Source organism: Centruroides vittatus, unplaced genomic scaffold (genome assembly GCF_030686945.1).
Source record: "Centruroides vittatus isolate TY-2023 unplaced genomic scaffold, ASM3068694v2 contig_904, whole genome shotgun sequence".
NCBI lineage: Eukaryota > Metazoa > Arthropoda > Arachnida > Scorpiones > Buthidae > Centruroides > Centruroides vittatus.
In genome coordinates this window covers 1,287-125,069 of record NW_027122594.1, presented here as the reverse complement: position 1 = coordinate 125,069, position 123,783 = coordinate 1,287, and the positions used below count along the sequence as shown (strand labels likewise).

The following is a 123,783-nucleotide window of genomic DNA, read 5'->3' as shown; positions in this document are numbered from 1 at the left end:
ACCACTACAGATCATACAGATAAGCCTTGGACTATTTGAACAAAGTAGCATTTATATTCAAAAGACTCGGGAGGTACTAAGTTAGCACAAAAATTAATTATGCACAGTGAGAAGCAGATTGTTACAAGAATGGCTTAGGCAATAAGTGTTGTGTCCGTAAAATAAACGATTACTGTTAACGTATATAAACAACTTTATTAAAATAGAACGTAACGGCGGGTAATACAACGTAACGTTTGTGCCTCCAGGTCTAAGTGTTACAACAGCTAACGCACGACTGCCCGAAGACAAAGAAGCACGACAAAGACAAAGGTCAGAGGTGCGGGGTCGCCTAACTAGGTCAAGGGGCAATTCGGTGTGGGTTATCCTCTGGAGGTTTACATACATAACAAATACATAACAATAAGGTGTTAGACTATCGCTCTAGAGGACCCAGAATCAAAACCAAGCGTCGTCGAAAAACTCCGGAAATTTTTCGAAAAGTTGGTTTATTCTTGCCGGCTTTCTGTTGTGAGTCAGGGCCGGATTTGAGGCGATTGGAGCAATTGGTGCCAATCGGGCCCCGCGCTTGAAGGGGCCCCGCATCACATCAAAATTTATATATTTAAAAATAGTACATGTTACAAAAATAAATATCTAGGTATATTATTATTAAAAATAAAACAACATATTTCAATAAGTAAATTAACTGTTAATTAATTTTGTTACTTAAAGTTTGAGGGGCCCCGCAAGAAAAAAATTCAATCGGGCCTCGCACCTATTCGATCCGGCGCTGTTGTGAGTATGGCCGAAACCGCTATGGACTCGAAAAAAGGCTCTCTTAGTGTCTGCAGCATGGGCGTCTATAAAAAATTTTTCAGAAGGGGCTAAGTTTGAAGACAAGTTTAAAAATGAATTTAACGTAAAGTCAGTGGAATCATGCTCGACAATTCAAACACCATTGTCAAACTTCTAGGCTTACAAGAAAGCGGCGCCGAACGTCCGACGTACACGTTTTTTCGCGTTTAAAACTTCGGCCTCAACCACGCTATTATGTCTAAGGGTACGACTATGCAGACGCAAGTGAGCGAATTTTCCGAGCGAGCGAGAATATGTGTTGAGAAGAGGCGAGACGCGATAAATACTCCATAACACGTGAACTTAAACTGAAATATTATCGTCAAGTTATCAGATCGGAATTTTTTCACTCTAGATCTAGAGATTTTTCTAAAGGACAAAGTGCAGTGGCTTGCAGACTATAAAAAAAGGGTAAAGGTTATAAAAAGGGCATTGTACTACATGTATATATATATATACAGGTATTCCTTGATTAACGCAGTTAAATAATTCCTCGATGCTACCGAGTATGTCAAAATCGCGTTAATCAAATACAATGGTACCTCGGTACTGAACCGAACAATCACGATCCATTAGAACAAATTTTCGGTTAATAACAAATATTTTTATTTTAATTTTGTCATCGGTAAAAAGTTTTCTGCGATAAAAATGAGTAACTAATTTAAAAATAAAATGAAACTTTAGATCTTCTATAGCAGGGATGGCGAACCTTTTTGAGTCCGCGTGCCATATTGTAAGCATATTTATCTTTAAAGATGTTAATGGGTGCCAATGTCTTAGATTTCGAATAACGATATTTAAAGAAATTAAACGAATACGCTTTAATTCGAATAAATGTAAAAAATCTGATTGAAGAAAAGATGATCAGGTGATAAACAGAAAGGATGATTGAAAAAGACAGAAATCATATGATGCATTACGTGCCAGATGATTTCTTTTACGTGCCACTTTGGGCACGCGTGCCATAGGTTCGCCATCCCTGTCCTATAACTTTATTTATTACTGATTTCCATTGTATATTCCGTATACTTCGAGTTTTCGATACAGTCTCATTCCCTATCAACTCTATCAAGAATCTAATGTACTTTTTTAAAACTTTTTCCGCCCTGTGGGCACTAAAAGAGCCTCTTTTTAGCACGTTCATTATGGATTCGGCCAGGTCCAGAATGGGGCGGCCGGGTGGTGAGGGACGGAAATTGACATATCCGGTGGGAAATCTAATGTACTGTACAATACAAGCTTTTTGTTTTCATTTTGACTCTCCGCCCTGTGGACACTAAGAGTGGTTTTTTTTCCATGTCCATCTTCGTTTGGCCAGACCACAGTTGGGTAAGAAGAAAGACGGGATCCCCCGATAAACTTCTAAAGTTACTTGCCGGATTCGATTCCGGTCTTCCAGAATCCCGCGGGTTACTATCATAAATTTTTTAAACGATACAAACATCAACAGAATAATTATTATAAAAGTTCCGTTTTACTTTATTAATATGAAATTCACTTGTTTAATTATAAGAAATTAGTGTGAAGTTTGTTGCTGCTTGTTCGAAATAAGTTTATGGATTGTTGGCTCTTTTCCACGAAGGACGACAATCGCACAATCGATTATTTATTAATTTATTGCCATTATTACTTATTGATAACAGTCATTTTGTGTTTGGTTCTAGATTCGAATATAAAACTCCCAATGAGTGAGAAAGCAACCGAGAATTTTTGCATTTCTTTCGTAATCCTTCGCGTAACCTCGAGTCGATCGATATTCAAATTTCTCCACGGACCACCGATTGGCGGCCGCTGATACGGAGAATGTAATGGATAAAACAGATTGTGCGCTAAAAGATTCTCATATCACAATAAAGGGTTCAGATTCGAATCCAATGTAACTTATATTCTTGTGATTGTTAATTAATAGATAATTTGATTCAAACGTTCTTCTTTACTTTTTCTTGTTAGACGACATTATTTATTTGACATAGTCATATTAGAAAAATTAAATCCATGAACATGATTATTAAATATCTGAGACAAAAGTATGAATTTAAAGTAAATTATTTGAAAATTTTATAGCGATCGTCGTGATAAGTGGAAACGACCTGATTCTTTCTAGAATTAGAATTATGCGTCTGACCTATAAAGCAAATTATTAACCTATTTTTTCGAACAAAATGACAATTTATATATATAATGTAATTAATTTACAATTTAACAATTTAGTTAATTAAACAATTTTAAAAATAACAACAAACAGTTCCGAAACATCAAAGAAAATATCGGAAGTGATTAAATTTTTAAAATTATTCTTTATATAATATTATTTACAATTATAAATTTAAAATTATTAATCTTATATAATTTTTCCTTTAAAAAATTAAATTTTAAGTTTTTCTATCAAACTAATTAATGTCAGAAGTAAAATGGTGTTCTGCTACACCATTTTCAGAAACGATTTGCGCTTGCGCAGACAGCTGTGTTTTCGTGATGGAGCTGAGTATATGAAGAATTTTAAACAAATTATTTTTATGTTGATAAATTATATCCATTTTTAAAATACTGTAAAGTTAATCAAGTGATCTAGGATGTCAAACGATAATTTAGAATTAATGTTAGGTTAGTAATTATCAATTTTTACTATTTACTGATATTAATCATGTTTAAAGTGCCAAATATATTCTTGTTACAGCCAGAGAGTCACAAGTACTGTACTTTCAGCCTTATTTGAAGTCAAATTATCATTTAAACATTTGTTTTAATTACTTGTGATAATTTGAAAAGTCAATTTGTAGTGTTCTACTTGATCTGTACTTTTGTAATGTCTTGAATGGAAGTTTAATAATAATCTATCACCTTTCTCATGCTCAGTTTTGTGTGTATTATGTTGGATGTTTGTTGTATCAAAATACAACCCATCTATTCCTTTTTACATAAAATATAAAGGAATGAGTCTAAACTCTGATTGAATTTTTCATTCATCTGTTCTGGTATATCTCCGGTTATACTTGCCAACTCCCGACGAATTGATTCCGGGAGTTTTACCTTTCTGGGAGTGGAAAATTTCGGGATTTTGGCATCTTTTAGTCTCGGCAATATCGAAACTTTGTTACCATTCGTTATTCTGTTTTAATGTATTATTTAGCAAAAAAGTCAATCAATCTTGAGTAAATGTGTGAATACGTTTCGATTTGGGAGTTGGAAAATTGAAAACTTTCGGCAATGCTCCTGTTTGTGTGATGTGCCTATTATCGAAATATATATTATATTGGAGCCTTCGAAGCAGATTGTGATGTAAATTATTGTTTTGTTAATTAATGATATGAGAAATTTTATCGTGGAAGATATAAATGGTATCAAAACCTATTTAAATTTCATTTAATTTCTCTAGTAACAGTATTGAAATCGTTTGCTGATGGTAAATGATATGAATTGATAGCGATTAACAGGAAATGATATTAAAAACAAATATTAAATTGTCTCCAGTCATTTAATTTATTTAAGAACTATTAAATGGTGGAAATAATTATCAGTTTTAAAATGTTTTTGCATTTTTAAATTCTAAATACAAGATTCCAATTGTCATTTGAACTAAGATGACTTCAGAAACATATCGGTCAATTCATTTTTTAAAATATGAAATGATCAAATGATATTTTCATCAGAGTTTACATTTATTAAATAATACTTTTAGAACTAACTCAAAGTTATTCAAATTAGTATTTGAAGGTATGATTAACTTTGATATCATTCAATTCTTTTATGATTTTTTTGTTTGTTTATATACGGATCTGAAATATGCTTCTAAGTATACGTATTTAGAAATTTGAATGTAAAAATATAACAATTAGAGTGGAAAAATGAATATAGGAGTCATTGGTAGAAAGAATGGAAAAAAAATTAAGCTATTTTTTGTAAGCAGTAAATGAGTCAGTACTTCAAAACGTTTAAAAATGTAATATACAGGTGGAATTTAATCATATCACTTATCACAACGTTTTTTTTTATTCTAAGAACAATCTTATAATGTGAAGTTTTACGTATTATTTTAGAATTATTAGTTTAAAAAATTTTATGCTAAACTTAATTATTAAATAGGCACAAAATGTTAACAAATCTAATCTAAATGAGAAAACATTGGAATGATGGTGATTATGAAACAATCATAAAATAAATATAATTAAGATTTTATTGATTTAAGAGCTGATAAATAAGTGAAATTTTAATTATGATGTGTCAAATGTGCTTGTGCTATTTTTTTATAATTTATATGAGGTATATTCAAAAAGTCACAGAAATGAATCAAAATGTGTTAGGATATAACGAAATTTATTTATATATTAAGATAATTACTTGAGCTTCAATATACTTTCTCTGATGATTCTCCAATTCAAGAAGCATTTAGAGAAGTCAGTTTCTTTCAGGAACTGCAAAATTTCTTCAGTTTGTCTTTCGTGAGTTCTGTTGGTTGTTTTCTTTTTAAACTTTGAAGAAAGAAAAAATCATTGCGAGCTAGGATAGTTATTGTAATTCATTATTTCTCCAAATAAGAAATCATGGGAGAGCTTAAATGATAATTTTGGAAAATATTAAATAAATTTCTTTATAATCTAACATATTTTGATTTTCTTGATCCATTCCTGGAACTTTTTGAATACACTACATACATAAAAAATGATTTATTTTCAAACTTTTGCTAATCTGAATTTTATCAAACTTATAATTTGAATAATTGATTGTAGTTAAACAATTCGTTTTTCAACTGCTTATAATAATAATAAAGTTAATAATGATACTTTATTTAAATGATGATAAAACTGTTTAACTGCTATTACAATTAAATAGTTTTAGACATTTTTAGAACCGATGTTTTTCTAAAATAATGAAATATATATAGAAAACAATCTTAAATTATATTCATAATCAAATGAAAGAACCAGATTACTATTGGACTATAACTTGTCTAAGTAATTATGCAGATATTAGGAAATTTGGACTGAATTGCATATCATCTATATAATTAATTAGCCAAGTTCTAGCTTGATAGTTAATACAGCTCTATCATTTGATTATTAGAATAACCAAACTTTCTGTTTTTGATAAGATTATTTTATTATATGTGGTAAATGTAATGGCAGATTACTCTATAAGCAAACTTCACCTTTCTTTTACTCTTTAAGTTTTTAATGACTAGTTGGACAAACTATTAAGTTGTTGACCTACCACTCTGGAGGGGGAAATGGGAACAAACCTGAATGGGTTGAGAATTCCCAGGAATTTTTGGGGGTGTTTTGTCCTAGATGTGTCAGACCCCATCCCTCATTATCCAGCCTGTTCATTGTGGACCTGGCCAAACCCATGATATACTTGGTAAATGAAGAGAGTAAAAAAAAGCTCTTGAATTAAGAGAAATAAATAGAATTAACTGCATGTTTAATTCTATTTTTAAATATTAAAAATTCAGTATGACCATGAACCAGTATTAATGGGAAGCTTTGTCATACTATGGCAATGCAAGTATATGCCCCCACCACTAATGCCTCCCTAGAGGAGTTGGATGATTTCTATTCACAAATTCAAAAGACACTAAATGAAACACCAAGAAAAGACATCATCGTCATCACCTCTGACTTTAATGAAAAAGTGGGAGACAAACCGAAGCCAAGAGTCTGTGGAAAGTTTGGCTTGGGAAAAAGAAATGACTCTGGGGATTGTCTCATTCAATTGTGCTTGGAACATCATTTCAAAATCATGAACACACAGTTCTGCCAACCTAAACAATGGCTTTATACATGGACTTTTCCAAATGGCTTACACCAAAATCCAATTGACTACATTTTGTGTGATAGAAAATGGGCTAACTTAATACATTCAGTTAAAACTTTGCCTGGTGCAGACTGTGGTTCCAATTGCCAACTACTAGTTGCCAAATTCAAGCTTTGCAGAACCAAAAGACCACTGCCCAGACAAAGGTTTGATGTTGATAGGTTACTTCCAACATATGCAGATGAAATTATAAACCACTTAAAGGTGTTAGACAATTCAACAGTGAACTGATGATTTGTGGGAAGAAATAAAATATTGTATCACTGATAGAGCTGAACACCTTGTTTTCCTGAAAAAAGCTATTAAAAAAGTCTAAATGGTTTACAGAAGAAACAATTGAAATTGCTAATCATAGACAGGAAGCTAAAGCTGCTAGGAGGACAGAAAGCTAAAAGACTAAATGCTGAGTTTCAAAGGGCAGCAAGAAAAGATAAAGAAAACTACTGGGCTAACTATTGCAAAGAGATTGAAGAGGATAATGCAAAAAGGCACACTAGATCTCTTGGCCTAAGTCAAAAATACATGCTTTTCATTTGCTCCTAGACAAATGATGATCAGTGACAGAGATGGCAAGGAACTGCATGACCAGACAACTATCAAGAATGGCTGGAAAAAATATACTGTGGAACTTTATGCTGACAACAATCATCAGCATCACCTATAGCCAACTGCAAAGCAAGAAAGCATACAAAATGACCCTACTGTCACAGAAATATAACTTCAGTGGGCTAATAAGTCAGTTATCAAAGAACAAAGCACCAGGCATTGATAATGTGTAAGCAGAACTGCCCAAAAGAACTCTACTGATTTTATGCCAGAGGATCTGGAAAATTAAACAATGATCAAGAGATTGGACATGCTCCATCTTTTTCATCATTTCCATACTCCATACCAATTTCCAGGAAGGATGACTTACATGACTTTTCAAACTACCAGCCATTGCAAATTTTGCTGAAGATTTTACAAAAGCATCTTAGTGCATTGCAGAGTAGGAATTGCTAGATGTCCAAGCTGGTTTCAGAAGAGGCAGAGGTACCTACCTGTGACCACATCTCAAATCTCAGACAAATCATGGAAAAAGCTAGAGAATATCAAAAAGACCTATACATCTGCTTCATTGACTATGCCAAGGCATTTGATTGTGTACATCATATGAAACTGTGGGCCTGTCTCATACAAATGGCAGTGCCATCTCATTTCATTGAGCTTTTAAGATCACTATCTCACACAGGAGGTGATGGTAAGGACTCCTTTTGGTGACACTGACTGGATTAAGATCAGCTAAGGAGTGTGCTAAGGATGCATTCTATCACCAATACTTTTCAACATCTATGCTGAGGCAATTTTGAGAAGAGCCAAGCTGAATGAATCCAACATTGGTGTTGATTATAGGCAGGAATATAAACAAACCTCTGTAATGTGAATAATACCACACACTGCTGAAAACCAACAGGATCTAGAAGAACTAACTCTGAAAGTCAAAACAAGAAGTGAGTTGTTTCTGAATATCAAAAAGAAAAAAAAAATTGATAACTGATAACGTAGGCAAAGCCATAATGACAATTAGATGTGAACAACTCAAAACTATCCAGGACTTTATATTCAGGGTTCCAACGCACCTGGAAAGTCAGGGATTTTCGTTAGTGTTTGGAAAAAATCATGGAAAATGAGGGAATTTATTTCCTTGATTGCCTTGTTGATTTCGTTTGCTGACAGTATGGTTGAACAAGTATAGCTGTCTGCAGGCAGCAAGAAGTATTGTGGTACAATGCAGCTTATGAAAAGGGGTGCAGAATATTTTCAGGATCCAAAATTTTACCCAAACATACACAAAATTTTCCCAAAATTATAGCATACAAAATATACAAGCATAGAACAATATCAATTGTTACTTTTAAATTTTAAAATACTTTTAGATTTTAAAACTGCTGTATTAATTATGCAATATTATAAGTTTGACAGAAAAATCTAATACTCTTAATAATTTAACATTGATAAAAAAAAAATTTTGAAAAATTTTAACACTATCTCTCACAATTTACACTTTCAATTTGAGGGCAAGTGTCAATGAACTGATGAAAAAAAAATGATAAACAACTTAATATTAATTCAAATGGTTAATTCACATTGAAATTTACATTGAAATTAATAATTTTGATTGCATAATAAAACAATTTCTGATTTCTGAAACTTTTTCCTAGTTTGTTAATACAAGGTGCCTCTGAAAAGTTTGGTGAATGGTCCCATAGCTGAATAACCGTGCTGGTTAGGATGTTGCGCTCATGCAGACATAGTGAGAGACTTGCCAACTAATGTCCCCTAGCGTTGAAATCACAACAGTTAAACGGAAGTGCGCACAACAAACAATGCAACACAGTCAGTGTGAGAAGGAGTGTCACTGTAAAATGGAGCAATGCGTGAACATCAAGTTTTGCTTCAAATTAGGCAAAATGGTGACAGAGACACATGAAATGTTAGTGAAAGTGTATGGTGTGGAAGCAGTGAGTAAAAAGTGTGTTTTTGAATGGTTTAAATGCTTCAGAGATGGAAAGGAAGATGTTGATTGCCTTTTTCGACAGTAAGGGCTTGATCCATCATGAATTTTTACCCAACGATACAACCATCAACGCAGAATTCTATCGAGGGAGTTTTGAAACGGCAGCTGAAATGCATCTGGCGACTTTGGCCACAGTTATACCAGAGTGGATAGTGGACTCTGCTCCACGACAACACCCGTCTGCACACTGCAAGCTGCGTACGGCACTTCCTTGCTACACGCCAGGTGACAGTTCTTCAACACTCTCCATATTCTCCAGATCTGGTACCTGCAGATTTCTTCTTGTTTCCCCGCCTCAAAGGAGTCCTGAAGGACCTATGCTTTTCCAACATTGCACAGATCCAACAACGTGTGACAATGGTGCTTCGTGTGATACTGAAAGAAGCATTTGCTCACCGCTTCCAGCAGCTGTACAACCAATGTCAAATGTGTGTTGTCGCTAATGGCGATTACTTTGAATGCCAGTAAATGTATTTTGTTTGTATCTCTTGTTTATTTTATGAGACCATTCACTGAACTTTTCAGACACACCTTGTATTTTATAAAATTTGGAGAATTTATTAAGGGACAAATTTAATAAATTCATACTTTTGTACATGGATTATACAGAATTTTTTAAATAATAATTAATGACTTTTTCTTTCTTTTTTTTCTCAAAGCCATAGTTTTACAGTTATGAGTTAATAACAGGATAAATTATTTTTATTTAATAAAGCATTTTTTTTTATGTAGAAAAAACATGCCATAATTCTGTTTTTCTTATTTTAATTTTAATTTTACTTATTCATCAATTATAACAAAAATATATAACTGTTAATTAGAAAAATTAACCAGTTAAAAAGTTGGAGAAGCAATAGTGTATGTGTGTAGTAAGTCAAGTGATGTTTTACTTTGTTAGTGTGCCATACTGTAAGGAACGTGAGGGTCAGGGAAAGTCTTGCAATTTAAAACAAAAACTTGAATAGGAACTCTGTATATTGTTTGGATCTAAGATAGTCTGTGATAATTATTCCAGTCTGGACATAAAGAGAAGGATCAGCTATGCTAGTAATGGAGAGGTGCTGGAAAAGCAAAAATAACATGTTATAAGCACTAAAACCAAATACAGACTCATGAATGTGATTGTTTTCCTTATAATGATGTATGGATGTGAGAGCTGGATTGTTAAAAAAAAAGTTGATAGAAGAAAAATAGATGCCTTCGAGTTATGATGCTGGAGAAAAATGCTACACATCCCCTGGACAGCAAAGATCACAGACCAGACTGTTCTAGATTGTGTCAAACTAGAAATGACTTTAGATGCCAAGATCACCAACAAAATCTCTTATATATTGGGCACATTATGCATGCAGATGGACTAGAGAAGGATATCACACTAAGATATGTCGGCGGCTTTCTGTGAACAGGACAACAGAGAACTTGCTGGCTGGACACAATCAAGACTGACTGCAGTATGATAATGTGGCAGCTGAAGGAAGTTGTCAAGGACAGACAGTATTGGAGAAGCATTATCCATACTGTACCCAAGGATCAGAAATAATGAATGTTTGACATCATCATCATGACCAAGAAATTAGTTTGGGCTTAGGACCTACAAATATATTAATTTTCTAAGTTTAAATAAGATATTGAGGGAAGTTCTATTATATATTTACAAAATAATATACTTATTTTAGCAATTAATTTATTAAATGATATATTAACATTTTAAAACAAGAAAATAATTGTTAATAAAAAGATTGTATGTAAAATATATAAAATCATTCGATAATGACTTAACATTTCTTTCCAATATGTTTTTGATGAAGCAACTTGCAAAATATTTAACTTATAACTATTGTTAAATAATTTTATTATTTAAATATTTTATCAAGGAAAAAATATTCTATTTAATAAATAAAATTCTTATGTACTCTTGTACTGATTTAATAAGAATTGATGTTGTAAATGTTACATCAATAATTATTTATAAAATATAAATCAAGATTATTAATTATACTGTAATAAGCCAAATATGAGAATTGATTTATATATATTGCAGCCAGATTGTTCATTTAATCACTTTACAAAGCATCTAGCTATTAGATTAAATAGTACCATTTTATAATAAAGCTAACTAACATTTAGCCACTTCTTAAATAGGTCAAACAAATTCTGCTAAATTTTCACATTCTATAATAAGGCTGGCCAAACAATTAGGTGCTTCATAATGCTGCATCAGATAAACCATCATATTGTCAGATTTACTTCCTGTTCCTACTACTAGAGACACCAAGAGGCATTCGTCATCTGGAGTGTCTGTTCCACTAGAAATATTTAATATTACAACAAATAATGAGTATGCAAATGCGTCTGAATATAGTGGGTTTAAAGATGATATACGCAAACAACTAATGAAATTCTTAGCAAAACAGCATGGCAATTTGAAGAAATCATGGATTAGAGAAAGAATTTTTGAGGTTGTTACACACATCAAAAATGGTAATATGAACATAGATTTCAGTGCACAGCAGACATCTACTGAATATTATTGGTGTTCAAAGTATTGTCTTAAATACAGCCAATGAAGATTATCTTTACTTTTTAAGAAGAAATTTCCCAAGGATCCTACAGTATGTATCCTACATACTGAATAATATTTTGATGTATTGACAGAATTCATAAATTTTGTGGACATGGTGGTTATGACAAAATTCTATATAGCAGATATGGGCAAATGTGGCTCCAAGAGCCGCATGCGGCTCTTTTTGAGTTACATGCGGCTCTTGCTGAAAGTGTTAATTTATGTTTTTTATTAATATTTTTACAATTTTATATTTATAATTTTGTGAAAATATGTTTATTAAAGAAATTCAATATTTGTTTTATATTATATTTATATTATATAATAAAATCGTGCGCCTTACCATACTATCCGCCACGACAGTACAGAACTGTGGCTCACATGCATTTTGCAAAACCTACATTTCGGCTCCCACTGAACTCTTGCTTGCCGACTCCTGCTATATAGTATTAGAAACAAATTTTATGTAAAAACAAAACCACTGAAATATTTGTTTCTTTGTCTTACTTGCAAAACCAAACCTAATTTACCTAAAAAAGCACTGTGACTTAACCTATAAAATCTAAAGATTTTATTGTACAGTACATGGACAAGTTGATTTAAGTGATTTACAGTTTGCACCAGATGGAGAGTATAAGTGGCTGTTAAACTGTCAAGATAATGCTCTAAATACTTACATCTTATACTGCTTGAATCAAAGTGGACTTCTGAAGTAGCTGTGAAATTTAAAAATTTTCTTACAATTTGGAGCTTCATATAACCTACAGAACAACAATGGTGGGAGTTTACTGAAAAAATCCTCAAAAAATTTGTAAATATATGGCTAGAATGTAAAATTATGCATGGCAATCCTCAACATCCACAAACACAAGGCAACATAGAATGCAGTAATCAAGAGGTCAAAAATATGCATAGATCTTGGATATGCAACAATAATTTGACAAACTGATCAATTGGGTGCTATTTTGTGCAATATCAAAAAATACATCTTATTATTGAGTCATCACTGTATTGAGCCTAAAACTGGTTTGCAAAGTTCTAATTTCCTGATAGTATAGGAAACTGGTAGATCCTAATTTCCTTTTTACCTGTACCATGTCAAGTTAATTTTATATGTATTTTAACAAAGTGAGTTTTTCAAAGTGTTTTCTAGTACTCAACATAACTCAGTTTAACTTACAATAGACCAGATTTTCAAATTAAGGCTCTTCAGAAAAAGTGAAAAATCCAGTTTCTGGAGGAAATATTGCCTAAGTTGGATCTTTAGTAAGAATGAATGCAAAATGAAAGGCCACCCATTTTGTGCTTCCTTTGGATCACTGAACTTTCATTTGCAGGCTTTATCATTGTAGTTTTAGGTAAGCTAAACTCCTTAGAAGCCTTTGTCCATCCATTGGCTTATTTCTAATTTCTTCTATAGCTTTTTTTATTTTTTTTGGGCATTCCACTTCTTCCATATGGCCATCTGAAACATGATTTCAAATGACCTTAATTAGAAACAAGATTTTTAAAAATTGAAATATAGCTGCTCAACATAGTAAAAGCTTGGGGTCCTACTTAGGACTTACTATTCTAATATTTACAAGGCTCTAAAAATTTATTCACAGAGGAGATTATAGCAAGCAAATATTGTAGTTATATAGAATATCTTTTATCATTGGCAAAACTGCAAACAGAAAGCAATTTTTCCTTTTTTGAAGTACAACAAAAGAAAGTTCTTTAAAAATCTACATACATCAAGGAACACCGGGGATGTAAACAACACTTTCTGGAACCTTTTACCGGTGTTAGACGCAAAACGAAAATTTTCCGCATTCGGAACCGAAATAAACCGAAACCGAAGCATTCGATTTCGGTTTAAAAATAACTCGTTCTTTTATTCGATCTGCGTTCCTCGTTTTTTACCGTCTGAAGAAGAACTACAAAGTTCGAAAACGTTAACGGAAATTTTTCGTTTTGCGTCTAACACCGGTAAAAGGTTCCAGAAAGTGTAGAAAGTTCTTTGTTGTACTAGTCTAAATGCCATTCTAGTTTGTTTTGCATTAATAAACAATACTTCTACTTAATAGGTTTAGTATTAAGTATTACTTTGTAACAGTAAAGTTCAAATCATGACCTCTGATTCCCGGTCTGCAAAAAGACACCTTACAATTCCTTGAACACAAATTAAGTCTATTTATTTAATGCTATTTACAGAAATACACAGCAATATGTCTTGATTACTTCTAACTACAAGGTCTTAGTCCAGATCTGTTTCTCCTCACAGTCTTAGGCTAGGCTCCCCTCTCCCAATGGTCGCATTGCCTTATATCTAAGTTCTAGATCTGTTGGCCAACCACTCAGGAGCTGAGCTTTCTATCGGGTCCGCCTTGGTTGGCATACCTGTCTCGACTTATCTAGGATAACGTCAACCGTCCCTTCTCCAACGTACTCCGACGAGGGAAAATTTGACTTATCTCATCACCACTCGAAACTTCCTTGACAGTAACTGTTGAAGAATTTAATAATTTTAAAGTGTTTTCCCATTTTTATAATTTAATTTTGCATTATTTAATATGTCAAGCTATCTATGTTTGTTTATGTTGTGATTTTATAAAAGTAATTCTTAATTATAATAAGGTACCTAATAGCCATATATATTTTTAAATATACAGTCAAACCTGTTTTTATGCGCTCTTTTTATGTGCGATTTTTTTAATGCGAATTTTTAATTTGTGCGGTATAGTTGGCGACTAGTCTCATGCGATTCGTCATGTCTTACGTTGACTTATTATAGCTAAATAAACTTATTATAGCATAAATGCACTTATTATAGTAATATTATTGCATGAATATGCGAAAAATGAAATAATTTACTTTTTAAGTCAACAAAACACCACCTGGACAAAAATATGTAAAACAGACGATAGACCAGACGATGCAGTCAAGTGCTGACATCTGTTGTCAATAAATTCTATTTCGTACGGTTTTGAGTTATTTTCTATGTGAGACTTTTTTTATGCGGTTCCTGTTGACCGCATAAAAAAAATATTTTTTAATTGTGTTGCGAAAACTATTATTTACAGCCATTCGTGAAGTTTCGTGAGATTTTTTTTATGCGTTTTTGTAATGCGGTCCCTATCCCCCGCATAAAAACAGGTTTGACTGTATATTACTATTAGGTATTGCTATAATGATTTTAAATGACAACTAATCAATTTAACTGTTCATTAATTATAAATAATTATATTATTTCCTAAAGGCAAGAAGTAATTAATACTGTCCTCTTTAGTAATTCGTAAAATACTGTACTCTTTTTATTTTTATAATTTTCATTTTATAATAAATAAATTTGATTACACAACGTATGTTTTTTTTTTTTTTTTTTGTATTTCCTAACAGTTTTGTTCCTGACCTCAGTGAATAATTCACATTTTAATAAAGAGGCTGAGATTTCTGTTGCTTTACAATACAATAAAATAAAGCCAACCACATTGTAAAATGCAATGTAATGACAATCCGGCTTAGCTTTATTATAAAATGATGTCGTTTAATCAAACAGCTAGACTCTCTGTAAAGTGGCTAAACTAACAGTCTGGCTGCAACATACACACATTATCTTAATCATTTTACTTTTCCAAATTATTAAGAAGTTTCAGAGATTAAACTACTAAATGAAATTAGATTAAAAATATATCAATTAAGAATAAGAAAATATTAATAACATGTTTAATGATATATGATTTGTTATATATTTTTAAAATATTTTAAATAATTTATGTACTGATTTTATTTGAATAATAATTGTTTCAAATAAAGATTTCCAAAAACTTAGGGAAACTGTATAAAATTGACAACGATCATAAACTACACTAGGTAGGTACTGTATTTATTTAGCAAACGAACTTTAATAGAAAGTAAAATGTACAATATAAAGTAGGGGCACTTCTTAATTCTTTTCTCATTAAAAGTATACAGAAAGTAATGTCATTGTAAGGATAGATATCAATTTGCCATTTCAAGTATAATTTGTTTAAAAAATCAAAATTCTCATAAATATTTTATTAATAACAGACATTAAACGAATATGTCCAAAGGAAGAAATAACCACCCTCAAATAGTAATCACAGAAAAAATAAAGTTTAAAATAATAGCTGCAGCTGCTATTTGAATAAATCTGATATCTTTAATTTACATTTTTCTAATGTAATCCAAATATTTTTGGATTCTGGCGTAGCAATATTTTATGTAAGGCACCTTGAAGAGAGTTTTCTCATCCAAAGGTTAGAAATTTTCCTTCCCCAAAGCAGTCCAAGTAACCATTCATAAAATCTAGGGTTATAAAATTGAACTCAGGCTTACAAGTAAAGAAGGTTCTGTTAAGCTAAGTGATGCCCAGTCTTCAGAAATTGTGTGCATATGATACAACCTATATCTAGAGACAATTTGACTGCCAACACAAGCATCATGGCCAGATTTTACATGGTATTTTGTCTTCAGAAAACAAATGTTAGTTTCTGTCTTCAATGGTTGTACAGTACATTAAAACTTACATGTCATATAATGTTTGAAAATAAAGTATTAGTAAAACTATCTATAAATACTTAAGTCATTTGTGTAACTTTTATACAGAACCCATATTAGATTGTTTACGACCTTTGGGAAACCAATGTTATGTACATTATCCTTTCAAGTTTTTAACGTTTATTCCATCTTTTAGAGATTTGAAGCAGTTTCAAATCTCTTAAAGATTCAAAACTATTCTGTCGGAATTTTCTTGCCCGAGGTTGACAGTAAAATACTGTTGAAATTAATTGCATGAATTTTGTTCAATTATTTTTTTTTCTATGGGATATGCTCAATGTTATTTAAGAAAATCATAGTTTACATAAGTTTTATTGTATAAAAAGAAAAAAAATACAAAAACTTTATTAGAAGTCACTTGATCAAATTCTGTACATAAAAAGTTATACAGTGTGGAAGAATTTTAATAGGTAGATTGAATATTTGTTGAATATGAATTGTATTCTTTCTGTACCCAGTTGTTTGAGGTGACAAATGTTTTTCACTCTCGAGAGATTCAAATTCAAATCATAACATTGAATTTTTCATGGCTGGTTGACTTAGGTTTATCTGTCTCATTCATTTTTACTCGGTACAATTCTATTATAAATTTGGTCTGTTGATAATGAACAAAATATTGTATTTTCTCTCTATTCAAACACAAAAAGTTGAAAATTTATTTTGAATATTAAAATAATTCTTATGTAAAGGTAGTTTATTATTATTATTATTGAATAAATTACATTTTCTTGATTAGTAGTAATTTTTTTTTGTTACTTTTTTTCTGAATTTAATTACTAACTTTATGATTTTTTTGAGAGCTGTTTTATTAAAAAATGTACAAATTTCTCTTTTGAATAGCTAAATCTTAGTGTAAATATTATTATTATTCATTTATAATAAATATTCTGAAATTTTTTACAGTTGAATTAACTAATCCTCTGAATAAAGAATGTAATTTAACTACGCTCAATTTGTTTTGTCAGCAAGTCGAATTAGATGAGGATGGCCCTCAAATGTCTTTAAGATTTTTAGCTCATAAAATTCAATCTCCTCAAGAAAGAGAAGCAATGCAAGCATTAAATGTAAGTTCATGTTTTCTTTTTTTTTTAAATGTATGCTTTTATAAACATATAAATATGTACACACAATAATTTCAAATCAAAATTTTGGATATTGTAATTAAAAATAAATTTAAATAATCTTAGATTTATTTTAACCCAGCATTCCTTGCATTTGGATTTGTAATGCCGTTACTTGAGAGTAAGCACCATTCTCACCCTACATATTTCTGTATCTTAATGATTGAGAAATTTTACTAAGATCAGGAAGTTTAGTTATGAATAATACACATTTTAATGTTTATTTTATTTTACTTTAGTTAGAATACATTAAAAGTAATTTTGATATAGAAACAAAAAATTGATATCTAATCAGATTAAAAACAGAAATTACAATCATACCACTTCGAATGGAGAAAAAAAGACAACATTACTTGGGGGTGAGTTCCATGCTAACTTGTCTAACATGATTGAAACAAAGGTGGCACTGAAAGCATTAGCAATGACTATTATTTCTGATTCCATGGTAACATGTTGAAGGGTCAGGAAGAAAGGTAGATGAGAGTTTAGCCGTAAAAATTTCAAGAAGCCCGAGTTACAAGTGTTTTAAAATGTAAGGGGAATTTCCCTCGAGTAACATTGGGTTAATACAAATATAATAAATAGAACTTTTGGAAAAATGTGACTAAATACAGTATTATCCTTTTTACCCATTTGATACATTTCTCAGAGCAGTAGGAAAGCTTGCTAGATATATAATAATAATAACAACAGCAATTTGCCTTCAGAATTTGCATAATTAAATATAAAAAGTTATTGTTGACTTGTTCAGTCTATTTTAAGTGAAATTTAATATAATTTAGCTAATAACATAATAGTATTAACAAATAGAAGAATTTTATTACTATAGATATTTTACTATCTTTTAGAAATTTAAATATTAATTTAATAATTTATAATAAACCAACAGTAGTTAGGGATGATGTCTATATTATATAACATGCATATGTCATGTTGATATATATAAATCGGGGCTGATCAGATACTGTATGATGTATTATTGGGCTGCAATTTGAAAAAATTGTAGATTTATAAATTCTCACTGTCGTCCTTCCATACGTCTGTTTTTCCTTAATCTCAGGAATGGAGTTAGATAGATGAAAGAAAGACTAGATATGGAATCCTTGGACTGGAGGTTTCAATTAACAATATATGAACTTTTGATGCAAACCAGAAGTCATGTTTCAATTAAAAAATTTTTCCCCAAAGGTGTTAGATAGGTGACGGGCATAACTCTATCATTAAAGGAAAGGTGTAATATACAGGGCAAGCCACTACTAATTTGATGTGGAGAGCATATATTTTAAATTAAATAAATTAAAAAATATGATTAAAAATTGCAGCCTGGCATTGTGACGATGTCACAGTAAATAATTGCTCATTGTATTGAATACATAGGTTTTTATTTTCTTACAGATATTCTATGCTCATTTATATCAGTGATATGTAAATAAATCATTGCTTATTTCAGGAAGCTAATATTTGTTATTAAACAAAACAATTGGTAACAGAACTTTTTAATATCTAGCACAAACTATTTTCTAAACTAATGTTTTCAAGCTAGTTTATAGCTCTTAATCAAGTTTAATCTTAAATCCAATGAAGGAATGCTGGTGTTTGAAATTGTTTAACTGCAGGATGTTCAAATTAATTTAAATAGATATCTTGAAAATCATTATTGATACTATTAATTAGGTAATTTTCATTTTATCTATATGTTCCAGTAAACAAGCAAACATCCAAATTTAACACTAATGTCCTACAATGAGATTACATTAAGTAGGGCATAAACCTTTTAACGAAATCTTCCACAAGTTGGAAATGGATGCTGCATTCTTTCTATTGATGCATTTACTGCATATGGCCTTTGCCAATTTTTTTTTTCTAGCTAGTCTTGCGATTCTGGCTCCCTCCCATTCCACTGCATTACCATCCTCCAAAGCAAAGGCCAATGCTGTCATTGTCCTCTTAATGTCTGTCATATTTATAATCTTTTAATTTTGTGTCAAGTATTTCTAGCATATATTTTGTGCAAATATTAAATTGGTTGCCCTTGGCTGGAATCTGATAGACATTCAACTTAATGTTCTTGTAGGATTCATTGCTCTTTTATCATTTTCTAATAAATTATAGAGGATTTCTACAGTAGACCAGATGAGCTTTTCTTCCTTCAACAACGTACTGGTAAATGTTGTGCATGTTTTTATCATAATCCATACCTTAAGGCTTGATTGTAGTATGCATTTCTCTCCTTTGCATACAAATTCAATTTTTGACTACTGAAATTTATAGCATTAATCCAACTTGATCAAGGATAATTTATGTAATTTATTTTTCAATATTTTCATACAACTTAAACTGTGAATAAATAATAAAACAAATATTTACATATGTAATTACTGAGATACTAAGCAAAACTATTGTTATAAAAATTTAAAACTAAAAAAGGCCGTATAAAAACTAAAATAAAAAAAACTGACATTTTATATTTTAGAAAATACCTGATAATTAGTTAACGATTAATCATACAATTAAATAATTTAACAATTAATGATTAATCAAGATTGTATATTAGCTAATATTGATAATCACTCCATTCTTATAATAAAATATATACAGCATTTGTATAACAGTATATTCTTTTATATATATATTTAGGAGCAATGGAAGTGCTGGATTCCAAATAATTTATCTGGTTTTTAAATCTTATTTTAAATAATTTTTATTGTCAAAGTTTATTTTATATATTATATTATTTGTCATCCTTTTGAGTGAGATGAAGACTTAACTAAATATTTTAGAAATCCTAAAGTTTTCAATAACGATTGCAGCAATAATTTTCATATTTGCCATTATATGGTTATGAAATATCAAAACGATATTTCATAACTGTATAATGACCGTATTTTGATATTTTTTCACTCTTATGCATGTAATCAAGTTAAACGAACATTGTTTTGCTGTTTTACATGTAAAATTATATAGAAACGATCTCCAAATTAGTTATAAATAAAGCATTTAAGTAGTTTATATAGTTTTTATTTGGACATGTTCTGTTTAGCCATGATGATGATGAGAATAATTTTCTAATTCAAGCATTTCATTATTCTTTTATGAAATGATTGTTATTCTAATTATTTTATAAATGACCAAATTATGTATATGTTACTGTGAAAGACCAAAATTAGAGAATGTCGAGATTCTCTGGTGAATGTCGACACATACGACAGCCCATTGGTGAAAGACCAAATATTTGGTGATATTATTAATGTTATGTTTATACATATAACTTAGTTATGTTTTAATTATAAGATAGTGAAAATTTTTAAGACAGTATTACTTATCAGAAAATAATCAGATAGGCTGATTAATTTCCAAAATTTTTTTAAAGTACTAAGTAATAATAAATTTAAAAAATTATCATTATAATCGTTTGGTAATATTGGAAATATTGCATTTCTTTGATTGTATAATTATATCTAGAATAATTCAATGTCATCAAAGGTACTTCAAAATATTTTCCTAAAAATTGTTAAAATATTTTAGAATAGTATTGCATAAAATTTTATTATTAAACAAACAAATCATGATTGAATTTATATTCTAATTACAGTAGAGAGTCGTTAATCCGAACCCCGGTAATTCGAATCGGCGGTTATCTAAACGATTTTCAGTCGGACTGTGTCGTGCTGAATCGAACGTTTTTGATACTAGATTTACTTCTAAAGTATAATTTTCATGTTTTTATATGCTTCAATATATTTATTTTGTTTGTACAAAATAAAGAAATAATTTTTAACGATACAATAGCCTCGATTATTATTATAAAAATTTTCGTAAGGCTTAAAATCGACGAAAATTCAACACGAAGCGACACGCGACGGAGAAAAATTTGAACATCGGACAGGTTAATATATTTTTTCGCACATAATCGGTTATCCGAACAAATCACTAATCCGAACAACCCCAGTCCCCATTTGATTCGGATTAATGACTCTCTACTGTATATAGAAAGTAAAAATAATGTTTATGATACTGCAATATATTATAAGTAGCATAAAATTTGAAATTAGCTAAAATTTAATTTTTATTGTTCTGATGACTTATTGATTTGATTGATTTATTTGATGATGATTTATTTATTTTGACAGGCTCTTGAAGAAATTATTAAGAATAGTGGTCCAAATTTAATTGCAGAATTAGGAAAATTTCGATTTTTAAATGAGCTTATAAAAACTATTTCACCAAAGGTAAATAATTTCTATTTATTTTATATTTTTTTAAATGAAATTTTAAGTACTTTTTTAATTTAAAATATTTATTTGTAATTTAAACATTTTAATCCTAAATTTTACTTGTAAAATTACTTTATTTTAGCATTTTGAGAAAACATGAATACATTAACTAGGGAAAATTTTGTAATAAGTGTTATGTAACTCAGTTGGAAATGATATATGAAGCGTGCAATGCCATAAGGTTGTAAATGCCATTTTTCTCAAAATACATTTTATTGAAGAAATGAATTTTAAATGCAATGTTTTTTCCTACAAAAAAACATTGTGGCGATAGTGGCACTCTAAGTGGCTATATTATGAAGATGAATTTATGTGCAAGCCATAACGTTTTAAGTGCCAAAGTGCAAGCCACGTGACTTTTGGCGCGTAAAATGTTACAATTTACATTTACATCATTTTGTTGTTCCAATTTGTAATGCAGTGAGTTTTTTTATGCAGAACCGGATAACTGAATGTCAGTTTATTAATAGTTAACCTGTATCACCTTATTATTTGATATTTCAAAATGATATTTGGTCTTCCATTAATCTTTCAAATTTGAAGTTTTTAAATACATTTTAACTTTTATTACACTAAATTAATACCTTATTGTTTATATTTTCCTTTATTTATCATAATTAGGGTAGATGTACCAATTTTGGCCAGTGTACCAGTTCTGGCCAGAAAACAAATTTAACTTAAAAATATAATCACCACACATTCAAATCTGTCCAATGAAACAAATTTTTATTGTTAACTGTTCACACAGTTAACAATAAACGTTTGTTTCATTTGTGATTATATTTTTAAGTTAAATTTGTTTTTTGGCCAGAACTGGTACTACACTGGCCAAAACTGGTACATCTACCCTATATTATAATTGATAAGGATCACAGCCCAGTTCAAGTACCAAAACTGTGGGCCCAACATTGTTGAAGCCAGGAAGCAGTCACTAATAGATTATTGCCAGTTTTTAATGTTAAAATTGATATTGAATTTGTAAATTGTGTTTAATAATTTAAATGTAAGTTTTTGGTATTCAAAACTGTTTGTCAGCTGTAGAAACATTACTTTTATGATTGCAATTGGTTTTGGTATTTACAACTTTATGCACTTGCACAATTTTGGCATTTACAATGTTATGGCTCTAACCCTGTTTTTAAACTTTTTTTGTTTCCTTACCATCATACTTAGGTGTTTGAAATTAAACCCAATGTTTTATTCCAAAGTGTAAATTGTTAAAATAATTTTTCTAGCATTTGATTAAAGTTTGTTCATTAGAAAAAGTGTTTTTTTTCTCTCTCCTGAAAAGTTTGTTTTTGGCATTTACAACATTATGGCATTGCACGCTTCATATATGGAATTTTGAAATATATTTTTAAAATGATTGAATGATTGTGTACATTTTGTTCGACTTGACCAAGCCGGATCTGGCACATAAAATCTGAATGTAAGTTAAATACATATTTAGAAATGGATTAATGAACACTTCTGAGAATGGAATAATCTAGCATGTTACTGCAAGATTCTGTGTTTGGTCAAGAATTTTGGTTTAGTTTACCATATCTTGTTAGATCATGCCTGACAAATGTATATACAGAACAGGAACAATACAACTTCTGATGGGACAATCAATAAATTTCTATAGTTAATGAGGAGTGGTAATCTATGGTCTCTGGACTTTACATGTACAATTTTAAATAAACAAATAGTCTTGACCAATGACAAAAAATACTGTTTTGTATTGTGTATATAAGATTGAAATATATCAGAAGCATTCAGACATATTAGAGAGACATTAATATGATAAATGAAAAAAAAGTTGTAGCAATTTGAGTCAGACTTTTATAGTTATTTTCTATATTTATAAAGAATAAAATCAAGTTTCAGATTAATGTATTTTTTTATTATTTATTAGAAAAATAAGTGTAGAGGATGATTTTGTTGAGCATATGGATTCAATTACATATACCAATAAAACTAATAAAATAATTATCAAAATTTATTTTTTGTATTTTGTCTGATAGTTTCACTTCAGTACATTTGTATTATGAGTCATTTCATGTCAAGTGGATCAGTGGTCTTCATCTAACCATGTCTAATTTAAATAAGTTGTCACAGTTTTTTATAACTTCCAAAACTACTATCTATAAAGTTATAGGTTTTAAAATCAAATACTCAAGCTTCTAGACGGCCCTAAAAGTTTCCTTGTAATAATGAGTTAAAGATTAATATGAATTTATAAGCACTAAGTTTTGACTCTATGGAAGTCTTATCAACACTATTGATGTAATCACACAAGTGGGTAGACACAGGTTTATTATGACAATGATATGCATTTTGGACAGGTTGTCTGTCCCTCTTCAGCCGTATTTGTTACAATTTGGTGGGTTTACAGGTATCTACAAAAACAACAAGCGGTTTTTCATTACAAACATTTGGATTTATGATTAAAATGGTTTAAAATTACATTTTTATAATACTTAAAAGGTACATTCTATTTTGTTGCTGATGCATGGATGACTTCATTTTCTGGATTTTTCACACGTGTTATGTTACGTTTTCTGTACCAATCGCAGCTACAGATTAAAATTGTTTCTTAATGAAATTAATTGTGAAGTAAGTAAACTATGGAAAAGAATGTAATACAAAGTTATAAACAAAATTACAGTTACCAAAGTAAGAGCTGTTTTAAGAAAGGTTACATATGTGTTTGCAGTCAGTCAGTTTGTACAATGTTTTCTACTACAGAAGTGATGCTGCTATAAGGTGGTATCCAGCTTTGGTGATATAAGTATTACCTGCTGTCTAATAGGTTTTGATATTTAATTAAGGATGCCAGATGGAATCTAGTTGTACCTGTGTTTTCGTTTATTCTTATGTTACCGTGGATTTTGATAACTTTTAAATGTTTGTATAATTTGCATTTGTTAGTATTTGTTTTGGTTTTTAATATTTTTAACGAATCTTTATTAATATTGCAATTATGGAATACATAGTGTTTAGTGACAGCAGAGTTTTCAAGGTTTTATTTTATAGCATTGATGTGTTCTTTAAACTTAGTGTTCAAAACTTAGTGCTCATAGATTCATATTATAATGTAAGGACAAAAAGCAATTCATCAATCAAATTAAAGATTATTAGTTTCTAAACAAAACAAGACTGCCCTTTGCTGAAACCACTGAATAGTTTTAGTTGTTCTCAAAGTTGTAAGGTTCAGTTTCAAGTTGTTTCAAACACTACTACTAAAATATGCCTATTCTTTTGAACATATAAATTACATATTAAATAAATTTTTAATCAAGATATTTTTTATTTATTAAAGGACTAATTGTTATTTTCATTTATTAAAATATATTCAGGTATAACACCTTGTAATCATTATATTTTCAATATGAAAAAAATATTTTGAATTAGTATTTAGGGAATCGAACATCTCATAAAGTAAAAGAAAAAATAATCGAATTGATGTTTAAGTGGAGCATGGAGATAAAAAAGGAAACCAAGATATTTGATGCATATCAAATGTTAAAGACACAAGGAATTGTCAAGTCAGATCCTATCTATGTTTTAGAGGTATGAATTCATTATGGATTCAAACAAACAACCAAATTCTTTATTGGGCTATATAAGGCTAATTAATTACTAAGTAATTTGGCTAGGAGTATGCTTTAGGATACCACCTATCTCTAACCAAATTACTTAGTAATTAATAAGACTTAAGTAGCTCAATAAAGAATCTGGCTGTTTGTTTAGTTCATTTCTTACTTAAATTAGATTTGTATTTTTTATGTGAAAAATTTTAAATAGTTTCTAAACTAATACTCTGTTGAAAATACAACATATGTAGTTTGGAATGTAAGGTATTTTTATAATATATTAATGTAATAAAAAATTCAAACATTGCTGGATTTTTTTCTGAATATTTTAAATATACTGTTGCCATTTTTATGTACTCTAATAATTACAATTAATTCTGAAAAATGTTTCCTGTTTTTAAATTTTGTTTACAAATTTTTGGTGTTAATGATTACTATATGTTTATAACAAGTCTCTGGTCAGTTCAATGCTAGCAATTTGATGCAGTACAGTAAAACGTCAATTTAACGGTCCTTGATTTAATGGACAAATGTCATATGTAAAAATTAACACCATAATTTTAAATACCCTGTTAATTTTAAAATGCTTTTTCTATATAATTAAATTAACAGGATTTTTTTTTTCAAATCCAAGAGCCACTGCTCATTAAGAACATTATTTGTTTAGTTGAATACAATTAAAGTGTATTTTCCAAAAAAGTTTGTTTATTTTGATTTAGATTGTATACTTGTTTATTTAAGTCTCAGAACTGCAGTGAGTATGTAAGCAATAATATATATAGGAAACTTCTCTTCTGTTAAATTAAACTTCTCATACATACATAATTTTAATTACACAAACATATCTACATAAGTAAAAAGAGATAAACTAATCTGTGAAGTTTTTAACACACACATTTTTAACACCTACTTTATATAAGACTTTTGGCTTTAATGGACATCCCTTTGCCCAAAGTAGTCCCTTAAATTGAGGTTTTTATTGTATTATCATATACTGTATCATATAAATACAGTGATATCTGTAACACTTCTTGGATCTCATCCAAATCTTTATATTTTACACATTTCTAGAAAGCATATGGTTTAGGATTTATTCCATGGCCTTTACTTTTTATTAATTCATTCTCAAAAAAAGTTTTTGCAAAAAATGATAACATTTACTTTCCTTGCTCTTTCGTAGAGACAGAACTGTGAACTTTAATTATTGTGTGTATTTCACAGTCATATATTCTTGGAAACTTTACAGTTTACTTCTCATGCCAGTATGAATGATATTTATTAATTAATAGTCATAATAAAAGAAGTATTATATTAAAGTTAAATATAAATTCATAAAGTTTTCAACATGATTTTTGCCATACTATCACTTTCTGAACTTTCTGTACTATTGAATTGTTCATTTTGGAAGCATGTGTGTTCTTCAATGCAAAATCATTCATTTTTTAAAAAAGCAAAAATTAGTGAGTATTTTTAATTAAATATTAATTCTGTTATGACAACAATACTTGGGAAACAACCATTAATACTGAACAAAAAAAAAATAAAATAAAATAAAATAGAGTGAATGAATAAAACTAAAACCTGAAAAAGTTAGCTTATGAATGTAATGCATGCCCTGTATTGAAAATGCAGTCAGAATAAGTTAATATATTTAAACAGCAATAAATATACTTTTTGAAAGCATTTTATTTTTATGTCTGTAGTACTTTGTGATGTTCACATTTTTAAATGAATTTATTTATGATTCCATCGTCATGCAATGAGAATCTGCAGACAAATACAAAATTACAGTTAAAATTACTGTAGCATAGTGGATAACTCTCTACTTAAACCCAGGCTTTTAGGAGATTTTTCTGTTGGACATTATTCATTCAACTTGCTATAGTTCAAAAGATCACCAAACTATTATAGAAATTATTGGAAGTGAAAGGGACATGTACCATGTCTATACTGATGTCGAAATACATGAGAATTACTGAGCAGAGTGAAGTGCAAACAATGTGAATGAGTCTACATTAAGTTGATTCAGTGCTTGATTCAAATTGCACATCTCAATTTTTGAGAACAGAAAAGTCCAAAAAAAGGTAGTGCATTAAAATAGAGAAGAAACAATATTAACTTATGTTTTGCATTAAATGTTTTATTTTATATATCTGCAAATAATTCTCGTAGGCAAAACGAGTAAAAAAAAATTATAAAAATAAAATTATTATACTATAAAAAAAATAACTTTTAGTGTTTATGCTTGTTTTGAAATAGGAAAAACTTGACTTTATTTTCTTTGTTGTATGAATATTTTCATAAATAAATACTATATTCTCTACCAAGAATTTATATGTAATTTATATAATCTTTAATTTTTTAAATTATTATTTACTTACTTTAGAAAAGTAAGCAAATAATCACACTTCTGCTATATAACTATATTTGCATAACAGATAAAACATTAAAATAATAATAAAGACCATCTGTCGAGTTTTGTTTGTGTTGAATTGATGTGTTAAATGCTCATGTTGCATTGTAATTGCATTGAATTGACGTGGAGACACTTATAACATAAATTAAATAGTCTATAAATTATTTGTTTGGTCTGAGTTCATAATAGTGAAATATTACATATTTTATTTTACTTTGATAAAATTTAAATGGTTTTCTATATTTTTTTTATGGTTACTATTTTATTTATGAAGTGATAAAGAGAGTGTTTTGTTGTAAATTAAGGTAAAAATAATAAATTTTTTTAGATATTTATCCAAATTATATAGATTTGTTTGGAGAAATATTTTTGTTTTTGTTTTAATAATTGCATAATGTTATGTTATATTTATTTTTAACATATTATTGTGTTTGAAAAATATTTATTAGATCATTAACATTTTTTATTATTAAAGCAACCTCCCGAACCATTTAAACCTCCACCTCCCCGACCAAAAAATGTGGTGTTTGAAGACGAAGAAAAGTCTAAGGTAAAATAATACGCTATGAGATTTCATTATCTAAATTAATTTTAATTTCAAGTACTTAAAAATAATCAAAAATTTAAATTTAAGTAGAAATCTTACAAACTGACATCTGAATCCAATTGGAATTGTCAATGAATAATAATTATATACTTACTGAATGACTGGAATTATAATAAATACCCAAAGTATAAACTTCAATACATAAAATATTTGTCCATCCTAAAATAACTATGCTGGTCAAAAGAATTAAGGAAGTAGGTGACTGGCAAAAATGTAACAGGCCAAATTTGATATCTTGAAGAAACATCGCAAATTCAACTGGAGTATGTATATTAAATCATATATTTGACTATATATTATGTAACAGTAACATTTAGTATTCAGAATCATTTTGTTGTAAATGATTTTCTATATAACAACTGTTGTTCTATTTGTTTTGACCAGTGTAAAATTCAGATAGAAATGTGTATTTTGGCTTCAGAGTTCCACATCTTCAGTAACAACTATGTTACCTGAATTTAGACATACTCTCTTTTATGTTGAATTCTTTAATTTTATACCAGGAACATTTGCTTTGAACTTTTCATATATTTGTGTTCTGAGTAATTTCTGAGCTTCACGGAATTGATGATAAACAAATATTCAAAAATTTTATGAGAGACAATAAAAAAATATGTTAACACATATAGATTATTGTTTTCAACAGAAGTAGAATGAATAATATACTATAATATGATAAAGAGCATTTGATCTGAATTTTAAAGAGTCAAAGAGTCTCTACTTGTTTTCCATTATAGTCAATAAATACCTGGAATCTTCTCCAGATGGTCTCCAAAATATAAAATCAGTTTTTATATTAATATTTTCTGAAACATCATGTACGGATTTCATATCTTTGACCATGGTTGGATGTTTGTGTGGACCAAGATGATTGAGATTTTTTTAAGATCTTTCTCCAATTTGATTATTATTTAGTTTGTCATGTAATGTAAAATTAAATTTGACATACTTGTTTAGACATTAGGCACTATCTATCATATGTATGAAGTATTTAATCATTATACAGTAGAGCATCGATTATCCGACCCCCGATCAACCGTCGCATCGATTAACCGATCGCGTTCTAGTCGGCAAATTCAAATGTCTGCTAGTGATGTGGCGCTACAATATTTGGCTATATCTTGGCTACTTTAATATTATTTTTGTTAAATTTTTGCGTGCTTTAGCTGGAAACACTGGCTCGACCATGAAAGGGAGGCCAGTATTTAAATCAGGCTTAATTTTCTATTTTTTCTTTATTTTGTGCAAAATAAAGAAATAATTTAACGATGATTATTATTTAAAAAAAATTTTGTTAGGCTTAACATCGATAAAAATTCAACGCAAAGTAGGTTAATAGCGATATACTAACGTGCTTATTACATGGGATATACTAATATACTAATACACTATACTAATAATATATTTTTCATACTTTTCGGTTATTCGTTTTTTCAGTTATCCGACCAACCTCAGTTCCCAATTGAGTCGGATAATTGATGCTCTACTGTAATTAATATTTGATAAGATTTGAATAATATAAATTTAATACATATTATGTATTAAATGTACAGTACCTATATTTATTAAACATTGTAAATTAATGTATTTGATTTAAATTAATATCATATATATATATTTTTTATTAAAATTAATAAATTACATATTGTATTGTTTAGTGAATTGTTTACATAATTTATTTGATATGTATTTAATAAAATTTCAGTTATTGCGAAAATTATTAAGCAGTAAAAGACCAGATGATCTTCAAGCTGCCAATAGGCTCATAAAAACTATGGTGAGAGAGGTAAGCATTTATTAAGAATTTATGGAATATAATCATGGTTTATGACTTATAGACTTTTCTATAGTCTTTAAATATTATAAGAAGCTGTTGGGAGTATTTAATTTAGTAAGTAAAAACCAGAGAGAACGTGAGGGGGTGCTGTAGTCAGTTGGCACCAGAGTTAAAAAAGACTACAGGTGTACGTGAAGCTCCTTATATTTTTTTTTTTGTTTTAATAACTTACAAGTAAACGTTGTTGGATTAAAGCTAAAAGTGTTTTTATTTATAAGAAACATGGCAAAACATTAACAGAAGCAAAAGAAAATAAATTACTTTTTTAAATAATGAAATTTACACTATATTATAAGAATATATCATAGTTTTAATTGTAGAAAAATATTTATTATTTTTGTCTAATTTATCAACAAGCTTGAACAGTCGATAACACAAACAACATCGTATGTACTGTACTCACTCCAGCATATAATATTTAATGGAATTCTATTAAAGTTAATAATAATAATTGGAATAAGTGTTGGAATAAGTGTGTATGGGTGTTTGCATTATTGTTTATTCTGACATTACATTGACATCATCATGTAATATCCATTAATTAATATAAACTTCATATAATTTGTAGCAGTTAATATAAATGCACATGTGTGCTCAGCTGATTGAAATTCACATACACAAACACAAACATGTTTGCATTCAGTACATGTAGTATTTGTGATTTCTGTAAGCCACTTTCTTAACCCATTGATGTTTTTTGTAATGAATGTATACTACAGAAAATTTGTGAAATTAGAAATTTTGAAATTGGATATCCAGTTAATTTTTATGTGATAATGTATGAAGTGCCCCTATGCTTCTGCACCACTTGAACGAAGGGTCAACATTGCTTCGGCGATGACTATGTCAGGACAGAAGGCCCTACACAGCAACTAGGGCTGTTTTTGTTTAATGCAACCCCAACAACAACTCTGACGAGTTGTTGTTGGGGTTATGCGAGTAGCTGCGTGCACAGGCGATTGGATTCGGGATGGAGGAGATCTGAGAGAGAGCAAGTTGCATGGAGGAGGTCAGAGAGATGATGCGTCAGAAGTGAATTACTTGGAGGCCAGGTTAATAACTAATAACTATTTATTTGTAAAGGAGAATACATAGTATACATTTCATATTATAATATAACAAACTAAACTAGGTATAGAGCTTCTCATTTTCCAGTCCATTGCTTGTTCTGGGATTCCGGGATAAAGGTGAACTGTTTCTCCAGGATCCCAGGAAATCCCGGGACAAAGTTAATTATTTTTAAGATATACAAAATATCATGAAATCAAATGATATAATTATTTTTCATTTTTTAAAGTAATTTAATACATTCTGTAACCTCCAAAATCATATTAATGCTGTCTAAGATATATATTAAAAATTACCTTTGAGTTACGTAGAAATTTTCACGAGTAGAAAAAATTTATTAAAGTTAGCTGGAAACTGCATACAACGACGACAAAAATTCCTTTGAATTGAGTTGAAAATTAAAAAAAAATGAACTTCGATCAAACTTCTAACTTAGACGGTAATTTTTGTTTTTTTAAATAAAATATAATACAAAATATTGTACATTTTTATAAGATTTTAAAAAGCAAAGATGATCAATACTCCGATCACTCAATATAATTCTTATTTTAGTAACGAAAAGTCTTGCTACCGAGAATGTCTTTTCCGATTCAATTGATGTGATTGGAATTGTGTTTAATGCATTTAAGCATATTAAGCATATATGAATATTATATATTTTTCACCTGTATCCTGAAAGATTTCTAGTTCGTTTTTGAGATTGTAGTACTTCTTTTGTTCTCTAGTATTTTTGATTTGTCTACCTTGACTGCTTTAATAGAAACATCATAGCCCAATAATTTGGCAGTTTGTTTGTCTTTAATAATTGGGTTATGAAGAAAAACTTCATACTTGCAGACTTCGTACTCGTTTGTATCCTTGCCCAATTTGCACAGCTTGGCATTACGCAGTTATTGAACCTACTGGGCATGGTTAAAAATTAACACAGCATAAGCACAATTATTCCAGATATTACTGGTAAAGAATTTTGAGTGTCCTGCCACAAATAAGCTATGTATTGATTATTGACCATTTATGACGTGCCATAATGAGCAAAAATTAAAAAAACTAATAAGTAGGTTTAAAATTAATAAATACAAATGTATTCTGACAGTTTGAGTTAATTATACTTTTCATTTCCAAAATTTCCTCAACCTTAACATAAAATAAGAAAAAAGTGAATTTTTAAGAAATTTTCAGGATTTCCTGGGTTAAGAAAACAACTGGGATCCCGGGATCTCATTTGAAAAACCCTAACTACGTATAGATATTGTTGCTTTTTGCAATTGAGAGAGTTCACATGAGATTTGCATGGAGATAAATACCTGTGGGTCGACAGGGTTCGTTTGTAGACCTGATGCAGGAGAGGATTCGGTTCGTGTCTTAGGGAGGTTGAATAATCGAGGAGGTTGGCACATTAGAAGAGTTCTGGATCAGAATCGATCGTATATCCATTTTTGGGGCACATAGTTAATGGTATTGGTCGAAGAATTGGTGATGACTTCTGTTTCAGAGCTGGGTGGCGACTTGCTGCATTGGAGAGGAACTGGCGACGACTGCAGCAACTATGGCAGGACTGGCGACACCTGCCTCAACTGCCTGTTGTTGTTATATCAAAATGATGAAATCGGAAGTTACCATAAAGTGTCACTTTTCACTCTGAGAACTTAAAAGACAGTCCACTCCTAGTGTGAAAGTTGACAGTTATTTGACAAAGTTGTATTGTCAAGACATTATGTTATGATTTAGTTATGTTGTGAGTTGGGATTCTCACAACATAACTAAATAAGTAAATGTTGCGAGTTCGGATTTTCACATTTATATACAATACTTGTTATAATCCAAATACTATTTAGATGATTGATTGCAATTAATAGGAATGAGATATAAGTTATCAACTTTTTATAAATTAGCATCATAATAGGTTTAGTGGAGCTAATCAAAGATAATGATAGTATGCTGCTTGGTTTGGTACTAAAATTTTATCTTCAACTGTTAAAATTAAAGCTTATATTTTTCTATATAAGACAAACAATTACATTGGCTGATTTACAACTTAGTCTGCTTGAAATTTTGGGATCTGTAACCATTTAAATTTTAATTTATTAATTTTGATAGTATGAGTAGTTTGCAGCAATATCACATTAATTTATTGGATTGTTTTATAAAGTTTCTTTTTGAATGATTTTATAATTATTATTTTTTGTTTTTAAATGTGTTTTTTTAATTATTTTTATATATCATTGATATTTGTAATTATTTTAATATAGTTGTTTTTTTACAAATTAGAATAATTAGGCATTTTCTGAAATCTTTAATAATGAATTGTAAGGCAACTAAATTTCTTTCTCTTAAGAATGTTAACCAAATACTCAACCTGATCATAGCATTATTAAATGAAAAAAATTGATACAAATAAAAAAATCACATAGATGAATGGACTCATCATTTATAGCTTCAGAAATAATAAATTTATGAATCCTCTAATATTGGTAATAATGAAAAATATTTAATTTCTGCAACTCCTGGAAAATTTTCATTGATAAATAAAATTACAGGAATTATAAAATAATTCTGTAGAAGTTGTCTTTTTATATTTTTACTTGGTGTCATTTTTTTGTTTTATTCAATTGTATTTTTATTCTTTTGAAGTTTTTTAAATATATGGAATTGCATGGAATTTTATAAATCATTTGTTTTCTTTATTACTTCAACAATTTTATAAGAATTTGATGGTGATTTATATTTTTTGCAATTAATTGAGTGTAATCTAGGAAAGTAGTTAGTAGTTGAAGCAGTTTTTAATTAAGAAAAATAAATTCTATTTAAACAATTTGCAATTAAGTTATGATTTAAAATTTTAAAAAATTTGAATATTCTTTTTTTTTTATGAAAATAAAAGTATTTGTTACATATAGTTTATTCTTTTATAGTAAATATTAACTATATAATAATAATAATAATAGTTTTTCAATTAATATAAGTCTATTTGTAAGTATATTCTTATTTAATAATTTTATTGAAGGCAGATCATCGAATGGAATTAGTTCAAAGAAGAGTAACTGAAGTGGAAACAGTTAAAATTAATGCTAATGTTTTAGCAGATATGTTGAATTGTTATAAAGCTGGAGAGACATCTGAGGAAGAAAAAGAGCTGATGAAGGTGAGAAAATTATACTTTTATAATATTTAAATATATACCTTCTTATTGAATTTTTCCAAATATTTTAGTTTATTGCACAGATTCATAAAGTATAAATGAAAATTGTATTTTTATATTGAGACAAAATATAGACAACTGTATTAAAACAGAAAGAAACGATATTTGACTTTACATACCTAACACAATTAAATAAAAAAAATTTTTAAACTGTAAACATCAATTTATTAAAAATGACTAAATTATAAATAAAATTTACATTGTAATTTTTCAAATATACTACCATATGTAACATTCAAAGTCAATTTAAATAAAATGTGTAAAACTTTTTATCTTACTAAATTTTTATTTTAACTTTAAAACAGTGGTTTCTAACCAGTATACCATGTGCCAGTAAACCATTCTAAGTGTGCTGAGAGGTAAATAAAAAATTAAAGTAACAAATTAAAAATCTGTAAAATAAATGATAACACACAGAAATATATTTTATTAACTATATTTCAGAAGTTTTTACTAGTAAACTGTCATAGAACAAGTATTAGAGAGAGCTCTGTGATCAACCTGTTGGCAGGTCTAGTTGTAATTAATAACAGTGTGCCACAACTTTTGTGTACTTTGTGTGTCGTAGGTCCAAAAAGCTTAGAAACCACTGCTTTAAAAGATAAAATTAAAGCAATAATATTTGAGTGCATTATTGAAATGCTTTAGATTTCTGTGTACCAAATATTTTAATTTTAAATTAGAATAAGAACTAAAGTTCTGACAATAGATCAACTGCTGATGTAATAATGATTTTATACAGTTATTAGAAATAGAAATGTTTGCTTTTCCATATTAGACAATTTTCATATAATGAAAATTTTTAATTTATTGTATTTGACAACACTTGCTTTATTTTCTATATATTTATTACGGTTTTATAAGTGTTAATAATATACATAAACTTAACTCTTCAGTTTAGTTTCAAGCATATTTAAAGTGAGCTTTTCTGAGTTCTGAATTATTACTTATTTATCTTTAATAATTTTTTCGTTTTGGTTAAGATTAAATTCATTTTATTTATATTTTTACTTTAAATGTGCATTAAATCAAAAAAAGAAATGAATTTTCACATGATTATAAATATTTCATGTAGTTTTTTTGCTACTTATTGTGTGTGGTGTTTATCTAAGTTCAAATAAGTTTTGATATAAGCAATACAGTGATTGGGTGGTTACAGAAGTATATACTTGCTCATTGTGTATCTTATTCTTTATATAAAGTAAACATCTACCTTTTCAGTTATGTTTTTTTCTTAATTCTACTCACAAATATTTTAGAATTTATCAAACTAGGTTGATGAATGGCTAATATTGATAAGATTTATATAGAAAGGCTACTTAAAGATGGACTGTCCATTACAATTCTATAGTCCCAGTTCTTTCATTATAGGAGATTGACTGTTTTTATTAGAATGAAAGTTTTATTAGTACCAAATTTCTTTTAGGTAGAAATTTAAATGTGATTTTAATATATTTATTTATGTTTAATAATCTTCAGTTTTATAGATATTTAGAAATGACCATTTTGATTTGTTTTATTCTTTTTATTATCAACTTTCATTAATTATTTTATCAAAAGCAATTTTATTTTTGTGTTTAGCTAATATAATACTACAAAATCAAAGAATTGGATGCCTTATTTTAAAATGTTATAACTTCTTTTCTATAATAGCAATCAATGTGCTGTTTTCTACATCTGTTAGAAGAGGGTTTATTATAGAAGAGTTGGCATCAAAAGTGGATCTATCTACAATGTTGGAAGTGAAATTTGACACACACTGAGGTCGGCATTGTTTGTAAACAAATTTGCATTTATTGATCTTACTTTGGTAAAATATTCTTATTATTTTTTTTGATCCATTTCTTTTATTTCTGTCATTGTCCTAACTGTTTGTAATAATATATTTTCTAGTTTTTCCTCTTTATTGATTTGGTGTATTACAATAGAATTTATAATAATAATTTTTAAACTAACTTTCTAATCTAATGAATCTACTGATAAGTTATACAGTTGTTTAGTATAAAAATAAATTCAAAATAATCAAATTTTGTTTAGTTAGGCAAGGAAATTTTGAAAAATTTATGCTTTTATAACAGTTTTATTTAAAAATTTTTGTAAAACAAATATTAAATTAACTATAAATTGCAAATATGTTAGATGTTTCACAAAATCAGCTTACCAATATTTATATAATTTTTATGTATAATAATAATAATAATAATAATACATATAAACAAAAACTAGCAATAAATATACGATATATATAGAAAAACTTTAATAATTATTTTAAATATAAAAAAATTGAAAAATTAATAGGCTTGAAATAAAAATGATCAATAAGTATGATATAGAAAATTGTTAGAAGGCCTCGTGACTTGATTATTTACGGCCTGTAAGTTTTATTTTCTTGGGGCTGACATGCACCAGTTTATGAAAAGGAAAGATTTTTTTTTCCATAATTGCATAAATAGTGAGGACTCAATCAATCATTATGTATCTGTCAAACAAAGAACAAAGAGCTCATTACAAGCTTATGTCAGAGGAATGGAATTCAATTTTTAAAACTGATAGAAAGATTTTAGTGTATTTTGTATGTTTGGAGTTTGATTCACAGAATTCATTTTATATTTTCAATAAATTATGTAAATATGATTTATATTTGAACTAAGGCATCAGCTTTCAGTTAGTTAAACCATTTTGAGCCATTTCAGCAAAGCCTAAGGAATAAGCACTATATAATACCAAGGGCTGCACTGCCTTTTTGTATCTGTCAACCAGCATCTTCTGGAGACCACTACCAAATTCTAGCATTCAGGTACACTGCCACACTTCTGTTAGAGGCCCGTGAATTGTTTTGAAATCGTTGGGCTTTGCATGGGTCTCTTCCACTAAAAAAAACTCAAAATTTGACCTTTACAACCTTTATTGACCAATGAATTGGTCTGCTTGGACATATATACCTATCTATATATGCAGAAAAATGTTTACAGATATACTATATATATGAAAAGAGGGAAATAAAAATACTACACAACACTAGGATTTGATGAATTGTTACAAAATTTTTGTTATGAATAGTGTGTATTGAGAAAAAGGAGATGGAACTTTTATTGTATGTACTGGTACATAAATATTTAGCAAAAGATTCATAAATTACCTTGAATTATTAAGGTTTAAGATTATCTATTTTGTAATTCATATATTTGGAAAATATTTTAAAAAGTTGAATTTTTTCACCTACATCAGTCACTTCCATTGACAGTTGGTTATTAAATTTTAATTGTTTTTCTATTTAAGAATTGAAATGGTTACATTTGGACATAATTTTTTTAATATATTTAACAACAACTATTTGTTAACTAATATATTATATATTTTCATAACTTAGTTTTTATTTTAGAACCAGTTAGTTAATTTATAATTTTAAAGACATTTTATTGGACTATCTAATGGAGACATTAATACATATTTTTGTAATTATGATTGTATGGCTTCAGTTTAAATATTCTGATAAATCTTATACTTCAATCTATAGTTTGGCTTTTAATATTAAGTTAAGAAGTAAAAGAATTTAGAATACTTGGAATAGTATTTCTAAAGTATTTTTTTTTTACAAATTTACATAAAAGAAATTTATTTAGAAAGCTTATATTGAAGTAAGATATGGGATAAAAACAAAAAGCTACATTATTTTATAAAAACAAGAATGACATTCAGTAAAGGAATAAAAAAAACAATGTTAAATGTTTTGAAGAATTTGAATAAATCAAAGTTATATGATTGTAATTGCAATAAATATAATTGTTTTCCTCAGATAATTTGATAAATTTTTAAATAAACATTTTCTCATGGTACTTGTACATTATTTTATATTTAAAAAAATCAGAAATAACATATTTAATATTTAAATCTTAAACTGATTATAAGTTATTTCTTTACTTCTAAATGATTATTTGAAAATTTATCCTTTTAATCCATCGATAAACGAGTATTCAAATAATGGATCGCATCAGTAAAGTGCCACAGACTCACTTTTTGTAATGATAAATCAAGTGTTATTGCTAGAGGAAAAAATATAAAACAACTTTTTCTAATATCCAATTTTTGTGAGTAAAACGTTATTACATCAGCACTACTATTACATAGTTTCTACAGTTAATTTACTATTTTAGCATAACTGAATGAAAGTGATTAATCTGTAGATTTTGAAAAATGATTTATAATAAATAGCATTGCCTTTCATTTACTATTTTAGTATAACATCTATTATATTTAAGTTTTATTAATATATTATATAAGTAACTTAAAAAATATGTTTTGATTCTCAATTCTAGTATGCACTTTTCTGCCTGCTTTTACTTATCTGAAATAGAGATGTGTCCTACGTTTGCAGTACAAAATGACAATCCGAAGTGGTCGCAGGCAGACACTGGGGTGCATTACGTACCAATAAGACATTGCCGGTTATATTATGAAGTGCCACGTGTATTTAAATAAATTTGTGCCGATAACGAGCATTTAATTTAAATGCTTTTTTCAATGTTTAAGATGTATGTTTTAAGACAAATGACAATTTCCAATTAAAAGTTATTGCACATGCAGCAGAAGTGGAAACAGAGGTGCCAAACATTACCTGTTTTGAGGAATTCGTATTATTATTAATATGTTGTTACTTAATAAAATTTAATAAAACTTATTATTATAAAACTTCCATTTTTATTATATTTTGTATTTTATTAAAATAAAATTCAAAAAGCAAATTTAACTTTAATGGATATTTTAATTTGTAGTCAGGCACAAAATAATACTTAATTTCTTTTCAAATAGGAACTGTACGAGAGTTCTTTGAGGTTAAGACCGAAACTGTTCAGGCTGGCCGGCGAAATGGACGAGAAGGACGAAGGATTGAGTGCGTAAGATTTAAAAGCATTTCGTTAAAATTGTTTTATAATTTTGTTTATCAAATTATTTCGCCAACAGGCGATATATTAAAAGCTAACGACCAATTAAATGCGGTCATCGCAAAATATACGGAAATTGTGGAATCCGAAGGAGATGCCACTAGTGGTAAGTTTGAATTTCTTTCATTTGTTCGGTTGTTTTCTCACTCATTCGTGGATTTTTATTCGAATCTAAAACTAAACACGAAATGACCGTTATCGATAAGTAATTATGGAAATAAATCAATAAATAATCGATTGTGCCATTGTCGTCCTTCGTGGAGAAGAGCCAACAATCCATAAATTTATTTCGAACAAGCAGCAACAAACTTTACACTAATTTCTTATAATTAAATAAGTGAATTTCATATTAATAAAGTAAAATAAAGTAAACTTTTATGTTCACTATTCTATAGATGTTTGTATGTTTTAAAAAATTTACGACAGTGGTCCTTAGGATTTAAAATTACGAGTTTAGTGGTTGGTGAGGTAGGAAAGATTGGCGACCGCTGCTTTAAATTACACGAGTATTCATTTTATTTAAACAATAAAAAATTTTCCAGGCCTTGGATTTTTCGATACTGTCGTATTGTTTAAAGTAATCTGTTTGTTTATTTATTTACACTGGATGCTATTTATGTTTGCACTTACAATTTATTTTTACGCCGTCCACCCTTACGGTAAAACTACGATTAACCGTCAGTATCGGATTGGAAGCGCGGAAGATCTGGAAGAATTATTCGTGAGACTCGAAAGACGTGCGTATCGCCGGTCTCTTGGACAGACAACGCGACGGAAAACAATAGAAACCCGCATCGAAATAAACGTCCTCTTTTAATTTAGAAAATAATCGGTAGTCTGCTATTGTTTGGCTACACCGGCAGAAGCCACGTGGCAAATTTTACGTAAATACAACAGTGGCGTCGTGTCCGCACATAGAACCGTGGGGATGCAATTTCAACGCAATTTCAACGCGGTTGTGGATGTCTTCGCCTTCCTTGTTTCGGCGCTTAACTGTAATTATTACGTTATTTATTGCTTAAAAAAGAATGGCATCGTCGTGCAGCAAGAATATGCCCCGGCTGCCGTAGCACCATCGAATGATTTGTCAAAAATAATGGATTCGGTATGGTGGTGGTTAACGGAAACCGACGGATTTTACCGCATTTAAATGAGTAAAAATACGGATTTATATTTTTACTAGTAGGTAAACCCGGCGTTGTCCGGGTAAAAAATAAGAACAAATATTAATATTAGCTAATTTCATATTTCTCGCCCTTCTATTGCATTATATTATAGAATTTGGTTTATATAACTACAAAAGTTATCTTATACAGCCGGATGCAAGAATTAGGTTCACCCTCTTCTGAGACTAATTAGAGAATGTTTAGATGGGTCTAAAAATATGTTCTGTTTCTCGCAAAAACGCAAAAAAACGCATCTAAAATAGTACAGTAAAAGCTGAGTTCTTCAGTATAATCCTTAACCCTCTCCCCCTCCCCACGGAGGAATTTCCAAAAATCCCTTCTTAGTGTGCCCTGTGTATCAACTTTCAACTCCTAATCGTTTGGGCTCTGCGCTTATTATTATTATTATCAATCTATCTCGATTATATTATAAGATTATTAACAGTTTGATTTTTTGCAATGTTTTATTCCAGCCGAATCGGCACTTTTAGATCTGAGTTTACCACCCAAAGAAGGTTCGGTTTCGTCTGAAAATAAGTCTCTGCTAGACGATCAATTATTAGCCTTGGGTAAGTTTTATTTCTTTTCTTAATCTGTACGATTTACAATGTAAATCATTCAGGCGAAAAGTAGTTTTTTGTTGGGTTGCAATTTGAAAAATTGTAGAGTGTAAATTCCCATTGTCGTCCGTCCGGCCGCCTGTCTTTTCTTAATCTTGAGAACGGAATTAGATACACGAAAGTCGTGACCAGATATAGAAAGCTTAGAGACGGGAAGTCCCGATTAACTATGCATTAACTTCCGACTCTACAGCATGACTCTTTATTGTTAAACGAAAAGTATGATGTACTGTACAGTACGGGGGCAAGCCACTACTGATTTCAGGTGGAGAACAAAAATTTCAGCCCGGCATTGTGATCATGTCACAATAAATAATTGCTCGTTACACTTTTTGCAATTTTGTTTTCAACAAATTTTCTGCATAATTCGTGGGAAAATTAAAATCGGTCGCGTTATATTATTGTAATACATCGTCTTTCTGTTTCGATTAAACAAAGACGGTACGGAATTTTTGGCTATAATTATCAACATATAAAAGATATAAAGAAAGGAAGACGAACGGATATATGCCGACTGGTTAAGTATTATACAGACTAAAAGTGGAGAATTTCTTTTTATTTTAGCCGATTATTCGTGATAGACCAATTTTACACGCCAACTTCGGAATGGTTTTTACGCAAAATACTGACAGAAATTCGTTTTCAGGTCTGAACGAGGCCGGCGAAGAACCCGTTAAAGAATCGAATTCCGAGAAAGAAGGTAGTTTAAGCGATTTGGGCCAGATATTTTCCACGCCCGCAGTCTCTACTTCTCTTCCCGACTATTTCGCACATTCCTTCTTACACCACTCCGCACCCGGTGACGTTGGCGCCACTTCCACTTTGACCGAAACCGGCGGTACGCCGCCCTCTAATAACTTGCTGGAGCCCTTACGACCCCTACGCGTCGGTAAGTTCCGCCCTTTGCTTTATTTAAAACCGGTGTCTTTGCACGGATAAGTGGATATTTGAATATCTTCTCACCTCCATTCCGGAGAATGTAATTTCCTTTATAAACTGTTTTAATAACTCGAAAAATTAGCCACTTTGGCGGGAACGTCCCGTCATGGTAAACTATGTAATGACTATTCCTAATGTAGTTGAAATTAAATCGAAATAAACTGTCTCTGGCCGTTTATTTCAGTTTTCAGTGGTAGGTATCCTATATTAACGAATGAATAAATTTGAATAAAGAATTCCCACCACCTCTACAAATTAGACCGTAAGTGTTAAATGGGGTATTTTGTGTATATTTATATTTATAAATCTGAAATTTGCCATTAATAATTTTTTACATGTATTTAAATACTCTCACTGGCGTAAAATTTTATTACGATAATTAAACTCGGGAAGGGCTACAACTTTTAATAACGGGAATGTATTTACTCGACTTACGTGTCACCGTCGTAGGTATTTGGGGAAATTCGTTCCAAGTCGATTGGTATACGTAAATTTTACCACAGCTAAACTGCTTAAATATCGACGGATCGGAGTCAAATTGTGGTTTCTACTCCATCTTAAATTAGGAATTTTTCGTTAATCTTTCTTCAGAAAAGACAAAGTCGGCCAACGACGACGAAACGGAAAAACAAAATGCTTCGGGCAAGTCCCTGGATTGTTTTGACGCCCTGGGACAGATGATAAAGCAAAGTCTGCCCTCATCCGGAGCACCCAAACTGGATTTTCCCAGGTAATTTACATAAGTGACTTTTGTTTCCGGAAACTCGCTTATTATCTACACTTATTATCTCCGTATTTAGCACTCCTCAAAAGATACCCATGAATCAGCTGCAGAAACAGTCGAACCTCCTTCGGTCGGCGCCCTTTCGGTCCTCTTCTACCGGATCCGTTAACGTCCTGGAGACAGAAAGAGCCAACGTTTCGTCCAAAAATTCCACCGGCGAAGTTCTTCCCATCGATATTTTTGTACCTTTGGAGTCCATCAAACCAGGTGCGTTAAACGTTCCTAATATCCACGCATTCTTGCCAAAAGTTAAATACTAAATTTCGACGAAAACGGCCTTTTAAAATGATTCTTTCGACGTAGACGATATTTCGTATATTTCGCACCGCCGACTTTTATTACAAACCCGTTGTAGTTTTTTAAATTACCTAGACTTTCCCACGACGGACAGAAAAATAAGTAAATACTCGAAACGTTTCGTGCCAGATTTTAACTGGGAAGAAAACTATGCGCCGAAGATGGCTGCATTAGCCACACCGTCTCGGGATATCCCATAATTCCCACTTCAAAGCTGGGTGCAGTGGCGACGAGTCCGTCCGTCCGTCGTTTACTAGGCAATTGTTGTCAGTGGTGGGCAAAACGGGGCTACCCGTAGGTGTTCCCGATGTAGTGATCGTTGTATATGTATTTATATGCATGTGCGTATGGTTTTTTTCGTTAATCATATATATATAGTGTATTCAAACAATGCCGGTAGATAAATTTTATACGATTTGTGTGCAATATTTTATGAATGTATTGAAAACCGTTATAACGTAGTTAAAATACTTTAAGGAGACATTTCGCCGCTGACTCTTCCGGGGAAGAACGGCTTGACGGTGGTCATTCATTTCGGAAAAGACCGACCAAGACCCGACGTGACGGTCATGGTGGTGTCGACCATGAGCAAGAACCCCAGTCCCGTCAAGAGCTTCAGTTTCCTGGCCGCGGTGCCAAAGGTAAGCACCGCGTTAACAGCCTTGCCTAATTAATTTGGTCCTTTTTTGCAAAGTAACGCCCACTTTTCCTCATCCAAAACCCGATTTTTGTCCGGATTCCGTCCTAAGCGGAAAATTTCGTTACAGTGGCCGCGTTTACAATTTTTACGGATCGCTTTCTCGTTTTCCAGTATTAAATTACGAATATTATACTTTGGGTCGGGTATTAATTTTTACTTTCCTAGCTGTTTTGTGTGTACGTATAACAAGAAATATTGGAATCGTGTCAAATTTGACTCTCCGAGTTTTTTGCACATCTCCACGTCTTGAGAAGACCTGAATCCAAAAATGTCAAAAAATCTGGCAACGAGTTGCGTAATTTTCCCGGCTTTTATGAGATTCTACTTTAAGGATAATATTTGCAATATTAAAATAAATAACTAAACTTGTAGTCCAACACACACACACACATTCACGGAATTTTTTTTTTTCGACTTTTTTGGGTTTAGGGGTTTCAAAACGTGGAGATTTGCAAAAAACTCGGCGGGTCAAATATGATACGATTCCAATTCTTTTCCTTGTTACGTATTAATAACAGCCGGGAAAGTAAAACATTTAAAAAGATTCTTATTTTGCTTAATGTCTCAAGACGGGGAAGGTAAACCAAATTTGGCACGGTGGATGGTATATAAGGGGCATCGATGTTAAATTTTGATGGTTGAAACGTCGAGAGGGAGGTGAGATAGAGGGGAGTCATGTATGTCGAGAGGGATAGATTTAATGAAGATTTTATTCGTTATTAACATTTAAATTTTTATAAAACTCACCTCTACCTTTAAAATTAAGCTTTTTGCCATTTTATGATAATTAAAAATATAAGTTTTTATTTTTAATTATCATTTTTTAGCATGATTTTTTAACATGCCCTAAGTACTGGAGTGGTAGAAAACGCGTCGTTATTTACACGGTTGACCGTCTTACCGATTTTGAAAATAAATTTGATCTTAAACACAATTCCTATTCCTCAGACCATGAAAATAAAGCTGCAGTCTCCTTCGGCCACCGACTTACCCGCCTACAACCCCATTCTTCCTGCGGCCGCCATCACCCAGGTGCTGCTACTGGCCAATCCTAACCGGGTGAGTACCGCCCACCGTTGTTTTTAAGGTGTGGGGACGATGATGGAAGGACCCCGAAATTTCTTTTCCAGGAGAAGGTGCGGCTAAAGTACAAGCTTTCCTACTGCATCGACGGACAGCAGTTCGCCGAGGCGGGCGAAATAGAGAACCTTCTGGGCCCGCGGTGACCCGCCTAATTTTGTATTTTTCCACCGGGTGGGGCCGAAAACCCCTTCGCGTTTTAAATAGCCGACATCCAATAAATAAACGTTTATTTCCGTCGTTTTCTTTTCCTTTTTACGTAATAATACACCTGTCCCGTCCACGCCTTTTAAACAATGGCCGAGCTCTGTCGGGAAACATAAATAACGGATGACAAATTAAGATGGAATTTGCAAATGAGCGGGCCGAAATTAGCGAGATTTACGGGAATAGTCGAGGGAATACGAGGTTACCCGAATATTTAAAACGCTTATGCCGAATCAGCATGGCAACAGAGATAAGCAACTGCGACGGGTTACTGCTTAAATAAACTTCAAATTTCACAAAACTACTTAGTCTAGACTCTAGACAATTACGAAAGGGTTACTATATACTACTATCGAGAAAAAAATATATAAGATTAGATCGTTATGCAGTATACGAAACGAATAACGGATTCAATAATTGTTAAGTTGTGGCTACTAACCGTTTTTTCAGATACCTGTACTTGGAAAAGGCCCAAGGCAGGAATCTTAACCGGTGTTCGGTGTTAAAGTGTCGAGTGTTGCACGAAAAAAATTCTTTGTAAGTTTTTATTGCAAATTTATTCCAACGTACAACATATTACCACGTTCGTGTTCGTAGACAATTCGATGTTTCTATTTTATTCGATACATTGTTTTAGTTTATTGCTTCGTTGTTTCCCGAGAATAATAAACAGAATTGCTTATAAATTTTTGAATACATTGTTGCTGATACTCCGTATAAGTATACGAATGGTGTTCCGTGGCTCGGGAAAGGTCGAGAACCACCAGCCAAGATCATAGTGAAGAAAATCCACCCGGGGACTTACATTTAGTACGGGTTGCCGGTGAACGGACAGGATTCCACCTCCTGCCGACCTCTTTCCGCCCCCGTTAGAAAATAAATCCTACCCATCATTAAAATTCGGATGGATTAAAAGGTCTCCAATTCTCCAACCGGCATCTCGACCACTTACAATTATCGGTCGACGTCTGGTGAATCGATTGTAGAAATAAACAAAGAATCGTATGTATTTTCCTCAGGCCTTCCTCTTTTCCGCTGCCCGGTTCATTCGACCAACTGCATGATGACCAATAGCTGCGTGGTGGTGGCGCCCAGAACCTGAATCGAACCACAAAAGTTTATTAGTCGTGTGAAATATCAAACTACGAGCACTAAGTTTTGGTTCTGCAGGACTTACCACACTATTGACGTCGGAGTAATCGTAGGGAAGTCGGTAGACACAGGTTTATTATGACGACGGTATGCATTTCGGACAGGTTGCTGTCCCTCTTCGGCCGTATTTGTTACTATTTGGTGGATATATATACAGGCGTCTACAAAAATACAAGCGGTTTCTCGTTACATACATTTGGGTTCGGGATTAAAATGGTTCAAAATGTAATTTTGAACCATTTTAACCAAATTGTAACAAATACGGCCGAAGAGGGACAGATAATCAGTCCGAAATGCATACCGTCTTCATAATAAACCTGTCTGCCTACTTCCGTATGATTATTCCGACATCAATAGTGTGTGGTAATTCCTCTGGAGCCAAAACTTATTACAATATGAAATTGAGCACTAAGAACAAAAAGCAATTCGCCAATTTATTAATTGTATTTCGGCCGCGCACCGAAAGACAAACGCAAAAAATTTCTCCGTTTGCTCGGATGGACATTTTAGTTTCCGGTGGCCGGGACCCGGCTAAAGCGGGGGTCGAAATTCTAGATTAGAAAATTTCCGGTGGTCTCTGCCGAAAATTCTGTTCGAATAGAAAAGAAATGCATTCGTCCGTTCTTCTAAATTTAGGATTTTCGGAACCGGCGAAACTTCTAAACCCGGAACGTCGATTTTGGAAAACCGGATATTAATTTTTAAATTATTTATCCATTCCCATCAACGGATTAAATCTGCTTTTGGCCTGGAAATTTCCGCGCCCACCGTCTCGATCCCCGTTTTTATTTTCGCCGGCCGACTTCTCACGGAATTCCCCGGAGAATGGGTTAAAATTCCTCACCTCACCGCCCCTTTTTCCCTCCCAATGTATTTAAGGGAAACGAAATTCCCGGACGCCGGAAATATACCGAAATTCTCTTATTTAAAACAATGGACCGTTAGTCCCCGATAGGTTCTTGCCTTGTTATCGGAAAAACTTTCTGGCCGACGACAACTTATTTTCTTCGAAATTTCGGACGATTTTTTTTACTTTTAAAAATGGTCGAAAGTTTAATTATTTAAATTTATTCACGCCGTCTCCGACGCGGAAGTCCATTATTCTTCCGACTTTTCCAGTTTAAATCCTAAACTATGGATTAAAATGTTAGTTTTTAAAGAATATCTGCGGTTACTAGTTGCAATGCATTAATAAGGTGAGAAGCACATTCTAGAAACCCATAATCTAGAATGGTGGAGTTCTGGATCGTAAATTTCTTACGTCTCTATGCATACGAATGGACATTCTGGATCAAATAGTAACGGGTAGAAAGAGCCGGCGGGAAGAAATGTCTCCGTACGAAATTACGCAAATCGTTTAGTTGCACTCCTGAAAAGTTACCAATACAACCCCAACGCTAAATTTTAGGAGTCGCTTAGGTTACGCTAATGAGAGCGGGACACTTTTTGGAAGTTTGGGGGTAGTTGCCGTACCTCCCGTGCCGGACGGGGAGCCCTAAAAACTTGGACACGTTATAGGCAGTGGCGTAGCGAAAAAACTGGCGCCCGGGGCACGACACTTTATTGGCGCTCCCCTCTCCCTCCAGAAACACATATAGTTTGTCTTGGAGACGAGACCATTTGGGCGCCCCTCTGCGAGTGGCGCCCGATGCACGATACATCCCTTTGCACCTCCTCGCTACGCCACTGGTGGTGGTGTTAATAGAACGACGATGTCCGACATGAATAGAAAACGAATAGTGCCGTATTAAACGCGCTGTGTCGAAAGCCGTTCGTATCTACGAAAGGATAAAGGCAACAATTCGGCCTTTACGCCTAGACACGAAAGATAATCGAAAGACAACGTATTAACTTTAGTTCGGGAGTTACTCTGTGTCGTGTCGTCGGCAGTTTCGCCCCGTCTTTTTTTTTTTTTTTTTTTTTAATTCTTTCCGCCCTGTGGCCACTAAGAGGGCCTCTTTTAGTAGGCCCATTATGGGTTCGGCCAGGCCCACAATGGGGCGACCGGGTGGTGAGGGACGGGGCCCGACATATCCGAAAAATCCACCACCGCCGAAAAATTCCTGGGGATTATTCGACCCGTTCGGATTCGAACTCGGGTCCCCCAGAGCGGTAGGCTGCCACCTTTACCGCTCGGCCATCCGGCCGTCAGTTTCGCCCCGTCATCCCTCGATACTCTAAGTAATTTTAATCGATTTTTCTCCCACCAACCGGTATAAAACGTATCGATCTAATTTCCTTTGAGACGAAACACTCGTCTTAAAAAAGATCCGACTATTAATGGGCTTACGTTCTCGTTTAATCCAGGATTCTTAATGTAATGGAATCATTAAGAGTAGATTGTAATCTGAAACTAAATTCATATTTGCCTTTCCTCTCGTTAACAAATAATTTCGATCCGTCTTTTAGTGGATGTAATTAAACCCGTAAGGAACAAAAACTGTTTTAATGGAATTTAATGAGCGAATTTGCTTAAGTTTATTAATACAAGAATTTTTCCATACTCACTTTGAGTACCGTCCCTTTGGATAGAACAAATAAGCCAAAGAACGATATGCCAAATTTTGTTCTTCCCATCTGTTGCAAAACACTAAATACCTAAAAATAGATTTATAGAATAATAACATTAAACACGCGAAAGTTTAGATGCAAAATTACAACTTTGAATCGGTACTCGCCACCATTTCTTCTTTCAGATCCACGGCTTTGTAGTACAACAGATATATCTGACTATAAGACTTCCTTACCTGTTAAAGTAAAAAAAAAGACACTAAAAGTCTCGTAGAAAGCTTTAAAATAATAGAACGTACCTCGGTAGTGACTTTAGACCAAGAAAACATGACCAGGAATATGAAGACGAGAGCAGAACTTAGGAAAGTCTTGAGAACCAAATTGAGTTGAGGGTTGTGTTTGAAACTACTGAACAAAGTATAAATGACGATGGCTTGGATGCTGATGACGGTACTCATGATTAAAAATATGATCAAACTGGCAAATTTTTCGGTGGCCTTCAAGATAGCGGAGATTCCCAAGTAAGTTTGGTTGAGATTCATGTCGGTTACAGAGCGATCGTTGCGCGCCCAATCTTGTATTAGCTGCCTGAATTTCGAGAGCTTCCACATGATTCTTTTGTATATAACGAAGGTGGCGAGGAGGGCGATGACGAATATATTAACGTAATAAATGAACAATACGTTAAAGTACACGGAGCAGAAGACGTCTTCCACCGATATAGACGACGACGAATTTTCTTTCATCACGAAGATACCCGTGGTAGCGGGTAGGAGGAGACTCATAACCGCGGTCATCCCTTTGATAGTGGAGAACTGATTATCGACCACCTTCCAAAAATGGTCGCCGATTAAGTGATTCTTCGGACTATTCTCCAGGGCCTTAGATAGCTTCTGGAGAATCTTCTCGACTCTAGAAGTGGTCAAAATATTGTGAACAATGCACACGAAGCAGCAACTGAGAATGGCCGTCGATCTGACTACGAATATCTTGCCCGTGTATTTTTCCTCGTAGCAGAAATTTTTCGAAGTAAAAAATTTGAAAACGTAAGAACATGCGGGAGACAGAATGATAACTCTTACAAAATTTTTGTAAAACAAATGGAACTTCAGCAAGGGAAAGTAAGTCGAGTTCCTGTAGTGGCATCTGACGCGGTTGACGATTCCAAATATCTGAGCCACGGTAAATGTCGGTTGTAAACTGCATTGTAAACACGTACAGAAATGCCGGTTGCAGTCTACTTGATGGTTATTCTCGTTTAGTTTACTGTACATCGTCGTTTCTTTTAAGGGGGCGACATTCTCTCCTGCCGGATCGTCGCTAAAATGCCACCGCCCATCGATTTCCCGATCGATGCTAATTGTTTACCTACGCACTAATTACTCGCCGTCACCTTTCGTAAGCGACGTTTACGTAACACTTGAACATTTTCCACGTTTTACTAGCGAAATACAAATTTCTCTCCTTTTTTACATACCGAAATTCCTGTTTATTCGGTTGGAATTACTGGCGAATCCACCAGTTAAATCTTTCAGAATTTTTGACCGAAATGGCCGTTTAATTATCGATTTATGGCTTTGTTCTTATGGTTATTTCCATTCTTTTCACTATGTAAATCGGAGTAAAATATAGTTCTATAAATATTTTTGACTTTAATAAAAATAGATTTCTTTGCATGTATTAAAATCTACACTTAAATTCGCTGGCGGACGAAGACCTTCGGAGGTCCCCGGGCACAGAAGATAGAGGTCCCTCTACGTTATTACTTTAAAATGTAAAATTGCGTCTAATTGCAGCTATAAATAATTTATAAATTTGATAGACAATTGCAACGGTCAAATTTATTTTGTTTTTCCAATTTCGGGGCGCTTTGGGCCTCTTGGTGCACGCCTCTAGTGTTTACCGGGCAATTGGGCACCGCTGGCGTTCCTCTCTACAGTATTATTTAAGGAGATTCTATTATAGAATTTAATAACAACTCTTTCTTGTGGAACTTCTGTGAAGGACTCTTTACATATAGGCCTAGCATCTACTTTATAAGGACTTCTACGAAGATCGACTGTACGAAGAATCAATTTTATAAATACTTATTCGTACCTAGAAGCCATTATCGTATACGCCTGGTATAGCGCCATCTAGCGATTATAAACGATACTATACTAAATGCCCGCAAAATTTGACTAAATTTTAATTATTATTATTTTTTTTTTTAAACGAATACGTCGCACGTACAAATAATACACGACATTAAACTTGTTAAGAAATAATGGAAAATACGACCTAGATCGTATTTTTTTTTTACTTTATCGAGGAAAGTACATCGCTCTGGGGTTGACCCACTCTTATAAACGGTCACTAACCTCTTATAGAAGATTACGATGTCGATAACATTTCTAAATCTGGTGTTACTAGATTTACGACATTCTTTTATCGCGTCGAAATTAAGTGAGAATTGTTAAATCGAGGTTTCCATAGATTTCTCTTCGATTTCTTTATAACGAATTACTGACGAAACCCGTCTCGTTCGTACGAAATTATAATTTATATATATACATATTTTTTTTTTTTATTCGATATTACGAAAGATATATTTATACACATTTATTCGTCTGTATAATAATGCCTTAAAACGCTAGAAAATCCCGGAGATTTTCGATCCTTACCGGAAGAATACTTTAAACAATGGAGAAAATCGGTATGGTGACGTTGGTCAATTGTTGCCTTATCATGGAAGCCACCTGAGCCTCGGCCACGTTTATAATTGACTGGGGATCTTCGTTTAGTTGTTGCGTTAAAAGCATGGATAGTGCGGAAGTTAAATTACCCAACCCTCTGAGAAGAACCCGGATCTCGCCCAATCGCCTGATCTTGAGTTTGTCCAAATTCTGCCTGGCCACGCCGTTCATCATCTGCGTTATCTGCACCAGGGCCTCCGTGCCCGTCACCCGAATGTCGGCGTCGCCGTTGAACAGAAGCGTCCTGTAGTCCTTCATCACCCTGTAACGGGCTTGCACCTTCAACTGCTCGAATCCCAGCACGATGCCCAGCGTTATGGATTCGTTTTTGCACATGACGTAGGCGGATTTTCGACGTTCCACCGTGGATATTCCCCTCACTCCGCCGTTGTACAGGAAGATCAAGATCTGAAAGTCTTCCACTTTGACCGAAGTGTTGGGGAAACGGAAGGGCTCCATCAACCTGATCAACCTCCTGCCGAATCTCAGCAGGGTGTCCACGTATTCGTCCAGGTCTTGGCCGTTTTCGCAAGGCACCTGCCTCTTGACCCTACCGGAACTTTGCGTCTGAACTTCGTCGATCAGTTCTCCGAACGATGTGCTAGCTCCTTTGTTTATTATTTGCTGCACGGATCTGTAGAGGTTATCCTCGATGTAATTTTGTATCCTTTCGATTATGGAATCGCCTACTTCCCCTAACAGGTCCTCCGCTTTGGTCAGCGGGGGTTTCTTGGCCAAATTTCGGAACTTCTTGACGGCGCGATCGTAAAAACTGGTGAGCGACGTCTGAACCAGGACGATGTCGTCTTCCCTTTTCCCGAATTTGACTTTAGCCGACCAACTGGTGTCGAAGTTTTTCAGAACCGCTTCAAACCTGCCCACGTCGCCGATGGACTGAGATAGGGGAGGGTGTAGATAACCTTTTATTCTGTAACTGGAAAGTATTCTTATCTCCGGGCAGTTCATGGATACGCTGGTCCTCATGCTGTCGAAGTTGCTGGCCACGTCTTTGATCCGGAAGTCGCCCAGACCCGTCACCACCGTCTTTTCTAGGGTTACGTTGACGAAACCCGCGGACTCTCGAACCACGAAGGACACGGAATCGATTAAGAAAGGGTCCAGCGGCGGGATATCCGTTCCCGAATGGCCGTGAAGTATTATCTCGCGTACTTCTTCCAACTTCTCTCGTAAAACGTGATGAAGCGTGTTTGCCAAATTCAACTGCTTTTCGTCTTTAGCGGATTTAGAAGAAGCCCTCGTATCTAGAAGAAAAGAAATTCCATTGTAATTATTTGTAGAATACGTTAATTAATTAAGAAATTAAGGCAAAAAAGCAAGTCTTTTCGAAGATAACGATTAAAAATAGCACATATTGACGCCAAATTTATGCCCCCGGGTGGCCATTTTAAACTCTGGGCCACAACGTAAATTTTGTTTACTTCGCTATTAATTCGAAACGAACACCGCAGAAAGATAAATTAATAGCTAAATGACAATGTTGGAGATGTGTAGTCTCTAATTACGTGACTTTTTGACGTATAACATAATTTTAATCTATTATTTTACATACATTTAAATACCGTAAAGAAGGCAACTATAGTCGTACAGTACATTAAGTAATAGAAATAAAAATAGAATTTGAATTGTTTTATTAAAAATATCTTGTTATATATAAATAGATTCCTCGGAAAAAGAGGAATAAATCTACTTTGAAAGTTTTCAAAAATATTTCGAATGAAAATAAACCAAAATTCTTAACTTAACCCGAGAATTTCGCTAGGTCCGTAAATGAAGTTTGTAATCTGAACCATATTTTTAGTAACAATTCCCAATTAAAACGTATTAAGACAGTAAACGACATTAAAAACCAAAGAAATTCGAGGACAGAAACTGTCAAAGACCCGGTACCCGAGCCTCAAACACCCAAAAATATGACTTAATTATGGCCATTTTAACCTACACCAAGCGGCCCAGAGTAAAATTGTGCCTTAAAGTTTTTAAGAAACGTCGACATAGGAGAATGCCGAGGGGGAAAAGGACGGGAAGAGGCACGCTCCGTTAAGCGTACCTTAAATGTTTTTTCTTTTTTTGGACGTACCTGAGTGGGTGGTCACCAGAAGAGCGGCCGCCAGAAGAAAGCAGAGGAACCGCATGGCGCCCAGCGTAGAGTTTAGTGGAAAGCAGTTACTGGCGACTAACGAAATTGGCAGCGGCTTCCACCAGGCGTTGACATTTTACTCTTAAACTAGGCTACGATGATGTCCCATTTTTCCCTTTCTCCGTCGAGCGGGAAAACGACCGAATGTAGGTCGACTTTACTTCGCTTTATTCGTTTAGCAAATCCGAGAAATTAGGCTTTCCCCGAATGATTAGAAGATCCAAAAAAAATCCACGCCAGAAAAAAAAACAAACAAACGTTCTAATTGAGGTACTTAACGCGTCACAGTCGAGCTTTAAATTTAAAAAAAAGTATGGCGAAATTTCGTTGTTTACGTGTGAAGAAATAATCTTCGCTGGAGGATGGCGGAAAACTTGCGTGGCGGATGAGGATTTATCCTCCAAATTACCCCTTTTGATGAAAATAATTAAATTAGAAACCATTTCCGTCTGGCGGTGGCCAATTATCTTCAAAAATTTGTCGAAGGAGACGAAGATCCGGAAGATTCCGGATGGTGGAATACCACCGAAAGTATGGGCATTTGTAGCTTTGATCCGCAGTTTAAAACGCCGATCGTTCGAACTTGCAACAATTTCCGCAAAGTATCGCTAATTATTTTGCATTTTATTCACGGTCTCGGGGGGGGGTGCCCCGACCGTCTCCGAAAAGTTTGCATCTTACGAGCGAATTCTGTAAACTTTCCCCGTAAAATTCGTGTGTTCTAGATATAAATAATTTAAATATAAAATCATTTCCGTGTCGTTATCGATAATTATTTTAAAGAATTATTCTCGAAGTTACGTAAAAGAATGGAGTTAGGATTGGGAAATCCGACATTATTACAAAGGAGTATGACAAAAAAAAATTAATAATAATAATAATGTAAGTAATGTTATTAGACTGATAAATGTAAATGAATACAACTAGATATTACAACATATTTCTTAGACTATTTTCCTAAATTTTTCGTCTCTAGTTTAAAAAAAAAAAACATATATGGGGCCTAATTTTCCATGTGAAATGAATACTAGGCCTACTTTACATACGTAAATGTCCTTTTATGGAGGTTTATAATACATAGAGAAAAAAATGAACTCGAATATATGTATTCTTCTCGTTAATTAATTGAACTTAAAACTGTAAAATGTGGATAATCTATTAAATTTTTTCCCTCGACGTTGCGAAAGATTCGTTATATCACAAGTCGTTATTCAGATCACCGTTACAGTTGTTTTTTTTTGGTGTGTAATTTGAAAAACTTGTAGTAGTAATTCGGTCCCGGTTACCGACTTAATCGTATTTTTCTTCATTATCGCGAAAATAACAATCGTTTTATTAGTTATAACTCATTTTAAAAGCCGAAAATGCTCTACGGCTCGGTTCTTTCCGGGGGCGAATCGTTATAAGAGGGTGGCAGATGGACCGGTAAAATGTTTCATTAACCCATTAAAATGGACGGACAGACGGCGAACGGGCAATTTTTTTAAAATTGAAAATAATTAGGAATGACGAAACTTTAAAGCCCGAACGAAGTAAGCGTGACGGAATACTACAATTAAATTTAATTATTAAATAAAGACGGTAAAAATAGAATTTTAACCGAGCTTAAAAAAACCAGTTTGGAAGCGACGATCCGGCGTTAAAAAAAAGTTTTCGTTTCTATGAATCGGTATACAAAAGTGATTTGCTTGTATAGTCTAAGGCTTATATTTTTACACCTATCGTTATTTGGTAGAGGGGAATGGCCCGTTATACGTTATATCTTACGGTGACCACCAGTCCCGTCTATAACGCTTCTCTTATATTAAGGTCACGTGCATCTTTTTAAAATTATCCTTACAAATTTTCCTGTAATGTCTACGGAATAATTAACTAATTAGACTCGTATTTCGGGATTTATAAGCAATTATAATGAAGATTTCGCCCCGAATGTAACTAAATCGTTATTTGTAATATGAAATGTAATTTACGGATCATTAAAACTTTATTTGCCGAGTCGTAATTACATTCGAAATCTTCCTGTAACTAATATTTTTTAAACTTTTAATGGCGATTTCTTATCCGAATTCCACGTGTCCGAACAAATAAATGACATAAAATTCTTCTTCTTTGTTTTTAATAAGGGAAAGGAACAAAGGAATCGATCCCTTCTATTTCTGTGACTAAACCCGCAATTGTATACGCGATGCTTTTATTTACACACCATTTTCAGGGTATTTCTATTGTTTTTTGTAAAAATATTTTTTGCAAGACCGTAGTTTGCGTTTCCTTCACGATTTACACGGATAAAAATATAATCTACTATTTAATTAAAGTTATAAATCAATTTAAATCCTCAAATTTCTCAAAAATCTTCCTTGAATGTGAAAGGATCTTCGATGGAATCCCTGGAGATTAATGGTTCCTCGGATGTGAGGAAGATGAGAAGGAGGATGCCGAAGATGATGGAGATGGATTTTTCTTACGATGATTCCGAATTACTTAGAAATCGTTGCGGCAAGAGTCAAAGAATAAACTGAAGTGTTAAGTAAGCTCTTATCTGCGGAGATCGAAAACTCGCTCCGAGGATCGTTGATCTCGTATTAAAAATAAATCAACGTAAAATTTAAATAATCGACGTTTTCTGGGTGCAAGAATCTCCGTAATCGTCTCTCGTTTTAAGGATTTATTTTAAAACACGCCAAGATAAATACTCCATTGTTATTATTTAAAGAAAATAGATCAAATAATAGAAAATAAGGTGAAAAAAAGGGATTAAATAAGACATTATTCGTCTGGTAAAATAAAATAAAGAACTCGTTTCTAAATCGGGACATAAAAATATCTTTCCTGTTTCTCTTATTGAATATATTTAAAATGTTTTCTAAATAAAAAATAAAAATAAAAGTAAAACAAATTATATATATATACCATATATGTATATATATATATATATATTATATTTTTTTTTCTTAAATTATATAATTATTCCTAAGTTATAAAGACGTAATAAAGGCCGTAGAAAATCGATTGGAACAGTGAAATATTTGAGGGGGAGGAAAAATTCCCTTAGGGAAAAAGACCTTGAATATATTTATAGCCTGATGCCCTTTAGAAAACGGGAGGAAAAACGTGTTAAGCCGTAAAAATGTCATCGGCACAAAGGAAAATAAGGAAATCCCTTAATTATAAAATACCGTAATGTAACCGACACCAGTTCATTTGAACTGCGATCGAAGAATACAAAAAGTTAAACAAGTAGAGGATTGTAATTCGCTTCTGAGAATTTCCTTTTTTGAAATTTTTAATTCCCTAGAAAATCGGTCAAAATAATAATATATAATCCCGTCGAGAGCACGCTCGTACCAACAAAACACATAGAAAAGTACAGTACATTGGCGGTATTGTTGTCTTATCTCAGGCAAATGTATATACTTGTACTTGAATACGTACACGTAATTATCTTATATAACTTATAATTAAAAACATCGAGTAGTGGCCAGCTATAAATCATCTGTTCCTAGACTTCGGACTCTAGAGGGAGAACTGGGGATTTTCTTCCGGTCCGCAGAAAACTCAGGGGCTCGTACTCCTACACCTATAAATTAGTGTTATTTTTAGTACCAAAAATAAAATCTTTAAGAGCGCAAGTAAAGAAACATTCTACGTATTTTATTTGTTAAAAAAAAAAAAAAAATGCAAAAGGGGCCCACTCTACTCCGGTCCCGCTCGATCTAACCGGGAGGTAAAATAACCTTCTACTTTCTAAACTAGTGGTGGTCAAACTGTGGCTCTTCTAGACCCTTATTGCGGCTTCCACATACACAATTTCTGTGTATATTACCTAATAAATTGTTACCTTGTCATCATAAAGTACCAGTAAACAAAGTAACAGTGATAATTATATATAGTTAAAATACCATAAACGAAGAATGCGACTCTCTAATAGGCATTTAAATAGAGGATTTGGCTCTCGTATATTTCTCACAGGCAGCGTGTGGCTCCTATTATGACGAGGTTTGGCTACCCCAGTTCTAAACGATCAATGAATTTTCCATTAATTAAATAGCGAGGATTACCCAAAATGTAATTTTTTCTATATGTACAGATAAAGTTTGTACGCCATTTTAATTAAATAATCAAATATACGTTCACTGTTTTTAAAAAGCATCCAATGGTTTAGATAAGAGCATTCCGAATACCCGTATGCCATATTTAGGCCGATCGTCACCGTGTTAGACCATACTTTTCTTACATACATTTAATTCTTTTGAATATATTATGTTTAATTAGTAATGTATATTCGGCCGTTACAAAACAGAAAAAGGAAGAAATTTCGTTAAGCCGTCCAGACAGGCTGAGAGAGAATTAAGACGTTGTTTCCTATGCGATGCGACATGCGAGAGATTAACAAGTACCAATTACTAAAATTAAGTTATATCAGAGTCGATAGATATAGTAGAGTTAATGTCTTAGGTTGCCGATAGCTGGCGTGAGAGTCGCTGTTAGGCCAGAACAAGATTGTTTATCTATTTGGTTAGTTGGTAGTTTTCCGGTTTTCAAGCATTTCTGTAACTTTTTTCTATTGTTCTGTCGAAAAATCTTATTCGTAATTACATTTTGTGATTTTATATCATGTATAAGAAAAGTGTATTTGGTTTATGAATAAATTAATAATATGATGATTTAAATAACAGATGAATATGTGAATAAATCGAAAATAGTTATATTTTCGATTTCATTTATCCAGGTTTTAAATAGTTATCTGTTTAAAGAAATAAAGACATTACATAAAAATAATAATTTTTAGAGTCTTTTCTACTCACCTGTTACACAGACTAATCCAGAAGTAACAGCCAAAAAACTTAAAGATAAAATTCTTGTAAAACATCAAAATAGAATATTGGAAATTATGACAAAGTTAAAATATGATCAAAACGCCAACCTGCATTAGAGAGTACGCTGTCTTCACAATAAAACAATGATTAAAATTTCTACGATATATACTGTCTTGTAGTGTATTTAATATGGGATCTCCTCCAGGCTTTAATTCCGCGGGGTAGACGGCCGCCTTTCACCCGCTGGAGTTTCTTCTGTCTTCGCCCTACGCGGGCTTTAATTCCGCGGGGTAGACGGCCGCCTTTCACCCGCTGGAGTTTCTTGTCTTCACCCTACGCGGGCTTTAATTCCGCGGGGTAGACGGCCGCCTTTCACCCGCTGGAGTTTCTTGTCTTCACCCTACGCGGGCTTTAATTCCGCGGGGTAGACGGCCGCCTTTCACCCGCTGGAGTTTCTTGTCTTCGCCCTACGCGGGCTTTAATTCCGCGGGGTAGACGGCCGCCTTTCACCCGCTGGAGTTTCTTGTCTTCACCCTACGCGGGCTTTAATTCCGCGGGGTAGACGGCCGCCTTTCACCCGCTGGAGTTTCTTGTCTTCGCCCTACGCGGGCTTTAATTCCGCGGGGTAGACGGCCGCCTTTCACCCGCTGGAGTTTCTTGTCTTCACCCTACGCGGGCTTTAATTCCGCGGGGTAGACGGCCGCCTTTCACCCGCTGGAGTTTCTTGTCTTCGCCCTACGCGGGCTTTAATTCCGCGGGGTAGACGGCCGCCTTTCACCCGCTGGAGTTTCTTGTCTTCACCCTACGCGGGCTTTAATTCCGCGGGGTAGACGGCTGCATAAGTGCGCGTCAGAATAGAGTATACACGTGATATCTCATTACCTAGAAGTATCATTTAATTACAATATTTTTAAGAATTTTCGAGATTTAATAAATGCTTCGTATATTTTATAATTTCAATCGGGTAAACGAAATTTTGTTACAAAGAAAAAACAAATCTTAAAATCCTATTCTGTATAAAATGTAAGAATTGAACCAAAAATTTTATATCATTTGTTGTCTGCAGGGCCGGATTTACATAAGGGCATTTGGGGCCTGTGCCCAGGGCCCCCACAAAACTAAAAAAAATTAGGTTTAAACATAATTTTTTTCTATTACCGCGACAGCCTAGTGTGGCCTAATCATGAGGGCAACAGGCAGAGAAAACCAAACCCGGGAAAAAAAACCTATGAAACATCGGAAAATTTCTGGAAAAAATTTCACATAGGTATTTTTCAGTTAAATTTAAATAATTAGTTTTACGCTATAAAATATATGTATGTTTACAATAACCTTATTTTTAAATGAAATTTACAACTTCCTAGTTCAAATCTAATTGAAAGTACAGTATTTTGTGTAAACTTTCTAAATCATCAAATTTTCCTACTCTTAAAGGGAGGACCAGTGGCGTAGCGTGGGTGTCAGCCGCCCGGGGCGGAGGAAAATTTCGCCCCCTCTTAAATAAAATACAGGGAATCCCTACAAGTCAGTACAGACGGTGTTGTCAGTCGCTACAATGAGCAAGTTGTCATTATTATACATACATTTAAAGAAAGGGGATTCCCCAGTTTCGTCACAGAAGAAGTAATGAAAAATTCCGTGCTCATTTCAATCGGTCCGAATCGTAGGTGCGATAAAAATATGAAATGAAATGGTTCAAATTTTTAGAAGATATTATTATTATTTATTGTGAAAAAATGCCGCCCGGGGCGGGCCGCCCCTGCCGCCCCCACTACGCTACGCCACTGGGGGGGACCCCCACCGAATTTGTGCCCAGGGCCCCTGGATTGGTAAATCCGGCCCTGGTTGTCTGGCCATAGAAATTCAGCGAATGTTGAATATGAAAAACTGCATACAGTTGAATTTGTCTATGCAGAATCTTGCGAGAAAGAAATGCAAATTCGACATAATCAGGTTTCGAGATGTAGAGGTTTGCATCTATATATCTGAAGTTCATTTATAATGAAAATTTTTTCGGAAAATCTCACAAAAAGCAGGAAAAAACGAGAAAATTTCCATTTGAAGATGGTGACCAACAATAGAACATTCGAACAATTAGTTTGTTTCGAACGTTGAACATTCGGATAAATACCTCACGCGTTACGTCATAACATTAGTCGATTTGTAGTATTTCACTTCAAAAGTTAAAATAATCCTGTTTTTATCAATAAGTACTACGATCCTGTGTTATATTAACATAATAATAAGGTAAATATCTATGCATAAATTGTCCAATACTTTCTTCTTTGTTGTAAAAGACAGAAACGACACAACAAAACCATATACTACGAAAGATGTTTCACCATTTACAAGAAATACGGAATGGAATGCATCCGAGGACCAAACCATAAAACACCCGGGTCGACCCAACATCCACAAGAATTCACAAGAAACCGAACTCCCAACACAAAATGGCCAAACTGACTGTGAATTAATGCCGATTACTCGAACCCAGGCTATTGAAAAGAGAAATGAGACTACCAAGAAAACCGCAAACAAACAACACCAGCATGATACGTCACAAACAAGAAGAAAAGATAGACGAACCTTGCTTCTTTACAATAATTAAATAAAATCTACAAAATAGCTAAATTCGAGATGAAACAATCTAGATTTTTACCACTTATCTAATTGCCTAAATGTCAAATCTAGGAGCAAAGAAAACAATCCAGATTTAGCTGAGAAAAATAGATTTTAAAGTGACAATCCTGCCCAGCAGGTTGTTTAGACTTCAATGTTTTGACTTAAAGTAAAATGGCAGTCGATAGTACCCGTCGTCGATACCAAGAACGCTGTATTTAAAGTCACGGCCACTCTATAGTATTTTCTAGCTCGTTGGAAGTGACTTACCCTTAATACGAATTCGTTTAAAATGTCTTCGTTCCATAGTAATTTGTTGTTAGTTGGCTAATATCGGCTTGCAAATATTTTATTTCAGTTTCGTTTCCTTTACTGAAATTCGGTTTTCTCTGTCTTTCCCTAGATTATTCTGTTATCTATCGGCTTCTTCTTTCTAAAACTAGAAAAAATTTCGGTATTTTTTGGAAAATGCCAGCGATACGAAAATGGCGTCTGGATTCCGACGAACAACAATGGCATTTGCGTTGTTGATTCGTTAACAATCACCGAGGAAGCTCGAAACTAATTGTTGTCGATGACGTCACATTATTTACAAAATTTGATACAATTTTCTAAAATTTCGTGAAAAATTTACAAGTACAACAGCGTAACTTCTGCAAATTATTACAATGATTACGATAAATAAATGTTTTTGCTCACAATTTGTGTTCATTTTGAAATATTTTGGAAGTTTTCACAGTGAACCCATTATGAAAAAGTATTAGCTAGCCTATGTATGTACGATAGTAACTTCTTCTAGCCCTCTGGTGGTCCATTTGGTTAATCTTGGAATTACTTTGCATAAATTCATACGTGAAGACATTTCCTAGGAGTTTCTTATTTTTATATAATGTCTTTATTTCTTTAAATTGAAGAAACTCCTGGGAAATGTCTTCACGTATGATTTTATGCAAATAGTTATCTGTTTAAAACTGTTAAAATTAATATTTCGAATACAGATAATAGAGATAAATATACCGGTACAAAAGAATAAAAAACAAATTCATTAAAATTAAGTAAATGCGTACGTCTTTCATTTGTAGCCAAGACAGAGGTCTAAAAATATTCTATAAGTAATAGTTGTGTATTATTGTAACAGTCACAATGCCGGACTAATTTTAAATCATATTTTAATTTAAAAAATCATTTGACTACCGATCTAAATTGGAAATTTGTACATGGTTAATATACGCGGTTTGTATACAGCATTTGTGTATTAGCACAAATGCTGTATACGAATCTGATAGCTTTTCTGAGCTATTAGCCCGAAGACTTTTCAGCGGACATCTTGTATATAATTTTTACGTTCTAAAAATATCAATACTATTTTCTTTTTAAACATGTAGAAGTAATTTATTTAAATACTAGAAAAATACAGATGTATTCAAATCGAATTCAATGCTAATTAATAAAAATATATTATCTCACGCTACAGTACAATATTTTTTAAGTTGTGTCATACTTCGTTAAGAATAGCTCTTGATCAATCAACCTGCCTAAGTAATATGGTGTTTCCGGGACCGGATTATAGGATGCTATTGTATTTTGGCAAAATTTGAAAAGTTATATACGACCCGAACATTGTAGAGATTTTGTACCAGCTCACAGTATGAGCTACAATGTATTTTCGATATTTTTGCGTACGCTCTTAAATCGGTTCGATCGTTATAGGCCGTTATATGCGTTAAGAGCGATTTAAAAATCTGCAAAAAAGTTAACGAACACGTTATTGTACAAAATTGACATTCTCAATAATTTGAAGTGGATATAATGTCTATTTTCAAGACACGTACGATTCAGAAAAGCTACCCAAGCTCCAGTGGCGTGCCGTCATTGGAAGCGATGGAAGCGCCGATTCCACCTTCCAATGACTTTCCCTTGAATTTTATAAAATATAAATTTTCATATTTTAACGTACTTAGCATTAATTAAAATTAATATTTTATTATAACTGCATTATGTATCTTTTACAAATTTCTATACTACATGTGAAAAAAAACGATAAGATTGCTATTGTATAGTCGAATAATTCGGTGGCGGAAGGAATGTCGAAACCGGGTCAGTCTCCAATCAGCCAGATTATATAGGCATTAGCACATGCGGTTTACAGTGCACCAACCTCACCCGGTTTAGCTGGTAGAAGCGACACACTCGTAAAGAGTACGCGACTTTATATCCCGGAGCGGTTGTGGGCTGTTAGCCGCCTGCTAGATATTCGGCCACCCTCGCCCGATTATGTGAATAACGAGGAGACTAGATCAACAACGGGCAACCCGCGGGCCAGCTACGGCTGGCGAAAAGTTTCTATCCGGCCCGCGAGATCTTTAATAGATTATTAAATTGGAAAAATAACTAATTAATAGTTATTTTTCCAATTCTTTGTAATTTTCGAAAACGATAAGAGAAATAAATGTAGTAATTAACTTTTTATTTATTTATTTCATATTTGCAGACTAAAAAAATTACGAGTCACAAGAAGGCGTCAATTAACTACTACGGCGCGGAAAAAAACGTAAAATTTATTCTGGCCCATGTTATAAAAAGGGTTGCCCACCCTAGACTAGATTTATAACAACCCAACCGATAGGAGTTTACTGGCACGTTTTTATGATAGTTCTGTATAGTTGACAGGAGTTTTAAAAAAACTCCATTAAAATATTTGATATATTTATTCTGCGTTTATTCCGCTCTCCCATCTTATATTACTTACGGATTTCGATGTTAAACCGGTGATATTACGATTTAGTATGTCCCATCTGTAAGGGGATGCAAAAAAAACGTGTACAATTCTAGTACAGTGTTAAAAATTAACTGTTACTTTGGCAGCATCATTTACAACCAAATTTAATGAATGAGACGTACAGTACATACAATGGTACAAAAAAAAAAGCTCTAGAATTTATTTTCCTTAAATTTACGATTTATATATCCGTTGTCATAAAAATTTGTCTTTCCACTGTTTTCCCAAGACTACAGATATTCAGGTACAAAGTAACTGGTTTCGACTTATTTCTACTTAAGAAGTGACTAAATAATTAAGAGATTAGGGAATGGGGACATAAATAAAACCCTGTTGAAAGAGCCAGAATTTTACTTCAACAAAAGCTTAACAGAACCAATCACTCGCTCAGTACAGTGGGAAACTGATTTCCGTGTACACCTGGTATTAAAACGAATTAGTTAGAAAACGAATGACTATTAAGTTTAACATAGTTAGAGTTTTACAGCTACGGTGAGAAACGTTTAAAATTTACAACAGCCCTGTGGCGTCCTTTGAGATATACTAGCGATGCGACAAAAGAGGCATTTGACATTGACCGGTATCGGCACCCTCGGGATTTGGCACGCACACACTCACTACACACCTACCTGGACCGTCACTAGTTCCATCCATTAGCTACTCGTATCAAGATATTTGACTAAGTGGATTGTTTTAAGATTTAAAAAGTAAAGAATATTTTATGTTATTTTTATGTACGTTTCTTTACAAAGCTATATTTTAATTATAATTTTCTTTAAAAGTATATTAATACAATCGAACAATACATTGTACCAGGTATGTATATCCACCGCACATTTTATTTCACCGAGTAAGTTTTTATAATTTATTTTTAATTTTAGCTCTTATATCGTGGCTAGCGAGTCAGAATGTAATTGTGATATTAAAAATACATTTAGAGAAGTCTACAGTTTTTACTGGCTTATCGAACAAATGAATACGAATGGACCCTAGACCAGTAATTCTTAACAGGGGGCCGCGGCTCCTGGGGGTCCATAAGAAGTTTGCCGGGGGCCGCCAAATTATGCAAAATTTCCTTCAGAATATAATAAAAAGAAAATTGATGTATAATCCGAATATCGTATTGAAAAGTGAAATAAGAAAGATAAAGTTTTCCTATTTAGTTTTTATTTATTTATTTTGTATTTCTTCCTACATACAACTTTGTTAGTACAGAAGAAATAAATGTAAATATGCTACTTACACCGCAGTATTTACTTCTTTTATTCCAAAGCAATTTTAAGAAACTATTAATGCTTGGAATTTTAAAAATAATTAGGAAAAATAGTAGGCTTTGAAAGTTTAAATATTTTTGCAAAAGATATGCAAAATCCTTACCACAAGTGGGCGTTTTAGTTTTAGTTTAGTTTTAGCATCGACATTGGATCGATTTATCGACGTGTTTCTTATTTTATTTTCTGTTAAAAATTAATGAGTTTTCATGTTTAATTGTGAAGTTTGAATGTTATTTAAATAGATAATGAAATAATAAAGTTATGATTTACATTTATTATATAAAAATAAAGCAATAATAAAAAAATCAATTTATTATAGATAAATTATCAAATATAAATTATTATTAAAAAATGGGGGTCACAAAAAATTATGAAATATTTGGTGGGCGGCGATTATAAAAAGGTTAAGAACCACTGTCCTAGACCATTACTGACGCGCAATTAACTGATTGCCCCTGGAAGTCGACTTCTTACAGAAACACAGCTTCCCTGTCATCAAATGTCACGGCACGCCACTGCCAAGCTCCGAATACAAGAAATCCTCGCAATTCATGTTGCCATTTTGCGTAAAATCTTATCTCCGAACACCTCTAAATATGATAGAAAATACCCCTTTAAAAAGCCTCTAAATTGTTGAGTTTAAGACAATGTGTAAACAATATAAACAACAGCAGTAACTACAACTATTTAAATAATTAAAATGTCATTTTCTGTGTTAGCGTTGCCAGTTTCGCATACCCTTGTACTACCTGCTGTTGACATTTTTTGCCTTTCATTTTAAAGAAACAAAATTTTAGCAGGGTTTCTTTCTTAATTTCATTTTCAAAATAGATCCTTTTCTTCCTTAATTAAACCTAAATCCCCTAAATCTGGGTGAGAACCCCAATAAATCTGCACACCTGATTATAATCTGCGCACTGTTTTTCCCTTTAACTAATGGCGGTGAAGTAAAATTACGCCAAAGAGAATGAGTTTACACGCGTTTCGCGACAGTAAAAATGGCTTCTGGATAACGCAGTTCGCGTGACGCAAAATGTACGGTACGTGTACTGAAAACACGTGATTTTTACAACAGTAATGATTTGCTAGTTACAATCAATTGTAACACTTAAAAACTTGAGTTTTATCTATTCCAAATTAATTGCTATTATTATTATTTCCTTATCACGAAAACGTCCAAAGAATCATTTTTAACATTTTCATATCAAACAAAGATAGCAAAGATGCTCGCTAAGGGCTCAAAGGGCCACTCTACCCGTCTCCGTAAACCCGTACGGCCCTGTAAGCCAAGTATGCCATAAAATAAATTTCTATACGAGTAAGTTATATATAGCAATTTCATTGGCATGGAATTTATGTTTGGATCGATATCGGCAGATGGCGTAAGATTTCCATTTTGTGATCGATTTTTCAATATATTCATGCGTAAAAAGAGGAGAAAATTCTAGATGAACTTGTACAACGTTCTGTACAGAGTTTTAAACAATTTTCTCAAATCGGTTCGAGATTTTCTACAATACAGGTGAGTTCTTACACAATAAACAACTAAAGTCTGATATTTGCGTGTATGTTAAATGATGACGTAAGAATCAAGGACATTATTAAATAAAATTAAATCCTTGTCATCTTTAATCGTGATAATTTAATTATTTGTAATTTTTAAAGCGCTAATTACATTGTTTTTTTTTAATTGAAAGACTTTACTTAACAATTGATAGTGAATTTATTATAAAATCGATATTTTAGATCGATTAATTATATTATATATATTAATGAATGTACAATACTCTACAGTACATTATATATACCGGTATCCACTGGCCTATCTAAAATATTTGGCATCCATATATTGATATATAATTTTTGAATATTAAACATGTAGGAAAATATAGGCTAACAGTTTGCAATTAGATAAATAAGAAAAATGTTAATTGTAGAAATTCTACAATTATATAAATAAATTTGAAGACAAAAGTCTGTCCAAAAAAGGAACCACCATTTATTCGTTTTGTGTTCCTGACTACAAAACCTTTTGACCAGTGACCTTTCTTTGTAGGCTAATTGGTCCTTTAAAAAATATCCAATTAAAAATACAAATTTAAATATTGGAACTGGCAATATTACAGACATCTTTCCTTCCATCTTTATCACTTAAGGATGTTAGAGCTTTATATCTACTGTTTTTTAAAGGTTTTAATTTTGACGGCCAAATAGCCTACAAAGAAAAGTTTCTCATTAAAAGTCAAAAGTTTTTGTACTCTGGAACATAAAGTGAATAAATGATGGTTCCTTTCTTTGTACAGACTTTGTCTTCAAATTTATTTAAAAATGTATTTGAAAATTCAGTGAACAGATAATACTGCATTTAACAGAAACACACATATACCCACTAAATCTAATGTTAATCCCTTCCTTGCTGTCTTCTGGTATGGGTCGCACCCCCGGAGTGAATATACTTTATATCAAACTGATCCAAGATTACTCCGATCGTTCAAATCGCATATAGAAATGAACTATATCGATCTGATCAATCTCTATCCGTGTATATAAACTCCATCAGAATCAACTAGATCGCGATCAAAGTAATCCGAGTGGAAGGTAGGATCGTTTGTGTCGGATGAAAAAGAGTAAAGATGGAGACCACTACAGTTAAAGTCAAGCTTATAGTCGAGAGTAAAGAAATATGTTTAACTGTCAATAGTAAAAAGTATTTAAAACTTATAAATGTAAGTAAGAACATTATTAAAATATCCGAAAAACTGAGATGAAAAAATAAGTATTAAGATACAGTTTTGTGAGATTGTACGGCCTGAACTTCCCATCTTGCCGTTTTTGTGAGGAATTTTATTCAGAGTAAATACGATTCGATCCTGCTTGCCGACTAAAACACGACAGCGATCTTATAACGTGACAAAGACCGATCCGATCTTACATATCGATCCATCTGAAACGAAAAGTATATGCACCCCGATCTTCCTTTCAGTACGCTACTTGCCTACATCATCAAGTATAAATGTATATTTCAGTCTATATAATATAAATTCTTTAATACATTCATATAATTTAACTGAATGGTTTCAAAAGGCGTATTGATATCTGTTCTAACTAAATTTTAATTAGAAGTCTCAAATAACTGTACTGTACAAGAGCCATAGTCGTTCGTCAAGGTCATTGGAGAATTTCAAGGCCGACTGTTGACATTTATTTTAATTTTGTCGCCAGTATGCGTCATCCTTCGGTACGTATGGCAACCTTCCAAATGGAAATTTCTCTGTCTGCCGGAGTACGGCGTGACGTCTGGAAACGCAACTCCGCCATTGTGCACTTGTTAAAGGAACTATAGGTGTATTTCTATTTGAATTTTAGTTAATGAGATAATTTAGTTATTATCATATTCTCTTCCTTGTATTCTAAATCCGAAGTTTGCAAATGATAAAAAAAAATCTTTAATTAAGTCTGAAAAATCTCATGCAAATCATTTAAAATATCTTTAATTAATTTTTAAGTAATTATATTCTAATTAAATAAAAAAAAATTATTATTTCCGTCTCGTATCAGAAGGAGGCAGCACTTTCGCCAATACAATAAACGGTTACAGTCACGTGATTAGGTATCGACGTCTGACGTAGAGTTTAATCGCGTGTTGTTAACTTCCGCTTAAAGATAAGAAAAAAGGAAGCGACAATCACGTGGTAGAACACTCCCGTAGGCGTGTGTTACACGTGATAAGCGATAGCGTCCAATCAAAATCACGAATTAACGAGAGGCGTGTTCCAGTTTAAGCAGGTTATCTATAAAAACAGGAATTTTATTTCGATTTCGATGGTCTTCTCCTCTTAGATTATCGTCCTTATCTTTGTTTATTTTTATTTTTTAAAGTAAATCTAGAAATCGACGACTTTCTGACGATAAGTAAGTATTTATCTAGTCTCGTAGATAACGAAATTTCCAGAAAAATACAGAATTATTTACATTTTTTTCTGTAAATTTCTTAATTTTCAGTTCTACTATAATATGCATCACGTGTAGTTGGGATGAGAGCTGATTACATGTAAAATTTCGTTCGTACGTACGTCTATATATTGTTAATTAATTGCTTTAAAATATATAAAGTGGCATACTTTGATATTCTGATTAAATGTAATTTATGGCCAATAACATTACCTTTTATTGTATTTTTGATGATGTGATGGGTGTTGTTGCCTGGTAAAGCAACTTTAATGCTGCTTGCCATCATATGTTAAAGCCAGTTTTTCGCCGGACAACATGCCCAATGATTTCTGCGATTACTTACAGCCTTTTAATGTCTCTTTTAAATTCTTTTATTTGCGAATTACAATGGTTCTGGCATTAAAATTCATTTTTCTTCAATTGTTTTGCTATGCTGGATCTGATATATATGCGGGTCCAGACAAATGGAGAAGAATAAGGCCCATTTAGTCTGGGCTTCGGATACGGAGAGTTCCCGCGTGATTATAAATTGAAGTTGTGTTTTACGGTGACTATTTGTTTTAATTAATGGATTTTGTAGAGGTAGAAACCGTACTTGTAATTGGGCCCCATCTCGTTTCGAGTCCCGATTTCTGTTTAACTTAGCTTCTATAAAATGTCGAATTACTTTCTTGTATATAATTTTAAAAAGTTTTATAATAAAAATAAATAAAATTGTCACTATAACTGTGATGTTTACTTAGATTAAAAAATTAAAATATACTTTACGGCACTAATTTTGAATCCTTACAAAGGAGTGGAAGTGAGAATATTTATAAAATTTCGGTTTCCTGGTTTAGGTAGGATCTTTTATTTCACGCCCGTAGTAGTTTGGCCAGACCAAAAATAGAGATGTGAGGAATGGAGCTCGACATATCTGAGATAGATTGCCTCAAATATTCCTGGGGTTTGACCTACTCTGATTCGATCTTGGGTCTCCCGGAGTGGTGGGCCAATGCCGTAGTTGTGGCTGGCTTTCCAGTTAGATAGGAAGTTGTGGTTAGATCTAGGACTGTAAAAGTTCCACTATGGCTTCTATGTGAGCTTTTGATAGTCAAAGGAGGAATTAAAAATATATAGTGATCTTATAATCAAGATGCGTTGATGATAATAATAATAATAAATTATAATAAGTGCAGAGCCCAAACTGTTAGGAGTTGAAAGTTGAAATTTGGTACACAGTTATGGTACATTGTGAGAATGTACTCTAAAAAGGGATATTTTGAAATCCCTCTGTGGAGGAGAGGGAGAGGATTAAGGCTTATCCTAAGAAACAGCTTCTACTGTACTATTTTAGATGTGATTTTTTTTTTTTTTTTTTTTTTTTTTTTGTTTTTTAACTGCACTTTAGTAGGGTACACCATGAGAATGCACTGTAATAAAAAATTTTTGGAAATCCCCCAAAGGGAAGAGGTAGAGGGTTAAGGATTACCCTGAAAGAACTTTGCTTCTACTATACTATTTTAAATATGGTTTCTTGTGTTTTAGTAGGATATGCCATGAGAATATACATTAAGAAGGGATTTTTGGAAATTCAACTCTCCCAGGGAAAAGGAGGAGAGAGTTAGTTTTAGTCAGTATAAAGTGTAAATAATAAAAAAATTAAAGTAAATAGTGGTATATACAGTATAGTATACATTTTGGAAATTAATAAATATTTTAATTATTTCTACCATTCGGGTAACCCAAAACGATAAATCCAAAATAAACAAATTTGAACGAATATTTGAATTTGGAACAAATTCAAAATATAATGTTCCAAACAAGTTTTCTTAGATTTTAGAATTTACAATTAATCATTTTATTCAAGTAAGGTTATCGTAGTTCTTGCACCAGACGAAAACTGGTAAGATCGGCTATAATCTAATAATGTTTGCTATTGTCACTTTCTGCCCGAGCAATCTGCTAGTTTAGTATAAACTTTTATTGTGTTTCTAACAAAATTATTTTTTTGTTTTAAATTTTAGATGTGCAAAAGATGTTAGTTTGACAAAGTATGATTTCTCGATAGACTAATTTAGGATTTGGCTAGTTTTATTTAAATTTTGAAAGTATTAAAAATAAAAATTGATGATAAACATTCCATAACACTTGATATTTCTGTAATCTTGTGTTTTTATCAAAATCTTATCATTTATATTTACTTCTGTAAAATTAAAAACACTTAAAATAAATGTGAGATTAAATATATGCATTTTAAAATCGTATTGCAATATTAATAGCCTTAACCTAACTTAAGTAGAACTTAATAACTTTTATAAAATATTTGTTCAAACAAATTCTTAAATGCAAGAAATAAAATTTTCAGTTTATAATAATTTACTTCAGTTTTTTCTAAATGCAAAGTATTGTTTTTAGTTTCAAGTATGCATTAAATTAATATTTGTCGTAACAGTTCTGAAATGAAAAAAAATATCTTATGAAAATTGTGCAATGAGCTCTGTCATAATAAATTTGAATACAGATACATAGTTGCTATATTCCTATATCCAATTTAAATGGACTGAATTTGTAAGAACAAGTTACTATCAATTATATCATACTTATGTTGTAATCTCTGGTGTAACTAGACTATAATTTTGTGGGTTTCCCTAATAATGTAAGATGATTATAAAAAGCATATTTTCATTGTGTGAAAAAAAACTGAAGGGTTCTGTAGATCCCTAGTAATATTCCTTGCTATGATAAATAAAGTCTATAATATTATAAAGGTGTCTTTATTTACAACCTGATTATCAGGTAAAATTCTTGATAAATTGAGAAACATTAAAATTTTTCATGATTTAACAAGCTAATAATTTAATAAACTATACGCTATATATATATAGAGTATTCCATAATGTGAAAAGATAAATAAATCTGTCAGCCTTTTGTTAATTTCTTACTGTTGTACTATTTTGTTTCATATCTAAAAGTAAATAAATTTTATTTAAGAAGATTTTGTAACAGATATTATTTGTTTTCACTTAAAATTTTTATACTTATGTAATTAGTGATTTTAAGCATCATTTTATTAATTTGTTGATTTAGGAATAAGTAATTCTAAATGATTACTAAAATGTCATTAAATGATTAATTAATAAACAACTTATGTACATTTGATTCATCAAAAGCTGTCTACTCAAAAAAAACTGGTAAACTTTATACAAAACTACAAAGAAATTGGAAGTACTAATGGTTTTTTTGCCTATGTTGAACAGCTGTTTAAACAATGGGGAGATTGCCATACATGTGTGAAAAGGATGTGACCCGAGGAGAGTAAGTTTACAGTTCTAAGAAAGACTTCCATGCTGTGGGGAAGAGGTCTACATCACAAAAGTTAATAGCGGTATTATTATGGGTGGCCTTAAATTATATTATAATTGATGATAAAGATAATTTTTTAAAATTAAATCTCAGCAGATGGCATCACACACAGTTTTTTTTAAACTTTGCTAATACGTTTCTTAAAGTTATGAACTCATTACTCAGCTTGCTTAATACACAATACAATTGTAAAGTTGCTGTGCATGGGCGTGGCCACTGCACAGCATTACAATTGTATTGTATATTAAGTTTTGTTTTTGAAAACAGATTAATGCTGTATTTTATATAATACACAAAAGTTATAACGTACATGTATATAAATTGTGTGCAATTTTTTAATGTATAATTTTATATAAAAATAATTCATAAGTTTCATATAATGTCTGTATTTTGCTATTAAAATAACTTAACTGTAATTATATTTGCTATTAAGTACAGATTAATAGCTCTTAATTCAATTTATTTTAAATTGTTATAAAATTCATATCCTGCCAATTATTTTCTTAACTATATCCTTATTGGAAGATACTGTAATCAATTAACAAAATGTCATTCATCACTCAGCATTTATATTTAACTCATTTGATGCATAGTCTGCCTGTGACATCACTACTTTATTTTTTAAAGCTCCTCCTGTTTCCCTGCCCACTGCATAGCAACTTTTTAATCACACTGTAGAATTAAAATCTGAATATTGTCAGTGTCTCTCTGCATGTTTATCATTTCATTACAGGTTCAGTGGCGTAGTGAGGGAGGTGCAAGGGTGTGTATCATGCACTGGGCACCACTTGCAGAGGGGTGCCCAAATGGTCTCCAAGACAAACTGTGTTTCTGGAGGGGGAGGGGGTGCCAATAAAGTGTCAGATGCCAGTTATGTTTGCTACACCACTGTACAGGTCACCTTTTTGCTTTTCAGTATATCCATTACAATTATCTATGCTTACACATCCATTCATGTAAAGAGGGGTTAAAACTGCCAAAGCTTGGTTTTTGACTGTTGGCACCATATTTAACTGAAGTTCAAAATGGACCAGCCAGTTAGAGTATTGCAAGCAGCTTCTCAAAGAATTTGCATTTGTCTTTCTTCATCAAGACGGATTTAAGATAATGTGCTTGATTACACAAGTATTTTATACACTCATTATAATTAGTTCAGTTGAACAAAACTAATTGCTATTTAAAAGCAATTAGTATTGTTCAACTGAATACAATATACTGTATTATAACATTTTTTATATAAAATATAACAACTATATTATAATCATCCAATTATAGTTGGATCAAAAATTACTACTACTGTTAATGTTAATGCTTTTTAATGAATATTATTTTTAAACAGAGACACAAAACCTTTTACCAGTGTTAAAAATCTGGAATTTATCTACAGTACACATGGTTACATTTACTGTTGTATTGCTTATGTATTAGTCAAGACTGTTGCAAATTGTTTATTACAGGTAATCTTTGTTAATTTGAACTCGAATAGTTCAAAATCTTGTTAGTTTGTAACTGTACTATTTATCTGGCCGTGAATAGAGTTTTATGCGTTAAGGAATTTGAAAAACAGTTACTTCGAAATTTCAAGTGAAAATTCTGTCTGAAGTGCAATATGCATATGTTAATTTGTTTGTTTAGATCGATGGTTTCTAAAGTGGGAACTACCACCCTATTGTGGGTGGTGAGTAAATTTAAGGGGGCAAAAAGAAGGAAATGGGTGGCAGGGGGTGCTGGAGCGGGGTACTGATTGTCAGTGACCCAACCCTTTGCCTATGGTTACCAATCTTTTCTTTCCTTCTGTTAAAACAGCTAAGAAGAAACATTGCATTTAATGGTTTCTAGATGTGGAGAACAATGTACAGTGTGTGTAGTTCACAGAAAAGTTTTTCTAAGATAATTTCCAAACCTTTGTCACACAAGGGAAAATGGAATAGATAGAATAGGTGTTGAGTATAAGTTTATGGAGCCAAAGGGGGCAATGGCTCAAAAAAGTTTGGGAATTACTGGTTTAGATTGAAGTGCTTCTAATACCATAAAAGAATGTCTATAGACCAAGATTGGAACTGCAAGATTTGGCTATGAGTAGCAGATTGAAATATTTGTAGGCTCTAGGCTACTACATTTGGGTGATTTACTACTTTTTGTGGGCCAGTTTAAAAATAATTTGGGTTACATTTTGAGGAATTCTGCTTTACTTTTATAAAAATCTGGCAACTTGTGAGGTTCTCACTACTCACTGGATATGTGCAGTTTATTTAGGGTACATGACATCTCAGTGACAGTCAACTGGGTGATTCACAATGTATGATAGTCAAGTGGGTGACAGAAACTTAAATTTTTGCCTGCTTAGCAATTTGGTGGATATATACTGTACAAGGGAGAGTCAAAAAGTAAGTTGCAATTGGCAAGAACTTTTTGTTGGCAAATGATATTTAGATGAAATCTGGTGGCAACATTGGTAATACTTCCGGCTACAAGGCGTAGCAGACTTGTCGATTTGTGGCTGCAGAAGTTAATCGGTTTTCAGTCACGAAAGGTGTCTCATCATTTAGATGTAGTGTCCAGATTGGAAGTTTGTGCAAAAACTCATTTTTTATGGACAAAAAGGTGTAACCCCACTGATATTCAATGTCAGTTGAGGGAAGAGTATGTTGAGAGAGCTTTTTCATGATGATTCCACACTTCATTCAGCAGGTATCACAAGGGAAAAATTCAAATGGTCTATATGAGAACATCTTCTCTACAGTCCAGACTTTATACCTTGTAATTTCCATGTGTACCCCATCAAAAATGAACCTTCAAATTGCTGATATGACTCCAATACAAATATGACACGAGAATGGTCATTGCTTGTTGGACAGGAATACTTCAGAGAAGGAATAGAAAAACTCGTGCCACATGATAAATGTTTAAATAAACTTAGTGATTAGGTCAAAGTAGCACTCAGATTGTATGGTACATTCACACAAATAAAAATTTGTTTCATGCTTTTATTTTTGGTAGGAGTGCAACTTACTTTTTGACTCATCCTCATATTAATAATAATAATTAATTATCTGAACACTATAAATGACTCTTTTTAAGACTTATCACACACTATTGAGAACTCACTCACTATCTTAATGTTAATGTGAGAAATATATATATATATATATGTTTATGATATTTGTAAATATTGGTAACTATTTTTACATATATTCTAAGACTTACAAGATACAAGTCTTTTATAATGCTAAATTTAATTATAAGTAAAAACTATACTAGTCATTTGAAAAATAACTCAACTCTAAATCATAATACATTAATAAAACCATGTCTTTCAGAAAGAAATCAAATGAAACACATTGATGGACATTGATCTAATCTAAGTGAAGGCAGAGTCATTAGAAGCAGATTATTTAAGATGAATGCAGGAGAAGCAAAGGAAAAAACATAAAAATCTTAAAAAAAAGCAGTATAATAGTTTTGATAATTCTTAATGAGATTTAAAAAAATCAGATATTTGTCATTGATGTTTGACTTCATGGAGAGTCCTCGAATCTGGAGAGAGAAATTATTATTAAATCTAAAATACAAATTATGGATTACTAGGTATGACATTTCTGGACTATTTTTAAATTGAAACATGTTCATCTGCATGAATTCTTTTTCATAAGAGGACTTGTTCTTTATTGTTTAACTTATTCTTTATTTGTAGAAATGACCATCCTCTTAGAATCAAACTTTCTTCTATTTGTAGTTTTTGTTGCTTGCTAAGTTTACTTTGCTGCATATAGGAACAATTTTTAAAACTTCCTTACCAGTCGTCTTTTAAAAATTACAGTGGCGTAGTGAGGGGGGTGCAAGGGGGTCTACTGTGCACCGGGCGCCACTAGCAGAGGGGTGCCCAAATGGTCTCCAAGACAAACTGTGTGTGTTTTCGGAGGGGGAGGGGGCACCAATAAAGTGTCGTGCCGTGGGCGCCAGTTATGTTCGCTACGCCACTGATAAATTATTAAAAATTTTAAATTATATTTAGTTCTTGCTTTTAATTTTGTAGAGGCAGTATTCTATAATTTTGTTTCATTGAGACATGGCAAGTTTTCGCTTAACTTTTACTAGTCGGTATACTTCGCTAACACCTAATAATGGAAACATATTTTGATTCCTAAATTTTACGCTACTGGCTCTGTTATATATAACAGAAGGAATGTATGCAGTCAGTCAAAAAATGACCCCCCAAAGATTTTTACATTTTTGGACTTGGGACCTTGAAACATCCAGAAATGCAAAAAAATGTTAGGTGGCTTTTCTCTCTATGTATGAATTGTGTAGGGTGTAGGTGTTCACTTTAAAGTTTAATAATGCTTGTTTTTTTGTTGAAAATTTCTGAAATTTTGCAGGGAGGTTTGTGTATTAGGAGATTGCTGCTATTAAATTTTGTGGTTAAAGGTTTATAGAGGGTGGTCGTATACCATATCTTGGGTAAGGTCTGACTTAATGAAGATTTTACTCGTTATTAGCATTTAAAATGTTTTATAAAACTCATTCTACCCTCAAAATTAAGCATTTTGTCATATTAAAACTTTTTATATAATTAAATATTATAATAAAATATAACACAGTGAAGATTGGGGAAACAGTGTTTGAAGATAATAGCAGATACAGGAAATTCTGTTTCAGTTATTATACCAGGTAGAGAAGAGGAATTAGGGAAGAATTTGTGGCAAGAACAACTAGAAAATGAAGAATTAAAAGTTAATATGAGAAAGAAATAAGATGTGTGATGGATAGAAGAGATGATGCAAAATTAGTGTGCAGGCTTAATTTTTCTTATCAGTTATCAGTGCTTTGTCCTGATGCAAAGCAAAATGAAGCATTTCTTCCATCCTAAGTCCAAAAGTTAACAGGTATTGTATACGAGTGAAAGATAGAAATCTTTGAAACTAATAAGAATCAGTTGTTACATTCATTTCCATTGTCCCATGTAAATTATAAGAGGAAATGGCTAAGAGTACAGGAATGACCATGATGAATTTGGAAAATGGAAGTATTAATATGAGAGAAACTAAAAGGAGAAAATTTGACTGCACAAATTAGTAGTAATACAGAAAAATAAAAACAGGATTAAGCTAGTGTAACATGATTTATGTGGACAGAATATTGAACCAATGAAGATTTATGAAAAACAGATTATGATGATAAGGACAAAAACAGAAATGGCAAGACAAAATAAATATTATTATAGAAAGATTAACAGATGAAAATGTAACAGGATGTGAAGTACAGTAGAATCCTGCAGACTCTATGTAATGTGGACTGAGGAAAAAAGTTACAATGATGCTACTCTAAATAGCAGAATTTTCATAGTTATTGTGGGCAAATTCATATATGTGTACTAATAGTAACCATTTCTACTTGTAGTTAAATTTTAATTAAAAAAGTATTGGTTTTTCAGTGGCTACTTTTGAGTTAGTGACATTTATGTCGTGGCATTTTGCAGTAGCACCTTGGGAAAAGAGTTATATTCTTTAATACATGGAATTGATTTATTATTGAGCGTTGCCAGTGAAGAACAATGACTTATTTGATCTTAGTGTTAAGTTATAGTGGATCCAGTCGTGTTTATATGGACCATACTATGGTGGCTTACAATTTGAATTAGAATAAAACTTGTTTTATTCTAATTCAAATTGTAAGCCACCATAGTATGGTCCATATAAACACGACTGGATCCACTATAACTTAACACTAAGATCAAATAAGTCATTGTTCTTCACTGGCAACGCTCAATAATAAATCAATTCCATGTATTAAAGAATATAACATTGAGAGCAATTTTGACTAAATTGTGGTAAATGATAGAACAGTTTATGGTACATATAGTACTAGAATATTAGAATTTTTTACATGGAAATTGAGTAAAGAAGTGATCTTCTTTAACATTTGTCTATGGTAAATTTTTTATTTTTGAAAATTTCCAAAGAAATTTTAAAAACCCCTTCCAACCTAGATAATAAAATGAAATAGATAGATAGTTATTTTTGAGATAGGTGAGGACTTGTTCCTGCAAGAGGGTAATTCAATGTGAACAATAAGTTTTTTAGGTTATAGAAGGGAAATTGAATTAACATCAGTTGAGTTTCATTTTTTTAAAAACTTTTTCCCATGGGCACTAAGAGGGCAGTTTTAGCAAGCCTATTATGTATTTGGCCAGGCCCATAATGGAACAGCCAGTTGGCAAGGGATGGGGGCCCAAAAAATATGGGTGAACCCCTGAAAAATTCCTGGAGTTTTTCAACCCATCTGGATTAGATCTTTAGTCCCGACAACAGTAAATTACCAGCTTTAACCACTCAGCCATCTGGCCTAATTGATTTTCATTAGAAGTATTTTATTGAGAAGATGTAATAAATCACAAAAATCAAAGCATAAAAAATAATTTTCAGAATTTAAAAGTAATTCCTAAACCATTTAGGACATTCCAGAACTTTTCAAACTCTAAATTTTTTACTTCACTCTTACAGGTGCACATTAGTGTTGCCACCTTTACAAAATCACAGACCTGGATGGCAGGTCAGGTTTGTTCAAACAGAAGTTCCTGATGCATGCGCAATGTCATTTTAGAATGCAAAGAATAACATTCGTGCTGGTTCTAAATCAGTTGCAGTTAGGGACTAGAGACTTGTATAGGAGTAACATGCAAAAACACAAAAAGAAGGTCGAGAGGCAGGTTGCGCGTCACACGTCAGCATAAACAGGGTAACATAGCAGAATGGCAAATGAGTTTCAGTGAGTGTGAGGTCTTTCGTTGTTCAGTTGGTGTAAATTTATAACAATATTTGCAAGAACTTTGTTTCATCATAATTTCACAATTTCTACGAAATTCCCAGACAAAATTAATAGTTCACCCGGACTGTCCGGGTGAAAACCGGACGGGTGGTAACACTAGTGCACATCCTCAACTATCTCAAAATTAACTAATAACTGCTTTTATAGTATTTCATTAACCAATTTTAATTTTATTACCTAGGTTGGGAGGAGTTTGAATCAATTTTTGAAAATAAAAAATTCTCCATAGACATTGTTATAATAGAACAGTGATTATTATTTTTATTTTCACTGAATCAAAAATTTCTAATACTCTACTACTATATGCATCTCAGTGTTCTATCATTTACCATTAGTTAGTTGAAATTGTTCTGTGGTGAAAAATCCTTAATAAATTATATCCTTTGACAGCAATCTTTATTTCCAGTCCAAAAAATTAAGTATGAGATTGTTTCTCTAACAGTAAAATACACTGTAGTATAATATGGGATCATTTATGACATGGCTCTGAAAATTATATAGATATAAAACTTATTCCTATATTCTTTTTATCATTAAATGTAAAATTTTTTTATTTTCAGGAGAGTTGTAATCACCGTGATGTGCAAACAGAAAAATTCTAAAGATTTAGATTCGTCTGCACCTTTGGCGGTCTTTGGAGTGCTTACGGACGTTCAATATGCAGACGTAGATAATAGGCCTGCCGGTTACGATCCTACTAAAACCAGATATTATCGTCAAGCGTTGGATCATGTCGATTCTGCATTTAATTATTGGCAAAAAATGACACAGCCTGTAAAATTTGTTTTACAGTGTGGCGATATTATTGATGGTCTGAATCGTGAATCGTGCGGATCTCTTATGGCCTTACAGAAAACTCTCGACAGATTTGAGCAATATAAAAACATACCGACATTTCATACTGTTGGAAATCACGAACTCTATAATTTTTCAAGATTGGAACTAGTAAAACACTTTGCTAAAACTGTTAAAAAGATGAAGATTCCTCCTTCTATGTTTAATTCTGAAAGGCGACCATTAAGTGAAACCGACAATCTCCCTTTAAACGATCTAACTTTATATTATAAATTTTGTCCTGTTGCAGGGATGAAATGCATTTCGTTAGATTGTTTTGACATTAGTGTAATTGGTTACGATAAGTTGCATCCTAATTACGTGAAGGCAGCTCAGATACTGTATGATCACCATGGTCATCATGATTTTGACGGATGGGACTGTGATGGATTATTACAAGGATTAGAAAGGAGATTTCAGCAAATGAATGGAGCCTTAAGTAAACAACAATTACAGTGGTTAGATGAAGAACTTTTAGAATCTGATAGATTGGGAGAGAAAGTGATTGTGTTTGGTAAGTGTTTCAAAATTTTAAGGATTTGGGCTGCAATTTGAAAATTGCAGACTTATACATTCCACTTTCATCTTGCTGTCCTTCATTAACCTCAAAAGGGGTTATATAGATGAAAGTTGAGATCGGATATTGAAAGCTTATAGGCTGGAGGTTCTGATTAACTATACATGAACTTTCTGTTCTGAATCCAAATTCACATGATTTCCATTCAAAATTTTTACCTTGCTATATAGTGATATATTTGGTATAGAATTGGTCTTTATAATAAACTGGGATCAATAATATATCACTCAACTCTAAGGTGTACAATATTCATGTGATCTCATATTTTAAAGATTTAAATAATTTTAATTTTAAATCTCCTCTTCTTCAACCATTAAGTCGTGTACGACTATTGGTGACTTCATGGATGAGTTTCCTCCATTGAGTTCTGTGTAGTGCCTGGTCTTTCAAGAACTTGAGTTTCAGGCAGGTATCTGCTTTGATGTTATCCATCCATCTGGTACGTTGCCTTCTATGTCCTATGTCCCTCTACCATTCCCAGCATGATCTGTTTTTCTAGGGAATCAGCATGAATGGTGTGACTCCCATTCTTGCTGACCTCAAGCCAAAGATGGAGGCAAAGATTGCACATCTTTGCTTCCAAGGAGATTTGAGGTCAAATTATATCTAGGACTTCTTTATTAGTTGTTCTAGCTGTCCACGGAATTCTGAGGATCTGCTGCCAACACCAAAGTTTAAAAGCATCATCTTCTATCACTTTTTCTTACTGTCCAGCTTTCACAGCAATAGGTTGTGATTGGGAACACAATTGCCTGGACCAGTCTGGCCTTGGTAGATATTGTGATATCTTGGCTTTTCCAGATGATGATCATCTTGGTTAGAGCGGTACGCCCTAGAGTTAATTTTTGTCTGATCTCCCCTGTGCATTCTCCTGCTTAACTTCAAACCAAGGAAGATGAAGTCATCCACAATCTCTAGTTTGTATTCGTCTATTCTCACTTTCCCTTGCAGTTCAGTTGTCATCATGACCTTGGTCTTTTGGATGTTGAGCTTTAGGCCACTCTCATCTTTTATGCTCTTGATTAGAGTGACCAGATCTTCTTCTGACTGCTATAAAACTTGTATCATCTGCATATCTTAAGTTATTGATGGCCTTGCCTCCTATGTGGAAACCAAGGTTTGTCTTGAGAGGCTGACATCCTGAAAATCATCTCTGTGTAAATATTAAACAGTAATGCATCCTTGACTAACTCCTCTGTCCACTGTTAGCCAGCTTGTGTCATCATAGACTGTTCTCACTGTTGCTTCTTGGTTGTGATAGTGCTTGAAGTAGATTGATGATGTGATCAGAGTGGCCATATCCTTCAGTGTTCTCCACATTATATTGAGGTCTACACAGTCAAAAGCTTTACTGTAATCAATAAAGCACATATAGACATCTTTCTGAAATTCTATTGCTTTTTCCATTATCCATCTAATGTTTGCTATATGATCCCTTGTTCCTCTGCCTTTCCTGAATCCTGCTTGTTCTACAGGGTAGCTCCCTGTCAACAAACTGTTGCATCCAGTGCTGTATTATTTTGAGAAGAATTTTGCTGGCATGAGAAATCAGAGCAATCATGCAATAATTTGAACAGTCCTTGTAGTCACCTTTCTTAAGCAAAGGTATGAAAATGGATCTCTTCCAATTCGTTGGCCAACATATTGATGACCATATCCCTTGGCATAGTTTTGTCAGAATCTTGACAGGCACTGCTTTGAGAAGTTCTATTGGGATTCCATCAATTCTTGGTGCTTTTCCTTGATGCAATTCTTCTAGAGACTTTAAAACTTCACAATCTAAGATGCAATCTTGTATCACCTCTTTAATTAATTAATTAAAAAGAGGTGATTTATTTAATGTCAAACAATCTGATTAGTTACTGATTTACTTATCTCTACTCAATTAATAACTACTGTAATCTTTAATGTAGCCCAAAAAATAGCTCAATAATTTACTAATTGTTTTTTCTATTAAATTTTATTCGTATTTTTGACGTCTTTTAGTATTTATTTGTTTAGTGAACATCTTTAAAAAATATCATTCTTCTGTTTTTATCTATTATGCTCAAAATTCCAGAATTAATATCTAACTAAAACAAAGTATTGACTGCTGCAGATTTTTTTTAAATATATATTTAGATTTAGAAGGAAGAGTGAACTGTAGAATAATTAATTAGGAAATATATCCTCATTTTCAATTTGTCATTTGGTCAGTGTATATATCCAGAACTCTATAATTTCAGCAGAAATTATAATGGAATAGTAATCTCTTTCAATTATTATTCTTTTTTTCTTGACTGCATTTCTTATTTTTTTTAGCCTAACATTAATTCGTAAGAATGCTTTTCTAGTTGTAGATTGCAAAGAACATTATTAAAAGTTTCTAAAGATTATAATTTTTATTTTATTAGGTCATGTTAGTTTAGCACCAGATAGTTCTGACTGGAGTTGCCTTTTATGGAATTACAATGACGTTATTGACATTTTTCATCGGCACAACTGCGTTATTGCATACTTCAGTGGTCATACGCACAATTCGGGATATGCCATGGATTCGAAAGGCATTCATTATGTAGTATTAAATGGTATTGTAGAAACATCGCCCAGTGACAAGGCTTTTGCCACTATATCCCTTTATAACGACAGACTCGAAATAAATGGACACGGTAGAGAAGAAAGTCGTACTTTGTGGATAAATACTTCTTGTGATGGCATTGGTTCTGCGGAAGATGATATCGAATCAATTTCGGTTGTTCCATCATCAAAACAGATTAAAGTGGAAGTTTAACTACAACGTTAAAAAAGTAAGTATACAATTCTTTGTTTGACAATGGCCTTTTTTCCAGTATTGATACAAAGTTCAACCAATCTTCAATCTGAAGACAATCTATACATATTTAGATTGTGTCTAGCTGTTTTTTTCCCTCCATCAAAATCATTATAAAAATTTATTTAAACATATTAACTTTGTACCATGAAAAAAATTAGACTCAAATGGTATTGATTCAAAATAGAAAATGAATTATTCCTAATATACTATCGAAAATACAAACATACAAGAATATAAATTGAAAAATTATTTGTATTCATGAATTAATTAAAAAAATTTACAAAAACATTACAAAACAACATTCTTAAATGTAATTTTAGAGACACATTGTTACTTAATTTATTGACAAACTAATTTTGAGTTGAAATTTATTGAAATTGCTTTAACAATTACATGTGTTTTTATTATATCAGAAAGACCAGTTATCTTATCCAGAAGTATTTAAAAAAATATATACCAAGCAATTATAACTTAAATTCTTTTGATAAAGTAACTCAATTCGTCATAGTACTGATTAACAGTTCAGAATATTCTGAAAATGTGTGCTTGATACTCTACCAAATTTCTGGCACCCTCGGTTCCAAAGCATTGCTGGATTAATCATTTTGCTGGTTTCCTTTTGTAATTTTGTCCGGATTAAAGGAGGTGTTGGACCATCAATTGCCAGAAATTTGGTGGTGTACTGTACATGTATTGAACTGAACTTATTTAAGAATTGAACTTATTTACTGTAGATGAGGCCAATGTCTTGAAATTGATTTGAAAGATATTGGTTAACTGGGCTGGATATTCTATTCTTTACTCTTAGATAAACTTTCAGTTTCTAAAGATTTAATTAATTTATTTTTAATATGTTTTTAAATATTTGAAGAATGTGTGAGATCTGGAAAATCCCTTTTGAACGTAAAATTATAATAAATTATATCCGAATTAATATAATTACCCCTTACTTATATCTGGATATAATCCGAATTATAATAAATTGTTTTCTATATTGAATTGAAAATTTTCCTATTATAAACATCCTGCCTAGAAAAGGTCCTGGCTGAGAAAATATGCGTCCCCGGCCATATAACTGTCAACTATCCTACGCTGAGTACAGATCATCTTGCAACTTAAGTTTATAGTTAGTGCCCGAATTTGCTGTATTGTTTCCAATCCCAGGAACACCTGTGACCTAATCACATTCACGTGACCAACTTTCCCAGCAGAAAGCTATATAAGAGGCTTCCTTCCCCCCCGAGAGGAGAGTCAATCATTGACCTAGATCGCATCACGATCTAGTCCATCTTATCCTTGTGCCTAACGAAGAATTTTACTTTGTGCCTCTAGAGTTACCGACTCTTGCCCTTTAGAGGAAGTACTGATCCTTGTGACCAATGGAATAATTGAAATATGGATGTTCTAAGAGGTATGGAACCCATCTATGTGAGCTCTCTCTCTCTTCGCGTGGTAGGGATATATAGCTTTTTATATATGTCACCCCTTTAATGTCAGATTTTTGTAACGTATTTTTTTTTTTTTTTTTTCATTTAAATTGTTATCATCCTGTTACATGGTGTCTTGTTTGCTTGAATATTCGCTTATCGCCTTACCATGACTCCACCTTCCCTCCTACACTCGACTGGATGAAAAGTAGTCCCGTCCCTACGGGATCCCTACCGACAAATAAGCCATCTCTGACTCGTGGACAAGTCCCTCTGACTTGTTAGCCGAAATTAGACAGAGGTCTGACCTCCTCGTCCCTCCTCGGTACCCACAAATGTATATTAAGTCGTCTTGAAAGAAGTGTTATTAGTATTCTAAAAATACTGTGTAATAAAACATTTTTAATTCATACATCATATAATAGGTTTAATAACATTTTGTATTTATTGAATAGTATAATTACTAATAGGTGAATTGTATACATCTGAGAAGGTTTAAACAAGAAGAAATTTCAATCACACATTTTTATTTAAATGCTTGCTAAGTTATGATATTATATTAAAAACGTTTTTAGAACAATTTGTGTTAAAGAGATTGCATATTTTAGTTGAAAAACCCCAAAACAGCCGGAAAATAATTGACTTAAGATTAAAAAGTTTAAATTTTATCTTTGTAATTGAATCATATAACAAATTTTCATCAAATTGAAATATATTAGGACTTGATTAAAACATTTCTAATTTAATTTCAATTATATGATTTCGTTTTGATAAAAAGTTTTTGATTCAGTTTGAATTCAGAAATAAACTTTACACATTATAAATATTTCATTGATCTGTTGACGAGTGTATGCTTGCATTTCTTTTTTGTTTATACTTAGAAGTAAAATTTTGAATTAGATTCTATAAAATAAAATATAGATCTTTGTCTATGTTAAAAACAATTCTTAAGTAAAAAGTTTTGGTAACTCTTAACTAATGTATAAATCGTTCAGATTATAAACGATCTAATACTAAGTATAAAGACATCTTTTAATTCATAAAATTTTGAACTGTTTTCAATAAATACACGCTCGATGGGTGCATTGCCTGGGAAGACAGATTTAATGCAGCTGGATAAGCAAACCATTGACGTAGCTCTAGTTTCAAGTTACTTTAAAAAAAGAGCTAAGGAACACTATCTTACACAAAATTATTTCTAATTAAATATAAGACATTTGGAAGAATAGAGGAGAATGATGTAAACTAGGATTCAAACCAAATAACTTTTGCAAGTCCACTTATACTATCGATTCATATATTCAGATAACTGCTGCTTATGCGTTTTGGAACAAAGATTGGAGTAATTTATCCTGATAGCTTAGTTGATAACGTATCTGCTCATATGTATGGTTTGAATTATTCTTGCCATTTAGAGTTGTCTTTTTTTCCAGCCATTTTATATTAATTTAATAATTCAAAATAGCTTATGAAATGCTTCTCTTTCATTAGATTTATTATCTAGTCCAAAAATGACAGTAATTATAAAAAAAACTCACTATTTTTTATTTTTATTCATTAAATTCTTGATGCTTTTCAGCTATAATAGATACAATAAATCAGTAATATGTAACTTAAAAAGTAGTTTCCAATAAGATAATTTACTATATCAAGTTATTTTTCTTTTAAGGTAATTTTAACTTGCTTATTAAACTTATTTTCTTACGTAAATATGCATTTATGTTGCAAATAAAAATTATTCATCTTATCTCAGTTTGCCTGTTAAGCTGATTTTCAAAGTTATTATTTTGTTTGTTAAGCATTCTGGTGATTCTATATAATTATTTGAATAATTGTTTTTAACTAATAGATAATGCTATTTTGAAGTCTTTAGAAATTTTAAAATATTAAAGTTTCAAATAGTAGGAATGAATATTAGCCCAGTTAATCATTTTTATATATATATAATTTTATATTATTAATGTAGGTTCAGAGTTTTTTCAAGATAAAATTTGTTTTTATACTATGTTAATAGTTTCATTGATTTTTTTTTTTTTTTTTTCTATGTAAAATTATGCAATAAGAATGATGCCAAAGTAAGAATAACTATAATTAAACTTTTCCAGTTAGTAAAATAGTTTTTTCTTTATCACCTTGGCCATCTGGCTATTAAAAGCATTGCCTTCTGTGCTAGGGGACAAGGGATCAAATGAGGGCAGGAAACTCAAATGTTCGTGGATGGCCTGTCCTAGATATATCTGGCTGCATTCCTTGCCACTTGGTCGTCCCCATTGTGGGTCTGGTCGAACCCACGACGAGTATGATTAAAAGGCACTCTTCACTCTTTGCATATCGACAGTAAAAGTTGACTAAATAATTACTTGGATCATTAAATAAAAGTAGTTTAATGTCTGCTAGTTAGGATTTTAATTTTATAGATAAATTTCCTTAGAACATGTTATAGAATTTGTCTTGCTCATATTATGAATTTATAATTATAAGAAATTCAGTTTTTAATTATTAAGCATATTTTAGAATTCTCTTTATTTCACTGCTACTTTTTACTCCTTTAATAGTCATAGAATTATACCAAAAAAACATTTTTGTTTTCTTTTTGTATAATTTATATACTTATATGGGATTCAAATTAGTCCAGACACTCTAACTTTTAAACCACCTGCCATAGCATCACAGAAGTAATTGATAACTATAGGAAAGTGACCATGTGCAGTCCATTGAACATGATTTTAACACCCTAGTCACAAAATACAGAACTAAAGAAAAGTAACAGAGCTAGGCAAAAAGTCTAATAATCAACATCTAAAACCCAATAGTTTTATATTAAAGTGAGTGATTGCTGGATTATATTGGACTATATTACTACTACTATTAATAATTAAATGCTATGTAATTTGGCACTAAAATCTGGCAATCATTTAGTTTTAAAAAGTCCAATTACAAAATGAAAGAGTATTGTTTAATTAGTACAAAATGATACTTTTGTTCAGCAGAAACAAAGGAAAAAGCAGAAAAGACTAAGAGAGAACATTAGTGGAAAATCAATTTATAACATTTGGTAGCAGAATTATTGGGTATGCTGGTTGTACAAAATGGCCACCGCAGTTATCTGACTTAACACCGGACTTTTTTCTTTTGGGAATCTATCATATTCTATAGGACTATAGAACTGGCAACTGTAGGAAAATCACTAAATTCATAGTTGCCAATTTACATGGTTTACAATTATTTACAGCATGCGGTTTTGAAATTATAGTGGGGAGTAAATGGACTTCCTTTGAACTCCCGTATATATTGAATGTTAATAATTTGCTATTGTACAATTTATAAAATTTTTCAATTAGCTGCCATTCTTTTAATGTGATTACAAACCCAGGCAATATTTAATGGGTTAAAAAACAAATCTGTAGATCATTTTTCATTTTATTAATTACTTATCCTCAATATTTCTTAAATTACTAAGGAAATTGCTAGCAACAGAAATTGTGATATGGGGAATATTTTGAAATACTACTATTCAAGAGCTGGTTTAACTCTAAACACAAAATTATCAAAATCGGCCTTATCCGTTCGAAATGAAATCGGTCAATGGAAAAGTTGTTTGACTGGTTTTTCTATACAAGTTCCCCTTGTAGCCCAACAAGTAGAAATTTAAGATATTTATGTAAATTAAAAGTATCATATTGGCAATACATCTGTTCAATAAGACATTTTAAAGATCATTTACTGTTTGTTCTTGGTATTTTGATTTTCTTCTGAATATACATCGGACGTGATGAGAATTTAGTAATACGTCAGTGGAAACTAATGACAAATTTATAATTAATGACTTGAAACCGTGTCGCGCTTGATTCTTGTTAACTACGAAACACAATATAGTGCTTCGACGATCACTTGGCTTTCTTCTCCTTTTTATTTAGTTGATAGTTTATAAATGAAACTTACATTGTACTTCCTCTATTTTTACAACAGAACGACTATAACTACTATGAATTGCTAGTCATTGTATAAAAATTTTTAAGTCGTAATAGATTACAATTATTAACCGAAAGTGGATTTATAGATAGATAAATACAAATAGAGAAACAAATGAGTAGAGGTCATTTTAATATCGGAGAAAGATGAGTAATCGTATTCACACTCGCGTTCAATAGATTTTATAAAGATAGTCAAAGTTCTTGTGTAATAATTTAAGTGTTTTGTTACAGGATATGTAATAATCAGTGTCAACATTAAAGTATTGATTTTAATAATTCATCTACAGTTTCAAGGTCTAGCGCGACGTAATCAACATACTGTTAGATGAAAACCGATTTTATGATAAAGATGCACATTTTCCAAAAATAAGGCAGGAAATATTATCTTAGTTTTAATATCATTTAATTTTATTAAGATCATAAATATTGTGCATACTTTATAAGATTTAATCAACAATATAAGAGGTTCAAGATATAACAGATAAACTTAAGTCTAGTGACAGATGAAAATATTTTTTTAATTTTAATATTTTATAATCATGTAATTAACATTTTATTTGGTACTTAAGAGATATATGATAGTGTTTTGATAAGTGCCAACTTAATAAACATTTTTATTTTTCTAATATTGATATTTTTACTCAAGCTTGTAAAGGAATCTAAGTAATTTTATATATTGAAATTGGTCAGTCATTTCGAATTTGTAAATATATAAATTTTTAATAAATTTATTTACATTAATTAATAAAATTGATTAAATTTATTTACACAAATAGTTTGGAATGTGATAGTTCAATATGATCATTTAATCAAAGTGTTATTTAATGTGCTAATTGTAAATAAATTCATTTTTCCTGCTTTATATAATTTGTTGTTAATTTATATATTTCTAATGGCTTAGCATTTGTTTAAAATGTTTGATGAAATAAACGATATTTAGTGTTTTTTTTTTATGGTTCTGTTATTTAGGCTAAATCTAAATTGTTTAGTACAGTTCGTAATGTTTTTTTAGTTTTAGCATATACAATTCCTGACAGTGATACAAAATTATTAAAAATAATTTTCAACACCCCAAAAAAGTCGACTTGGATTTAGAATTTAAATCTGAAACTCCTGCAAAGCAGTTAAATTGATAGTTATCTTGAATGCACATAAGCCAATATATCACCAATTGCCGTAAATAATCGGGCCAACTTTTGGATATATACGATTAAAGATTATAAATAAATTTGGCATTCGAGGTAGGCATCGGGCACTATCTCTTATTAAAATTAATAAAATTAAAGTGTAATTGGTAACGCGACCGCACGGTAAGCGAGAGTTGCGGGTTCGAGTCCCACTTTGGGCCAATTCTTTTCTTCCAGTTTAATCTAAATTATTTAAATTATTATAATTATTAATTTTAATAAGAGATGGCGCCTAACGCCTACCTCGAGTGCCAAATTTATTTATAATCTTTAATCGTATATATCCGAAAGTTGGCCCGATTATTTACGGCAGTTGGCTTAATGTTATCAGGTTTAGCGAGTGCTTATTTGAATGCACGTAAGTTGTATAGCTTGAGTTTTAGTTGATTTACAATGCTTAAATGATGTGGCATATGCATCTGATCTACAGGAATTTATAGGAGTATTTTGAGTTATGCCAAAACCCCTTTTTTTCTCACCTTAATGTTTCTAAATTGTTAAATTTCAATCAAAGAAACATTCAAAAGTTAGTCACTGTTTCGTGATATATCTAGCAGCGAATATTAGTTTTGTTGTCACTGAATGTTTTTTAGTGATTATAATCTTATTGTTTAGCTTCTCTAAAAAAAATCAACTATTTATGTAACAGATTATCAGTTTTTAATAATATCAAATAAAGAAAAGATAAATTTCTATTTATTATCTTTTCATTATAATTTACAATTCTATTAATCTTATCATTTAAAATGATAGTAATAAATAAATTTATATATATATATATATACACAGTCAAACCTGTTTTTTATGCGGTGGATAGGGACTGCATAAAAAAAATCGCACGAAACTTCATGAGTGGCTACAAAAAATAGTTTTCGCAACACAATTAAAAATTTTTATGTGGTGGATAGGGACCGCGCAAAAAAAGTCTCACATAGAAAATAACTCGTTTTAAAATAGTAGTCTTAGTCTCTAACGAAATTACCTTCCTCTTCGCTTTGTTTTTGCTCTTATTCATTTTCAGGGATTATGTCTAAACATAAAATAAAAATCCTAAAATTTTATATCTAAATAGAAAAAATAATACAGAACATTCATTTCAAAGCGTAAATGTAATCTTAATGGTCCAGGAATGTGAAAGCACTTTGAAGGTTTAATTAACGTAATTAAAACAAACGTAAAATTTAAATTCAATAAATGAATTGTTAAGGTAATACAAACAATAGTTCGAGTCCTTTTTTCTTTATTTTCTTCCTTTATTCCGATCAGGAACAACACAGCTGGCGACTTGAAGTCAAAAAAACTTCTAAAATAACTAACAAATTATCACTAGACGATTCACAACACGATTAAAAATGATATTCAACGCCGACCTGCTTTCACGATTAAAAATGATCTTCAACGCCGACCCGTGCGATTATATAACACGGATACTATTGTGGAGGATTTTTAATGGTTTTTAATGTTTTGTAGACGCCGTAGCCTACAGAAACAGGTCGGCGTTGAATATCATTTTTAATCGTGTTGTGAATCGTCTAGTGATAATTTGTTAGTTATTTTAGAAGTTTTTTTGACTTCAAGTCGCCAGCTGTGTTGTTCCTGATCGGAATAAAGGAAGAAAATAAAGAAAAAAGGACTCGAACTATTGTTTGTATTACCTTAACAATCCATTTATTGAATTTAAACTTTAATTTCTGAGTTCTTGTTATGAGTTACCATGCACAGACGTAGAATTTATTGACAACAGATGTCAGCACTTGACTGCATCGTCTCGTCTATCGTCTGTTTTAACATATTTTTGTCCAGATGGTGTTTTGTTGACTTAAAAATAAATTTTCATTTTTTGCATATTCATGCAATAATATTACTATAAGTTCATTTATGCTATAATAAGTCTATTTAGCTATAATAAGTCAACGTGAGACATGACAAAACGCATAAGACTAGTCGCCAACTATACCGCACAAATAAAAAATCGCACCAAAAAAACCGCACAAATAAAAAATCGCACAAAAAAGACCGCATAAAAACAGGTTTGACTGTGTGTATATGTATATATATAATTTGTGTATTTTTTATTCAATTTGTTGTACTTCTGTATTTTTACAAATATTTATGCATTTTTTTAAAATTAGTCAGTTACAGAAGTGTGAAGACCAACCACTGCCGAATTATCGGGCTAGAAAATGGCTATAGTAATATTAATAATTTAAGATAATTTGATACTAGAGCTAGGCGTTAGCGCCATCTCTTGCTAAATTTAATAATTAGAATTTTAATTAAATAAGAGAACCGTACGACCATCGACGGTAATAACTGGTAGGGTAGATCGGACCGAAAGTCCGGGTAGCGTTACTGGTAACGTGTCTGCACGGATAGCAGAAGTTGCGGATTCGAGTCCCGCTTCGGGCCGATTCTTTTCTTCCAGTTAGGCCTAAATTTATTTAAATTATTTAATTAAAATTCTAATTATTAAATTTAGCAAGAGATCGCGCCTAACGCCTAGCTCTAGGACCAAATTATCTTAAATTATTAATATTACTATAGCCATTTTCTAGCCCGATAATTCGGCAATGGTTTGTCTTTATGTATAACGGGTTAGTTGTTGTTTATTCATACAGAAGTGTTTTTTTTTTTTTTTTTTTTAATCATTGGTTAGTTACTTGATGTTTTATAGAAAATTTTATATATATGAGATGATTTTTAAATTTTATTTTTAATATTTAAACATTTTAAGCATTTAAGTATAAGTCTGTCTTAACTGATGTAGATTTAAGAATTATTTTAACTAAAACATTAAAAGAAAAAAATTAATGTATTTAAGTGAAGTTTTACAATTTGTCTGGCTTATTAATACCACAAATCTGTACACAATAACTAAAGCATGGCATTAAATAAAATTTAGTAAAAGACTTCTCATTTTTACAGAATATTAAGGAATGCATTCAAAATTTCAGTTATTTAAATTATATTATTTTTCAATTTTTATTACTTTTTTATACCAGTCTTGAGCAACCTGTGGCCTCTGGGGCTTTGGTGACGTAATTTTATTTCCCCATTTTCTGTCTTTTTATCATACGACTCTAAGCCAATATTTGTGACAAAGAATATTCCAGTTAAATTTGACCAGTAAAAAAATTTAGAATAAACTGTATACAGTATTATTAATTTACCTATTAGTAGAATATATTGTTTTAGTAAACTCCTAGTGTACTGGCAGTTAGAAATTTGTATTTAGCAGGCGTAAAGCCTACAAGTTTGTAAGAAAAATGTGTGCAACTCAACAGAAGTCTACAAAGTTTGTTTGCAGTCCACATTCAGAATCACTGCTTTGCAATGGCATTTCACAAATTTTTATTATTAATCAAATCCTCCTTGGACTCCTCCCAAAAAAATATTTTTTTACATTTATTTTGGAATTAGAAATACTTTTTAGAATATTTTCTTTTCACATTTTCATACATTCTTGAGTCACATAATCCTTCATCATACTAAGTTGTCAGCTTGCAAAACTGAATACAGGTGTACCTTGAGTTACGTCGTTCCCGATTATGTCATTTGTCAAAAAAGTATATGGAAAAATAAAAATTAAGTTTAAGTCATTTTATTCGACTTTACATCCGTCTGCCACAAATATTGAAGTCGTAATATCACTAGAAAAGCGTTAAAAGCACATAAAATCATATTAAAATATGTACAGTACATTTACAGTAAATGTTAATGTAATCATCATAAATCTTAGAGAACGAAGCATGAAAACATCTGTGTTTCTGTGTTGTTGTCTTATTTAGCGGTCTTTAAGTGCTAATTATTGGCATTTTCCACCGTAGTTTCGACTTACGTCATAACTACACAAGTAAATTCAACTTGCGTTGTTTTTTGACTTATGTCGCCTCTCCCAGAACCAATTACTGACATAAGGTGAGGTATACCTGTACTCAAATTGCATTTAAACAAATTTTTAAATTATTATAAAATAGTTTTAAAGTTTGTTTTAACTTTTTATTTATTAAATTTTTATTATTATATAAATTAACTTTTTTAATTGTTTCTACAAGAAATCCATGTTTTGTTCTGTCCATGTAATATTGTGCTAAAAAGAAAAAAACACATAAGAGCAACAGAATTAGTTTGAAATTGAATTGCAAATTTTTAACGAGCTTTTTCCCCTGTAATTAAAATTAAATGAATAAATTTCAAATTTTTCAGTTTATATGTTGTTTACAGAGTTGATTTTCAATATCTTTTACAGTTAAATTTGTCATAATTGCAGTGTATAATGAACAACTTATTTGCTTATTAACTACAGTTATATAAAATTTAAATCTCTAAGACTAACCTATTCCTAGAAATTTCTATGATTTAGAATTTTAAATGTGGACAAATGTTCTGTATTTATTTTTAAAAAAATTAAAAATAAAGCAAAGAATTAAAAGAAAATGCAACTTATGAAAATAAAAACAAATTTCTAATTTATTAAATGTTTATGGTAGCAACTGCCTCCAGATAAACTGTAAATTGGTAATCTTTGCTTCCACGCTGATAAGTATAACGATAAATATTTTGAATTTTTTATCGATTTTTAATTAAATGAATGTTATCGTTCGGATAACGTATCGCATAACATATTTTTGTAAAGTAAATTCATTAAGTTTTTATAAGACTAATTTTAAACAGAACGGTTTAAACAGATCAAAATTTTCTCTTAATATCGACTGCCAGTAAACAGTTTACCAATTAATTAATTGGTAAAGTGATAATGAATAAATATTGTTAAATAGTAAGTTTAAAAATAAAGCAATTAAACAGCTAAAAATTTTTCTCTGTATATTAACTGACATTTTAACTTGATAACATTAAATTACTGGTTTTTTTGTTTTTTTTTAATATTAAATTACTGAATTTTATTTTTTTTAAAGTTCAATGTGCAATTTAGAAACAGAACTGCCTTATTTATACTTTTTATATATAACTTTTTTTGTAATTTTTATATATGATGATAAGTAATATTTTTCTTTATATAATATAATTATCAATATCTAGTTAAGAATAAAATTGAAGCTTACTACAAAAGAATTATTTTTAGTTACCAGATTTATGATCTATATTTTCTGTTATAGCTATGAAGAAACACTAAATGTTACTTTTTAAATTAGTTTTTAAAAATTTAAGAATTTTAATTATTAGCAAGGTTGAGGCCGAAGTTTTCAATGCGAAAACGTGTACGTCGGACGTTCGATGCCGCTTTCTCGTAAGCCTAGAAGTTTGATGATGGCGTTTGGAAAGTCGGTGGAATCGTGCTTGACGTTCCAAACCCCTTTGTCGAACTCCTAGACTTGCGGGAAAGCGGCACCGAACGTTCGACTTACACGTTTTCGCGTCGAAAACCTCGACCTCGCTATTGATAATACCTGTATTATAAGTTACAGGTATACATTTTACAAGTTACATTTTATATAATTAATTTATTAATAATTATACTGTAATAATTTTACACAAATTTTACTGAATTTATATTTGTGTCATTCTATAAATTACAATTATTGATCATTTTAAATCACATTATATATAATTGTGATTTTATAATGGAAATTATTTTAAAGAATAAAATAGGTACAAATTTTTATTATAATAATTTATGATTTTGGTTTCTAAAATTAAAACAGAGCGGCAATCTTTAATAGATGATGATGATGATGATACTGAAGTACAAGAGCTGCAAAATTTATTATTTTAATATTAAGCTTGTTCTAATTTTGTAATTTAATATTAGAGTATTTTTTAAAAATTGTAATACATTATTTCACAACAAAAGACATTTTAAATGTATGGTCTTATGTTTTAATTCATTGATATTACATATTTTATAGGAATTAATCTGTCAACTGATAATCTTTTATAAGTGTATTATTAGTAAAATGTTGATCTTGAATATAAAAATTTGACCAAAAGTACTTTTTGTCTGGATTCTTATACCTAATTTATTGGCCTGGCATTGCCATTAGGACACTTTAGCATTGAGAAACTTTCATAGTATCTTAATGGCTAAGCTTGCTAAGAATTGTCTTAGCATTAAGATAGAAAGTAAGACCAGAAAAAAGACATTTGATCAAATTATTAGAAAGAATAAAGACTTTTTGTTGTAAATTAACATTTTTTTGACAGACAATTTTTAATATTTCGATCTTTTAGCATTTCTTGAATTTCATAGAATCCTTTCGGTTCTTCGACAAATATTATCTCGAGTGAAAATTTTTACTTTTATACAAAATTTAATTTTTCCGAGAGGATTCTATGAGACTGGCAAATTAGTAAAATTAGATTATAGATTTAATTTAATTTTACTGATTATGGTAAGTATGAATTCAATACAATATATTTATATACATTATTGCACTCCTTTTAAAGCAGGTGGCACTTGTTAAAAATTTCAGAGTGAATGAGTTATTCTGAAAATCTCAAAATATTTTTGTTACTTTACCAATCAAATCTAATCTATTTTATTATCACGTATAATTGAAAATATTTTACTGAAAAAGCTTGTTAGATTAGTGGTAATGATAAAGTATTGTACAAACAAGTTATTGTGTAGTGATTTAAAGCACTATTATGAAAATATTTGAAATTATCTTTACAAAAGATATATAAGGAATAAATAGAAAATATAAATTTTATAAGGAAGCAGATGCAGGTTTTTTTCATGCAAGTGGAATGCGCGTGTTGTTGCACGCACATTCGAATGCATGCAAATAATTTCTAAAACTGGCAACTTTACTAATACTCGAAAGAATATAATATGTATAATATTCCAATGTCTAATTACAGAAGATAACTTACTTAAATAATTAAAAAAATTTCTTTTAATAATAGTATTTACAATATAAAACACTACAGAAAGGAAATCTTATTTACATTGCTTCCTATATTTGATACAGTTCAGAAATTTTTATTTGTGAAAAAGATATAGGCCATTTTCATACTCTAATCTATCAGATTCACAAGTTTTCTCTTATTAAAAAAATTTACTCCCTATAAAATTTACTCCCATAAATTATTCTTAATTATAACTTTAATTATATGTAAGATTTAAATGTTCAGTTGAAAATTCTTAGGCATACATCTATGTAATGGTAAGACAATTATCTTTGTGTAAAGTGGGAAAGAATATAACAATTTTTGAAGTGTTGAACACGAGATCGTGTTAGTAACAATCACGTGGCTTTTTCCACCTTTATTTAGTTGATACAGTGTTTTCCTTACACGTTACAGGCCTTGTGCCCCTCATCAGTCAAGGCCCGAAATGTGTAAGGAAAATACCGTATTAACTAAATAGAGGTGGAAAAAGCCACGTGATTGTTACTAACACGATCTCGTATTCAACACTTCTAGAATAATACAACATGGTTTCACAACAAATTAACAATAACAATTTTTAATAAAAACCATGTTTTAGTAATAATTGTATTTCAAAATTTTATAATTTTGTGATGGACAGCGCCGGATTAAGCCTCTAGCGGGCTCTAGACAAAATTTAAATTGGGGCCCCATTTAAATAAATTGCTTCTAAACAAATCTTAAATAATGTCACTTAAAGTTTTTATTAATAATAGAAAATACAAACACTAATTCAATAATAATTGTACAACAGAAGAGTTTCTCGTACAACGAAAAATGTATATAATTTTAGCCACTAATCAGCCTTTAAAATATTAAAATTTTTCGTTTTTGGATTTTCATTTCGGAAAATTGATCAATCTAGCCGTTTGAGTGTGTCTCTTTCTTTAGTAAGCATTGTTAAAGACAGCCTTTCCTGTCCTATCGAATTTTTAAAATGATTTTTAACTCGTTTTAAAACAAAGATTCTGCACTAAAGCCGGGCCCTAGACATTTGTCTAATTTGTCTATTGGTTAATCCGGCCCCGGTGATGGAACTCAATAATATTTTAATATAATTGCACACAAGACACATTTTTTCTATTGAATGCCATTAATTGTTTTTGAGATATTAATTTCAGGAATTATGCTTTGTGGTGGTATTTTAAACATTTGTTTTTATGGAGCAAATTGTTTCCGAAAAGTTGTTGTAATGTAAATTCACAAATTTGATACGATACTAAAGTAATAAGGTACCGTACGTCAGTGTGCCGATTTCATAATCCTTGGTCATTCCTTTGAAATGCAGTTATTGGAGAATCTGAAGAGGTTGAAACAGAACACTAATAGAAATTAATTGTGCAGATGGCTGTTGCGTAGTTTGTACTTTAATGTTAGAAATAATCAAAGTATTTTAATGCTAGAAGAATGAAAATATTCATAATAAATTTTTATTAAATTTACTAATATCACATTTTACATGTTTATGTTAGCATTTTCTGAAAAAAAACAACATATCGAATAAGATGTATGTATGCATGAAAGCATTTAAGATAAATATCAAGGATTAGATAAACTTTTATTTAAATTTAAAAATTATTATTATTTATCTGATCCTTTATACTTTGTTATACTACAATGCAATGCTTTGAATTCATATTTTGATCGACACGCTAAGAAAAATACACAACAACAAAAAAATAGTGTGGTAGTTAGTTGATACAAATGAAAGTTAGAGATATTTTTAAGTGCCACTTGGTGAAAAAGGAGTAAAATAAATTAAGAACACGTTCATCAAATAAACCTCTATTTTCAGATAACGGCAGGTCCTGCGAGGCAGCCCTGCGAGTTGAGCGATTTCTTTTTTTGCGGTAAATTTGTGATCTTATTTTAATGCACAGAAACTGTACATTGTTAGTAATAAAAACCAAAATATTACATTACATTAAAACTTACAATACAACTCTGAAATATTTAAATACAGCAATTCTCTTCTCTACGTGCTAATTTCTGATTAATAAACATAATTTGATATAATCTTCTAGATTTTTTTTTCAGATTTTAAATTGTTATTTCTGTTAAAAATTTAATATTGTCTATCATTTAAACTGTACAATGATACTATATTAATAATTCAAAACAGTCTAATCTTAAGTTTTATGAAATGGCACTCGATCCTTCATATACCCCAAGAATCCATTAAGATGGAATGTTTTAGTGCATTCCTAAGATATATGAAGGAAACCTAGTAAAATAAAAAATTAGACTAATGCTAAAATGTAAAATTTTCTTTCTAGAGTAGTAGTAACTTTTGTGTAAGTTTAGAAATTAAAGAGCTGTTGTTTAACAAATTAATTTGTTAAATTAATTTCTTCATTAAAAAAAAAGCTTTTTTCCTTCGATTAAAAATTTCACTACAGCTTCATTCATAAGCATTTTAAATTTAAAAAAAAAATTGTTTCTAAATCTTATAGCATGACTAAACCTTATTAACACTTTCGTAAAAATGTAATAAAGTTCCACTTTACACATGTGCAAAACTTACTATCCTAGTTACACACACACTTAATTTTATACAGCTTCTCTATATTTGTTCCATTAATTCAAAAAACTCTTTTTAAATATTTGATTTAACTCTAAGTTATTCTACAATTATTGAACTTTAAATTTTTAATGCCAAAGCATACCAAATTCAAAGATATATTATTCCATATTTTTGAAATATTATCATTTTTAGCCCTTAATACTACGTAACAATTAGTCTAAATCAATAAGACGTATATATACGGTCTTATCACACCAGTGAATGAAATTAATTAAATTCTTTAATGATTATTAACACCTTAATAATAAAAATTTACAACAAACTGTGGCTCCTTTAAACATACATAATATAGAACACTCAAAATGCATTTCGGACATAATAACAGTTAGTCTTCAGTCGGTGTTCATACGTTATTATGTCTGAAATGCATTTTGAGTGTTCTATATTATGTATGTTTAAAGGAGCCACAGTTTGTTGTAAATTTTTATTATTAAGGTGTTAATAATCATTAAAGGATTTAATTTCATTCACTGGGGTGATAAGACCGTATATATATGTCTTGTTGATTTAGACTCTGGTTTCTGATATATTTTTGAAACAATTATACATACAGATTAAACCCAGTTTTATTTTTCTAAATAAAACACACACAAATAATATAACAGTTTAAATAAAACTTAATGTAAACAAACATCTCTGAAAACAGGTAAACATTTTCATTAATAGTGATATTTTTTTAATTATTGAACATGTATTAGAGTTTTTTTAATTTAAAACAATGTTTGTTTAATTTAAAAAATTTCTCAAATTTTTATTTTCAATGTTCAGTCTGTAATTAAGCAAAACTTTGGTTTCTTTTCTTTTTCCTCAGTACTACTTCCTCTTCGTAGCGAATTAAAAATGTCTGTGTGTATCTCTTAGCTGTTTATTTTTAAATAAACACTTAGAAATAAGTTTTTTTAATTTGTTAGAATCTCTTTACTATGTACAAATGAATGAATTGTATGTAAGTTTGATCTGATCAGTAATAGACCTTTTTTTAATAGTTTTAATGTATTCTCGTATCCAATGTAGTTCTATTTAACATCATAACCTACCATTACGATGTGTATTATATTTTATATCAATAAAAAATATTTTTTAATATAAAAATGTCTTGTTTCTTTAATATTTTAGTCTTAGGTTTATCTCAGTAATGTAATTTCGAAGTCCTTGTGAAAAATTTTCCTTGGACCCTTCAATTTAAGAAAATTGAGAATTGCATTTTAAGTTCATTACATATAAATGTAACAACTTTATAAGCTTACTTTACATGAATTTGCTATTAAAAATAAGTTGAATGATATTCTCCAAGGAACTAGTAGATTTTTCTAAAAATAAGAAGCTCTGATTTTATCAAAAAATAAAATAGGATATCAACATTATCACCATTAAGTAAAACAATAATTTTTATAACAATTGAATATATTTTTATTTTTAAACTTAAAAGTTATTGTAATTTCTGTGCTTAATCTTTTCCCAGCTGTTTTTGTTGTGGGCAAAATCAGATAATGAGTCAAAGATTATTAAAGTTCCTCACTCCTGTTATGGCTAAGATTTTGTCATCACTGGGACAGTGCTGACCAAAACCTTGCAAGCCACAAGTAGCTTGCCATTTGGAGTGAAAATCTTAGATAACATCACTGTACTCTTTCAGAAATATATCTGAAAGAATCACATTCAACCAACATACAGATGTTTATTTACTGTATGAAATAATCAAGACGCTAATAGTGTCATAGCAATACTACTACAATGTTACGTTGTATTGTCAAATTGTCTGCTCTTTACTGATGTTTACTCTGAGTGCAACTCTTAAAGTATGTGTAGTTGGGCACCAGTTTTATGCTGTTTCACTTGTAGCTTTTTAAATTAATTTCTATTTACAGAAATGATCTTTCTTCTGTAACTCTCCAAAAAAAAAAAATATATATATATATAATTTTTTTTCATTCCATTATTATATATATATAATAATGGAAGCAATGCTTCCAGTGGCATAACTGTTGAGACTCCTGAAAAAAGTTATTTAAAGCAATATTGCTATATCAACTTCCTAGAAACAGTATTCTGTTACTACTACTTTTACCACTTCTACTGTATTATTATTATTATAAATAGAAACAGTTAAAATAAACTCACTTGATAAAAAGACAGGACTTGACTCTGGATCTTTGGGTCCCAAAATCTCAGATTTCAGACTTAAAATTTACAAAAGATTTCTCAGGAATCCCATTTTTTATATTAACTGCAATGATATTTATTTTAGTTCATCTTGATTGTATAAATTAAAACATGAAACGACTCTGTAATCGCATAGTTTGTCACAACGGGAGTATCAAGACATTGAACTCTATCCTCCATATGGAAGCACTTGAGAGCCAATTATTTGTCTTCGTAAAAGTAACTACCAGTATAGAGGAGAAAAATGATTCGTTGTACTTTTTATTTTTATGAAATTCGTAGTTTTTCAAGAGATCACACTATAAGAAACAAGCACTAAAGGATAATGATTTTAGAAAAGTTCTGCCAAAAAACCCCTTGGATGCTTCTCACATGAATATGTATTAACAAGATTTATGATTGTCATTTATTTTAGTTATTGGAAGGTCATCACTAAACATAACCTCCCAATAATTCCATTAATTTCACTTTGTGACAATGATGGAAAGTCATGGACTTGGCAGAAAGAAAATTCATGTTTAAATCCTAAGTAAGTGAATCAGAGGAGGAATTTTGAAAAAAATATTTGTGTGTGTCATAAATACATTCCCTGACTTTCACATGTAATGTGCTCCAAAAGAATGAATGAATGTTACATAACAGAATTAAAAAATACAGTATATACAATTACTTGAATATATGTCTGAATAATAAAGGTGATTTTAAATTCAGTCTACCATTCTGGTGGATCCAGGGATGAAATATGGGCCAGCAACTTCCTGGTATTTTTTCACAGGTGGTCTGTTTGAGATATATTAGATCACCTGGCTCTCTCATAAACCTGGTCAAACCCATGTTGGGTATAGAGAGAAGGCCTTCTTATGCCTTCGGGGCAGAATATTTAAAGAAAATATATCCAACATAAGATAGATTAAAAATTGGAAAAATCAGTTTACCTTTTTACAAACCTGTACTGTAAATCCATCTTGCCGCTTGAACTAGATAGAAATCACACACACTGGATGGAACTTAAATTGTTTGGTTTCAGATAAAAAGCTCATTGGAAAAGAAAAATTTTAATTTATAATTATTGATTTTGGGAATTGCAGCATGAAATTCAGAATGTATTTATCAAATATATTCAGAATGTCTACCGATGGATAAAACAGAAATTTAAGTACGTTTTCAGTATATTTATCAGAAAAGTTTGATTATTATTCAAGCTGATTCACAAATCCTTACAGTAAAAACTTCATGCTTAAACTTTTGGTGGATTAGCAATACATGATACAAAATAATTGGTATTTTACTATCTGGTTTATTTAGATTGTCCATTTATACTTGTACGATTTTAATGATAGTGTAAATGAAATTATAATTCTTTGCAGAACCTCATTGGTTAAGGATAAAGTTGTGAATCTAATCAATTATTAGATTGTAATGTTATCTGTTATAAATAAAAAACAAGCCAGCTATTTTGACTATGTTGTAAGTACTGGTATAGTACAGTACATGATTAATGTAATGGGTACCTTTTATCTAAGATACCTGTTACATTTAGAATGATTTTATTTTATAGGAACATGTTCATAATATATAACATTTTGAGTCCCAAAGAACTTAAAAAGAAAAAAGTTTACTTCTGTCAATCGTCTTTACTTCATCAACCAGTTCTAACAGCTGCTTCCTTTTTACTTGTTTTACTTTCCCTTGTTATGTATACATAACAAGGGAAAGTATTAGAATAGTGTCAAATTTGACTCGGAGTTTTTTGCAAATTGTCACGTTTTCATACCCCCTGAACCCAAAAAATGTCAGTCAGAAAAAATTTCATAGATTGTGTGTTTTGGTGGGTCTATTTCATTTAATATCTCAGGATATGGTAAAGATTAAGAAACAAAATTTGGCATGGTGGCTTACGTATGGGATTGATGCTATTAAATTTTGATGATGAAAGGTCAACGGGATGAGAGAGAAAGAGGATGGTTACTTGTCATATCTGGTGTGGGATTGGGATTAATGAAGATTTTACTTGTTAGCATTTACAGATCTTTATAAAACTCATCTGTACCCTCAAAATTAAGTCTAATATATATTTTTAATTATCAAATAGCAAAGTTTTTATAACAAAATCTCACAATAGATGGTGCAACATTATAATTTTTAAGTATTTATTATGATTATTTTAAAAATCATTTTTTAAAATCTCATAACAGCCAAGAAAGTTACACAACTGGTTGCTAGATTTTTTTTTCTTTACATCTTCAGGCATTTCACTGCTTTTTTCTGTCCATAAATTTTTTGTTCGTCTCTTCTCTTACACTCCAAGAGTTTTTTATCAGGACGATTCATTCCTAGCTGACAATCTTTCCTTTAGATGTTTTTTTCACCACAATTGCTAAATTTGCCAATCTCTGCATTATAACAGTCTTTATGTAGATTTACAATAAGGCACCTTATATTTATACAGAAGATCTTTCAATTTCAGCATTCTAATATTTAGAATTTTTGTTATAAATTTCACTAGCACCTTACTCACTGGGGTTCTTTGCAGAAACTTCGTTAATCACACATCCAATCCGTCCATTTTTTGCTGGAATTCTATCGACTTCTTCCCAACACTGGACTCTCAAAGTTCTTTATAGTCTCATTTTGTAGCACCAGCTGTCATTGCTGGAACTTAATTAATTTTATGCAACAAAATCCTCCAAGGCACAACACAACACACTTGATGTAGAACTTCTTAATTTCAGTAGATAAGCAGGAAGCATCTTCCGGACAATTTTGCCAGACAATGGGCATTTCTTCATAATTTTTCGAGCGAAATAAAATTAGAAACATTTTACAATCTTTTTCACAACAGGATCTGTTTCCTTCAATCCCTGGCACTCATTTCCAGCACCAAAACCAATGGAAATGCACCAAACAGGCAAATGTAAAGTGCTGTCACTTTTTTTTTTTTACAGAAAGGGGGATGGTGATACATGCTTTTTAAAACATTTCTACTTAAAATCAAGTGGATTTTAAGTATTTCTGTATCATCCTGGGAATGTAGGAACTGGTAAACACCCTAATATTTCTCAACAGTGGTGTAGCTACGGTTCTCCGGGCCCGGTGCGAAACCAGATTTGTGGGCCCCAAAAAATTTTTCGGATCGTTTTTCTTGTGATTTTGGGACCCCATGCGCCTATCGCTTTCCAGGGGTCCGGTGCTGACCGCACCTACTGCACCCCGTAGTTACGCCACTGTTTCTCAAACGTGTTTTTTACTTAATGTACAGTACTGTGTATAACTTCAAAAACTCCGATATTTTGACACTTCCGGATTTAATCGGGCCGTATTTAATATTACTTTGTTTCTTAAGCAGTTGCTTGATAGTATACTAAGCGACACACCTTAATGTGTAGCTGGAAAACTGCTATACTACCGCTTTTTAAACTCACATTGTGGCCATTGTAACGTGTGTTGCTGCTTCTGATGTTTTGTAGCACAAACTTTTTGTACATCGTTTTTGCTGAAAAGTTATTTTTTTTCGCTATTTTGACATTTCTCGTCAAAATTTCTTTAGCGAAACATTGCGTAACTTAAGAAACGAAATATTTTTTACAGTAACGTTCGACAGATCAGAATTCTGATATATAAAATGGCCGCCGCCATGTTAAAATTGAAAGTTCGCTAGCAAATAAAAGTTATTTTATTCGCTATTTTCATATTTCTTGTGAAAATTTCTGTAGCGTAACGTAAGGAACGAAATATTCTTAACCGTAACGTTCGACAGATAAAAATTCGTTATATTTTTAATTGCCGCTGCCATTTAAAATGAAAAGCTCGCGAAAAATTGAAAGTTATTTTCATTATTATTTTGATGTTTCTTGTACAAATGTTTCAGCGTAACATTGCGTCACGTAAGAAACGAAACATTCTTAATTGTAACGTTTGACAGAGTAGAATTTTTTATAATTTCACTGGCCGCCGCCATCTTGAAATTGATAGTTCGCTAAAAATTTCAAGTTATGTTTTATCATATATCGATTATTTTTGTAAAAATTTAATCAGCAAAACATTGCGTAGCGTAAGGAACAAATATTTATAATCGTAACCTTCGACAAATTAGAATTTGTTATACAGAAGACTCCTGTATAACACAAGTTGATATAACACGGATTCGTATAACACGGCGAAAAAATTGCGATCGTATTCGGATAACACGCTAAAAAAAACTCGTATAACACGGCTAAACGGCATCGCCGACTCGTGTCGCGACAAAATTAATCGAAGCTGGTCCAATAGCACACATAGCACAAATTCTTTAGTTTAACAAGCACTAAACTTACGAAAGAACATTTCTTATTTTACGGCCATAAAAATTATATCTTTATTAATGATGTTTCCAAAGCTAAGTTATTTTTTTGCAAAAAATTCGCTGATAAGGAAACACTCGCCCGCCGTTCGATGAGCCGCTTCGCGACGAAAACAAGCTTAAGCAATGGCTCGACGAACGGTTCACATACGGTAAGTAATCCCACAATATTTTGTTTATTGCATAGTTTATATGGATTATTTTGTAAAAATTATACGTGAATTTGAAATGTTGAGTCAAATTAGTCTAGAATCGACTAATTTTATGGAAGAAAACTTATTAAACAGCCGTTATTCGTAAACTGCACACGTGCCGGGCTTTGATTGGCTCATGTATTTAAATGACACGGACTGTACAACACGAATGTATATAATACGGAACCTATCTACCGAGTTATAGAAAAGTCTACTGTAATTTTAATGGCTGCCGCCATCTTGAAATAGAATGTTTGCAACGAATCAAAGGATATTTTATTTTTATATCGATGTTTCTTGTAAACATTTAATTAGCGAAACATTGTGTAACGTAAAAAATGAAATATTTTTAATCGTAACGTTCGACAGATAAGAATTTGTTATAATTTTAATTGCCGTTTCTGTTTTAAAATAAAAAGACCGCTATAAATTGTAAGTTAATTTTCAGGTTATTTTTTTATTTCTTGTAGAAATTTCTGTAGCGTAACGTAAGAAACGAATTATTTTTATCTATAACGTTCGACAAATAAGAATATGTTTTATTTTTTATTGCCGCCGCCCATTTGAAATGAATAGCTCGTTAGAAATTGAAAATTGATTTTTTTTTATTCTGATATTTCTTGTGAAAATTTTTTAGCGTAACATTGCCTCACGTAAGAAACGAAATATTTATAATCGTAACGTTCGATAGATTAGAATTTGTTATAGTTTTAATAGACGCCGCAATCTTCATAATAAAAGTTTTCTAGAATTTTTTTATTATAAAATAATAATATAAATAAAGTTGAAATAGATATTTCTATTTTTTGCTTTTGGTTTAAAATACTTTTATAAATTTATTTATTAATTTTTATATGGTAATAAATAAAATTGTTACATGTGCAAGAGAAAGCTTTTAAATGAAGTACCGTTATTAAAACGCAATCAAAAACGCATCTAAAATAGTATAATAAAAGCCGAGTTCTTCACAGTAAGCCTTAATCCCGTCATTTTTCCCGCTGGGGAATATCGAAAAATCTTTTTTTAGTGTATATTCTGTTGACGTAACCTATTAAAACGCAATTAAAAACGCAAAAAATTGCACGTAAATTAGTATAATAAAAGCCGAGTTTTTCACGGTAAGCCTTAATCCCGTCCATCTCCCCCCACTGGGGGAATTTCAACATGTATATTATATAAAAACGCGTGCGTATTCGAATGCAACGTTGTGTCAAAATTTCAAAGGAATCGGTAGGAACAAACGAACGTTATATAAAAGAACGTTTAGATAGAAAATGATCCGCTTCAATCCATTCTCACAGAAAAGCATAATGCCTCACAGAAAAGCAAACTTAGGTCGTCGGAAGTTAGCGCCATCTGTTGGACATAAAAGCCTTAATCCATATATAAATATATTTTTGAAAGGGGAAATGTGTAGGGGTATGAAAAATAAATAGTAGCCGATTCTCAGATTTACTGAAATTATGCATAAATTGCGTAAGAAACGAAATATTTATAATCGTAACGTTCGATAGATTAGAATTTGTTATAGTTTTAATAGACGCCGCAATCTTCATAATAAAAGTTTTCTAGAATTTTTTTATTATAAAATAATAATATAAATAAAGTTGAAATAGATATTTCTATTTTTTGCTTTTGGTTTAAAATACTTTTATAAATTTATTTATTAATTTTTATATGGTAATAAATAAAATTGTTACATGTGCAAGAGAAAGCTTTTAAATGAAGTAAGTTATTATCTCCTGCAAGTATTTTAAGAGTTTACTATATATAGCATGTAAAAAGCCCTTTCCTAATTGTTCCGAAATTGCAGAATAAGCTTTAGAAAATAAAAATCATTAAAACGAAAATAAATTAAAAATATGCATTGAATTAAAAATACTCAGGTATTTTTACCAAATCGGCTTGATCGTCCGCAAAACGCAACAATATCGGCAACAATACATTTGTCCATTGTTTCACTTTCTTTGTTGTAATTGGGCGATTCTTGAATCAGAAAAAAACTTTTGCGATCTTTTACTTGATTTCGTGAAAATAATTGCTTCCGATATAAATGTAAGTAATATTTTGGAAGATTACACAATATATCGTACAAATATTTTGATAAAAATAGAAATATCATTCATCGAAACGTTCCACAGATTAGAATTTGTTGTAATTCCGTTTGCCTCCGCCAGTTTAAAATTCAAAGTTCGCTAGCAAATAATAGTTTTTTTTTCTCGCTATTTTCATGCTTTTTGTAAAGATATATGTAACGTAACGTAGAAAACGAAATATTCTTAACCGTAACGTACGACAGATAAAAATTTATTATATTTATAATTGCCGCCGCCATTTTGAAATTAAAAACCTCGCCAGAAAGTAAGTTATTTATTTATTTTTTTCGATATCTTTTGTGAAAATTTTTTAACGTAACATTGCATCACGTAAGAAACGCAATGTTTTTCATCGTAACGTTCGACAGAGTAGAATCTTTGTTATAATTTACCCAGCTGCTGCCATCTTGAAACTGAAAGTTCGCTAGAAATTAAAAGTAATTTTTTATATTATATCGATTATTTTTGTAAAAATTTAATTAGCAAAACATCTCGTAACGTAAGGAACGTAATGTTTTTAACCGTAACGTTTGAGAAATTAAAATATGTTATATTTTTAATGGCCACCGCCATCTTGAAATATAAAAGTATTTTAGAAATGAAAGGATGTTTTTATTTTTATATCGATATTTTTTGTAGAAATTCAATTAGCGAAACATTGCGTAACGTAAGAAACGAAATATTTTTAATCGTAACGTTCGACAGATGGATATTTGTTATAATTTCATTGGCCGCCGCCATTTTTAAATGAAAAGTTTGCTAAAAATTGAATGTTATTTTTTCGTTATTTTTTTTCTTGTATAAATTTCTGTAGCGTAACGTAAAAAACAAAATATTTTTAATCGTAACGTTTGACAGATAAGAATTTGTAATATTTGCAATGGCCCCAGTTATCTTGTAATAAAAAGTTCGCTAGAAATTAAAAATCATTTTTACGCTAGTTCGATATTCGTTAAATTAAAAGTAATAAGGTATTTTTACTAAATCGGCTTGATCGTCCCGCGAAACGCAACAATATCGGCAACAATACATTTTTCCATTGTTTCACTTTTTTTGTTGTAAGTGGGCGATTTTCGAGTAAGACAGAAACTTTTGCGATTTTTCGCTTCATTTCTTGAGGATAATTGCTTCGGATATAAATGTGAGTAATATTTTGGCAGATTACACGATATACAGTACAAATATTTTGATAAAAATAGAATTACCGATCTAGAAATTTATCATTGAGTAATCATAAGGTTCTTCAAGTTGAGTAAGGGCACAGAACTAGAATAAAAATATCCATTTATAGATAAATTTCAATATTTTAAAGTCATTTGTAATATTCCAAACTCGTTTAAAATATGAAAATATATTTTATTATTTTCCTATTTATTATCAAGGCAACTTGGATTTATTCAAAATTTTTTCGTAGTTGTCGCCTGTGTATATTCTCATGTTGAGTCTTACTGTCAAATCTGCATTAACTATTCGTATGGATCAACTTTCAATAGTTTCTTTTATTTATATGTTATTTCTGAGCTTTACCTTTTATACTTGGTTTCATTAATAAATATGTTTAAGAAAGATCGGTCGTGTAGCAAAGTTTTAGTTACACCGCTGCAACTCGAACGCCCTCTGGCGGCGTCCCGGACTATTAGTATTGTTTATATTTCTTTGTGTTTTACAGCTTGTAGCAATTATGCACGAACCTCACGTGAACATGAATATTCGAAAGTAATTTTTAAATAAAATTAATATAAACATCTTATATATAAAATTCTCGTGTCACAATGTTAGTTACCGTACTCCTCCGAAACGGCTTTACCGATTTTTACCAAATTTGATATGCATATTCAGTAGGTCTGAGAATCGGCTACTATCTATTTTTCATACCCCTACACCATCTCCCCCCTTTCAAAAATATATTTATATATAAATTAAGGCTTTTATGTCCAACAGATGGCGCTACCTTTTGACGAACTAAGTTTGCTTTTCTGTCAGGCATTATGCTTTTCTGTGAGAATGGACTGAAGCAGATCATTTTCTATCTATCTATATAAATAATATATAACGTTCGTTTGTTCTTTTCTATGTTGTTTATATTAGTTTTAGTTTACGTTGTTTAGCATCGCGCGTGAGTTCTTTTGTATTTTATTTAAATTTGAAATTGGTTATTCGGAACAGTATTCGAATGTTGTTAGCCTGACGATGGCCATGGAATGGGCCGAAAACGTTTGTTTATGATTAAAGTTAAAGGTTCTCAGCATCAAGGTGTTGTTGTCTTACAGTGTAATAGAGTCTGAGTGAGGTTAGGAGAATAACTATTAATTATTCCTATTTTATTAAAATTATTACTTAATATAAATATTAATATAAATAAAATATAACGTTCGTTTGTTCCTACCGATTCCTTTGAAATTTTGACACAACGTTGCATTCGAATACGCACGTGTTTTTATATAATATACATGTCGAAATTCCCCCCAGTGGGGGGAAATAAGGACGGGATTAAGGCTTACCGTGAAGAACTCGGCTTCTATTATACTATTTTACATGCGGTTTTTTGCGTTTTTAATTGCGTTTTAATAGGTTACGTCAACAGAATATACACTAAAAAGAAATTTTTCGATATTCCCCAGCGGGAAAAGTGACGGGATTAAGGCTTACTGTGAAGAACTCGGCTTTTATTATACTATTTTAGATGCGTTTTTGATTGCGTTTTAATAGGGTACGTCAGAGAATATACACTAAGAAGGATTTTTTGAAATTCGAACGCCCTCTGGCGGCGTCCCGGACTATTAGTATTGTTTATATTTCTTTGTGTTTTACAGCTTGTAGCAATTATGCACGAACCTCACGTGAACATGAATATTCGAAAGTAATTTTTAAATAAAATTAATATAAACATAATAGTATAATAAAAACGAAAAAAAATTAAATAAAAAAGGATTCCGGAATCAGGGAATCGAACCCACAACGTTGAGGCCTAGTTCCTCAAGTGGGACCAGCACCGCTCCTACGAGCCACCTGCCAGTCGCGAAAAAAGTGACTGTTTGAGCCTTTTAAGTGATTGTCCGATTTTCAACATTTAGTTTATGCGGTTGCATTTCATACTTGGCCCATGTCAGTCGTTAAGGATTCAATGTACTCTAATCGAGTTTGAACAAAATTAATGACCTCTACGTCAAACCTCTTTACCTAACATTTATAAAAAAATTTTTTTAAATTAATATTACTTCTGTTTCTTATGCAGTTGCTTGATAGTATACTAAGCGACACACGTTAATGTGTAGCTTGAAAACTGCTATACTACCGCTTTTTAAACTCACATTGTGGCCATTGTAACGTGTGTTGCTGCTTTCGTTGTTGTGTAGCACAAACTTTGGTTAATATTACCCTTGGTGGCAAGATGGCGGCCGGGGAAATTTTTCCCTACATTCTAGACGGCGACGGGGAAAATTTTTTTCCCTGCGTTCGACGTGGCGGCCGCGTTTCCTGTAACTTCGAAACGGAAACGCGCGATTTCGCGTTTGTGACGTTAGAGAGAGGGAGCTCTTTGGAAATGTTGTGACGTAATGTGTTGGTGCCGAGATCGTCGAATTAAGCAAATTTCGTTTGCAGGGTGTGTAGAAGACAGTGGTGTGTATTGCATGTTCGGTGTTGGCATCGAATTTTTTAAAAATTTTTTTTTACATTATGTGTTCTTTCCGAATTGCTGAAAAAGTAATTTATATATATTTTTTACGAGTAGAAACAAAAAAAAATTGCGTTCTTTTTTCGCGTGTTATGTTAAAATTGTTTTTTTTTCTTTTCTTTTTAGTAAATTCGGTAATAAGTATAGTTTTTTTTGTAGGCGGTTACTACAAATTTCGTGCTAGTCATGGGCGACGTTGATTTGAGTTCTAAAGAATTCTGGGCCAAATGTACTACCGGGAAGTTTTATAAAATGATGGAAATAGATTATTCGAAATTGGGATTGAACCCGGCAATTGATAATGCGTTCAAATTTGCAGTCAAATTAGGTATACAGCAGATAGAGTCGACGTGTTCTACGTGCGATAAGACATGCAAATTATATATTACAGAATCGAAATAAATGAATGTCTTCTTAGTGGCAGTTCGTGTGCAGTTAAATATTCAGTGTACGAAGGTACTTTTAAAAGAAAATGTGTTGTCGTCTGTCCTGGGGATGTAGGTCTTGTCATTCATATGGCACCATACCTATGTCTATTAGAATGTGGTGCGACGATTTCGGCTTTAGCATCCGGGATATCTCGAAAAGCTAGCGTAGAACCTGAGACAGTTCAGTCTGCATCCGTTCAAAACATCGATAATAAGAAGAAATCAAAGAAGGGTCGGGATAAGGAAACGTCAACAACCGCGAGTAAAAAAAGAAGAAATAAGAAGTCATCGACAGTAGCAGCCGACGCAAAACAAGGGGGAAAAAAAGATCTATAACAAACGAAGATCAAAGTTCGAAAGTCGGGAAGAAATGTAAAAAAAGGGAACTGACAGACCATCAACGTGAGTAAAAAAATGTTATTTTTTCTATTAAAATAGGGTTTACATTAGCTTATTATAGTATAGGAGTTGCTAGGTCGCGTTATTGCGAAACAGTGCGCAACGCGCAGTCTCCATAGAAGACAAAGATGGCGACCGGAAACGCGGCCGCCACGTCGAACGCAGGGAAAAAATTTTTCCTGTCGTTGTCTAGAATGTAGGGAAAAATTTCCCGGCCGCCATCTTGCCACCAAGGGTAACATTAACCCAAACTTTTTGTACATCGTTTTTGCTGAAAAGCTATTTTTTCGCTATTATGACAAGAAATATCAAAATAGCGTAAAAAATAACTTTCTTACAGTAACGTTCGACAGATTAGAATTCTGATATTATAAATGGTTTCCTCCATGTTAAAATTGAAAGTTCGCTAGCAAATAAAAGTTATTATTTTGCTATTTTCATATTTTTTGTGAAAATTTCTGTAGCGTAACGTAAGGAACGAAATATTCTTAACCGTGACCGTTCGTTTATAACCGAAATATTCTCAACCGTTCCGAACGTTCGACAGATAAAAATTTGGTATATTTCTAATTGCCGTCGTTATTTAAAACTTTCGCGAAAAATTGAAAGTTATTTTTTTTTATTACTTTGATGTTTCTTGTACAAATGTTTCAGCGTAACATTGCGTCACGTAAGAAACGAAACATTCTTAATTGTAACGTTTGACAGAGTAGAATTTTTTATAATTTCACTGGCCGCCGCCATCTTGAAATTGATAGTTCGCTAAAAATTTCAAGTTATGTTTTATCATATATCGATTATTTTTGTAAAAATTTAATCAGCAAAACATTGCGTAGCGTAAGGAACAAATATTTATAATCGTAACCTTCGACAAATTAGAATTTGTTATACAGAAGACTCCTGTATAACACAAGTTGATATAACACGGATTCGTATAACACGGCGAAAAAATTGCGATCGTATTCGGATAACACGCTAAAAAAAACTCGTATAACACGGCTAAACGGCATCGCCGACTCGTGTCGCGACAAAATTAATCGAAGCTGGTCCAATAGCACACATAGCACAAATTCTTTAGTTTAACAAGCACTAAACTTACGAAAGAACATTTCTTATTTTACGGCCATAAAAATTATATCTTTATTAATGATGTTTCCAAAGCTAAGTTATTTTTTTGCAAAAAATTCGCTGATAAGGAAACACTCGCCCGCCGTTCGATGAGCCGCTTCGCGACGAAAACAAGCTTAAGCAATGGCTCGACGAACGGTTCACATACGGTAAGTAATCCCACAATATTTTGTTTATTGCATAGTTTATATGGATTATTTTGTAAAAATTATACGTGAATTTGAAATGTTGAGTCAAATTAGTCTAGAATCGACTAATTTTATGGAAGAAAACTTATTAAACAGCCGTTATTCGTAAACTGCACACGTGCCGGGCTTTGATTGGCTCATGTATTTAAATGACACGGACTGTACAACACGAATGTATATAATACGGAACCTATCTACCGAGTTATAGAAAAGTCTACTGTAATTTTAATGGCTGCCGCCATCTTGAAATAGAATGTTTGCAACGAATCAAAGGATATTTTATTTTTATATCGATGTTTCTTGTAAACATTTAATTAGCGAAACATTGTGTAACGTAAAAAATGAAATATTTTTAATCGTAACGTTCGACAGATAAGAATTTGTTATAATTTTAATTGCCGTTTCTGTTTTAAAATAAAAAGACCGCTATAAATTGTAAGTTAATTTTCAGGTTATTTTTTTATTTCTTGTAGAAATTTCTGTAGCGTAACGTAAGAAACGAATTATTTTTATCTATAACGTTCGACAAATAAGAATATGTTTTATTTTTTATTGCCGCCGCCCATTTGAAATGAATAGCTCGTTAGAAATTGAAAATTGATTTTTTTTTATTCTGATATTTCTTGTGAAAATTTTTTAGCGTAACATTGCCTCACGTAAGAAACGAAATATTTATAATCGTAACGTTCGATAGATTAGAATTTGTTATAGTTTTAATAGACGCCGCAATCTTCATAATAAAAGTTTTCTAGAATTTTTTTATTATAAAATAATAATATAAATAAAGTTGAAATAGATATTTCTATTTTTTGCTTTTGGTTTAAAATACTTTTATAAATTTATTTATTAATTTTTATATGGTAATAAATAAAATTGTTACATGTGCAAGAGAAAGCTTTTAAATGAAGTAAGTTATTATCTCCTGCAAGTATTTTAAGAGTTTACTATATATAGCATGTAAAAAGCCCTTTCCTAATTGTTCCGAAATTGCAGAATAAGCTTTAGAAAATAAAAATCATTAAAACGAAAATAAATTAAAAATATGCATTGAATTAAAAATACTCAGGTATTTTTACCAAATCGGCTTGATCGTCCGCAAAACGCAACAATATCGGCAACAATACATTTGTCCATTGTTTCACTTTCTTTGTTGTAATTGGGCGATTCTTGAATCAGAAAAAAACTTTTGCGATCTTTTACTTGATTTCGTGAAAATAATTGCTTCCGATATAAATGTAAGTAATATTTTGGAAGATTACACAATATATCGTACAAATATTTTGATAAAAATAGAAATATCATTCATCGAAACGTTCCACAGATTAGAATTTGTTGTAATTCCGTTTGCCTCCGCCAGTTTAAAATTCAAAGTTCGCTAGCAAATAATAGTTTTTTTTTCTCGCTATTTTCATGCTTTTTGTAAAGATATATGTAACGTAACGTAGAAAACGAAATATTCTTAACCGTAACGTACGACAGATAAAAATTTATTATATTTATAATTGCCGCCGCCATTTTGAAATTAAAAACCTCGCCAGAAAGTAAGTTATTTATTTATTTTTTTCGATATCTTTTGTGAAAATTTTTTAACGTAACATTGCATCACGTAAGAAACGCAATGTTTTTCATCGTAACGTTCGACAGAGTAGAATCTTTGTTATAATTTACCCAGCTGCTGCCATCTTGAAACTGAAAGTTCGCTAGAAATTAAAAGTAATTTTTTATATTATATCGATTATTTTTGTAAAAATTTAATTAGCAAAACATCTCGTAACGTAAGGAACGTAATGTTTTTAACCGTAACGTTTGAGAAATTAAAATATGTTATATTTTTAATGGCCACCGCCATCTTGAAATATAAAAGTATTTTAGAAATGAAAGGATGTTTTTATTTTTATATCGATATTTTTTGTAGAAATTCAATTAGCGAAACATTGCGTAACGTAAGAAACGAAATATTTTTAATCGTAACGTTCGACAGATGGATATTTGTTATAATTTCATTGGCCGCCGCCATTTTTAAATGAAAAGTTTGCTAAAAATTGAATGTTATTTTTTCGTTATTTTTTTTCTTGTATAAATTTCTGTAGCGTAACGTAAAAAACAAAATATTTTTAATCGTAACGTTTGACAGATAAGAATTTGTAATATTTGCAATGGCCCCAGTTATCTTGTAATAAAAAGTTCGCTAGAAATTAAAAATCATTTTTACGCTAGTTCGATATTCGTTAAATTAAAAGTAATAAGGTATTTTTACTAAATCGGCTTGATCGTCCCGCGAAACGCAACAATATCGGCAACAATACATTTTTCCATTGTTTCACTTTTTTTGTTGTAAGTGGGCGATTTTCGAGTAAGACAGAAACTTTTGCGATTTTTCGCTTCATTTCTTGAGGATAATTGCTTCGGATATAAATGTGAGTAATATTTTGGCAGATTACACGATATACAGTACAAATATTTTGATAAAAATAGAATTACCGATCTAGAAATTTATCATTGAGTAATCATAAGGTTCTTCAAGTTGAGTAAGGGCACAGAACTAGAATAAAAATATCCATTTATAGATAAATTTCAATATTTTAAAGTCATTTGTAATATTCCAAACTCGTTTAAAATATGAAAATATATTTTATTATTTTCCTATTTATTATCAAGGCAACTTGGATTTATTCAAAATTTTTTCGTAGTTGTCGCCTGTGTATATTCTCATGTTGAGTCTTACTGTCAAATCTGCATTAACTATTCGTATGGATCAACTTTCAATAGTTTCTTTTATTTATATGTTATTTCTGAGCTTTACCTTTTATACTTGGTTTCATTAATAAATATGTTTAAGAAAGATCGGTCGTGTAGCAAAGTTTTAGTTACACCGCTGCAACTCGAACGCCCTCTGGCGGCGTCCCGGACTATTAGTATTGTTTATATTTCTTTGTGTTTTACAGCTTGTAGCAATTATGCACGAACCTCACGTGAACATGAATATTCGAAAGTAATTTTTAAATAAAATTAATATAAACATAATAGTATAATAAAAACGAAAAAAAATTAAATAAAAAAGGATTCCGGAATCAGGGAATCGAACCCACAACGTTGAGGCCTAGTTCCTCAAGTGGGACCAGCACCGCTCCTACGAGCCACCTGCCAGTCGCGAAAAAAGTGACTGTTTGAGCCTTTTAAGTGATTGTCCGATTTTCAACATTTAGTTTATGCGGTTGCATTTCATACTTGGCCCATGTCAGTCGTTAAGGATTCAATGTACTCTAATCGAGTTTGAACAAAATTAATGACCTCTACGTCAAACCTCTTTACATAACATTTATAAAAAATTTTTTTTTTATTAATATTACTTCTGTTTCTTATGCAGTTGCTTGATAGTATACTAAGCGACACACGTTAATGTGTAGCTTGAAAACTGCTATACTACCGCTTTTTAAACTCACATTGTGGCCATTGTAACGTGTGTTGCTGCTTTCGTTGTTGTGTAGCACAAACTTTGGTTAATATTACCCTTGGTGGCAAGATGGCGGCCGGGGAAATTTTTCCCTACATTCTAGACGGCGACGGGGAAAATTTTTTTCCCTGCGTTCGACGTGGCGGCCGCGTTTCCTGTAACTTCGAAACGGAAACGCGCGATTTCGCGTTTGTGACGTTAGAGAGAGGGAGCTCTTTGGAAATGTTGTGACGTAATGTGTTGGTGCCGAGATCGTCGAATTAAGCAAATTTCGTTTGCAGGGTGTGTAGAAGACAGTGGTGTGTATTGCATGTTCGGTGTTGGCATCGAATTTTTTAAAAATTTTTTTTTACATTATGTGTTCTTTCCGAATTGCTGAAAAAGTAATTTATATATATTTTTTACGAGTAGAAACAAAAAAAAATTGCGTTCTTTTTTCGCGTGTTATGTTAAAATTGTTTTTTTTTCTTTCCTTTTTAGTAAATTCGGTAATAAGTATAGTTTTTTTTGTAGGCGGTTACTACTAATTTCGTGCTAGTCATGGGCGACGTTGATTTGAGTTCTAAAGAATTCTGGGCCAAATGTACTACCGGGAAGTTTTATAAAATGATGGAAATAGATTATTCGAAATTGGGATTGAACCCGGCAATTGATAATGCGTTCAAATTTGCAGTCAAATTAGGTATACAGCAGATAGAGTCGACGTGTTCTACGTGCGATAAGACATGCAAATTATATATTACAGAATTGAAATTAATGAATGTCTTCTTAGTGGCAGTTCGTGTGCAGTTAAATATTCAGTGTACGAAGGTACTTTTAAAAGAAAATGTGTTGTCGTCTGTCCTGGGGATGTAGGTCTTGTCATTCATATGGCACCATACCTATGTCTATTAGAATGTGGTGCGACGATTTCGGCTTTAGCATCCGGGATATCTCGAAAAGCTAGCGTAGAACCTGAGACAGTTCAGTCTGCATCCGTTCAAAACATCGATAATAAGAAGAAATCAAAGAAGGGTCGAGATAAAAAAACGTCAACAACCGCGAGTAAAAAAAGAAGAAATAAGAAGTCATCGACAGTAGCAGCGGACGCAAAACAAGGGGGAAAAAAGATCTATAACAAACGAAGATCAAAGTTCGAAAGTCGGGAAGAAATGTATAAAAAGGGAACTGACAGACCATCAACGTGAGTAAAAAAATGTTATTTTTTCTATTAAAATAGGGTTTACATTAGCTTATTATAGTATAGGAGTTGCTAGGTCGCGTTATTGCGAAACAGTGCGCAACGCGCAGTCTCCATAGAAGACAAAGATGGCGACCGGAAACGCGGCCGCCACGTCGAACGCAGGGAAAAAATTTTTCCTGTCGTTGTCTAGAATGTAGGGAAAAATTTCCCGGCCGCCATCTTGCCACCAAGGGTAACATTAACCCAAACTTTTTGTACATCGTTTTTGCTGAAAAGCTATTTTTTCGCTATTATGACAAGAAATATCAAAATAGCGTAAAAAATAACTTTCTTACAGTAACGTTCGACAGATTAGAATTCTGATATTATAAATGGTTTCCTCCATGTTAAAATTGAAAGTTCGCTAGCAAATAAAAGTTATTATTTTGCTATTTTCATATTTTTTGTGAAAATTTCTGTAGCGTAACGTAAGGAACGAAATATTCTTAACCGTGACCGTTCGTTTATAACCGAAATATTCTCAACCGTTCCGAACGTTCGACAGATAAAAATTTGGTATATTTCTAATTGCCGTCGTTATTTAAAACTTTCGCGAAAAATTGAAAGTTATTTTTTTTTATTACTTTGATGTTTCTTGTACAAATGTTTCAGCGTAACATTGCGTCACGTAAGAAACGAAACATTCTTAATTGTAACGTTTGACAGAGTAGAATTTTTTATAATTTCACTGGCCGCCGCCATCTTGAAATTGATAGTTCGCTAAAAATTTCAAGTTATGTTTTATCATATATCGATTATTTTTGTAAAAATTTAATCAGCAAAACATTGCGTAGCGTAAGGAACAAATATTTATAATCGTAACCTTCGACAAATTAGAATTTGTTATACAGAAGACTCCTGTATAACACAAGTTGATATAACACGGATTCGTATAACACGGCGAAAAAATTGCGATCGTATTCGGATAACACGCTAAAAAAAACTCGTATAACACGGCTAAACGGCATCGCCGACTCGTGTCGCGACAAAATTAATCGAAGCTGGTCCAATAGCACACATAGCACAAATTCTTTAGTTTAACAAGCACTAAACTTACGAAAGAACATTTCTTATTTTACGGCCATAAAAATTATATCTTTATTAATGATGTTTCCAAAGCTAAGTTATTTTTTTGCAAAAAATTCGCTGATAAGGAAACACTCGCCCGCCGTTCGATGAGCCGCTTCGCGACGAAAACAAGCTTAAGCAATGGCTCGACGAACGGTTCACATACGGTAAGTAATCCCACAATATTTTGTTTATTGCATAGTTTATATGGATTATTTTGTAAAAATTATACGTGAATTTGAAATGTTGAGTCAAATTAGTCTAGAATCGACTAATTTTATGGAAGAAAACTTATTAAACAGCCGTTATTCGTAAACTGCACACGTGCCGGGCTTTGATTGGCTCATGTATTTAAATGACACGGACTGTACAACACGAATGTATATAATACGGAACCTATCTACCGAGTTATAGAAAAGTCTACTGTAATTTTAATGGCTGCCGCCATCTTGAAATAGAATGTTTGCAACGAATCAAAGGATATTTTATTTTTATATCGATGTTTCTTGTAAACATTTAATTAGCGAAACATTGTGTAACGTAAAAAATGAAATATTTTTAATCGTAACGTTCGACAGATAAGAATTTGTTATAATTTTAATTGCCGTTTCTGTTTTAAAATAAAAAGACCGCTATAAATTGTAAGTTAATTTTCAGGTTATTTTTTTATTTCTTGTAGAAATTTCTGTAGCGTAACGTAAGAAACGAATTATTTTTATCTATAACGTTCGACAAATAAGAATATGTTTTATTTTTTATTGCCGCCGCCCATTTGAAATGAATAGCTCGTTAGAAATTGAAAATTGATTTTTTTTTATTCTGATATTTCTTGTGAAAATTTTTTAGCGTAACATTGCCTCACGTAAGAAACGAAATATTTATAATCGTAACGTTCGATAGATTAGAATTTGTTATAGTTTTAATAGACGCCGCAATCTTCATAATAAAAGTTTTCTAGAATTTTTTTATTATAAAATAATAATATAAATAAAGTTGAAATAGATATTTCTATTTTTTGCTTTTGGTTTAAAATACTTTTATAAATTTATTTATTAATTTTTATATGGTAATAAATAAAATTGTTACATGTGCAAGAGAAAGCTTTTAAATGAAGTAAGTTATTATCTCCTGCAAGTATTTTAAGAGTTTACTATATATAGCATGTAAAAAGCCCTTTCCTAATTGTTCCGAAATTGCAGAATAAGCTTTAGAAAATAAAAATCATTAAAACGAAAATAAATTAAAAATATGCATTGAATTAAAAATACTCAGGTATTTTTACCAAATCGGCTTGATCGTCCGCAAAACGCAACAATATCGGCAACAATACATTTGTCCATTGTTTCACTTTCTTTGTTGTAATTGGGCGATTCTTGAATCAGAAAAAAACTTTTGCGATCTTTTACTTGATTTCGTGAAAATAATTGCTTCCGATATAAATGTAAGTAATATTTTGGAAGATTACACAATATATCGTACAAATATTTTGATAAAAATAGAAATATCATTCATCGAAACGTTCCACAGATTAGAATTTGTTGTAATTCCGTTTGCCTCCGCCAGTTTAAAATTCAAAGTTCGCTAGCAAATAATAGTTTTTTTTTCTCGCTATTTTCATGCTTTTTGTAAAGATATATGTAACGTAACGTAGAAAACGAAATATTCTTAACCGTAACGTACGACAGATAAAAATTTATTATATTTATAATTGCCGCCGCCATTTTGAAATTAAAAACCTCGCCAGAAAGTAAGTTATTTATTTATTTTTTTCGATATCTTTTGTGAAAATTTTTTAACGTAACATTGCATCACGTAAGAAACGCAATGTTTTTCATCGTAACGTTCGACAGAGTAGAATCTTTGTTATAATTTACCCAGCTGCTGCCATCTTGAAACTGAAAGTTCGCTAGAAATTAAAAGTAATTTTTTATATTATATCGATTATTTTTGTAAAAATTTAATTAGCAAAACATCTCGTAACGTAAGGAACGTAATGTTTTTAACCGTAACGTTTGAGAAATTAAAATATGTTATATTTTTAATGGCCACCGCCATCTTGAAATATAAAAGTATTTTAGAAATGAAAGGATGTTTTTATTTTTATATCGATATTTTTTGTAGAAATTCAATTAGCGAAACATTGCGTAACGTAAGAAACGAAATATTTTTAATCGTAACGTTCGACAGATGGATATTTGTTATAATTTCATTGGCCGCCGCCATTTTTAAATGAAAAGTTTGCTAAAAATTGAATGTTATTTTTTCGTTATTTTTTTTCTTGTATAAATTTCTGTAGCGTAACGTAAAAAACAAAATATTTTTAATCGTAACGTTTGACAGATAAGAATTTGTAATATTTGCAATGGCCCCAGTTATCTTGTAATAAAAAGTTCGCTAGAAATTAAAAATCATTTTTACGCTAGTTCGATATTCGTTAAATTAAAAGTAATAAGGTATTTTTACTAAATCGGCTTGATCGTCCCGCGAAACGCAACAATATCGGCAACAATACATTTTTCCATTGTTTCACTTTTTTTGTTGTAAGTGGGCGATTTTCGAGTAAGACAGAAACTTTTGCGATTTTTCGCTTCATTTCTTGAGGATAATTGCTTCGGATATAAATGTGAGTAATATTTTGGCAGATTACACGATATACAGTACAAATATTTTGATAAAAATAGAATTACCGATCTAGAAATTTATCATTGAGTAATCATAAGGTTCTTCAAGTTGAGTAAGGGCACAGAACTAGAATAAAAATATCCATTTATAGATAAATTTCAATATTTTAAAGTCATTTGTAATATTCCAAACTCGTTTAAAATATGAAAATATATTTTATTATTTTCCTATTTATTATCAAGGCAACTTGGATTTATTCAAAATTTTTTCGTAGTTGTCGCCTGTGTATATTCTCATGTTGAGTCTTACTGTCAAATCTGCATTAACTATTCGTATGGATCAACTTTCAATAGTTTCTTTTATTTATATGTTATTTCTGAGCTTTACCTTTTATACTTGGTTTCATTAATAAATATGTTTAAGAAAGATCGGTCGTGTAGCAAAGTTTTAGTTACACCGCTGCAACTCGAACGCCCTCTGGCGGCGTCCCGGACTATTAGTATTGTTTATATTTCTTTGTGTTTTACAGCTTGTAGCAATTATGCACGAACCTCACGTGAACATGAATATTCGAAAGTAATTTTTAAATAAAATTAATATAAACATAATAGTATAATAAAAACGAAAAAAAATTAAATAAAAAAGGATTCCGGAATCAGGGAATCGAACCCACAACGTTGAGGCCTAGTTCCTCAAGTGGGACCAGCACCGCTCCTACGAGCCACCTGCCAGTCGCGAAAAAAGTGACTGTTTGAGCCTTTTAAGTGATTGTCCGATTTTCAACATTTAGTTTATGCGGTTGCATTTCATACTTGGCCCATGTCAGTCGTTAAGGATTCAATGTACTCTAATCGAGTTTGAACAAAATTAATGACCTCTACGTCAAACCTCTTTACATAACATTTATAAAAAATTTTTTTTTTATTAATATTACTTCTGTTTCTTATGCAGTTGCTTGATAGTATACTAAGCGACACACGTTAATGTGTAGCTTGAAAACTGCTATACTACCGCTTTTTAAACTCACATTGTGGCCATTGTAACGTGTGTTGCTGCTTTCGTTGTTGTGTAGCACAAACTTTGGTTAATATTACCCTTGGTGGCAAGATGGCGGCCGGGGAAATTTTTCCCTACATTCTAGACGGCGACGGGGAAAATTTTTTTCCCTGCGTTCGACGTGGCGG

At 31.6% G+C, this 123,783-nt stretch overlaps 4 protein-coding genes across 7 annotated transcripts; 2 read left to right on the top strand and 2 right to left on the bottom strand.

The window, feature by feature from the left end:
• The first annotated feature begins 3,270 nt into the window (after nucleotides 1–3,270).
• LOC136984117 (ADP-ribosylation factor-binding protein GGA1-like) lies at nucleotides 3,271–45,200 on the top strand. Its single transcript, XM_067281043.1, has 16 exons — nucleotides 3,271–3,441; nucleotides 17,235–17,395; nucleotides 21,583–21,681; nucleotides 25,123–25,281; nucleotides 28,196–28,270; nucleotides 30,033–30,113; nucleotides 34,237–34,374; nucleotides 39,241–39,322; nucleotides 39,394–39,480; nucleotides 41,014–41,109; nucleotides 41,807–42,049; nucleotides 42,691–42,829; nucleotides 42,900–43,090; nucleotides 43,658–43,821; nucleotides 44,829–44,939; nucleotides 45,011–45,200. The coding sequence occupies exons 1-16, from the start codon at nucleotides 3,411–3,413 to the stop codon at nucleotides 45,104–45,106; spliced, it is 1,953 nt and encodes a 650-aa protein (XP_067137144.1). The 5' UTR covers nucleotides 3,271–3,410; the 3' UTR covers nucleotides 45,107–45,200.
• Nucleotides 45,201–48,973: 3,773 nt separating this feature from the next.
• LOC136984111 (uncharacterized) lies at nucleotides 48,974–50,238 on the bottom strand. The gene is made up of 2 exons (XM_067281037.1): nucleotides 49,130–50,238; nucleotides 48,974–49,066 (listed from the first exon to the last, which is right to left on the bottom strand). The coding sequence occupies exons 1-2, from the start codon at nucleotides 50,102–50,104 to the stop codon at nucleotides 48,974–48,976; spliced, it is 1,068 nt and encodes a 355-aa protein (XP_067137138.1). The 5' UTR covers nucleotides 50,105–50,238.
• Nucleotides 50,239–51,296: 1,058 nt separating this feature from the next.
• LOC136984123 (uncharacterized) lies at nucleotides 51,297–53,947 on the bottom strand. Its single transcript, XM_067281052.1, has 2 exons — nucleotides 53,664–53,947; nucleotides 51,297–52,827 (listed from the first exon to the last, which is right to left on the bottom strand). The coding sequence occupies exons 1-2, from the start codon at nucleotides 53,716–53,718 to the stop codon at nucleotides 51,506–51,508; spliced, it is 1,377 nt and encodes a 458-aa protein (XP_067137153.1). The 5' UTR covers nucleotides 53,719–53,947; the 3' UTR covers nucleotides 51,297–51,505.
• Nucleotides 53,948–66,618: 12,671 nt separating this feature from the next.
• LOC136984099 (manganese-dependent ADP-ribose/CDP-alcohol diphosphatase-like) lies at nucleotides 66,619–99,642 on the top strand. 4 transcript variants are annotated; one of them, XM_067281018.1, is made up of 4 exons: nucleotides 69,093–69,124; nucleotides 75,829–76,096; nucleotides 79,897–80,684; nucleotides 83,141–83,993. In XM_067281018.1, the coding sequence occupies exons 2-4, from the start codon at nucleotides 75,984–75,986 to the stop codon at nucleotides 83,515–83,517; spliced, it is 1,278 nt and encodes a 425-aa protein (XP_067137119.1). In that variant the 5' UTR covers nucleotides 69,093–69,124; nucleotides 75,829–75,983; the 3' UTR covers nucleotides 83,518–83,993. The 4 variants fall into 4 exon arrangements, with proteins under 4 accessions (XP_067137121.1, XP_067137122.1, XP_067137119.1 ...); XM_067281019.1 differs by lacking the exon at nucleotides 69,093–69,124 and adding an exon at nucleotides 98,834–99,642 and having other exon boundaries at nucleotides 75,933–76,096; nucleotides 83,141–83,533; XM_067281020.1 differs by lacking the exons at nucleotides 69,093–69,124; nucleotides 75,829–76,096 and adding an exon at nucleotides 66,619–66,734.
• The last annotated feature ends 24,141 nt before the right edge of the window (nucleotides 99,643–123,783 follow it).

Coding starts and splice junctions, on each gene's coding strand:
- LOC136984117 (XM_067281043.1), top strand. CDS start 3,411: ATGTCAAACGATAATTTAGAATTAATGTTAG. Junction 17,396..21,582: donor AAGCAATGCAAGCATTAAAT/GTAAGTTCATGT, acceptor TTATTTTGACAG/GCTCTTGAAGAAATTATTAA. Junction 30,114..34,236: donor TAAAAACTATGGTGAGAGAG/GTAAGCATTTAT, acceptor ATTTTATTGAAG/GCAGATCATCGAATGGAATT.
- LOC136984111 (XM_067281037.1), bottom strand. CDS start 50,104: ATGTACAGTAAACTAAACGAGAATAACCATCAAGTAGACTGCAACCGG. Junction 49,067..49,129: donor GGTCTAAAGTCACTACCGAG/GTACGTTCTATT, acceptor TTACTTTAACAG/GTAAGGAAGTCTTATAGTCA.
- LOC136984123 (XM_067281052.1), bottom strand. CDS start 53,718: ATGCGGTTCCTCTGCTTTCTTCTGGCGGCCGCTCTTCTGGTGACCACC. Junction 52,828..53,663: donor TCTGGTGACCACCCACTCAG/GTACGTCCAAAA, acceptor CTTTTCTTCTAG/ATACGAGGGCTTCTTCTAAA.
- LOC136984099 (XM_067281019.1), top strand. CDS start 75,984: ATGAGATTTAAAAAAATCAGATATTTGTCATTGATGTTTGACTTCATG. Junction 76,097..79,896: donor TACAAATTATGGATTACTAG/GTATGACATTTC, acceptor TTTTATTTTCAG/GAGAGTTGTAATCACCGTGA. Junction 80,685..83,140: donor AGAGAAAGTGATTGTGTTTG/GTAAGTGTTTCA, acceptor TTATTTTATTAG/GTCATGTTAGTTTAGCACCA.